The sequence below is a fragment of the Sipha flava genome, unplaced genomic scaffold, assembly GCF_003268045.1.
Source record: "Sipha flava isolate LNK unplaced genomic scaffold, YSA_version1 247_pilon_pilon, whole genome shotgun sequence".
Taxonomy (NCBI): Eukaryota; Metazoa; Arthropoda; class Insecta; order Hemiptera; family Aphididae; genus Sipha; species Sipha flava.
Window position 1 is genome coordinate 365,821 of NW_020272895.1, and position 120,742 is coordinate 486,562.

Genomic DNA, 120,742 nt, shown 5'->3' on the forward strand with positions numbered 1-120,742 from the left:
TTCGGAACTAAGTTCACTTTATTCTTATGATTAATTTACGTTTCACCTCTTTAACGACGTTACGTCAACCGGAATAAGATTAACGAAACTCAATTACAACTGTTATCTTTTTCGTGTACCTACAATTCAAGTTTAAGCTTTCTACGATCCTGTATCCAATTGTATTAGTCATAAGAAATCGTAAGATCATAATTTTACTTATAAATACGAGAAAAAACGTGATAGGTATATCATTACTTCATGCGCAAAAAATTGTTTTACGAAGTAATTCAATGTAAATTCTTAGTAGACGTTTCATTATTGTTTTTATTTTTATTTAAAAAAAAAAAAGAACATTTTTAATTGATTAACATATTCACCATAGACTATATTACTTGGTCATCGAAATAAAGAGAACTATCTAGAGTAATTAGTTTTTTTTATCGTACTTTTAAATCCATTCCAAAATAATTAATTGATTACCAAACAATCATAACACTCAAATTAGCTACTTTGGATGTATTTTTATATAAAATACTGTAAATTAGTTTACTGACCTATATTTTAATGAGTTTACTAATATGCTAACAAATAGAAAATATAAAAGTAGGAAAGACAGAGTAGTAAATATACATTATACCTATATACTTAGAATATATTTCTTAGAAGAAATATAAAACAATTAGGCAATTTTTTTTTTTCAGAAAAATATTTATAATTTATAAATTCTAACTTCTGAATAAAATTTTTTATAAATATTACATTATAAAAATTAAAATTTAATAATCTAAAATCATAATTGATTTATAAAACTAATTAAAATTAATTTTAACAAAATATGAATAAATAATAATAACGTTTACGCTAATTCCCAAAATAATTATCACTACATTCATTTTAAATTACCATCATTTTATAGTTTATATTTTATTCATAGAATTCTATGATTACAAGTGTTACGACACAATTGAGTAATACAATATGCACAATGGTAATAAATTAAATATTCTTGCTTCAGTTTAAACATTATAACTATAAAATGAATATAATCGTTATCAATATTTAATGTACGAGATGCGATAAAAATCATTTTTTTTTCTTTTTGACTTAATCTTCACTCTTTTGAGCTAGAATTTCGCGATATTTGGATTATTTTAGAAAAATAAAAATTATTTCTATCGTAAAAATTATATGCTAATAATATTTCACCAACAATTTTCTACGTTATTGAATAGAAAATTATATTTTACATTTTTCTACGCATCTTGATTATAAAAAAATTCCTTCTATGTGTCTGTGTGCCAAATACTGTAAAGAATTAGGATTTAACAATTATAAGTGTTATGACATTTATGAGACATATATAAATAAGTTTTTTCTTAAGTCCTTCACTAATTTTTTTTTTTTTTTTGATATAAGTCTAACTAACCTGGAGCAGTTATTGCCGACATTTTTATCGCTGCGAGTACTATTAGAAATCTCGTTACTCGTAATGACAATATTAACATTTTTCTTTTTATCGTCTTGTTGTTGGCTACATGACGATTCGGCATAATTTGCCGAATCGTGTAAATCTTAATAACCATTCATAAACATAAACGATTCCGCAAATTTAATTTATGTATGTTACCGGAAAAGATTAATATCGAAAATGATTAGTCAGCAACGATTCCATAACATACATAAATATATCCGAGTCCGGATGGAAGGCAAAATGCAATAAAATGCACACATATGTACGTCATGAATATGTACCAATGATGAATCGCGGTGAACTAATTAATAATTTAAGTAAAGAGATGATAGTTTAAATATCTTGACGTACCAATTGTTCGTAATGAATTGTATTGCTCCGTGTAGTTGGCTTAAAATAAATTTAAATAAATGTACTACCAATTAATATTTAGTTTAAATAATAATAAAATATTATTCTTATTGAATTAAAATCACGTGCGTTACGCCAGCACCACCCATTAGGAAAATTTGATTTTTTTTACTATCAATAATTAGCACGTAATTAGCATGAATTTGCATGACCAATTTCGCAATTTGCATGTCATCCATTTCTCCGGAATCGCAAAAATGGAATTTCATATATTTTTTCATAGCCATTGTTTAGCACGCAATTAGCATGAATTTGCGCGTTTCGCCAGCACCGCCCAAAATCGAAATTTTACGAATTTCTTTGTTTTGAGCTTTTTTGTTCTTTAATATTTTAAGTTAGATTTTTACTATAATATTATAGTGATTATACTATTATTATGACACCACGGCCGCCCGCGACAGTCTCCTAGTGATGACGGTAAGTGTAATATAGACGCGGCGGGGGGATTTCTTTGTTTATCTCTTTCATGCACGAGGTTTTGAGTATGCTCCACACTTTTATTTTACAATAACTCAAAAAATAATAAGTTTAAAAACTTAAAATTTTCACCAAATATTTACATTAGTGTTGTCTATAGACAGTCAAATTTTCAAAGCATTTTGATATTTTTTGAGCTATTTATTGACAATTTAAATTATGGATTTTTTTTTTTAAATATCGATTAAAAATTTGGCCGCTCAAAAAATCTTGAAAATTTAATACAGAGTGCCTTATAAGTTTTCCTTATCGGATATAAAAAAAAGAAAAAGTGTAAGTCACAATTTTATTTTTATAAGTGCATAGAGTTCAAATGTTTACGAAATATGCGAAATTCGCGAAAATATGCAAGTGATAGTCGTGCAAAATTCATGCTAATTGCGTGCTAAACAATGGCGTAGTTGAATTTTAGGAAATCGTAAAATTTCGATTTTGGGCGGTGCTGGCGAAACACGCAAATTCTTGGATACGTTATTGCACGGAAACAACGATCGAGCGAATTTCGGGGATAGTCGTGCAAATTCATGCTAATTGCGTACTAAATAATGGCTATGAAAAAATATATGAAATTCCATTTTTGCGATTGCGCAGTGCTGGCGAAACGTTTCGCCAGCACTGCCCGTTAATTTTTGTGATTCCGGAGAAATTGATGACATGCGAATTGCGAAAATGGTCATGCAAATTCATGCTAATTACGTGCTAATTATTGATAGTAAAAAAAATCAAATTTTCTTAATGGGCGGTGCTGGCGTAACGCACGTATTAAAATCGCGTTCGATATATTTTCAAGTTATCACGCAGGACTCCAACGGCTGGAAACAAAAAAGTGATACAAATTTAATAAAAAAAAAAAGTAGTTCGATCGCTATATTACGCATCCCTTAATAGTACTGCAGTTAAAATTCAATGGATTTATTTTTTTTTGGCAATCTCCTTGAGCTGATGTTTTTTTTTCTCCTAATTTTAAAAGCAAACATTTGTATTATCTGTTAATTTATTACTCGCCACGTTTAATGTTCTCGTACCCACTGAACTCGATTAACTCGAGTTAATTTGCTACAATCAACTCGCCGCTCCTCACTTTCGAGACGCGTACGCGTAATACAATATACGCTCACGCGATCGTGTCGATGACGTGAGTGGAGTCAAGAACGACTACTACTTGACCCGCGTGTGTGCGTGTGCAAATTATAAAAAAAAAAAAAAAAAATGTAAAATAATGTAAAAAAAAAAAAGAACACAACTTAATTGGACTCCGCAATAGCCGCTTGTTGAGGCTGGCGGAGTGCGGGGTAAAGGTTATGGTGGAAAAAAAAACCCTCACTAGGTTAGGATACTGTATTGTATGCCAATATCGTACAACATGACACAATGATTACACGTGGTGCAGACGAACTGTTTTATTCGTACAAAATATACATAAATATAAACATAGATATACCACACGATTACATATGTTAATTTCGTGTGAAATCCGTACACCCGAACGCAGGGCGCATTGCACGAACGTAACAAGTAAGCGTGCACTCGGGTTTCGTATAAGAACCGGACAGTCGTCTACCGTATGTATGTACATAAAAATCCTTAATTACGGTGCGGGCCCCCGCACACTATAAGTTCAACTGTGCATTTTATCACGTGTGACGTCATGTCTGTGCAATTAACTGAGGTAACAGTTCCATTAGGTTTTTACTCAATTTTTTTATCTGTGCAATAAGTTCTACTTTGTACCGATGAACCGTGCAGTTAGCATAGGTAACCGCACAGCTCATACATTCTTGTCTCGTCTTTCCAGTAGTGAGTGTCACACGTATCGCATAAAAAAAAGCAGCTACCAAACAACACAAATCTGCATTTATTTTTCGGTCACCCATCATTAAAAACACGAACTGTACACTGTGGTAACCGAACGATTTCCGTACTATACTGTACTGGAAAACTGAGAGAACTGTGAATATAACCTAGGAAAAAACTTCGAGTAGCCTACACACCTTCAGTTCAGATAACTGTACAATTTATATTCAATTATTTGCACAGATGAATTTCACAGATAAACTGACCGTGTGTGGGGCCCTTAACGGTGACACGAGCACGGCATTGGTGTACAACACGACTCCGCGGGTTTACCGACGACGGTGTACGGTCATCGATTCCGGCATTAGGACGCGGTGCTAAAAATGATGAAAAACGTTTTGTAAACGTTTCACCGACGGGACGTGAATAACAATGATCGTATCGAAAATACGTCCTGCGATCATTACGATGTAACCGACCCGTCCAGTTGTTATACGAATCCGCGGATGTATTGCGCTACGACAACGACGATGATGATTAAATAATAATAATTATAATGTTGTTAAAATGAAAAAAAAGACGATGGCAATGGTATTGTATTAGTTAAACATTGCGATCGCTCGGCGATTATTATTATTAGGGATGTCGCATCGGCTGCACCTGGTCCAGTCATTTGCAACTGTACTCCTCGGTTCGTTCCACACACGTGTCGCACTTGACGTAACAGCACCAGTAAAACGTGCACCGGCACTGTTTGGTCCTGGTGAACTGGTGCGTGTTGTACCCTCGTCCGCAGCACAAAAGGTCGCAGCCGTCCGTGCCTGTGAAACAGAATTCCAAACGGTTGTAGTAATAATAATAATAGTGCAATAAGTACGATCCTCCGGACGGGGACCGAAAACGTTTTTCGCACATTTTATCGGTAGTACAGGTCCTTCAGTAATAAATCAAAAGTATATAGAAACGACAGAGATAAAAAAATAAATGTATTAAACAAACGCATGAGCTTTGTTGTTGTTGTGGTTTTTTCCGTTTGACGGAGAAAACGGTTAAACGTTTAGTAAAAAAATGTATGCGCGATTCAGTTCCATTACGATTTCGTGTCCGTTTTGAATTTCAACCGTATTAATATTTAATCGTGCGAACGTAATAGTCGTTGTATCCGGATACACGTTGCGCAGGGGACACCGTTGTTTTTTGCACCGGACGAAATTCGAAGAAACACCGATTTTCCTTGAGTTCGTTACCTTGCCAAAGGCCGTAGGTTAAACGTGTTATTGTGGCCGAACGATCGTATTCTGGTACAAACAGAAGAACCTGTCACCTGACCGATAAACAATCTAATTGTCAGAACACTGGTTTCCAAACTGGGGGTCGCGCCCCCCTTGAAGGGCGTGTACACATTTCTGGAGAGACGCAAGCAGTTATTGCGAAATACAATTTTTATCGATTAATTCCGAATATTGTACGGTTTGTTGGTTAGTACACGAAAAATGGTGATCGATTTTTTCAATTTATAGGTAGGAGGAGGGTGCAAATCTACAGAGTGTAGAATAGAAATCACTGCGGCGGAGTTACAATTGACGCACGGATATCGACGGTATTCCTTACGATCTGGCATCAGTACACTTATCCCCTCCTATCCCCTACCCGATCCGGGAATCAGTCGTTCGCCGAACTCACCTTCTGAAGTCCGGTTGCAGGATCGACCGTACGTGCCCAAGGACCCAGTACCGAAGTCCCGGTCGCAGTAGTTGGGTGACTGTTCCAGGTAAACGAGTTCAGTGATCCTGGGCTCCTCTTCGGTCGGATCGGCTGCCGCCGGCGACCGGGTCGATCTGAGTTTCAACCTGAGTCGCCTGGATGACCGTTTCCCCGAACTCCTCTGGTTACCTCCAGCCACCACCGCGGTTGCGGACACGCTGCGCGCGTCCTTATACTTCCGCATCAGCGCTTTGCCGACCTCCCGGAAGTGCGGCAAACTGTGCCAGCACGTTTTCATCGTGCAGCTGCCCGACACCCCGTGACACTTGCAGTCGGTGTTCAACAGCATCTTGACAATCTGAAAAAAAAATACACCACTCACACGTCAACAGGAGCGCATTTCAGAGAGGCCGAAGGGTGCCAGGATTTTAGAAGTACGACATAATTTGTTTTTGATTTTAGTAGATATATTGTAAAAACAGTAACTAAAGTTACATTTTTGAATCCATTAGGAATTCTGATACACTTAAATAAATGGAGAAAAATACAATTTAAAACTATTCATTTAGTTATCTTGATTGATTCTGCATGGACATGATTTAAAATTTTAACTTGTAATCTGTCAGATTGTGACTCTAAATGAATAATTAAATATAAGTTTTATCTTAATTTTGTGTTATTGTTTATTTACAGCGTCAGCGGGAAATCGTGTAAACAGATATATTATACAAGTGCATCCGCAAAGTCAAATCCAGCTAGAAGAACATTTTATTCAATATAATAATTATGTTTTCATACATGCGATATGTTTGAATTATTGAATCACACACAGTGAGCTAAGAGACAGAGGGATACGTATAAAACAATTAGATTATCTATGGCACAAGATATTATTAGCGAGCATCAAATAAAAAAAAAAAAAAATTTCTTGATATTTTGTTGGTCGATCAAATGTGAAGTACCTTTATAACAATATTAATGATTTTAAGAAACAAAGATACTCGAAATATCGACAATAAATGTAGTGAGAGGTAACTACACTTTTATAGTTCAAATATGAAAACCTAATTCTTCGTTTTAATATAGTAAAAGTAAAATATACCTTCGTCGATAAATATGCACTTTTTCAATTATTTTATTTATTTATGAATTTAATATCATTTTTTTGTTTTAGGACTCATTTTAAAATCTCAGGTGAGATTTTAAATCTGATTTGATTAGTTTGAGATTTGGTTAGGGGTATGGACCCCCAATTATTTATGCGCATCATAATAGTTTAAAGTCTTTTAAAAAAAAAAACGCTTCATTTTGTATTAGTACGTGCATATAGTCCTGCTCTCTTGCATTTCATAATTTATTCGTTCCTATATTAAGGAATTTTTTTAAATTTTAAATCTCTGCTTTTACACTCCTTAATACCTTATGTACAATTATAGAGGTTTTTTTCTTCAGATTCGTGATCCATAATGCTTCATAATTGCATCTTATTTTTTAAAAAACACATATTTTCAAAAAAACACAAAGACATCACAATTGAGAATAAATCCGTACAAAATATTTGAAACGGAATAGTTATACTGTAGTAGTCACTAATTTTCAATTAAAGAAAATTATAATTATAAAATAAAAAAAACGCGTATCTGTTCGTTACTTTTTCTATCATACAGCAGGTGCACTACTCTAAAGTAGATCCATTGAATTTCTCCACGGTGCATTTACATTTAAATAATATCAGATTTTAAAACGGATTACTCGAATTAAACGAATTAGATCAAAAATAAAAAGACATAGAAAAGAAAAGATAAGTGAAAAAATATCGTAATTTTTATTTTCATTCTGCAAGTTTAATTAAATTATACAACAAAGAAGTTTTGACATAATTCCGCGATTTCCATAACTTTTAAATTACTGCTCAAACTCGTAAGAGCAACTTTTTAACTCAGATCAAGATGGTTACATGAGTTACCAAAACAGGCACTATGAATTATATAACGTATCATGTCATCTACAAAAAATTGAAAACATTTTCGTAGGAAAGGGACATTATTTTAAAAGTTACAAACCTCATTTTATCCAAAATGCCGCTAGTATATGCATATGGTAAATAGCACTGGCTTGAATAATCTTTTTTTTAGCGTTATCTACGACTTTTATACATATATATATATATATATATATATGTGTGTGTGTGTGTGTGTGTGTGTGTGTGTGTGTGTATAAAGAAAAAAAATGTAGATAAATATTATTAAGCACTTAATACAGTCATGTGGGATAGTCAATACACGTGATTTTCTAAGTATGGCTCAGATGCATTTTTTTGGTTTCGAAACCACTGCATATCGTAAACGGTGCATTTGGATTAGGTTCATTATCGGTTTCAATACCTATTTTCAATACCTATGCAGCAGTGCGCTCCGTAGAGTTATTATTTGACATATCGTTCAACGATATTAGGAAGAGAAAACTAAAGTCTTTGTCGGTTAAATAACCATCGGTGGTCGTATAAAATATATAACCCAACCTAACTGAGTGAAGCACGACGTGAATACTGAGTATTATAATCGTAACAAAACGGGTCGTGAAATAAAAAAAAAAAAATCTCATCCTTCCCTTCCCCCGCTCAACCATGAGTGCTTTTACGTATATATATAACATGTAAGAATATAGTAAATATAAAGATAAAAGCGTTGTACTTTTTGTGTCCTCGATGCGTATTTCAGAACCCTAACCGAGGTGGGGCACTAGTGCCCAAATCCGGTTAGATTCTGTAGTGCGCGTTTTCACTACGTTCCCTAACTGATTTAGGACGTACCGGTTAAATATTTATGTAACAAGCATATTTATTTACTTTTTCCATGTTAGTACGTCAATGTGTTTTTTGATACATCGGATCATACATATATAATATATGCACATAGAACTGTTGTATCCAATAGTAAATTACATAATAAATATATCATATATTAATCATATTTTACAGATATAAATTAATTATATTTTCATATCGTACTATTTTTTTTAAATTTTGAAGTATACTATTTTTTTTTTTACTCTATACGACATTATTATTATTATTATTATTAATTTGTTTTTTTTTTATGTTAGTACGTCAATGCGATTTTGAATTAGATTTATTGTCGTTAACATTACTAGATTTCTTTTTGTTTTTTTCGTTTGATGCGATATTTTCAGTAAGTCTACCTATTTGTACTCTCTTTGAACGCAAGGTTAGTCCTATTTTTCTTCTAGAAAGTGAAGTTGGTTGAACTCCAATTTGTCAACCAGCCCTTTTGTTATTCAATTGAGTCAAAAAAGAAACTGTATCAGACGAACTCGTTATCGCCGACAATTTTGTTGTCAGGACACTCATTATTTTATGCACGTACAAAATATTTTATTCTAAAGCTAAAGTGATTATTATATTCAAATAACTCTAGAGGTTTTTGGTTATTTCCATTTTTTTTTTTGTTATTGTTTTCATCGTCAGATGCATTATCTAAATTCAATCTTAACACATCAGATGTGGATGCACTCATCAAATTTGTCATGTATCTGAATTCTATTCTTTGTTTTGTCATAATTTGCCTCCAAATTCATATTTAAAAAAATAAAAAATAAAATATGCTTGCCACATGAATATTTAACAGTGTGCCCTAAATAAGTTAGGGAACGTAGTGAAAACGCGCACTACAGAGTCTTCTAGTTCACCAAGATCAATTAGGATTCGGGAATACTCGATCCGGATGTTAATGTGTTGAAAAGAAAATAAATTCTAGAGAAGCAGAATAAGAATATGTTTTCAATGGAAATTACCCATTACTCTCATCGTGTTATGGTTATTTATCATTTACCATTGGATTTTGGTAAGCCATAAAAGTGGGGTGGGATTTATAAACGACGCGAACAGCTATCGATTGATTTTACTCCGAAATCTTATCATTTCATAGAAATGTATTTCGGGAACTATAGATTCGTATTTCATTGAACTGAAAGATATAAATAATCTTTGAATTAGAATTGTGAATACGAGTTACATAAACCGAGTCAAATCCTACGTGGATTAGTAAACTCACCGTTTTATAGTTTTTATCGTAACACACTGACTGTTTATTGTAACAAATCAAATATATATAAAACATAATGTTTAAAAAGTAGTATAAACGAGGGTCTGAATGGCCAAAGTTAATTTTTTAGTAATTCCTTCACCTTAGAAGTCAATAAAACAAACGACGAGGTCAACTTCTGCCAAATTAATGTTAGTTGAAATAAAAACTAATCTATGATTTCAGATGTGAAGAGTTGAAATTATTATTCGTGTTATTTTTTTAATAGTTCACATACCTAGTTAAATTTTTCGACCAAAATCACTAAAAGTTTTTCACATTAACCATAGAAAGAGTGTCTTTGATAATTTGAGACGGCATCAAAATGTTTATCCCGGACAGGTTTTCTGATAATCAAATATTCCGTCCAAGGAAGTTTTCACCAAACATATCCAACACATCGAACTAATCTACTGCGGGTCCCCCTTCCTTTGGAGAAAAACTTTCTAGACAAATAGATGTCGACAATGCACACGAGAAAATAATATTTATGACGATAAGCAAAAACAAAGAAAAATCGTGTTCCATTACCACGAGGATAACACTCTCTCTCACACACACACACACATAAGATTATATTCGCGTACTGTGTTATAATTGTTGAAAATACAATATTACTGGCTGAATTATCCAGCCCCACACGAGAGAAATTTTAAAATTTTAAATTAGAAAAATTACATTCCTCATATCCTAAACGTTTTAGGTTGAAAAAGTGCATGATATTTGTATATTTGAATATTTTCAATTTGTATCGATTTAAACTGTATATTAATTTACACATATCTTAATCAGTGACAGTTAAAATGAACATATAAAACAAAATCAAATAGTTATGTGACCAAAAAGTAAAAATGTTTATTATGCATTTAGCCCAAAACTGTTTAGATCCTTCAAAATGTGATTTTAAAAAAAAACCCATTTTATTGCACGCCAAAAGTATCAGAACTAATATATGTTTTTGAGAAATAACGATCAGTGAGCGAGTGATTCAACATGTATTTGGAATTTATCTATGTATACAGGATTAAAAAGGTATTTTCGTGGAGTAGACGGTTTCGTGATATTATTTGCTGAACGTACGATGCGATTCCCCATTTCAAGGATCGACGTGATTTCCAATCCAATGCATGCAACAGGGAGAAATCACATTTAACTGTTCGGAAAAATAACACCGCGAATTGTCGCCCGCGCCACGGAAACGGATCGCTCCGCCGGACGCGTGGATCAACGCGGGGCTTAACGATAAATCGGAGCTGCTGCGTACCTTCCTGCCGGCCTTGTTGTTGTGCAGGTTCATCAGGCTTCGGGAGTCGTTGACGTTCGATTCCTGCGCGTCCAGGAACTTGCGGCCGAAGCCCATGCCGAAGCGCAGGTCCACGCTGCACCCGCCCCACTTCCACGCCGTGGCCGCCGGTCCCGCGTCCACGGGGCTCGGGTAATGCGCATCGCAGCCGCAGATTGATATGTTTCCCCGGCTGCACGCCTCCATCAGTGCGTACGTCACGCCCGCGCTGATCACCGCGTAAAAGTACGCCGCTTCTCTGCTCGCTGCAAGCACACAACGGACGCGAGTCCGGGTTAAGGATGATTTTTTTTTTGTTTTTTTCGCGTCAGAGGCGGATTTAACAAATTTCCGGTCCCATGCAAAATTGAATTTGCTGCTCCCATCCGGAAAAAAAAACAACTTTAACGTGATAAATTTTTTCCCTCGACATCTAATATGCAATTATTTTTTCATTTAAGTTAATTAAAAAAAAAAATTAAAAAAATACGGTTTCAAATGCATTATCATCTGTTGGTTTTTATCGAGTAAAAATTTACACGAGAAAAATATTTAATTAATACAAAAAAAATGTTATAAATAATTGTATTGATTTAAATAGGTTTTTTTCTAGCTTTTATTCCGGAGAAGTCATCAATAATGTATTTATAATCTAATGATGACGTTAAGCCGCTCTCTATATTTAATATAACCAAGGAATTTAATCTTTATTGCAACATGGTTGAATGTAAATAATTCTTTTTAAAACTGAAAACGAACGTTCGGTGGTACAGTTAGTAACTGGTGTTGAGACAAATATTCAAAGGGCAATTTCAATATTTGGATATGGATCTTTCATATTACGTTCATAAATTTACTAGCAATAGCAAAACGGTGTCGTTTTATTTTCATTATAACCTATCATTTGATGAGACCGAAAACCTGGTTCTAACCTGGTTGCGCCACTGTGCACGAGTTAAATTCGATTTCGTTGTTTTAAATTTTTACGCGTTTTGTATTGTACTCGAAGTTGAGCATTAGAAATTTTTATACCGAAGCAATTCGCAAAAAATCATCGAGCCTTTCGCTTTACCCGTGGCCAACGTACGTCGGTTCGGAATAGGTACACCGTGGTGGGACAGAGGTCATTTTGATTTTTAGACCCTTTACCGGCCGTTCGTCAAAGTGGCCACCGAGGGCGTGTTTTTACGGAACATTTCTGTACGTTATACTACCGAAACACGAGTTCGCACTTTATACATAACAAGACGAATAGCAATACAGTTGTGTTCTGCCAATGCGCACAGCATAATACATGATTTATACTATGTTAATATATTCAAGTCTGACAAATAAGTTAAACGGTTTTTTCGGTATACAGCGGATTGTTTAATTTTTATTTCTAAGTCTCCTCTCCACACATTTTTTTACCGAGAACTACGATTAATCGAGATAAAATACTATCACACGAATGACGATCGGAATAAATCGCATGCAACTTATCCTAGTATAGAAATGTTAAATCACTTTACGTTAGACAACTATATTTTATACATTTATTAATACTCATATATTATATGCATATGTAAATGTATATAGTCCGTCGAAAAAATTCGAACGCGTTTTTTTTCTGTTTCGATTTTTACCAAACCGAATCAACTTGACGTGTAAATATTTTTCTCTCGAAATGTTCATAATAATTCATAAATCATTGCAATACCGTGTGTATGTGTGTGTGTGTTATTGATTGTTTGATTGATTGTGTGTTATGATAATATGAATAATTATCTAGACCAGGCTTTTAAGCTAAAATGTAATCTTTTTGATTTCATAAACAAAACGTAAACGCGAGTGAAACTAAATAGTTTTGACAGGTAATCGGTCGACCATCAGTAACTGTTGTTTGAACAATACCCGTTCGTATCGGGTTTTAAAATACAATTAAAGTGTGTTGGTTATTTTAAACTTTAACCTCTTCATGCAGTGTACCGTTCATAGCACAAATCAGTTTTTTGTAATTTGTGGTTATGAAAATAAAACTATATCGTTACGGCATATACGGCCAAATTTGACACAAAAAAAAAAAAAAAATTTGTTGAAATTTACATCTATCAAGTGTTAAAATTGTCAGAAATAGTTTTTTTTTTTTTTTTTTATTAGATAAAATAGAATATTTACAATCTGTAATTTATATACATACAATAAGTAAATATGATGACAAAAAAAAAAAGGTAGGTATAACGTGAATGGCGTGAGGAGGGAGGTCCACCAGTGTGGATACCCTCTAACTTGGGGGAGAGAGCTTTATTTTATTTTATTTTTAATTTAATTTTATTTTTTTTTTTTTTTTTTCAATTAGTGCAGGTCGGGATTTAGGAGATCACGACACCAGTGTCGTTTTAATCGACGAGGGGGGTTATTAGGCATGAATTCACTGGCCAAGTTGGAAATCAATGGATTTGTGTGGTTAGCTATTTTGGTGTGTAACTTTTTGTAGTAGTTTTTGGCTGTTTTGGAGACTGTTTCAATTTTAAGATTCTTGTGAAGTGAGAGGTTTGAGACGTACCATGGCGCGGATGTTATTAGGCGAAGGGAAATAGATTGGAAGGCTTGTATGGTCCGTATTTGGGAAGGCTTAGCATATCCCCAAATTTGTATGCCATATTCCCAGATAGGTTTTAGCATTGATTTGTATAATAGTAATTTGTTGTCAATAGAGAGTTTGGACTTGAGGATAGGTCGTAGTAGATGAAGTCTGGTGTTGAGAGTCTTTCTTTTAATTTTGAGGTGTGGGCCCCATGTTAGACGCTTGTCTAAAATTAGACCTAAGTATTTGGTTTGAGTTGTGGTTTGGATTGGATTGTTTTGAAAATAGATTGTAGGAAGAACAGCTTTTCTTAAAGTAAAAGGAATGTGAAAGGACTTGTCTGTATTAATTTTTATTCTCCATTTGGTGGACCATTGTAAAATATTGTCAAGATGAATTTGGAGGTTTTGATATGCTGTTGTGGAATCGGGATGGGATGAGAGGATTGCCGTGTCATCAGCGTAAGTGGCTATCAGTGTATTTTCAGAGTTGGGAATGTTAGCTGTATAAATGTTGTAGAGGTCTGGTGATAGATCACTTCCTTGGGGTACTCCTGCTAAGATTTTGAATTGTGATGAGAGGGAGTCTCCTTGGCGGACGAGAAATGAGCGGTCATGTAGATATGATTTGGTCAACAAGTAGAGTGGAGTCGGGAGGAAAATTTTTAGCTTAAAGAGTAATCCGGTATGCCAGACACGGTCGAACGCTTGTGATACGTCTAAGAATATTCCAGGGCAGAAGTTTTTGGTCTCAAACGACGAGGCTATTTTGTCGACAATTCGGTGGATCTGGTGGGTTGTGGAATGGTTTTCTCTGAAACCAAATTGGGTATTTGGTATAATTTTGTGGAACTTGAGAATAGGTCTAATTCGTTTAAGCATCACTTTTTCAAATAATTTCCCTAATAATGGTAGAAGGCTTATTGGCCTGTATGAGGAGGGTTCATTTTTTGGTTTATTGGGTTTATGTATAAGGATGATTACAGATAATTTCCAGATTGACGGAAAGTAGGACATTCTCAACATAGAATTGAAAATGTGTGTGAGAAGAACTATTGATTTTTTAGGAAGGTGTTGGAGTATTTTATTTGTTATTTGATCATGTCCGTGAGAAATAGTTAAACATTAAATCGCTTCAAATATTTTTGTCATAAAATAGTAATTATCACATGTTTCATATTATTATAACAAAAATTTGATATCAATGAATTAAGAAAAAATATCGTTCGTTAATTTGACAGATTTATTTCAAAAAGAAGCATAACTTTCTAAATATAATACTTTTTGAACAAAAATAAAAACTTAATAAATGCCATATTTGACACAACATTCATAAAAATATAGTAACTTATTGTTTTTTTTTTTTTAGATCTAAAAATGAACCCTTTAACATCTTACCATCAATTAAAATATATTAGAAGTATTCCGGGTTTCAGATTCGGAACTCGGAACCGTGAATAAATATAACTTTTTACAGAACAAAAAAATCCCACACTTAATGTTGGACTCATGCATGAGTACCATAGAGCATATTTTAAGTGTATTGCAGTCAAAAGTAGTACGAATAAAAAATGAACTCTTTAATGCATTACGGCCGAATACGGCACAAACGAACATTTGGCCTATATAACAGCATATTTGGCACAAATTAAAATTTATACAACTTTAAGGGAAAGTTTAACTCAAATATTTTTTTTTTCTCGTGACCTTAACATATTTTACCATGTAGACATTTTTTTTCGAAAAAAGATAAAAAGTTAAGCATGAAAGGGTTAAGACTAATCACGCATAAAATTGGCCAACAATGACACTCGTAAAATCGATATCCGCGCGTCAGAATTTCGGACCCATAACTATACGTTTCGACAATATTTTAATGTTATTAAATATTTTGCGTATGTACTGCAGACAATGAATGTTTAATATAAAGTTCAAACGCCGTATTAAGTTGGTATATATTTTTTCGTTTTTATGTTCTGAGTCCAGGGCATAGAGAAAAGAAAAAAGTTTTTATGTTCATCTTATTTCATTACGAAGCTCAGTCCATGCCGAAAGCCTTTGTAGTAAATGATGATGGTTTCCAAGGCAACGGCAGAGACGACTATCTACGGTCAATTTCAGGAACGCCGAACGGTCTTTATAGCATATATTTGAAAAAAAGATTATTGCTATTGAAATACACGATTACCGAAGGCACGATGAACGGGCGAATACGGAAAATAGCTTAAGTCTCGCAAACATTTTGCAACGCGCATTTACCCTAGCAGTTCTGTACGTCACATGTAATCCTCAGCGAACGTTTGACTCGTGTCTCATTTGTTAGAACACGATGCTGTTAGAATAATACGGTTACACATGTTTCAAGTGTAATTTAAATTAATCCAAGTATCAATTCGTTTGGCGTATTGAAAATACTCAAGAAAACCAAAGACAGTCAGATAGCCGATAATGACTAAAAACGTTTGCGGCACGAAACACTTGGTCAAAAAACCTTTATTAATCAAAGAAACGTAATGAATTTTGGTACCTTGATATCGAGATCGAAAATAATAGTGTGAGGCAGGGGCAGACACTCCACGGTACCAATATTTTTAACTAGAGCATCTATAATTCAAATTAATTAATTTTTGAGCTCAAATAAATTTCATTAGAAGTGTGTTAAGTGTGGTTAAATTACACACTCATATTCAGTAAGAACATCTTATGTAATTTTAATGATTTTTCTATTCTGAAATTTTATTTATCTATGGAATTCACGTATAGCTACAGGGAGCTGCCAAAAAAAACAAACAACAAAATACAAGTGGTCCAATCAAGAATACTTCGACTCATCACTAACGCACCTACGTACGTCTGTAATGGCACTATTCACACAGACCTACATATATCTTAGGTTAGAGAAGTTGCAAGACAACATTACAAACAATTCCACAAGATTCCATAAGTAGCCCTCATACTTCAGAACTAACCTCAAACTAACTTTCGCGTAATACTACAAGGATACTTAAGCGAGTATAGCCCAGATATTTTCTTAGTTAATAAACAAGTTAGTTAACGTAGTGCATAAATCGTAAATATTTAATTACACTATAAAAATATATAAAATATATATATATAAAAAAAAATTAATTTCATAATTTCCCAAACTGCTGTAATCAACCCAGCCTATTCACTGTAGTCTGTGTTTGGTAAAACAATAAAATAAAAAATTAACAATAAAACCAATAGGTTTTGTGAATTTTTTATTACGCTTATTGCCTTTGGTCATTATGCTTAATTATTGTGCAATTTGTGAGTCACATAATGTGTCTAAAACTCTTTTTGGTGTTCCTAAAGAAGATGAATTAAAAAAACTTATTTATTTGAGTTATAAAATTAATTCCACAAGTTTAACGCTTTTTTTTAGATACATCCATAAAAGCCTCATATACAATGGAAAATTTATGAAAATGTATTTAACTATGATTCCCAACAATTAATTAAAGTATATCCTAAAATTAATAAAAATCATTTAGAACTTAATAATTTGGTAAAAATAAAAGTTAAATATGCCAGTCAGGTAGTTGAATTTTGAAAATATATTTGTTCTTCTTTTAGTTAATTGATTGTTATAGATTTTCAGTAAATTGATGGCAGTATATATATATATATATATATACTTACTATATTATTGTAAATAAATATTTTTTTTTACGATGTGATAAAAAACAGAATTTATGGTAAGTGTATTATTTTTCGCTGAACTCCCCCCCCCCCCGGAGAAAAATTTCTGCGGGCGGCTTTGGACCCAGATGTAATAGTTTTTAGTTTATAATCACTGTAATCCTCAGCAATAAGTGAACAGTTGTTTCAATCAAATTAAACGTAGCCAGTCCAAAAACGAGTCCCGTGAAGTACGAATGTTTCCGATAAAAGAAAGGCAAATCGAGACCGTTGAAACGGGCGTAAATAAAATATGTTAGTCCAATTTTCTGTGTACCATATTTTATTACATAAGTATACACAAGTAGTGAATATGTTTGTTATCTGCACTTCATGTTTCTGGTACAAACAATACGTTTCAGTTATAATAAACAATGGACGTATATTGAATAAAAAAAAAAAAAAAGTTCAGCGTATTTTAATCCAAGGAATCGTCTCCCCTGGATAATTTTGGTTCTCGAGGTACCCTTTAAGTCGGATGTTCGACTAGGTCCTCTAAACTTCGAATCGTCTAACGCGTTAGCTTGTGATCTTCGTTTTCGCGTCGGAACATATCCAAACCAAACAACACTCCACCGCGGCGACCGATCTCGTAGGTCATCGGCTGAAACCGTAGACATTCGTGATACAGCGACACGGGTTGGTGGTCGTTTCCCGTAAACGAATAACGCGTAATGTATTTCCTGACAATAACGTTGATGATACTCCGTTGTTATATGCGTTCGCTGTACAACACTATTATACGCACGATTTTGCTGACGGAACGGAAACGACTTGGGATCATTAATTTCACCGTGTGTTGTACACGTACAGGTACACGCACCGCATCGTTCCGGCGTTGTACGACGCAGCCGTGTTTACGGTGTTCGATGGGATATTTTTTTTTTTTTTTTTTTTTTTAATAATCCAAAACGATCGTTTTAATCGTGCGGCCAAACGTTAAACCAGTCTATTGATTGAAAACTGTATTTTAACTGTATTTCTGTTACGGAATGTTTACGTTTACCATACGTTTCGCGACATGTACCTCGATTGCCTACACGACGCGCCGTCTTATGATGATCGAATCACACGCGCCCCGTTACACGTTTATGTTCAGCCACGGGCCGTGAAAATAATATTACAGTTCTTTCCGGTGCACGGTCAGCTATCTCACATGCCAGCACATTGAACATTCTCTTCTTACGGTACGTAAATAAAGTTATTCCAGCCCCTCCCGCATTAAGTGACTTTTTTTCGGTGAACGAGTTCCGTACTGATCCGTACAGATTACGTACTAATTATAAACACGAAATTAATCTTACATTTTTGGACGGGGAGGAGGTCAGGATAGCCTAAACGTCACGAGTTTTCTACCAGAAAAATAGTGTAGACGCGCGGCAATAGGGATGAACGTCGACGCATGAAATCAATACGGTTTACTCTTCCGGTCCGTTCGTACGCGTCGGCAATGACCGACGTGTGACGGCCAGCGGCGCTCGCATAGAATGCAAACCGTTCGTTCGTACCGCGAAAAAACGACCGGGGCACGACGGAAAGCGCGCCCGGGCGTCTCGTTAAATGTTCCGAGATTTTCGAATTCAGCTCTCATCCGTGTGAGGATTTCTTCGGCGTAACAGAGGGCCGCGCGTCCGCGCCGACGTTTTACAATGCGCACAGATCGATAACCCCAAACGTTGCCACGGTGTGATGTACCGTGTAACAGCGCCCCCGAAAATACGTCCGGCTCCTTTTGAATCCCCGGAACGCAAAAAAACGTCGAGCGATAAGATCACGAGGAAAAACTTCAAGTTTCCACGAACCACGCTTTTCCGAATACGCTTTTGTACAGTGCCGAATGAAACATTTGTGAGCCCCTGGGCGATTAATATTTTGGGCCTTACAAAGTTATTATTTACGAGAATCGTTAACATTACTATCGAATAATTAAAATAAACAGCTTTATTGATAACCGACCATTACTAATAAATAAAATCATGTTTATTACATTTTTTGATTTGCAAGAAATATTAATAAATTATTTATATTTTTTTCGGAATAGTTTTATTATTATTACTGCATACAATACCTACAACTTAATGTATATTATATTTCATAAAGAATTTTGTCCTGTAAATTCGTAAATAAAATACAGGTATTAATGAATAAAATAAAACATATTTTTTGGTTTTCACAGGACCCCTTGAATGAGTGAGATCCTAAGGTGGGCGCCTATTTCCCCTAATGGGTAATCCGGCACTATTTATAAATATTTAGTTTTCATACACACGCACACACAAGATGGTCACCGTTCGACACACGATCAACGTGTATGAAATTTTTCGCGTGTAAACCATCGGTTCCGTAATTTTAGAACGTTTGTTTATTATTTTTTTTCAAGCACTAATATTATAATGCCTCACGGAAATGTCCCTTTTATATGCGAGCACGGAAGATGTGTTACTGGTGTGGAAAATGTGTTTTTTTATCGTCAGAAATAATTATAACATCGATTTCCGACCCGGACGTGTTACCAAGAAACATGTAGAAATCAATGTCGATGTAAAAATAAAAAATAATCAATCGGTTACTATAATATCTTGCACTGGATATTTCACATCAAAAAAAAATATTATTTCTAGATTTTATTATTAAAGTTATCTGTTGAAATATAATCATAAAATAAAACGTGTATACGAATAAATGTAAAATAAATATTTACTCGATTAAGGAAATAACATTTTGACTATCCATTTTTCTCTCTCGTGATATTGCACTTATCGACTGACGTACATATTTTTATGAGCCCACTCTTTTGTATGTTCTAACGTAGTGATGGCCAAACTTTTTTTACCTCGGGCCACAAAAAACAACTTTTTTTTTTACCATGGGCCATAAAAAAATGCATTTAAATTTTTTTTTTTTACGTAAATGCAAAATATTACAGTTATACAAATAAGTGCTGTAATATAGAAGACTTTCGCGGGCCAGATATTAAATGATGGCGGGCCGGAGTTGGCCCGCAGGCCGTAGTTTGGCCACCACTGTTCTAACGTATTAGATGTAGTTTTGTAATGATGCAGACTGCAAGACTGCAAACCCATATCATATAAGTAGAAATAATCAAATTTAATTAATTTATTGAAATAAATAAATAAATAAGTGTTATTTTTAACCATCTTGAATACTATTAAAATATTAAGTCCTTGTTAAGAGAATGATAAAAAGATTTCGGCAAGTGAAATTGTTTCTTTATAGATGAAAAACAATATTTTTAAATGCATAGTCTCGAAAAAATGTACACAATAAAAAATATTATGATAAAATATATGTCAGCAATCCGTGGGTAGACGATTCCTTGATACTATACGCCCCCGTATCAAATCGTTGTGTACACAAATTGACCAATCGTTAAAACGTCATCTGATACAATGAAAAACAAAAAAATTGCAAAAGTTATCGACATTCATTTCTGTTCTAATTAGTGACTGGGAATATAATATGCACGACGGCGTTACAGTAAAATTATTCTTTCTCTCCTCGGACTCGATTCGTTTAGAATTGCGAGCGTTCAAACGGCAACCAATTATGTCACGGCGCACGTATTTCTTACGACGACAACGAGTGCTTGTCAAACTCGGACTACTTGATTTATGGACTGCGCGCCCAACAACAAAATTATAGTTATAATAATAATATTCCATAGCAACTCGACGGCGAATCCTTGAATATCGGAATTCATGCGCGCGGTCCTTGCGAAGAACGAGGGCGACGCTGCCACCTTGTTCGTCATCAATCAAGTGATATACTTATCATTATACGGTTCAATCACAAAAAACATACACTCACATACTCGCCCGTAAGTTGTAAAAACACTGACATGACCCGTAGTTGACGGTTTCTAAAAAAAACGCTTGAGGTGAACTGCCACAGGTTATCGAAACTTTTCGTGCTGACCTGGATGGTATAATCACGAATATGACTCGCTGCTATTTGAACCACGTGAGCACTAGGCGTTCACGATTACCGGGGGTTTAGACTTCGTCTGACTTTAGATACGTGTTTTTCAAATTATCATTCCGTGATTTTCCATCCTGAGGTATTCAAATAATTGTTTGTGTTTTTTTTCTTTTCGACGGTATGCACAACGACCGTGGACAAAAGTGCAATCATTATATTATTATAGTCGTATGAGTGCAAACGTACATAACAGCGGCGCACGCAGGGGGGGGATTAAGAGGTTGTAACCCTCCCCTGAAATTTTCTCCGATGTCTAGGTTAAAATTTACAAATTTTACAAGTTTGAAATATGAAGAGCTAGTATTGAATACCTAGTATCATTGATTATATCATAGAGTAGTCTATTCTATTATCAATGCTATTATTTAAGTCAAAATATATTAAGGATTTGCATAATTTTGTTTATATTTTTACCTTGATCCCCCCTTGAAAAAAAATCCTGTGTGCACCACTGCATGACAATACGAATTCGATTTCGGGCAGATCTATAGATCTGTAGCCGATGAGCGAATAAATAATCATAACATTGTAATTCCTAAGAATTTAATCGAATAAAAATCATCCAGGTGAGTGTCCAAGGTTCTTCGGACCACGGATTTAATACTTCTGTACAGTATTACATGGTTTGTGCAGAACTTTCGATCATGTTATCGCGTAAAATGTGTACGTAGCGATCGTTTCCAAACGGATCGTCGCAGCAATATAGCACATTCGTCGACACTACACGAGATACATATTTCGAGTAAAACTGAGATTTCGATCCACGGCAATGGTCCCGGTGCTCGATCGGATTTCGCGAGACCGGAAAGTAAGTGTACCGAGAACGCGGGTGTTTCGATACGTCACCGGCGCTGCCGTGGTCAACACGCCCTTGCGATCGATAAAAAGAGGAACGCCGACGGCCGCCAAGAGCGGAACGTTTATTCCGCAGTGTTTGCACTCACCATATTGCCGCCACCGAAGCCAACCAGATACTGTGGTCGTTGTCTTCAACAATATTGAAAGAACACATTTAACTCTTATGTTGAAGAAGACAACAATACAATAAACGTGAACTCGACACGTATACATTTCCATTAGATTATTTCAAGTGAAAATACGACGATTAATTGAATCGTTAAAATGTAAAATTATTGACGAAAACATTTAAGTTTCCGCTCTCCATAGCGTTTCGCAATTGAATTTGTATTGTAAAATAGCCCTAATGAAATGCTCTCGTTGGATAAAAAAATGTAACAAAAAGTATGGTTTCGTATATTTGGAGAGATAATTTCTACTGATACGCTCGGTAATATTATGGGTTCTGGACGGATATTGCGAAAAAGAAATAGCGAATTGAAAAATAGTGAAATAAGAAAAAAGTGAAGTTTACATTGTTACGTAAACCAAAACAGCGAAATATTATTTATTTATGTTATTTATGTTTCATAGTTTATTTTATATTTCAGTTAATTGAAAATTACAATTCTTACATTTGTCAGCTCAAGTTAAACGAGGTACCTTTTAAATAATCAATATTGTCATTAGTATTATAAGATGAAGTGATACTTTTAATTTTTCTGAACAATATATATACATTATTTTTTTTTTTTTTTTGATTAGAAGTTTTTGCTCCGGCAATGAATTTTCGATGTTACGATAAATATTGCCGCTCCTGCAACATATCAATAAATCTCCATATGGTCGGATGATATGCCACATAAATAATTTAAATTGCATTATAAATATCTGATTTTATCGGTACAAGAATTATTATTATTATTTCCTAAACATTCGAAATTTTTCCTATGGCCATAATTCAGTTTCGCTAAATTTTTTTCGATACTTCGAATTCACTATTTTTCCTTTAGTTGTTTTTTTTCCGCTATTTTGGCCCCGGACACCAATACTATGTAATGTCTAACCATATTCGTCTACGCGTTTAGTTTAATGAATTGTTCAGTTACCCGTTTAACTACCAATGTACGAGAATAGATTACGATTGTCAGTGATCAAATTTTAAATTGTATCCGTACTAGCCAGTTTTTCAGAATATAACGCGAGTATTTGATTCCGGAAAGATCAAATCAAGATATTCTATTTATCTGGGCTTCTGAAACGTAATTGTGTTCGAATTCTTATCGAATATTGTACACGGTATGATAAATAAATGCTTAGAATATTCTTGGAAACCGATATTTGTCATACGTTCGCAAAATGGACTTTTTCAACTTGTTTAGCACTTTAGGCCAATCGTGAATAATAAATAAATGGGTTTCCGACCACGTCGTCGGTACCGTGAGCTGTGCTCGCAACGCAACCTAACATGCATGCACGTAAATGTTGAGCAACGTTCGGCCACGGGGTTTCTCGGCCGATCGATTTCCAGCTACACGTGAGAACGGTGGTGGCATACGAGGTCGCTTTTGGACTCGCCCGCCCGCACCGGCAGCCGAACACCATCGTGGTAGAAACCTGGTATTGTGTGGTACACCGGGTTAAGCCAGTTGACTCGGATTTTTTTCTTCCCATTATTAAATTAAGCACCTCTGAGCGCCGACAGAAAGTCAAACGGAAAATTTCCGAAATCACAACAGCTCGAAACGCTGTATAAAACACTATCTCGTTGTCCATGTACAACCCTCCGATATTATTCATCAAGAAAAATAAAACATGTACAAGTATGTCCAGTGTGTTCAGAACTTATCAGTTTTATACGACGTGATAAAATTCAATGCACCCGTACACATGACACAGAACGACGAACGGTTGTTGTACATTAGATGCAAACATTTATTTGTTTTCGTTAACAATATTATCCCTTTTTCGCTACATCAATCAAAAATAATAATAATTTAATCAAAAATATAAACAATAGGAAAAAAACTTCACAAAAATAATCCCCCTTCTTTTGAAAATGCTGGTATACCAAAATTCTGGTTTATAAACCTTTTTTTTCATTAATTTTCATATTTAATTGCTATTTTATTAGTTTTGTATGTATATATAGGGTGTCACACTTCAAGAGAAACAATCACACTGCTGCGTGAGAAGTTCCTGGACAGATTAATCTCATTGTGTAAAGACTTGACGCCGTGTGATTTTTTCTTATGAGGATACACTAAATCACGAGTTTACTAGAACAAAATTCGAAAAGTCTTGAAACTTTAGCAAGAAATCCGTCGTGTCCTCAACGAACTTGATGGGGAAATGTGTGATCGATGGTACATTTTATGGAAAGAATAATCACCTGCAGGGCTAGAAGGGAGGGTCATATGTCCAATATTGTTTTTCACTATTAAACCTTAACTTCTCCTGAAGAGAATGACACATTTTTTATATTTTTTTTAAAAGAAACAAATTTAATTTATAGCAAATTTAAATCCTGCGTTATTTTTGAGACACTCTATATATATATACATGAGGATGAATTTTTAATTCGAAATTGGTCCTACTTTACAAATATAATAATACTTGAGGCTAACCATTTATATGTTTATTAATTTAAACTATTTGTTTTTTCAATATATTAATAAAACTTAACATAAAATAAATAACTCGATTATCTGGAATGCACTAAGCGAGCTCCACTTAAAACGGTTTTTGATTTTATAACGATGAATTTCGTCGATCATTTTTGCGTATACAACATTTAAAGTTTATACTATGAACGTTTGACCTGTATTCTGTATCGATATTAATTCTGATTTAAATTTCTTCCATTTCGTTTTTTTTTTTTTTTTTTTTTGTGTACTCTTTTACGAATCATCAATTTGGACTCGCATCGTATACTCTAATAATAATAATGCTATTACTTCTCACAAGACGTATAAGATGAATACCGATCGGAAAGTGAAAGAAATAGAGGTAGAGAACGATACGAAAATACAACGATACTTTTGATATGCTAATTTTATCAGCAACGGGTCATTATTATTCTCTAGTGGAAGACGGTCGAAATCGGTAAAGATTCAGTGGCCTCTTTATACCATAGCCAGTACAGCTTTTCAACCCTATATTCAACGTACCGCCTGACGGTGGGAAATTATCAGCTACTTGCATGAAAATTTCGTAGCTGAGTTTCAAGTTGTAGTTTATAATTTTAAGTTAATTATTATTCACTAACAGGAGTTTCATTTTACATTAAAACGTAAGTCTATGGAATTTCAATGTATAGTACCTTTAAAAAAATACGATTGAGTTTAAACCCTAATTAACATTAATTTAAATAGTTGTAATTTTGTAGTTGAATAATGGTTATTATTTTATAATCTTATGTTTGGAGATATTTAAAAATTAATATAAGTTAACGGGTCAGGCATATAAGTACATAGTAATTTTAATGTACATAATGGTAGAAAAACTTTCATCTTTTAGCTTATTAGACATCTAACTAATTATAGTTGATCGGTAAATTACATTTTAAACATACTTAATACGGTTTAAAGTACATGATTTGGTAAAAAAAAAATTTAAAACATTCAACGTGCTAAAAAAGTTACTTAATATGATTTAATTATGACAACATTATTGTTTTAAAATAATTAACCCGCAAATCATCGGAATTAACTCAAAAAAAAAAAGAATAATTTAAACCCAGTTAATTTTTGTTATCAAACAAGCTCATAGCATATTAACTAATAAGATATACTTGAGCTATAATTTGTAAATTAACCATCTTACTGGTAACAATTATAATAATAGAATACAATTATTTTTTATTGACCGTTGATCGAAAACGTGCTACGTATTATAATATATTTTCATATTTTCGAAACACAGTTTTATACTTGAGTGTAGGAATCGGATATAAAACACGTTACAAACTCGAAACAATATTACCGTAGTATAAGGATATGATAAATGTAAATTATAATCTGCCCGGAGCGTGTACAACATCAACATTGCGCATTATATTAATATGTATACGAGTCGTGTTAAATATAACGTTACAAGTATGTATGCCATGAACGTAATACCTAATACAACGTTTGTTCAGTTTTCGTTTAGAAAAATTGATGACCGCACACGGCTACGGTTTTTGTTTGCACTGCTATGATATTTTACCTCTATTTAATCGAAACTGCGCGATTTATGCCATTTGAATACTTAATGTATTTAACGCGACGGCGCACGCCCATAAAAACGTTCGATAACTATAGCAGATAAATCGTACGATAAAATACGAAACGCAGCGGCAACGAGCTATATTGATAATATTCGTAATGATAATAATAATAATAGTAACAGTACTCGTATATAACCGTTAATTATTTGAGTCCCAGCTGAAACGTTTCGATAAAACAAAAACCAGAACGAGGTATCATTTCCAAGTGCCTCTCGTTTGGCGGAAGAAATTAAGAGGAAATTAATTATGGATGTAATTAGCAAAGATAATCTTATATATATATATATGCGGTATAGTGTATATACAGAGCGTGCCGCGACGGCTAATAAATATTCAATATCTCGAACGATTACGAAGTTAATATAATTGGGTTTTCTTCGAGATGTATTTTTTCGAGGTTCCGCTAAAATAACTTCTGCTGCAAGGTTGTTCAGAAAAATTGTGAACCCATATGAAAGTACATAGTGTTAAACTATTTTTCATAAATTCATTTCAATAGAAAACAATGCGATGTATATTAGCATGTATCGTATTTTACATCAAATGTTTCTATTTTTCGTACGTTATATGTTTTGATTCAAAGCAATGTGCGCTTTATAAAAAAAATTATTTATTTATACTCATCGTCCATTGAAAACGTCCAACGATCGATTTGAACATTATTATATAATAATATAATATCATATTATGATACGGTAAGTTCACGATAATCCAGCGGCAAACGTAAATCAATTTATTTCTATTTGAATTTCCCGGTCTGATACTAGTGTTAATTGCAGTTAAGTAAGTATAATTTATTAGGAATAAATGAAGATGGTGGGAGAAGAGCGGGGTACACCTTATGTACATTTTTACTTCTCTCCGAAAATTGGTTCTGTACGCCTCTGTTGCCACGTATTGTTTTAAACGAAATACTTTTTATTTTCCTCTCCGAGCGAACAGAAAAATTATCGAAATCAAACAGATATCGAATACTTTATAAACGATCCGAGAACTTGAGTAACATATTCGAAAAAATATTATTATCACGTAGATCATCGTAAAATGCTATGCCGCACAATACCTTTGTAACGTATGCACTACGCGGCGATCACGGGACCGGTAACGCCGGAATGATTGGATCGTTTTCGAAACAGTTATCACCGTACAACTCGAACTGCAATAATACATTATGATGTGTCCTGCGGACGCTTCGACAACCGGCAATTCGAACGCAAAAGTGATTGACGACAGTATTGCACGCACGTAGTTTCATCGATTGAATCGAAACGGACACAATTAACGCACGCGTGTACGCACGTTGATTATTACACGTACTCCGCGCGTCAGTGGCGTTCTCAAGATTTTTTTATTGTAGGGGGATTGGAATTGAAAATGTGTTAAAAGGTGAGCCGTGAGGGCCAAACCATCACACCCCCTTTTTTATATAAAAGCAACATACATTCAATTTAAATTAAAAAAATATTACTTTCTTTAGTGCATAGATTTGTCTATGGACGGCCAACAATGTTAAGCCATTAAGACGATTCTATGAATGACATCAGATTATGAAAAATATGAAGCAATAATATAAATTTTGTAATTTTTGAAAAACAATTTAGTATACTTGACTTACAAGTCCGTTGTCAGCCGTAGCTCGTCAATACACTATACAAATCTCTAAAAACAATTTATAAACACAAATATGTTATCACGTGTACAGTCAATGGTAGCATGAAACTAATTTATTGCTTACATTTTACATCAATATAATATTAGATTACAGATTAATAATCTGTAACCATGGTCTGTAATCTGTTATATTATACCAATGGCATATTCGCATGGAAAATGATATGGAATCAAAAAAAAAAAATATTTATTTATTTAATTTCCATTAAAATATTAAATATCACTTATCAGTTACTCATGAAAATTCATCTTACCTAAAAAAAAGACCATGGGGGTTCCATCACTCACATCCCCCCGTGAGAACGCCCATGCCGCGAATCATAGTAATGATTATTATCATTATCGAGGGTATTCATTACCATCGACATTTTTCGTCGAGCAACCATTACTTCGTACTGGATATTTCACGATGACTAAGATAACGGTATAATATTTTTGTATCACTTCTGTGTCGGTCTTCGAATATGCGATTTTACTCGTGTTATCCGTTTTTTGAGCGTTCAAACTCCCTATTTTATTTTGGTGATTTTTTTGCTCGCTTGGGGGAGAAAAAAATAACTATTTCATGATACGTGACAATATAAATTTTTACAGTGAAGCAAAAATGTATATAAAGCACCTCCCCCCCCCCCTGCATTCCCATCGAAACCTTTATCTAATTCACCACAACATAACATTTAATACTGACAAAATATTTGTACAGATATCATCGAGATGTCCCAGAGAATCTACAATCGTAACGTTTAAATAGTACATCGAGTTTCACTTTACATAAATTATATAGCGCGTACACATTTACTTCCCACACATTGGCTTATATCAAATGTAAATGCATAAATTATACTGTTCTTTAGAACGTGCGTTGCTCCAGATTCTGCTACCAACCTTCTTTACTGTGACATAAGAGGAGGAGAAGTGGTGTACTCGAAAAGGATGAAAATCATCACCGTAGCTTGTTAAGGTTGCTCAAAATGTAACTGATGAATCTCCTACAGAGATCATCGAAAACAGAAGGATTAACGAATCGACTTTAAATCACTGCAGTTTATTTTATTTTATTGTCTACAGCTTTCTGCTGTATATTGTCGCGTACGTTTTTCTTACGGTCCATACGAACGAACGAAACAATATAACTGAAATTAATAAAATCATAGTTGACGTATCAAGAGAAGTGCTCGGCGAGGCTTGTGGACTCCTGTTGTGAGTTTTAAACTACTCGATATCTCAGTCCTTTAACATTGAGAACGCGTTTTTTTCGCCGAATTTTTTTAATAATATTTCAACAATATTTATTTCGTTATGTATTTGACCACGAAACCACCATTTGATTAAGTCATATCATCGAATAATATCAACATATTAATTTGATTATGTATTAGACAACAACCACCCGTGAGAGCTCATGTAGATATCTCATTTGTTTTAAAAAAAATATCGCGTTCTTATCATCGCTAAGTACAAACGGACAAAACAAGAAATTTCTGTAACGAGCACTCCACGTGAAGAATAACTATTTGTTTCAGATCTACAGAATGAATATTTACTTTTCTCAAAATAACTATGCATTACATCCTCGTATTGTGATGTATGTGAGTTTGGATTTCAATTACTTCGAATTGCGATCGTGGCATTATTTAGCGGAGTGTTCAGGAAGTAAAAAAAAAAAAAAAAAACATGATGTATTTATGTTATAGCATAAATAGAGCTGAAAGCGCTCTTTCCTTTGATATTTATATCTAATACACACAGGGTATAATATTTTGATCGGACTAACGATTGCTGTTTGTACACTTTTCGTCGTGTTCATATTGTTCTCCGCGACGAGTTGTGCAGCATTCGTCGGGTTGCGGGTACAGGATACGTAGTACAACCGAATTAATAATACCGTTTTTACTAATTGCGTTGTTCATCGAACACCCCGGAGGTCCGCTCGTTCGTACCCGTCGATTCGGGTTTATCGTCGGCGTTTCTACATAAAATAACGATCATGATATATTTATACGCGTATCGGGACGACTTAAAAGCATAAGTGCGTCGAAACGGTTATAATTCGACGGTGCCCGTGCCGCACCACGCGACGTATACACTCGTTTTGTGCGCGCGTGTAAGAAATGTGTAATTGAGACGGAACGAATGGACCGCCCCGGCGCAACGCGTAACCCTTCGTTCTCGTCCCCCTTCCCCCGATCTACTACAACCCTCCCCGATGGCGGAGACGATAAATCAGGAATTTTATTGCGGCCTAGTTACGGTGGTGGGTACTTCTGGCGATCACCACCGACGCCGCGGATAAGACACGCGTCCTTGTCCGGCGGGCCCGGCCGGTAAACGGACCGGAGATGAAACCGGGGTATAAAAAAAAATAATTTAAACAAAACCGTCTCGGCCGTACCGGATGACGCGGGGCGCGGACGTCCAGACTTTCGATTACCTCGCGCGTGTAGATAATGGAAAACCAGTTGTGACACTTGTACGGACGCGCGCGCCGTGTGTATGATCGCGAGCGCCCGCGCGTTTTATACGTTTTGGTTTTTTATCATTTGTTTTTTTTTCTTCCCCCGTCTAGCTTTTTATTCTTATTTTCCTTTGTCGGTCGGCCGAGAGACGAGGACGAAAGAACGCGCGCATGGTACACGCGCGCTGTCCGGGTCAGGTCCTGTGGCCAAGTGCTTTTCGAACACCGGCGTCGTCTTATCGACCGCAGCACTGCAACGAAATGCGCGCACGTATAGCGGGCGTAAACCGGGTGGCGTATACGACCCGGGACGTAAGACGGAACGAACGCGCTCGCCGATGTAAATTTGGACGTAACGATGAAATCACCGGAGCTCAAACGTACCGAACGAATAATTATTCACCGTCCGTTGAGTTATACAAACTGTTACGGGTATTACGTGAATACCAGAACGGATCAAAGAAAACAATTGAATAAAGTATATTTCATTACATACTCGTTCAAATATCACGTTCGCCATGTATTTTTGTGTAACTCGTCTTTAAAAATGTATTCCCTTTTTTTTTTGTTTCTCGTCGTCGATTTTCCTTTTTCATTACAATTTCAGTCGAGTACTCTAGTTCTTCAACAAGAACTTTCGCCTCAATGGAAAGGAACTTTAGTATATTTATTTACCTGTGAGCAACGTTTAAACCAGAAATGAAGAAATCATTATTCTCATTATCGTCTATAGAGACGTATTATTTTAACTATCGAAAGTAAATGGAAAGCTCATAACAGTTATACCCCAAACGGCCAAATCGAATTTTTTTTTTATCATATAATTCGGTAACTATAATCATATATTGTTTCTGTAGTAACTGAAAGACCAAAGGTAAACGACAAATGTCCTTCGCCAATAGCCTTCAAACAAATGAACGTAGTTGTGAAAAAACAATTCCACGGGCAGTACGAATGCATCGGATAAAACGAAACGTGATTTAACCCTAACGGGAAATTAATTAAAAACAATCAAATTCAATGCTTTGGCGTACATACTGCACGCTCACTCGTACGAATTCGTTTATTTAGACGGGCTAACCTCGGACGACGATTAGTCGGTGGCAATTCCATGATTTATCCAAACAATTTACGGATGATAAATGTCCAGGAAGATGATTTATCTAGACGTACTGAGCGTCGTTCGGCGGAATTATGGCGATAACGACGACGGCGATCCGCGTGGGAACTACTCGTGTCGCATATTATTGTTTACGTGCTGCAGCGGGTTCGTTAAAACACGTCGTCTGCTTAAGGTGTCACGCGGCTGGAGTCGTTCAAGTTTCCAAAAACCGCACGTACGAAGCAACGTTGGAAGCAAAACGTTAAATGCCGAGCTGTAACACGATTGCGTTCCGCAGCACTCGTAGACGTTCTGCTGTTAAAGGTTTTCAAATGGCTCGATGCAATTGATAATGTTACAAATGAATAACTTCATCGATGGCACACGTGTGCACTTTTTTTCAGCTGATAAATCCGTCCGCAAAGTATTGTTTCGATTTGTCAAGCATCTATGCACGTACGTTACATCGAATAAACACCCGATCATCGCAATATACCTTAGAGGTCATTTGAAACTTATATGTTTAGTAGTGCGTATGGCATAGGATACGTAAGTATTCAGTTTATACTGATTAGGATAATATATTTATAAAAAAAATGAATATACATGAGAAATGTTTATCACGCCGGGCGTTAATATTTTTTTGAATAGTGAATTGCAAAATTGTTAAAACGACAACATCGTAAAACAGGCACAGTTGTAATGTGTGTTTTTTTATGTATAAAAAAAAAATAAAACGAGCGTAATCGTGTTAAACCCTATTGTCACGAGTTCAATTCATTAATCGTCCGCATGATCGTAACAGCCGGAGATATCGATCAATCAAAGAACATTATCGACGTGTATGTATTCGTTTGATCGTTACACGTTCCACGCACAGCGCCACAACCAACGGCACGATCAGTACTTCTGCCCTCGGATGTTTTATGGACGACATTACGACCGGACACTGCGCAACATCTGCGTGGGAACTATATAGTAATATTACGATGTGAAACAAGTGAACACGTACGTATGTGTTTCCACAGAGATGTCATCTGGAAGACGTGGTGCGAATGGTATTCGTTTCACAATCTCTTGTCCGAACCGCCATAATATTCCGAAGGTTGCAAAGTCTTCATTTATTTATTTTTTTTTTAAAAATATTTTTATTTTTACTTTTTTTAACAGAAAAAATACCACCAGTATTCTATAGATTAATAGATTATTACGATACAGATAAAGACTTTGTGGTACATTTTTTTTTCTTTGTACTAATTTGCTTCGCACGAAAACACGTACTCTCAACGGAGGTACTCCTACTGACTTTTTGTTACCATAATTGATCATGTCCGCGTATGAAATACGTATAAAATTCGTCGCATCGCCGATAAAAATACTACTGGCAAGTTATCTTGTTAGTTCCCGTCGCACATGATTTGAATATTAATTGATTTTTAACCATCGGCATATAATACATCGGTATACAACATTATATTTTTCAAAGAAAGTCTTGATGCGAAATTATTTGAATTTAAACCGTCGATGCTATGTAGTCGGTACACACAGGTTTGCACATTTCTATATAAGTGCCCGTACATCGGATAATTATTCAGGCACCGTTGGACTTTTAAAACGGAAAACGGTAAAATCGGTTTAAGTGTTATTATTGCTTGACGATTATATATTACAGACGAACCAAACGTGATCTATGAGAAACGTAAAAATGATTCATAGAAAACGATTTTTAACCGCAATAATTTCGAGTATTCGTGGTAATTAAAAACGAAAACTGTTAATTATTGTCGAAAAAAGAAATAGTTGCGTATCGCTAACGGTGACGTTTATTGCTTCACGGGTAATTAGCATAATATTGCACCAATAACGACTATGATCCGACAGCCGAAGAGGAAAACGTGTTTCTTAAAGATGTAATCCCGGTAAATTTTTATTGTGTAAATTTACCAATTATTTTTTTTTCGAAAAAATTAGTATGTTTAACACGCATTTTTTTGTTATCACTTTTTGTCTTAATTATTAAACTATAATTTTAACTATTTATAATTTGAGAATAAAACAAATAAAACTAAAAGACTAGAATTTATTTTGTTATTGATGTTATTATAGATACCTAATGAATCGGATTCGATTAATGAGCAATATATTTTATTGTACATTTTTAATATTAAATAATTTAAAATATATTCAAAGGTCAATAATTCACTATTAGGTACTAAGTACTTGTATAAAATCATAGGTATATTAAATTTATAATACAATGAACACCCTACTATCCAGTAAATAATAAAAATAAGTGTTATAATAATTATAAGTTCATGAAAAAGAGATAGTAAGGAGTTCCTAAAGGTGATTCTATGTTGATAATTTTTGTAATTTACGTAATTTTTCTCATTAAACAAACAAAAAAAAATGTACGTACATTTTACATCTTTAGTTTTTCCGTCCAAAACGCTCGTTGTTCCATTGCTCGGGCGGACGACAGTGTTGATCCAGTTCTAACCAGAACATATTTTAATATATAAAGTAAGTGCCTCCTAGTGATAATTGAATGCTCCACCGTGGTGGCTGATCGTGCCACTAACCAACACATTCTCAAATGACCGTAGTGACAGGGGTTGATTTTTCCTGTATGTTCCTTTGCAGAAGAACACCATGAATCACGGTGGTACTCAATTTTGTTGAAATGCCACCTGGTGAAAATAACTTAAAATATGTTCTGGTCCTAACCGTTCGAAACGCAAGAAGGTCCGGACCGCTTTTTAGGTACGCGTACCCCATCGCGATTGGCACACACGTGCAGTACCGTAGCAACCAAACATTGCGCTCCGAGCAAAACTTCAAAATACACCCTTATGTGCTCTTAATTTAAAAATATTACACTGATTGGATATTAACATCAACAATTGCTTAAATCAAAAGAATGTTAAAGATTTCGAAAACAAAATATATGACATTGACCGTTGTCATTTTTAACATTAAATGCAAGTTTTTCATTTTTGCGCTTCCTAAGGGTTGCGCCCGGAGCGTAGACATGTCTCGCCACCCCCTTGCTACGGACCTGCACGCGTTTTCCGAATACATGCGATGCACGACCGATCTGCGTACAGAGCGTCAGCAAAATGATCCGATTTACGATGCGCATAACGTATATCGTTTGTCACGGAAAACACCTGTGACGTCCGTCTATGATGCCCGCGCATGTTGTCGCATCACAACGATGTGTACAGTGTATATTATTGTTACGGCGATCGTAACAACAATAATATGATAAATAATGCGCAAATTTGTCGCGAGAGCGACGCGATAAATATCGATCGGGATGTCTGATTAACGGTCGTGCTGTTGATCGAAATCACGCGATCCCGGACGAAGAGTATCCGCATTGTACGGGAATCGCACGCGATACGCGTCTGTGTGATTAATCGTACATCGTGAGTTTAGTGCCTGTTCGGGTACGTGTCAAATGATGCAAAACGCGCTGATGTGAACGAGAGTATCAGCGAACGCGTAACTTACTCGCAGCCGAAACCGACACGAGTACTTCAAGTTATTACGGTTGACCGACTGTAAACCATAACCGTTTTGAACTTGTTCGTATGTGATTCGGTCGGCGAAAACGGTTTATTTCGTTTAGTCGCCGCACGTTACATACCCGCACTCACAAATCACGTCCTTTTCAATGTTTTAAACGCTTCCAACCAGTGGCGTGCATATGGGGTGGGGGGGTTTCCTGGTTCAAACCCCCCAAAAAAAAGAAAAGAAAATTGTTTAATTATTTATGACGTGTAATATATTCGTAGTTTCATTATTACGCTTTGAACATAAAATATACAACTATACAAATATTATGATAATTAAATAATTATATTGATAGGTGTTTGAAAAGTTATGTTAACTCTAAGTTAAGTTAACTAAGTTTTGTTAACTATGCTGTTTTTATATTCCAATAGCTATTAATTTACTTTAATGTAAAAGTAAACTATAAATTGCTAAAAAAGTTGTATAAAATAATATTTATTTATAGCAGTTATTTATCTTATTTATCTGTGCAACGACAAAAAAAAAGATAACGATTTTTTTTTTTAACCCTCCCCCTCTAGAGCAAGATTGAATGTACGTCACTGCTTCCAATTATTCGTATAGTTCATCGCGACAGTGCAGCAGCGACAAGCAGGCGTTTCTTATTGCGTCTGTTTCAACCGCAATGATGGTTGGACGCAAATGGTATCGAAAACATTTTTATACTTAACGTGACCAATATTGGTTTTATTTTTTTTTTTTAAGTAACTGAACAATAAAAAGTCGACAGTGGCTGTTTTAAACCGGTTTATTAAGTCGATCGATGAGCTAACCGAGTGTTCGATTTTGAAAGTGCTACAAATAAAAATAAACTTTCGACCGGTAAAACAGCCTATTTGTATGCGAAATCAAAGCTGTAGTTACGGGAAATATAATAAAAACCGTGAACAAATATTTAACCATAACCGTTTCATAATATATACGATTAAACGACGATAAACATGCAATTTGATAGTATTACACATAATAATAATGTATACAAGAATGCTACGATAAGGGAAAATTGCCAAGATAAATCCAGTCTTAAAAGTATTACGTTAAGCTCTAAGATTTGAGTTTGAATAGAAAAAACTTTATGCCCATCTAATATTTTTCCCGTTCAAGCTTTTGGATAAAATTGTGAAAACAAATCGTACATTTTTTAATGATATAATGTCGTGATACTATTATTAAAATTTAATAATAACGCGTATAAAGCAGCGGGTTAAGAAAGAACGTTTCAAATGCGTGTTGTTTTATTTTTTCCTTATGCCGTTTAATTTTAGATAATGTTAATGTTTAATGTTTAATAGTTTAATGTTAATAGTGCTTCTCAACCTTCTACAAACTGCCACCCCCCTTAAGAAGCAAAATATATGTATTGTATTTATATATAAAAATATATAAAAAATGTATCAGTGAGATGGTTGTGCTTGGTGATTCAAAGCCAATTTTTTTCCGTTTGGTTCAACATTTGTGAGATAAAGTCGTAAGTCTCCTATTTTGACGATCTTGAGGCGATTTCTTTTTTTCATTACCTATTAGATAATAACACACTGCACTGCCTCTGGTATATGTAGCTTATATTTCATAACCACGAATTTATTTTAGAAATCGATTCATGGGAAACAATTACAGATAAATCTTAGTTATTAGTGCAAGAGGAACTTTTTCATTCAATTAACTCGAACGATGTATGATGTCATGTACGCAAATGAATATTGTTGAGAAAATAAATAAATGGTGATCGATCGTAGTATCAAAATATCACGCTCAGAGCCAACTATTAGGATGCAAAATAAACGAATGCAAGTCATATGTTCGACGAATTTGCCGACAACAACGGACACACCGACGACGTGATGCGAAATGAAAGAGACAGAGCACGATAATTTTACTTGATGATACATACCGCGCGCAAGTTAACGCTCTTCTGCCATCCGTTTGTTACGTTCGAGGAGTTTTCGTCGTCACAATTATGGACACTGAAAACTGATTGAATATCTGATTGGGGACGGTGAAAAATCAATCACCAACCGTACGACCAGTGCGCATCGTAGTAGGCCACGGCGGACGTTCGCGTGTACTCAAATGCAATTATAGGTTAGTGCATACGAGTATATGCGTATAGGTAATAAATATTTAGAATGTTACCGTAAGGACCCGGTACGAATCGTTTTAACTGAAAAGTGAAATTAATTACTCAAGTAACGTCGTTGACTATTAATAATTGTGTCTCGTATTGAAACAGGTTTTGGATTTTATGATAGCCCGGTCATTTTCAAATCGTGTTAATTTCACCAAATCCCATAGTCAAAAGGGTCGGACGAAATAGTATCGATTGCAGTACAATATCATCAAAGTGTCCGCGATGAATGCTCATCAGTTTTTTCTCGACGTACGGTAAAAGTGTCCGTTTAAAAAAAAAAAGTTGAATTAATCGGTCATTCGTAACGGTTTTAAACGGACTCGGTGTTACTTAATAGAGCTCTTGGTTGTGCACGGAGAAAAAATTAAAATATCACGCAAAGAATGTCGTTCCACATAAATGTGATGAAGTGAGCATACGATAATGGACTTGAATCCGTCCCGACGATGACCGGTAACCGGATCGAAAAGGCATCGGATAGAACCACGTGTTGCGCGCGCCATTAGATTTTCCAGGAACACGGCGCAAAGACGTCGGGTTTTCTGTTCGCGTGATTTATGTCCTTAAAAAAAAAAAAACGTTTCACGATCCGCGTATTCACGTTGAATGATCGCTACGTATTATGGTCGTGCGTTTGTTCCCGTCCCGTTTTATACCGCCGCGCCGCTACGTTGATATTGTTTGTTATTACCGTTTTCCTTCGTCGTAAACGCGCGTTTAATACGACGGCACTCCATCTTCCGAGCGCACGCGAATTTTTCGTGAAATTCAATGTTTCACCCAAAGAGCGCAACGGCACGTACCACAAGCGTATTATTAGCATTATTACCGTATATCGTAGTATCATGGTCACGTGCTCTGTTGAAACGACTCGTCCGCCGCTCTTTCGTTCCTGGGGTGAACATTTGTGCGCACTAAACATTAACAGCAATGACGTAGCGAACATTTATGAACCATGATGCTGCGCGACATATATTTCAATACCTACCCGCCCACATATTTCCCTAGCACATTATCCTCGACATTTTTTAAAAATATAAATTAAAGAAGACTACAAATTATTAAAAATTGACTTCACATTTTACCAACTCAAATTTCAGCTTAGCAAATTCTAATAGGCTTATCCCTTTCTTATGTTGAAATCAATTAAGATCAATTTAAATAATACAGAGATTTTGATCCAATTTTCGTGTGTTGTTGTTATGTTACAATCGAGTGACGTGTATTCCGCTGCATTCGTTTACCGTGTCGCACAATTTTTGGGGACTTTTTGATTTTTTGAAAGCGTAAACAAAAGTTTTGAAATTTTCTAATATATATACTAATTTTTAGGAAAAATTATTAATTTATTATTAAAAAATATTAACAATAATTTTATCACATCATAATAGTAATTTTATATTATATTAAACCACTTAATTATTTCGTCAGTAGGCATTCAGCGTATTAACAGTAAAACCATATTATTATTATTTAGCACTCGGACCTATGTATTTTTATTTTTGTTACACTGACATATAATTGTGTTTCTTGTATTCCTTATATATCTCTATGTGTGTATTATAATTTATAACCATCAGATTATTAAATTTAATAATAGTTTCAAATAATTTATTTATACACTACCAAGCAATTGTTTTTATTAAATCCCTCGAGTCTTATAGTCATAGTTATTGTCGTTATCGAGTGCGGTTCGCGATTCACGATTGATTGAAAAACAAACGTGCTCAATATTTTATTTTCAATCAATATAAGTGGAAAGCACATAAAAAGGCATATAGATATTGAAATTGATGATTTTTTTGATTTTTTTTTTAATATGGAAGGATTTGACGATGATATTTTACGAGAAAAATCAAAACAATTAGTAAATATTTATAGTGAAGATTTAGAACCGGACCTTGAGAATGAGATTATACAATTTAAAACAATTATGAACTATTTTCCAGAGAATGAAAAATTATCTATGCACAGTTTTCTTGTAGCGTTTACAGCATCAAAGTTAAACGATTCATTTCCTATTGTGGAAATAGTTTTAAAACTTTTTGTATCTATACCATGTTCAAATGCTAGTGGAGAGAGATTCTTCTCAGTTTTAAAAAGAGACATGAACTACCAAAGAACATACTATAATTATCTAATGAAAATATGTCATCGTTGGCTCTAATGTCTGTTGGAATGATATTACTAAAGATTTTGCTGCTCAGAAAGCTAGACAATAGTTGTAAATTCCTTATATTGAATACATTTGTATTAAAATGTTTGTATTTAGTACATAAAAAAGTTTATAAATTTAAAAACTACTGATGTTACGTGTTGTGTATACATACATACATATATATATTGATTTGTGGAGGGGTTAAGGGGCGGAATTTTAAAATCTGCCTCCATGAGACAAATTTCTTAACCCGACAATGACGTGACCCATATATGTTGAGCTGCAGACATGAATATTGTCTACGGTAACGGACGGTTGAAGGTACCTGATAAATACCGTGTACGATTTAAATGGCTTAGGCATAAAATTTTGTGGAATTCGATATGTTTCTTATCGTTTTGGTTAGCTAAATTATTAATGGTTCTGCCGTCAGTGGGAATAATTAAAAGTTTCGGAGTATTTTTAAAACATATGTTTGATGAATTGACAACGTTAAGTAAAGATTTTTGAGCTTAAAAAATTCGTAACCTCCGTTCATATAAAAGGAATGTGAAATTGAGAATATGTTACTTGGAGAGGTTTTCACCAATTAATCCAACCAAAATTAATAAACATTAAATAAATAATTCTCTCCACTGATTTACCTGTAGAGGTAACTGGTTCAGCTTATATAACTATAAAATGTATTAAAAGCCTATACAAAACACCATTCAATCATTGTTTCAAAATGTTTTGGGTGTTACTTTTTCCATGCAATCGAGTAGTTTATACTAATGTTATCTGAAGTATATTCATTTATTGTAGTGAACCAAAATTGGTTTGAATGAACGCTCATGATATTACTATAATAATAGCAGTTTTGTTAGTTTCAATAAGCAAACTTTCACCGTTACATATATGGCACGAACACGATGGGATTAAACAGATTTAGCACATACGATATTTTTTTTCTATTGATTTCAAACACATAGTTAATAACTTAATTTTCAATGTATACAATCAATGAACGAGTCATTTAGCTCGTGAGTATTATACCAATATCCATACAAATTTTTCAGGGCCCCATAAGGTGGATGCGGTCAGATCTTAATGTACAGGAGCTCCGGCCTTTTTAAGGGTCTGCTGAAATGGATATTTAATACAGCAAGTAGAGCTAAATAAACGTGAATAATACCAAATTTTGCGGATAATAGAAAATAAATAAATATTAAATCTGGTGAAGAACAATTTAACTCACTTGCTCCTTTATTTACGAAGAGCGCATTGGCTTCAAAAACAGATTTCGATCGTGTCATAAATGATATGTGGTAAAATCCCGTAAAAAAAATTAACTTCTATATAAAATATACATCAATCAATAAAGTAAAATTGAAAATTTGTATTTTTCTCCTTCGTCTAAACAAATACTGTAATGAAAATGATATTAACGCGCTCGACATGCTAAAAATTTACGATAAATGTTAACGTCAATTTTCCACGTAGGTCCCGCATAAATATTTAGTACAGGGGCTTGGACGTATTCATTGAGCGCTATGCGTCGCATAGCAATACTAAAATGTAAAGACCGGTGGTGGAACACAATAACTGTAAGACAATACGTATTCGGCTCAACCGTAATGACCTTTTACCGAAATTACCGTTCGCCGAGTGATTAATACACCTATAATTAATGTCCATTAGGTTCAACGCTATTAGCTTAGACGTTATCAAAAGTCGATAATATCAATTTAGTACTACGCATATCCAACTGGATCGGTTAACGGCAATGCGAGTAATGCGACGAACAGTGTAACGTAATGGAAAGATAATAAAAAAAACACCAAATCAATACGCATGTACTACGCATACAATGCGCGCGCGTGTAACAACTTGCATTTGAGCTGAATACATTTCACGAAATACGTGCGTTCGAATGCCGCGTACCGTGTACAGTTATTGTTCGAAACGCAGCCAGGTGTACAACGTGTAAATGTTTCGCCTGATAGCAATACGAATAATAGTTATGGCGGAACCGAACCGCAAAACGGTTGACGGCAAGCCGCGACGATAAAACCCCATCAAATCATCCCCTTCGACACGTCAAACCTGACGTACCGCGTTTTCCGTTTCGACGGCAACGCAACATCAACATACATTTTCGAAGAGAACGCGAAACGCGGTGGTGCTGTAATGCTTTCAGGCCCGGCTCGACGGGTAGGCGACACTGGCCCACGCCTAGGGCGGCATTTAACATATTTAAACTATGGATGATTAAAAAAAAAAAGAAATATTACGTTTACTTGTACCTACTCGTATCAAATTATGTGTAATAAAAAAATAATACTCGAAAAATTGTTTTGTTTAAATTAGTAATGGTTTAGTTGCCTACAAATGTATTGATCTAATAAATTGTTAAATTTCCATAAATAAATATAATGACTCAGAGTTAAGTCTATTTTAGTATTGTTTATGTAAAAGTAATATTTGATGTGGTATTTACATGCAAGGGGCTGCAGAACTTGAGTTTTTCTAAGTGTAAGTAAGCTTTTTAACCGGGTCTGCTTACAGGATGACGTCGTCCCGCGAACGCAATGACGAAGTAACAAAACGTTGCGCGCGACTGCGTCTGATAACCGATACGATCGAGCGGAATGACGCGCGTCCAGAGCGTATCTACAACGAAAACAGCGGTGGTGGCGCGTAGGTAGTGCGCGCGGAAAAGCTCGTGAAGGTTGTATACGGTTTTGAGGGGGTGCACTGTAGTCCTACCACTCAGCCTGATTTTCGTTTTCCTGACGATCCCGATGATTCTGGTCCGTTGTTTTTGAATCTCACAACCTGCACGTTCAGTTTTCACAACGACCGAATCCGATTTGCGTTTTAGTCGTCTTTTAGGATCGCCTGATGCGATACGGGCAGACAAGGTGGTGATGGCTGGATAGTGTTGTCGTGCGTAGGGTGCAGACGATTATTAGTGTCTCGTGACTTTTGTAATCGGGGGAGGTATTTGTGAAGGGTGTTACTTGACATGAAGATGAGTGTTTTGGTGATTTCGCGTAGAAGTCTGGATTATATGATCTAAATTTCGTCGATGGTCTGGTAGAACTCCACTATTGCTCCGTGAATTCGAGAAGAAATCAATGCGAAGTTATTTTATTTTTGAGATAATTATGTTTTGATACGAGGAAACAGCTGTCATAGCTGTCGAGAACGGTTGTTTAAGGCAACACATTGAATATGCGGGAGTCTAGATTTTAAAACTATTTTCATTATAACACTCTGTACGGATTCAAATATCCCACACTCAGTCCGAAATGTCAGATGATCAAAATAACATTTTATAATGTTTTTGTGTTAATTTCTGAAAACATTCAAGGACTGCGCTGTTCGCCGGTTGATTATGACGAGCTCGGATGAAAACAACTTTTGTTCGCCATCTAGGGTATGCACCATATCATGATAGGACTCAACAAACAATTCATATCCTAAATTCCACCCTATCGTTGTCGACAAATTTCCTCTTTCCTAGGATCTCTCATTAGAACGCATTCATGTTTAACTAAAAAAAACAGGTTTTCCAATTTCAGTACACTATGTTATATAGAACCTATTATGTTTTTGTTATATTTCAAAAAGTATTATACTTAGATACTCTTACTTTCTTTTAAAATAAAGCTGATAAACTGACGTTTACGATGGTATTTTTTTTTAATTTTTTTTTTTTTTTTTAATTCTGTAGTATCAACATTTTTTCATGATTACATAAAATAAATGATAACAAATTATGAAAACAAAAATATTTAGAGCAGCTCAATTTGTATCTATAGTACTAAAATAATAGGTATTTTTGTCCCGAATCTGGCCGTCTACGCAGTAATGTTATAGCTTTAACGATGGAATCTTCATAACAATTATTATTGTATTCTTATATCTGTATAGTAGACAGTAGCGAAATAGTCAAAAATTGTTTTACCATTATTTTTGCGTCCAATTGTTTATTGATCATTTGAGTGAGGTTATAATGGTATAATGAAACGCACTCTGAACTCCGGTCCGTGAAAATGTTCACCGCGGATGGTTCAAACCGACTATTTGATCCTCCGCTGATAACATCTCGGTAAAAGCAAAATGGAAGAACACGTGCAGCGTAAACGGAAATATGTGCACGAAAAAAAGCGTACACACACACATACAAAGGTCGTTTCGACACGGAAACTTGTTGAACGCAATTTTCCAGACAACGGTGGTCGTACGCGTGCACGTTTAGGTACAACGATCCGCAACACGGTCCATTCGGCGGTGTTTTGTTTAATTGAAACCGCTTGTTTGGTAAATTTTTCCTCCCTCCACCTCGTGACTCGTCTACGACTCGACGGTTAAGCCATTCACTGCGGACGGTATCGGTCGCGATCAAGACTTCAAACAATGCTCATTGTTGTTCGTACACATATTATAATATATACGTACGTATGCATGTACTGATGATATAGTGTGCGTTTTTCTCGTTCGCTGTAAACAGTACCCATATGGGTATACATATACGTATATTATGTAATGCATAAAATAAACGAATAGATATACGTATATACAGAGTGCCGTAAGAGAATTTATACTAATTGCAATACCTGCAGAGTTAATAAAGATATTTGTATTCTTTTTCGTTTCTTACGCAGTTTACGTTTATTAAACGTAAAAACAACTGTTTCAGCAAACAATTATTTAAAAATTAACTTTCAAGATTGTCGTTAAATTATGGTTAATATTTTTGGAAACGATGACGGTTCAATTATTTTATTCCATACGCTGTGAGATTTTCAATATAATTGATCAATTTAACTAATGTAATAGACTGATTAATACGTATTTAACAATTTCCCGAGTAATCATTACCGAATTTATTTCTGTATAATATCTATATTCAGAAGTCATATAGTTAAGAAATAAAGAAGTTTAATTGTTAAAATTCTCAGTAACATTACACCCTGTATAAATGTGTGAGTGTGTGTGTGTGTGTGTGTGTGTGTGTGTGTGTTTGTGTACACATAGTACGGGCGAAGGTATATTGTTAAAGATAACGAACGATATGTATCAGCTATTAGCTTGCGTCCGCGACCACGGTCCAATTAAAAAAACATAGAATCCACGTGGTATTCGGTTTTTTCTTTTTTTTTTCTAAATTGTGGTGTATACAGCGTGGTCACTGCGTCATTTCATTTGGAACACGCGGCAACTCTATGCATTATATATTTTAATTATACTCAACATACGAAAATAGGGACGGATTCGATCGTATAACTGCGACTTGACAACGTCCAACTGACTGTTATATTTTTGTGATAACCAAAGGTGAGTATAAACAAGGTAAATTGTTTTAGCTTGGTTAGAATGTTTTAAGTTTAAAAAAACTAAATGAAACTAAATTAACGACATACAAACTTTCAATTCCTAAAAAACTGATCTCCGGGTATTACAGTATAAATAAATACTAACTAATGCAACCAAAAATGATTATGTAGGTAAATAACATGTTTAAAATGTCTCTTGTAAAATTATGTTTTATAGTGGGTTATGACATTTAGCCTTTTGAAAATCGATATATTTATATATGTAGTGAACTGAAATAAACAATATCGGATGATAACTCATTTCTAATTTACTATTAGTTCATTAAAAATAAGTATTGTTGAGGTTATAAATTAAAAACGGATTGAACGTTATTTATTAATTCCCACTGGAAACCGAAGAGATAGTAAATAAATGGTACTACAACTACCGCATACATTTACTACAGTTGTATGAATTACGACTAATATTTAATATAATAATAAACAATTAATCAAAACGTAGTACAACCATACGGTGACCCACAGTCGAAACAACTACAACTCCATATTTTTGACTAAGTTAAATTGTAGTAAGTCAAAAAAATTAAATAATTAAATTATTATAATAATATAATGAAGTTAAATTGTAGTTCATTATATTATTATACTCGTCTTGTTTCTGTTACGTAAAATATACCTATAACCTGTTAACGTACCTATATACAACCAAACGGATTGTTGATATTGCAGTGCTCACCTAACATTGACTTGACCATGATAATTTTTTACTGAAAAAACAATTGTTATTATTATTTTTATTTCCAAACTACGATCACCTTCAGCAATGTATGTATATTAGCTCGTAATCTGTATATAAAAATTATTACAAGTAATTGTATGTTTTGCTTTTCGTATGGATTGATTTTCTTATACACACCGATAAAAAAGGGTATCATGATTGTTTTTTTCCCTATTATTATTCAAACAAATGCACTTCGATTGGTACGGATTGTTTGGACGTACGTTCTCGCTTACCGTTCAGTGTCATACCGGAGAATATATGACATGAAGACGCGAACCTCTAATTTCAGTCGTCACATTGCACTGCGTCGTATAGGTCTGAAGGGTAAGTACACGGATTTCGGCGGTTTCGCTTTCACGAAAACGATCGTCGAACAAGCGGTTTCGGTTCGGGGGAAAAAAAATAATAACAATAAACCAAACCGAACAAAGCGTAATAACGTAACGAACGCGGACGTTTAATAACACAAGTGTACGTGTATATGATCGTGCCGAGAGAGTGCGGATGGAAAGGATCGAGAGGAGATGAAGGAGAAGATACGGAACAGAAATTACCGAGAAACACACAAGCATATTAAACCAACAGGAGTTTTATGGGTCTTCTCACTTTTGGGCGCGTATCACTTATTATTATTATTGTGTACACGCGGTGGGAGACGTTTATTTACGCGGTATTAACTGTACGCGCGTATACGTGTATTGTACAACAATCGGTCGAGGCGGATACTACTACGGGCGCGCGCGATCGACATGTGCTAATGGATAAGCCGCGATTTTTACGACTACCATTAAAAAAAAAAAAAATTTAAAATAAGTAAATGCGTGCGGTTGTTATCCGTCGTAACGCATCGCCTGACCTCACGTCGATATGCCAAGCGCGTACGACCATACGAAATAGACACACCGCGCACTAATTCGACACCGTAAAACATCGCGTGCGGTTCGGTACAAAACACCGTATTTGGCTGCGCGGGGTCCCTCGATCGCATGGGGTTCAAGGGAGGTGGAGGGACCCTTATAGAAAATCAAGATCACGATCACCGGTTCAAGTTACCCACTGATTTCCGATTCGTAATGCGCTACGTTTGGAACTCGAAACGATATTCTTAGACCTATCCCTGAGTTCGGAAACGTAACGACCATAGTATTTTATCACGGATACACGATAATGAATAACTTTTTGCGTAGACAATTTGTTGTTAATCGACTTTATCGCTATATAAGTAATCGTCGTGCTTGTAGTGTTTGAACTTTGAGTTGGTTAATATTATTTTCATAACTTATTATTAAAGCCTGGCAATCAAATGTTTAGTTGAGATAGGTTACGCCGACAAGTCACAAAGTAAAGATGTAAATTATATTTTTCGGATCGGTCGGGGATCTCATTAGTTCGAAGGCTCAGTGTTCAAAGGGGCGATGCCCGTTTTCATCAAAAATAGACCTTTCCTTTTTCCACTAATACCCGTTTCCACCAAATGAGATATTGACCACGTTTTTACCAAAACAATTGTATACTACGCTTAAATTAAAAGTTATAGCACAGAATTAACTTTATTTAACATATAATATTAATTCAATAAATGTAAAGGCATTATATAATGTATACAATATAGGTTGGAAAATGTTAAATTTTATTTAAAAAAATGGTCAGATATAAAAAGATGAAAAAATAATATATTGTGATATACGATACCTTAGTTATGTAAATTGTAACTATATATATATATATATATATATATAATTAGTTTATATTAGTTAACTGATCAAATAAAAAATTTAAAGTTGTTTAGTACTAGTGTTTTATTTCCACGTTTACTTTCGATAACTTTAGCCATCATAGAATTACAAATTTTAAATTTTACGTTTTATTTTAACACACACGCAGTTGTAATGCACTATTTAAACTGTGCCATCTTTTCACTTGTTCATAAAGTATTTGATTATTTAGATATTATAATGGTTAATGGGCATAAAAGTACATGCATAAGTACGATAACGGTTTAACATACAATTAAATACAATAAATGTACAATATACATTGATTATATTGTGTGTATATTTATATATATCTTACATCAATCCGAAAAACTCATGAAAAGTATAGGTATTTTATCTTATTTGGTGGAAAAGGGAAAGGTCTACTTTTGGTGGAAACGTGTTACGCCCGTTCAAAGGTGTCCGGAATAAGAGATCCGTAAACGTTTCGCACTCGTGGTTCGACACGTAACTGGAATTCGAACATGGGGACTGGTAGAAAACATAAAAAAGTTTTCTCCGTGAAGATCATTTGTTTTCGAGGAAGCGTAGTGCGTATGTATGTGGAAACAAACGCGTTTAAATTGATCACAATGAACTATTTTTAATTCTATTACACCTCATGTACGTTTCATATGAAAACAAAAACTTTGGTCATGTATACTATTAAAAAATAAACACGAAATAGATTCTAGGTTGGAATGTTCGTCGTACTTGTGTATATTCATTAGTTGAAAGTGATTATTTAAATGTCGTCTTCCACGAAAACAAAATGCTTTTGTATGGAAGTCGATGTGCGTTACGTACTGATAAATCAAACGTTCACTTGTTAAATCGAAAAACAAACTCCATAAAGCACCGTGGGCAGGTTTAACATTTAGTTTCTATTATATGACATACAGTTTGTTAAGTGCAACTTAAATTATGTAGAGATTCGCTGGGATCCGTCCGTAAGCCAATAGACAACTGCAGATGACTAAATGCGTCAATGAGCAACGCGCAACTCGTTCTGCTCGGAATGCCGAATTAATAGTCAATAATTTCGATTTCAAAACCGTTGTGTTAAAATTTCATCAAAACAAAAGCGAAATTGCACATAACTATATTCTTTGAGTCGAAAAACCCTTTTCTGCGGTTATATTTAATTAACCGTGTACAATTTATATAAAGAACGAACAAACTCAGTGATTATAGTACAATTATTATTCGCTTCTCTTCCTCAGAAAATATCCGCACGGACGCCTTTAAATCGCACGATACACAGATGCTCATCGTACGCTGTAGAAATCAAGAAAAAAGATTCAAAACACACCGAAGTACGAATACATTTTCCGCAGACGCATACATTTGTATTATGCCTCATATCTCACTTGAAATCGTTTTCGCTCTAAATGAAATCATTCGATTTAAATAAAACAGCCTACTCAATTATTTTTACTGCGAGCATCGGGAAATTAAACGACTAATGTAGTAGGTACGAATGTACGGAAAGAGGTCAGATGTTCGAAATTGTATGTTCGCTAACATAGGCGTGCGCAGACCTCTTTTTCAGGATATGCAAAAGGCTGCCACTGCCTACCCTTCCCCTAAAACTGAAAGTTAATTTAAGTGTTCGAAATTCTGGTCTTAATAACTATTTAATTTAAAATATTAATTTTTTTTCCTGAAAAAGTGACTGAATAGCCATTTCTTAATCATTATAACTGTCTTCATAATTAAAATTTAAAATAAATTACGAAAAAAAAATTAAATACATAACACTTGAAATGGTTTGAGTAATATGTTTAAATAAGGTAAATAAATAAAAACGTAATTATATACTTAAATGAAAAACAAAATAAATTTGATAAATAATAAAAATTAATCATAAAATGATTCTGCGTACAGTTGAGTTCTTAATATCACCAATAATGTTTTCGGAATTTTAATTTATAGCCATTTCTTGTTCTGTAGTTGATAACTATTTAATCTCGCTTGAATTATTGTACTTCTTAATTTCATTAACACATTAATCGTTATTATAGCATATGATTTGTGTTTCAAAAATAAATTGAACTGTCTGGGACTGAATATAAAAATATAATAAAAATCATAATGTAATACATAATCACATAATATACATAAGACCAAATGTGTCATAATTTTTATTTATTTTTTGTAATTTTAGAAAGAAGGCTCTATGTTTAGGGTATACAGTTGCATACCCTGCATACTCCCTGCACACGCCTATGTTCGTTATCCGCTATGACTTAAAGTTTGATACCTGTACTAAAAATGTTCGTACATTGTCGCAGTACTTTTTTCTTGAGTTTTATTATTTTATATGTGAATGGAAACGGTATATGATAGAAAATCCATTGCATATTCTTTTTTGACGAAAGAATAATATACTTTATAATTAGGGCCCAGATTTCAATGCAAAGTGCATATTTTTTTGGTTGACCATACACAATGCTCTTTAAGAACATAATTCGTTTCATGTAACGAGGGTTTCAAAACTACAAATTTTATTTTGCAGTTTTTTGCATATTTCGACGTTTTTTCATTTTTAGAACATTTTTCGTATTATTATGTCATTTTGTTAGTTTTTAATGCATATTAGTTCGATATACTAAACAAATTTAGCCTATTCAAAATAAAATCAAAAGACTAATTATTCTCTTGATATTTAAGTAGGTTTATGGGGTTTTTCCAAACACATTGTCAATCTATATTAAATAAAAAATGTTTTCAATTCAGTTTTTATCTTATCTTAATTTATTATTGATTATGGAACGTCACTAGTATTCGATCAAATAACAAATAATCATCTAGTTCGCAGACATTGCTCGTATTACGTGTGAATGTGATTTTAATGTATTAAATAGTGTGTTAAATAATGCTCAAAATAAAAAAAAATATGTCATTTTAATGTCATTTTTGTGGTAAAATATATTTTTTAAGGACATTTTTGGCTATTTTTTAGAGCATATTAATATGATTTTATGTTCATTTAGATCCGGGCCTTACTTATAATAGATTGTGCTGTCTCGATATTCAATCATAACGATATCGTCACTACCCGAGTTAAAGCAAATACAAATAACCGTTGCGCAGTGCCTGATGCATCGAAGAAATCATAAACAACGCGATGGGGAAATAATATTTTAACAACAAATAATCTTTATTTAGCATAATTATATTGATACATTTTTTGTCTTCAGTCATTACTATTGTACAATGTTTTAATTATTATTTCAGCGAAAATCACCATGCCAACGTAGCAGATTAGTAAGTTTTTTTTTTACTCATTTTTCGTTTTACTTTTACAACAATATTAGTATTTTCTCATAAACGCGCCATTAAAACGATACTGAAAATGTATTATAATATGTGTACGTCAACGGCCCATTAAAAGAAGTAATATAAATGCGCATTATAAAATAGAAAAAAAAAGATTTGTACCTCTGAATTTATATTAATCATTATAATGTTATTATATATAAACTGAAAACTATTATGTTATATTTAGAGCAAATATAATTTGAAATATTATAATAAATTATTATCGTCGAAACTTGTTTAAATGTGCACGCGTGAAATAATACGGAACTCGCCTCGGGCGATGGTGAAAAAATGATGATCCTCCACAGCCAAAATCAATGGCAAATTTTGCAAAAAATGTATACAAAATTCAAAAGGTTACTGTATAAATACAGTCCTAGTGAAATAAACGTACAGTTGTCGGTATACATCAAACGAATTAGTTCGAAATATATTTTTTCCGTACACATAACGCAACGAATAAATTAATAACACAAAAGTCGCTATTAAAGCCGATTTATATCAACGGGTTACAATTTTAGAGCTGTACAAAATCAATCTAAATAAAATCCAGGCCTACTAGAACATAACATTACGTGAGATCTTATGCACTCAAACCCTCACGAACAACGGCATGCCCGTCAAAACGATTGAAGAAGAATTCGCAGTTTTTATTGAGCGATTCTTCTCACGTCTATACTATAAATTCTATAGGTAATCTCGAAAATTCGCTCATCAAAAATCTAAATACCTTGTCACTACCTAAAAATCATTGCTAGTAATCGAAAAAAAATATGGAGTTGTGATATTCCGCTATAAGATCATAGATTTGTAATTTTTTTTCTTTCTATTTTTATTCACATTTCTCTCTTCTTTTACACCTCTCAAGCCATAAGAATATTAATTGTAAATTTTAAACTTCAATAATATTGTAAAAACACTTGGTGTATTAATACAATTAAATAAATAAAAAAAAAAAAAAAAGCTATAAGTGTTACTATTGGATAAATTCCAAATAACACCCATATTAACTCTCTTCGCAAATAGGTACTCCTCGTTCTATTTTGTGTAAATTGTTTTTTTTATAAAATCAATAAAAAATAAAACCCGTATGAGTACCTACACACTGCAATACTATGCACAGTTCTGCATGTGTGTGGTAGGATAGATGAATTATTAATACAATGAAACTCACGTTTAGTTCGAAATAATTTAATCTTAAGACGACCGTGATTGCAAGTTACAGTATTGTAACATTTATCAATTATTTCGTCTCTAATCGATCCGAAAGTTTCGACGAACGAAACACGTGATCTATGGGTAGTAGTTTTTTCACGCTTTCTTATTTCGAATTAACGATTTTCACGAATGATTTTTTTAAAAACAAAAATCTCGATCATGCGCAACGTTATGTATTCAGGATATTATTTTTTATATACATAGGTGTTAATCCGACCACACTGATAATCTCATGTAGGGATTGCGTGGTTTTTTATTTTAAATTTTTTTCGTTCCGCGATTTGTGGTCGTCTCCGGCATTTTCGATTCACGGGAAAAGAAATTATTGAACACGCTGTATAACACGATGTATAGACCGAATTACGCGACGAATACGATGTGGCTATAACATTATTATTATAACGCGGATCGTGTTGGATTTAATTAACTATTACCGCAGCGTACGAAAAACAAAAATCCAGTTCAAATACGTTCCCGGTAAATAATTAAACTATTTTTTATGATATTATTTTTTCCATAAAAACGTATTGCCGTTCGTACAATAACTATACAGGTATACCTACCGCATTATGGGCTAATGATTAAACCATCCGCAGTTTATTTGGCTTTTATTTTTTATTTTTTTTTATTAGTTTTACAGCAATAAACCGTCATATACGTTCCGTGTATTCTATAAGTTTATTAACTATAAACTGCTGATACAAATCGATGTATTTTTTTATGATTCGGTATTTTTTTTTTTTTGCGCATGTGTTTTCATTATTACATGCTCTTGACCATCGGTTTTTCGTACGTAGCTTGTGTACAACTTTATTGCGATGAGAAAATTAAATAATTTACAAATTAAAACATAATTTCAAACGCTTTTTTTTTTTTACGTATTCTCATTTATATCGTTATAGACGCGAACGCGCTGTCAACTATTATTATATTGTACTTACGGATTTATATATTTTCTAAATTTTTAAACGTGTATCGAATACAAAGCAAATCGATATTTTCAAACGTGCTCTCCACATCTGTGTTTGCCGGTGCGTATAATGAAGTTGGGTATAATATGAATATAAATACGAATGTATCCTCATAGCATTGCATACGGTACGTCACTCAACGTCGCGTGTATTATGCGACCCTGTGTTGTTTGCAACAATATGCAAACAATTAAACCTGTCGGCAACTATAAAAATATTTGCATGGAACCAAAGCAGTAAAAACACGGTTTTAACATACATTTTAACGTTTACTCGCTGCTGCTAAATGTAGGTGCACTAAAAAAGGATTTTTCGAAAATCGTAATTTGAAGAATCGAAACAGCCTGCATTAGGTGTATGGATGCATACATTTTTTTCAATTTAATATCTTTTTTTACATCAAAATACGAGATATCATTAATACTCGTATTAATTGTTGCAATTAATGATATGAAAATTACATCTGTTGGCGCTGAAGTCAGATTATACAGCTATTACATAACGTATTCAAAGTATATGTGTGTATTTTTGATGTAACATGAGAAATGTGTTGAATTTTTTTCCGTTTCATTCTAGCAGTCATAGAAGTTTCATAGATATTTTGTCCACGGACCTCCAGAAATCGATAGTTTTATTATCAGTGCAGAAATGCAAGGAGTACGTACGAACCGATGACTTGAAGATGGTTACATCAACACGTTTTAAGTTAAATTAGGACTCGGAAAACTGCAATGTTTTATTTAGTCCAGAGCGAGCATTCATATTTTAAAAAATTAATATTTTTTAGTCAAGCAACGAAATAAAACTGATACAATAAAAATTTAATGTTATCCTAAGTTCATCAAATCTCGACTATATATTATTTGACTTATTTGTACATTTAGTAAGTCCATGGTGAGTATAATCGATAAATAAATAATTTATAGAACAATAATATACTTGCATATGACTTGTGCTTGTCCAGTTATTATTAGAAAACCAACAAACGGTTAGTAGTTAAAAATTATAAAAACTCATAGCTGCTTAAGGTGGCGAAAACAATAACAAATATCGACAAGCTATTAATCATAGCTGTGTATTTTAAACATGCCCGTGGGGCATTAACGAGTTGAAAAGATACAGTAAATTCAATTTCAGTCAAATAAGAAAACCAATTACTCTTTTGAAATCGCTAACTATCATAAATTGGTCTATTAAACTTACTGTAAATTACACAACAGGGTCTTAGATTATTTTTAAATTCATATTAATTATGATTATTACCGTTTGAATTTAATCTATTCTACGTTTACCTGGGGGTTTCACGTTTTGGACTCGAAAATTGATGTTCACTTATTTTTACAAAGTCTGGTTGAATTTGTTTTTCCAAAGAGTTAAAATAAAAAAGGGTTAGCTCTGTCGGTCTTGATTTCGAATGACGATCAAAAAGATATCGATATGAAGAAAAAAAATATAAAGCAATATTTTTACAGAATAATTTTTTACCTGTTAAACGTTTCCGAAGTCATTGCAATTATATATAGATTTTTAAAGCACTGACGCACGTCCAATTCAATTTGTCCAAACAGAATATTGGACGACGCGTATTGTATACAGGACACCTACCTTTATCCATACGAGGGTGAATATTATTATTTAAGTCGTACAAATTATGCGAAAAAGAAAAAAATTAAACACCGAAAATGACAATAAGTCACGTCCGCAATGTGTTTTGAATAAATCCAACGAGTAAGTATAGTATTTTTCGATGAAACACGATTGCGCCCGTCCTATCTTTTTACATGAAAAAAACACAACATGATAGCACCCAGCTAATTAGCTCGATAGCACCCGGTTTTACCTTTTTACCTGCAAAAAACATCACATGATTGCGTCCAACAATAGCGATAGCAATAGCTCAATAGCGCTCCGTGAAATATAAGGCCTTGCCTTTCTAACAATTTTCAAATATACTATTTAAAAATACAGTCGGAGTGCAAAATTCAATGTTTATGTTGGGTTAGATTATCAATTTTCCATCGAGTATTTATGTTGACAATGATCTTTGCGTGCTCAATAAACACAATCAGAACATAATTTCAGAAAACAGTTAATAAACAAATAATAAATTGCAGAATAAAAAGAAAATATGAAAACGACTTCTTTACGAGACTGAATAAAATAATTAGAAAAGAACTACGTAGCACAGAAAATTGTCAGTCCTAAGCCTGTAAAATTGGGAAGGAAAATTGTTAAATTGATAATTTTACCTAATTTAAACTTTGAGTTTTACACTTCAACTGTATTTTTAAATAGTATATTTGAAAATTGTTAGAAAAGCAAGACCTTATATTTCACGGAACGCTATTGAGCTACTTTGCTGGGCGCAATCGTGTTGCGTTTTTTGCAGATAAAATGGTAAAACCGGGTGCTATCGAGCTAATTAGCTGGGCGCAATCGTGTTTTGTTTTTTTCATGTAAAAAGGTAGGATGGGCGCAATCGTGTTACAGCCAGTAATTTTTTACATGCCTGGTCTGTGCATCAAACGTGGTCAAATTCGAGTGATTATGAAATTATTTGTTTGCTCGCGAAGTTATCTTGCATATATGGTACATGTACCCGTTCGAATCGTATATCGTATTAAATTTAACATCGTGTTTCAATTACAGTTGGGCCGGAATCTATGAAATATTTTTATTACGAGTTTCGAGTTCGAATTGTTTACAAAATTAACTACAGAGCCAATTATTGTATTGGCTAACCTTCCGCATCATACACGTGTCCTCGGGTGAGTTAGTATACCGACAAATTTTTCCTTTTTCGTAATACTTTTTGCGCATGTACAAAACTAATTCTACGCGTTGAATTATTACGTTAATGCGTTTCGTTCGTTGCATACACTCCATGGTTCTTTTAAATTTCGAATGTTTTTATGTAAAAAAAATTTAAAAATGAAAATACAAACATTATATTATTATTTATTCGTTCTATTTAATACAATCAATGGCATATTTTCATATTTTTTGTTGGAGGGGTTAAAAAGTTTCTACGAAATAATTGATTTCATAATATTATAAAATACACATATGTTTTTATTATAAATACAAACCAAGTGTATTTATAACAACAAAAAAAAAAAATTAAAAAAATTTTAACTATTTTTTGCCAGTTTATCAATAATTTTCTCAATTGTATTTTTAATTTATGATAACATCGCTAAACCATAAATTTTTTTTCTTCTGGGAGGTCGAAGAACCGAGAACATCCCAAAAATATGCTACTAAATACACATCTCGGATCATTTGCAAAACTCTGTATCGGATTTTCGGTGAATATTGTACCACGCTAAACTAAATACCGATACTGCTATACTAGCACTAGAATGGAAACCACACGGAAAGAGACCCCGGGGAAAACCCAGAAAAAGATGGATCAATGTTGTCGAAGAAAATCTAAAAAATATGGGAATAGACGCATGAAGAGAAATTATGCTTGACAGAGATAGGTGGCGCGAGGTTGTATTGGCAGCTAAGATTCTTAGAGAGTTGTAAAAGCCAAAAGGAGAAGAAAACGTTGTACCACACACACACGGTTTGCGTTACAATAGTGCCGTCAAAAAGTTTACGTCCACGGCGCGGCGTGTAAGAGTCCAAGGCCCATCGGATTATAGAACGAATGAGGTGCTATCACACTGCATAATGTGTTCAACGGCATCGGAATAGAACGACATACTGCCAGGTGAAAATCGCGTTGTGATATTTTAATAATTTGATGGTGCCAGTGGGATTTTTTTGTTTACTTATTTGAGAGACATGAACCGGACCAAACTCGGTCACGGGTTTAAGGCGTGCGCGCTCGTGTTCTTCGCATTGCCAGATATCAATGACGAGTAATAATAGTACCGTTTGTAACCCCGACTACAATAATCGCGAATAATACGAACGATTATAATAATTTAATGAGCTAATTAGAAATTACAATTAGAAATTATAACCCAATGTCAAACGCGTTGTTTATTACACTCGGCGCTCGCTAAAATATCAACACACAAGTAGGTGTATTTTATGAGATTAAGTTATGGTATGCATATTAATAAACGCCCTAGCACACACACACACACACACACACACACACATAATGCTGTTTTTAAGTATCTGCACTGACATGGTTGTGAAATTAAAAAAAAAAATTAAACAATTACATTGTTCTCATTATTTATTCTGTACTATAATAAATTGGCCTTTCGATACTCACAAATCTATTTTTTACATTTACGTAATAGTATGTAATTAACAGAAACTCAAAATATTTGGAAGTGTATAAAATTATCACCTATACAATACGACGAAAATGATTAAAACTTCGCATTATACTGCATTCATATACACCACATTCCTCGGTCGATAAATCAAACACCTCTCACCACATTATTATACGGTTACGGTTCGATAATAGTTAATATTGTTGTTGTCAGCATTTCTCGGGGTTCGCGCGAGCAAGTGGAGTGGGCTTACCATCGTTATAGTAAATTGTTTTCGATTACCCTGTTTTCTCGCGAGATCTTCGTACAGCAGTATTATATAAATTAACGGACGCGGTTTTGCCGGCACGAAGATCTAATACATCATATTAGTGTCTATAATAACACAACACGATAGGTAGCCGAACATTTTATGTGGACAGATAGGCATATACCGTCACGTATAGATCAGTCTTACGCGCGACGAGGGACGTGTATAATATGACGCGCTATCGGAACGAGTCACGGACAGGTTTCTGTCAGACATTTTCTCGTCAAAAGAGGGATATAAGATATAACAAATAACGATAGTAAAAAACAATTTATTTTCATTCTACGCTGTATAATATGTTTATATAGCTTATACGTTCATCCTGTATTGGTATGGATAAATTAACTTAGATACATATTTATTCTTAAAGATTTTATCCAATATAAATCATCTATTAAAGTTTTCAAGGACGTCCAAATAAGGGGCGAATTTTTTCATTTCGGACAATGTGTATGGAGAAAAAAATACAGCGTGTCCCTGAAGTACGAGAAAATTATATTTCAAATGGTGACTTTGCCTTAAATGTAAAACAGTTAACTGTTTACCTGACGTCAATTATTATGATGAATTATTTTTTTTATTATTGTTATTGAACATTTTATTATGTTTATATTATATTTTGTTGTACTGTATTGGACGGAGAAAAGGTGACGTGGAAGTGACCCGATACCATCGGAACGCTATATTGTTTCGCGAACACTTCCGTCGCCATCCTTCCGTCGAAATTGTTTCCACGACCGTTATCATCATCGTGACGCACTTCGTTTGATTCCAAACGATAGAACCGACGAGACGGTATATTATTCATGCGTATTGATTTCATGAATGATGAACCAACGACGTTATTCCAATTGTTCCTGCGTTTCCACTTTGGATTACAGTCGAACCGTCCGATATTTCTATTCACATTTAATCTTCGGTGACTTCAACGTTGTAAAACGGACAATGTACATAGGCGCAACTAGGGTAAAAAAATTTGGAGGACTACAGCCCTCCTACCAAAACTTAAAATAACCCGCAAATTACCTCTACCCTTATATACCATGTTAATATATTTTAGATTCTGAACCAGGTTGAATTTACTGCAATTTGTCTTTTTTTATATGTGATACTAGTGAGTAAAGTATGTTGTATGCGGTATGTCATGTATAATATAGAATATTTATGGGGAAGCTAAATTTTGATCCGGGCAGGGCTAAGCTCCCTAACCTCCCTAGTTCTGCCTATGTAATGAATCAGTGCATATTTTTTTGAGTTCCAACTAGCAACGCTAAAGCATTTTATAAGTGGTTCGAGTCACATGTGCGTACCAAAATCACTGAACACGTGAATCAATCGTGACAATCGTTTACATAGCCCCGTACGCTACGTCTTGGCCACAGTTGTTAACTCATCGTAACCAAAGGTTTCTACATATTTTTTGTCATAATCAAACGAAAATCTATTTATGCTTTTTTCACTCGAGATGGTTTTCGGAATAAGCGTCGTAATGATTTTCAAATACAATCCTCGCCCAGTTATGTTTTAAATCAAGCACGTCGTTTAGATCTGTTATAACACTAAATACATTTCCGTCGAATATAACATAATTACTGACCGCAACAAACTTCATAAAATCGCACTCGTATAACCTGATCCATAGCCAAAATTGATATGGTTTTTTGCGTATCACATCCTTAAGCTTGACAATCCTTTCATGATGTTTAAAATACTTGAAAAAAAATTTGAAAAAAAAAGGGATCTCCCGAAGTAAATTCTCTGTTCTCAATAATACTAATCGAATTCTTTAGTTATATGAACACGTAATTTAAACGAAAAAATGAATACTTTCATAAGTCGTGATCGTAGGGATTCGAAATAACGACATTTTAATCATTTTGCTCAAATTCACCGTGCACAACACGCTTATTATTCTTGATTCGATAACGTATGAAAACGAATTCATACGTAGAAAAAATGCAAACTCGACGATGACCGGTATCTGGGTGGCATTTCTAACTCGCATATAATTATTTCGATCTCCGACGTGACCCCCAACGGGATGGTGTTGTAGTGATGCACGCATATTCCCCGAGTTACTCCGACCGTTTATTTTAATGGATTTAATATAATACTATTTGGATTGCGGTAATAAACGTTTTATTAAAACTGTACGTGCATGTATCTTGCGTGAGAGTTCGTATCCACTCCACAGTCAGATGGTGGTACACGTCGAAGTATTTACATTTCAAAGACGTGCCACCGGCCAATCTCTTTAAGCTAACCGCCGACCGACTACGTATGCCACTACTGAATATATAATATTATAATGTAATCGATAGCACGACGTAGCACATACGCACACACACACACACGCGCGCACGTACATATTAAAGTGTGCATTTAGCCTCGAACGCAGGTAGCTACGGGTATACCATTTCCGATCACGTTGTACGTCCTTCTGACGATGGCCTAATTATCCTGCATCCCCGGTTGGATATCTTGCGTGTTGTACACTTACTATGCATATTTATTGTAGGCACGAATCGATTCGAGCTGAAGATAATATTATTAACTTAAAATAGTTCTGAATCATAATTTATAAAATACGAATACATTAAGTTGGCGATTCGAGTCGGTCGGCATCGAATTGCTATTGTACGTCGAAACGTTGAAGTCGGATGGTACTAGTGGTTTCTTCAAGTAAACAAATTCGCGTAAATACTTAAAACGGATACAAATCGCACGAAGTGTTCCGTATTACGGTCTTCGTTTTCGATGCGCATGGCACATGGTCGATCGGAATCACCGGTATACGTAAAAATACGGACTCGTGCGGTAATCTAAAGCCGATTGTTTGCAAACGAACCCTGTTTGGACCAGTTAAAAAGTCACACTTATGCAAGGGTGTATTTAGGGCGGATTTTTGTGATTATCTAACGATAAATATAGAAAAAAGTATTATTATTTAAAATTTGAATTAGTAAAATATATGAAGTTCGGTTTATTTATCTGGGACTTACACATTACGTTCCACTCAAGAGCTAACACGTGCCTATCCAAATCACCCATACAGCAGACATGCGTTTCCGTATCGAAGGACGGCGATCGTTGTTTAATCAACGGACTCGAAAATACATTGGATGCAAAAACGAGGATGATGTTGAGTTCGGATCGCAGATCAGCCTAATATATAATTTCCCAATTTCACGCAATCCATCGATGTACAGACAGAAATCATTACAAAACAGTTGTATACACGTCAAATCCTTGTGCGAAAGTGGTAAGCATATATATCCACTCCTGTGTGAGTTTTCAACAAACTATCAAAGACGAGAATTTACAAGGAAGGGAAAATGGTTAATCCAATGTAACCTGCATCAGTCTCCTTGAAATGAGAGAAAAAACCTCCAGTATGATTTTCGATTCGCTCGAAAAATTCGATAACTCAAGTTCGTCCGTCCAAAAGACTACGACGTAATCGAATGAAAATTTACTCATTCTCATCGTATTTGAACATCAAAATCTTAAATTGACCTCCCCCTCCCCTCTCAAACCAATAAATCCATAAATAATACATTATTGTAATCGTTCTGTAGATAGGTGACTTACCGGTGATCTGTAAGTGTCCGAGTGCATTACCCTTCGTCGGCCCCGTACAGTTCCACCGATGGGTGCTAAACTGCTGTTGGCATTCATGTTTGGCTATGCGTATGCCGTGGCCGACGGCGCCCATCGCGTCGGGCGCAGCTGCGCAAATCCTCCGTTGATCCGCCGTCAGTCCGACCATCCTGTTGCAAATCACTTGAGCGCCAAACGCACTTGCCAATGTCCTGCAACAACACGTCATGTAAGATTACGAACTGTTGTATAAACGAGACTCGTTATACCCCGGAAATGGGGTCGTCGAGTTGTAAGTAAAAGTTTTGTGAAACACGAAAACTTCTGCAAAACATTAATATTTAAATTCTAGTAGCGTTCAATCCATATATTTACCATACACAAACAATCGCCACTCGGATTCATATTTAATTGCAATCCTTGCAGGTAATATTACGATTCAAATAGTTTTTCGCGGAGTGATTTGCAGAAGTACGTTATATACTCGTCGGTTCGAAACTACAACGAATGCTAGATTTTTTTTCTGGACTATGCAGTCTGCCTGGACCAGCATTTCCCACTAGGGTTTTTTAAAGGGCCAAATAATAACTTTGAAAATTACTTGTGGTCATATATATTTAATGGTAATGATTAAAAAAGATCAAAATGTATTAATTATAACTTAATAATTTACAATCATATTGCAATTTGTAATTCATAAAAGCTATTAAATTTATTAGAATAGTATCTTGTACATTTATAATAACATTATATTGAATAAAAAGTAGATGAAATAAACCAGAATAATAAGATATCATAAATAAAATGTATTGCATATAACATAACACCAACAACAACAAAATAAGTATTTTATTTTATTTACTCTATTTAATTTTTAATTTTAAAATGTAAATTTAGTTATAGTGCAGACCATACAAAACTTGGTTAAGGACCGCGTAATGGGTACCGCTGGTCAAGAATCTAGACTAATAAAATGTGACTGAACTCGCTCTTACTGTAAGGGTAGCATCTGATGGTCTACAAATGAAATACTTTATATATATAAAGTAAATGCTATTGTTTTATTAAAAATACCTACCAACATTTTTGGTAAAATACATCGGTGCTATATTATATATTAATCTAAAATATCGACACACAACGCTGTTGAATAATTAAGAATAAAAAATCTTGATAAAATGCAATAAAATTCATAAAAGAATCGATATGAAAAAAAAAAACTTAAAAAATGAACAAAACATTTAGCCAGACCTAATTTTAATTTTTTATTACAATATTTATTAATGAATACCGATACATATATACATATATACAATATACCGATTTCCCGAATACCTGATGTAATGTGATGTACATTATTAAATTAAATGGTTTAATTTAATTTTAAACCCCTACAGTATATCTATCCATATGTGAGTGTAGCTTTATTCGTCGTTGCTATTATGCAATATAATTGACATGGAGTATTAACTGATTATAGGTTACTGATTAACTGAACATACATGACTGTGCAAGTTAACGTATTTTTTTAACTCGTTAAGTTATTTTAAAATAATAAAGTTAAGTTAAATTAAAAATGACTTATATTTTTTTCGTTAACTCGTTAAGTTAAAAGTTAACTTTGAAAAAAAAGTAACTTTACTTAGTTGAAAATTAAAATTTTCTAATTTACAAAAATAAAAAATTGCACACATAATATTAGTTTTTTTACGCTCGAGAAAATAACTGGGTGTTAGTATTAATTATCTATCAAAAAACTAAAAATCAAAAATAATAAACTTTCACAGAAATATAATAAGCTAATAAAGTAATAAGCTAATAACAATATATTATAAATTCTAACGAGATGTGAACAGTACACATGCTAGTTGAATAATGAAATTAAATTAGAAATTATACCACAGTTGTTTTGTTATTAATCCCCCATCGACACTCGCTCTCATGGTATTTACTATTTTCACAGAATATTCTAAGGATTTCCATGGGTTTATAGTGTTTATACAATAACAATATTATAAAAATATAATGATAAAATATAACCCATATAATGACTGTTAAAGTTATTTTTCATATTATTTTCGTCTACAGGAAATTCATATTAAAATAGTAAATTATAAATATACTAAAAACGTCATTTAATAATTTGCATTATTCTTTACACTAAAATTAATTTAATTTAGATACTTTTAAATAAAATTAACTTAAAGTTTACATGTTAATATTAAAAAAAAAAGTAACTTATTAAGTTAATTTGTAAAAAAATTAACGAATTAATTAACTTAAGGTTTTAACTTAATTTTAACTTTTAATTCGTTAATGCCCAGTCTCAGGAATATTTAACATTCGATAACAATTACACTCAGCGAAAAGTATACTAATACACTTAGTAATAAGCCTATACATCATTACTTAAAACATTACAATAACACATCATTTTATACTGTATTTTAAATTTAAAACATTTCACACTCAGTCACATAATTGAATTACGTAAGTTTCACCCCGCAATTAATATATTTTATCTTAAATGAAAAATAATCTATATAGATATATATACATATGACCAAAAAATGTAAATACTAAAATAGGTATGTATAGTAATCCTTGGGCAGTAAGAAATATAATAAAGAAAATGGTATATACATTAAATTACCAATTTAAATCTGACGATCATCGTTTTCATTTTAACACAAATTATACAAGGCATCAGTGGTACCAATAATGCATTTTTAAATCATTGAAATCACAACATATAATATACTATTATAATCAGTTCTTAGAGTACTATGATTGGGTTATATTGTACAATGATGTATGTATACATTAACATTAAATATTTTACTTATTAAAGTTATAAGTGTCAATTGGCAATTACGTTTCATGCGTAAATAATCGTAAATAAATAAATAAGTAAATCGTTAATATTGGAACCATACAATTATGGAAATTTCATATCGACTCAACGCTATTTTAAAGTATAAAAAAAAAAAATAGAAGATTGTATGAGAAATTCGATACTTAACACAAAAAAAACATAAAAAACATAAAACTGTTCAACCGTGATTACACTACTTTTTTCCTTAGATACCGGTGCTGTATTTAAGGGTTGGGATGGACTGCAACCAAAATATTCCCATAATGTTATTTAAACTCAGAAGTATAAGGAATTTAATTAAACAAAATATAAACAGTTAACTATGCATAATAATGCAGGGAAAAAATATGATTTACGCCTATTCATTTGCAGCCCTCGCCGATTATTATAGCCATACAATTTAATTTTTTTGGACACAACACTTTTACCTCAATAGATGAATGCAACTTTTATACTGTACGGCAGCTGGTCACACTATACAGTGAGCACATATAATTTTATTTATCGGAGGGAGAAATCGTTATATATACTTTCATAATAATTTTAAAACGCTCAGATGTTGTATACGAGAGTTTATTTTAATTTCTATTCAAAACATTAAGATAATATATTTGTCACGTTGGTCTAATTAATTTATCGATCCACGGGGTGCATAATACATCTGGGTTGTATGGTCTGAGTGGAAAAAAAATATTAACACATTTTCGGTACTTTTGTTTTTAAATACATTAAAAAAAACAGGTAAAACTCCAATTCATGCCATCTAGCATAAACCAGCCTGAGTTAAAATGTATAAAGTAATTATACGAAAGTTATATTGATATTTAAATTAATTCTAACTCACATTTCATAGTAACACAATATGGATTATGATTTGATAATCTTCGACTAGCAATACAATTACATAAACGACGAAGGCTTTGGACTGAAAATTTAAATAATTTTATTTTGAAATTATTCGAAAAATATTAACAACAAAATTGTGATAAGTTCTCATTATGGCCACTGCAGATACGGATAGGATGTTTGAAAACTTTCCACTGCGAATTTCATAATGTTAAATCGAATTCGGTCTTCGGCTGTCTAGCGCGTAAGTCTGCCGGGGTAGGCCTTACAAATTACAACTAAATGGAGATTAATGGCAGTTGGATGGTAGCATTGGTAATACGTTTTAATGAAGGCGTATCTACTCCGCCGCGGACCACGCAAAAGCCGGTTTCTGGTCTTGCCTGAAACTACGAGACCGTAAAAAAGCTATCGCACCGATAAGATTATAATAATTAATGGAAAATAAACATAATAGTATTATGGGCTATTAATATTTAATAGATACAATCGATGGTAAACATTGCTTTAAATGATTTTATATGACTTGATATTAGTGAGCCATTAGTTATGTAAAAAAAAAAAAAATCGTAATTATTCGATGACAACATATGCGAGTAACGAACATGCTGAACGCGACTCTAGTTACTGTATCTGTATATATATATATATATATATATTTTAGATTGAACATAGAAGAAATTATATAACGATGTGTAGATCGAAAAACTAATTTTATAGTTACAACTTTAGGAAGAATAATAAATCTTGAACTGAACACAGAAAAATTATTCCTATTAGAGTAATTGTAATTTAAATAACTTTATTTTGATCGGTAATTAATCTGACAACACCAATTCAGTGAACTCCGACTAATGTGAGCACCTAACCGGTATGGTCATCCGCGTAATACGGGCGAAATATTCTGGTCCTCAAATCCAACGTACAATAACAAAATTATAAAAGAAACAGCATAATATGGACCACTAGGTTTGGTTTATGTGCACGATATTTATTTTACCTTAGAATTAAAAAATGTGTTTTCAACAATGTATTCAACATGCTTTTATTATCAACTAATATAATTAGGTTTCGTCGTGTCTATGAAATTGTGTTAATCAAAAGTAATAAAAATAATTAACTTTTAAACTTGAATGAAATTTTGTTATGAGTTTAATTAAATGTATAGGAATGATATCGAGAGCAATACGAAAAATACATAAATAAATATAAAGTGATAAACTTATAACTTTGTTTTCCTAACTCGACTACATTAATTTCAGTTTTACCATCAATTTAAACGCAATTGTGAGCGTTTTCGACTATAGTATGTCTCGAAAAAATCTTCTCTCAAGGAAAAATCTCGCGATTTGGATAAAGTGAAGTGTCTTTCTTCATTTACTTAACAATGTAAAATTTCTAGATTATATAAATCATTATTATTTTGTATTTTTATTAACAAAATAAAAACTTTTCAATAATAAAATGATTTATACGGCCAACCGCTTAATGTGAGCAAATAGATTAGGTCCCAACATGTCCACATTAAGCTAAATCCACTATATTAATTTGTATAATAAATGAAAAAATACAAATTTCGGATAGTAATATGTAAGAATGTTTTGTACGCAAAATATTTCCGCATTTTGATAATCTTAAAACTAACCATGGTTTTAAAAATAAAATACCTCCTTGTGGGTTAAACTTTTGACCTAATTTATTTTTTATAATTAGTTACGCTTTTGATAGTAATAGTATTGGGATCTAAGTGTGCTCAGCCATTTAAAATCAACTTTTACTCCTCGAGATCATTCCGAATATAAAACCACATTCAATGGTTGGCATGACGACATGATATTTTATAAAATAATTTTCATATAACACAATACAATACATAATGGGATTTTTACTGGTTTAGATCATTATTACAGATATTAAACATTAAACGTTTCAATCATTGGTGAACTTATTTTCTATTTGGGACGGTAATAGTACGAGTATATGTAGAGTGATTCGTAGTATATACATTTTCGTGTACTTCGAGTTATAAAACATATTTTAAGAGCAGAATACAATAATGTATTGTAAGTATACTACTACGAAAATGACAACTATATAGCTATATATATATATATATATATATATCGATTTAAAAACATTTCAGTCAGAAGTTTACGACGAAAACGACAATCAACATCCTTTCATAGATCTCCTCCATTCTTCGTAGCTTGAATTAAATATTTAATACGACCGAAGCGTTATTTAAAACGTTGTAAGAGATATTTCTTTTGAGATTTGCATTAAATTAATTTACTACTATGAAAACAATTTATATGACTTCCTAAATGTAATTGTATATTTTTATTCGGTTTCAAGAAAATACTACACAATCTAGTGTAAGCTGATTGAATGTCTATGAAAAATGATTGACTCTCATTTAAAAACATAAATTAATATTTTAAATGGCTTAGATATTCATTGGTTACTATTAAAACCAATTTATATATACGTTCACGTATGTCATAGATGCTCAAATATCTACTTTTAATAACTTCCATTTTGTTTGTTTGTAAATAATTTTAAACGTACGTTTTAAAACTATACATAACTTGAGAGTGGAATCAATTATCTGTATTTCAGCTGAATTTCTTTAGGCAAAATTTGTAATCAAATATTCATCAGTTTCAATTAATATTTGTTAAGACGTATAGGCGTATATAATTAAATCTTAAAATATTTTATAAATGACCATTTTTCGACTGTAAACCGTTTGCATGTTTAGAGGCGAGTCGTTATTTCCCATCAAAAACACAAAAAATATATTTATATCCAAACAAATTAAATTTGAAATTATTTTTGATTTGGTAAATGACGTTTAAAAATGTCCGAACAACTTTTAATATACGAGTGCGGTCGGCCTCGAAGTGGTATAAAAATCATTAAACACGTTCTAGGTCTACCTTTCTAGGAAAGTGTATATAAAAATATGATAACGTATTTAAAATGTTTGATTAAAAAAAAAAAATAAAAAAAAATCGACCACATATTTACATAGGTTTGAAATGTTGGCTATATATATAGCCAATATATATATATGGGTAGCGTAGCTGTTGTAATAACGATTCGGAGTTATTCGTTATAATACGCTTAATAATATTATAATACATGTTCGCATCACTAAACGGTCGAGGGGGGAGGGAAATAATAATAATTTAACAGAAAACAACTACAAAACAGTTTTTATTATTGTTGTTATATATATAGATATATAATTTTTTTTATAACCAAACCAGTTATTATCAGCTAATCGAAAAAACCAAGTAAAAGGTGTCAGGAGTATCAATACTTAATAATAATAATCGTATAAATGATGTGATACGGATTGATGAAGATCTGTTCAAACATAATACAACAATAACTATGGTATTATATTTATTATTTCGTGCGATCTCTAAGCATGTACACGTATTTTCTATTAAAAATATTATCTCATGTCGTACGGTTAAAATGTACTGTTAAAATCGCTCGTCCCTGGATTTTGTCCGTTCTTCGAGAATTCACTTTTGCCGATTTGCGAGTATCGAACGTCCAAGTATTTACAAATCATACTCATTATAGTTGATGATATAATATAATTTAATAATATTTATCATCATCGCTTGACTATAAACCTAATGATAGTAACGCAAGGTCCATCAAAATTAAAATATTTTTAATTTGTTTAATATGCTCGTATATATATAATGATACAACTGCATGATGAATTGAGTAAAAATTTGTCCTTTAAACTTGGCATTTAGTTGACAAAAAAAACAAACAAAATAATTAAATCAACTCTTAGTTCCGCTGGTCGATAATTTTTTTCTCGTTCGAAAGTTTTATATCAATTATAATAATTAATCATTCACTTGTTTTGTTATGTACCCTGCACGTGTGATAGTGATGATATTAGTCTGGGTCATCCGAAATTTCTACTTGAAAAGAGTGTGCTACAGGTATACAACAAAATTAATATTCCGAGGAGCAACGAGAATTATTTACCCGACAGGTAACTTAATTCACTTTACGCATCAACTAAATTTTAGTTTTGGCAGCTCGAATATATTTGTATACAACATTGTAATTTAAACGAATGTTAGTTTATTGGTGGTTAGAGCTCAGATTAATAGCCAGAGTTAATATATGATATTTCGTTTATTATGTTTCTTTTGTTTATAATAGATGCAAGTAAAACGATGGACCGAACAACTTAACAATGTTATTGTTTTATATTCTTTTTTTTTAATTTCCATGAGCTCTATTTTATCCTATGTATTTAAAATTATGTTTTTCCTAAATACGAGTTCATTTCATTCATCTTTAACTCATAATGTAGTTATACAAGTGCTAGTATTTTATATTCTGTGTATTTACCCGTGCTCGTACCCATTGGCTTACTAATACATATTTGTAATTATATGTAACTCGTTTTTCACTTATAAGCAAATCATTATTTAATTTATTCAAAAACGTATTTCTAAATAAAAATGTTTTACATTTTCGAAAGCATCATCATATAAAACCAAGCATGTATTGAACAAAAAAAATTACAATTTAACTAAATATAGCAATAATGCACATAATACAATATTAAATTTCAACCTAATTATTTATAATTTAAATAATATAAAACAATTTTTATTATTTACTAAAATATAGATTTTGAAAATCAAAAACATGGCTTTTCCTAAGTAGAATTAGCACAAAAGCAAAATATAGGTAGGTATAATAATATAATAGTATTATGCTATAGTAATATTAGGATTTAATTCAGTTTTAAATTAAAATGTATTATAAAAATAAAATGTTATAATTTTTTAAACAGTAAGTTTTTCACATACTGTACGTTTAAAAGTCAACACTAAGATTAATATATCGAACTATAATACTTTGATTAATAAACAAGTAAATTTAAATATTAACATAATTAAAATTTTAATTGCAATTTTATCAGTTATAATTATTCGAATAGTTTGTATTTTGTCAATTATGAGTAAGTCGTATTAAACGTATTGATCTATAACCTGACCATAAAATTATCTATCTGAAAATTAATATGTTTTTCATATTTTGATTTATGTAAAATGTGTGTGTACTTCAAAACTATATAAATTCCAATACATAGGTTTGTTTACTTCTTAAGAACTTTAAAGTTTCTCCATAATATCAAAATAAAATTGATTAATATAGAAAATAGATATTTACGCGAATTGGACAAATTTTCTTTTTCAGTAAATTATGAACTGAATTATGTGCTTGGTATATTGATCAAGTTTGCTTAAAAAACTAAAATATTAATTTAATATACCAACAAAGTGCGATGATTCGATTTAAAAATAAAAAAAACAGTGCAGTTAGATAGTTATTAGTTTACTTTAAAATTGGCTACGGGTGAGTTGGAGACCGGCATGTCATTAACGATGTCGAAGACTGGTGAATTGCGGTCCGGTAATATTTTAGGTAAGTTGTGGCCCGAGAAACTTTTCCATTTCATTTAATTTTAATAATATTATTATTTATACTGTGCCGCATCAAAACCAGTACCTTATCTAAAGTATAACGAAGATAGTTCACACACAAAATATTACAGTGTTCGTCTATTAGTTTATACTGCTATTCACCATTCTGTACATCTACGAAGACTACAAATGATATTTGAGTGTGTTATACACTATCACTGCCAGTAAATCAAAGCCAAGCTTTTTTTACGAAGGCTAAAAATTTCGTTTTCACAAAACACTAATAAACGATATACAGCGGTGGCCTTGCTGTGTCAAAAGTTGTAAGTGCTTTTTAAAATTATTCTCTTAAAAATATAATAGTTATGAGTACTACTGATCATAACCACAATCAAAATGACGAAAAAAGCCTACATAGGCAAATATTAAGTAATTCTCTGAAAATAAAAGTCTTAGAAGGTGTTGAAGGTCTTGCAAACCTTCAAAATAATTTATTTAACCTATTCATCAGTAAAAAAATAAATAATAAATAACAATAAAAAGTAATAAAAATACATTTTTGGGAGATGACTCAGCCAACCTTCTCATGGTGTCTCCTAGGTAACGCTGATGGGTTGATATAAAGTGATAAATAAAATGTGGCCGTAATTCGTACGTCTATCTCATAACTCCGGGCCCCAACTCGTACGTCTGTTTCGTAATCACGGGCTGCAACTCGTATTTAATTGAGGGATCAGGCCAGAACTCACCAACACCGTTAAGTTTATTTACGCTCAAGTTTTTATAAGAATATATATTAAATCATCGCATTACAAAAATCCATGATTTATTATATTTTCCTTTTACGCACAAAAGTCAAATAAAATATAATTAACGTTATGATTCTGTAACGTCTGATCAATTATATTATCAATAAAAGTAATAAATATTTAGTGGTAAAGCACATTATTTACTCAATGGAACCGTAATAAAATAATGAATACAATTTTACTCATAGTTTATAGTTTATCGTTGATTAATAATATATGTCGTATTATAACATAATTATAAATAATTATTTAATTTGTTTTTTATCGTGTATTCAATAATTATAAATTTATGTCAAATCATAGATTTTCAACAACACTATTCAATAATTAAGCTTTTTTTAAAACCATTGAGATATTGTTATACACGTTACCAAAATTACATTTATTTTTATTTATTTTATTAATTGCAATAAACGCCAAAGTTAGCATTTTATGCTAGTGATTTAGATTTATTTTACATTCACAAATTCCGTACCAAATTTTTGATGGGTTTTAAAATAAATTAATTCCCAGTTCAGCTCCGATAAATAATAATAATACAAAGTAATAATTTCACTGATTTTTTTTTTTTTTATATATACACTTATTGCAGAAATTTAAACTACGTTAGGGAAATAATTATTGGAAACAACTCTAATAAATCCATCATCATTTAAAATAAAATGTTTCAGACCGAAGCGTCATGATAAACTAATTGGTTTTAAGTTATATAATATATATATATACATGGAGTGCACCAAGAACATTCATAAATATTTTAGACGTTCAAATCAATCGATATTATAATAAGTGATTTAAAAAAATTAAAAGCATTAAAAAAAAAATCGACGACAGCAAAATTCTCGGATTTAGTTATTGTTTTCTAATAGAATAAATGAATAATTTTTATTCCGTTTCATAGTTTTAGGATTTTACACAATGTCTATAAGAATTAAAATTTTTTTTTATGGAATTCCAATCTATTCTGGTGCACGTACCTACTTCAATTAAAATACGCGTTTTACATTAAATACAGCAATATATGTAATTGTTATGTTATATAACTCTTATAATGTTAAATTAGAAAAATAATATATTGGTTCCTTAATATACTCAGCACAGCCCTTTCGACGTAAATGTGCAAAATATAATCGAAAAATAAATAAATAAATAATTGGCTATTACGAAATGCTTATAGCTTTTAAATTACTATAAAATGAACCCCTGTAAACGAAAGTTTATGTTAACAGAAAATATATACGATGAAACTATAATATGTCTCGTTTGCATAGTTGATTGAGTTCTTATAAAAAAAGTTCTTTATTTGATCATAAAAAAATAAAAGAAAACGCCATAGAATTAATGTGTCTGGGATTTTTCGCCGATAAATATCTAATCCATCTCTTATTTCCGGTGAAAAAAACAAATCGGTAAAACTAACTGAAGACTGCAGTAACACAATAATAATAACATTAACACAATAATATATGTTACAACATTTTTCTTGCACATGTGTTTTTGTAAAAACTAGAAGTACCTTATAAAGGGATTTTCACTTTTGAAATAATCAGAAGCACTTACGCAGGAACATAGTAGCTATATATCCCTAGTAATTGACCTAGACGGTGGTTTTAGGTTTCAGATTTTAGTTAAAAAATTATGACCCATCTTGAAAAATCAATGTTTTTCCTACACACATACAGTTCCTTAAAAATAGGAAAACAGCGGTTCAACTGTTTTTATCATTGTCGTTGAGCAGCCTTTATAATTTTCAACCGGAGCAAATAATCCCCAAAAATACCAGTACATAAGCAAATGCTACGATGATACTAATTGCCTTTCATTGTGAAGATATAATTCGCATAATAATTTGCTTACCACTAAAGCATACGATTTAATGTTAAAATTAAATCAAATACGAGTCCCGTTAAGTTAATACTATAATTATGTTTAGCAAAAGTCTACAATTAATCTATGTGTATAATACACAACTCGATTGTGTTTCAATACATTAATGACGTGCATATAATCAAACATAATTAATTTAATAAATAAATAGTAATCTAAATTATTTAAGAACTAAGATTTAATATTTATGATGGCAAAGTAGTATGTAAAACCGTATAGTGTTCGTTTTGTTATATGAATTATTCGAAATTACTTTATTACATGCCTAGAACAATTTAAGAGAAGCATGTACTTGCATAAAAAGTATTATAATGGTTCTCATAAAAAAAAAAAATCACTTTTACATCTGTATCTGAAATGCGTTTCCGAACCGATAAAAATATTATCACCATCGTATAATATTTTTGTATGCGGACCCAAATAAATCGACTGAAAACAAAACACTCGACCGAATACCGTAAAAAATATTTTTGATTTAAAAAAATAAATCACTAACAAATAAAATGACGTTCTCGGAATACACATGGGAGTTTCATTTGAAAAATCAAACTATATGATTGAACGCAAACGCGACGTTTGAAAAACAATATTTAAACTCTCTCGTACGCGCTCACATGCGTTTCAGTCACTATTGTTTTCGAACGAAAAAATTTATAGATTTATGTGTTATTAAAAGACTTAAAAAAAAATAAAAAATGTAATAAAAACAAATAAAAATTATTCTCCCCAACCGGTTTGTGCTCACATTACAACAATGCGAAACGTTAGAGCAAAAGTAAAAAAAATCCGTATAAAAAAAAAATATCAGTTTAAATTTATCGCATCATGTACATCGTGTATTGTTTTGATAAATAAATGTATATTATTATAAAATAGTTTTCGGAATCGCAAATCCTCTTCTTTTCTCCTCGTGCTCATCGTACGATTATCATTATTATTATTTTGACCAGGTTACATCGCCAGAAAACTTGGCTTGCTGCGGCTGTGGTATAATTATTAAATAATGTTATTACGCGTCTTCGAAAATGAAAACTAATAATATCAGCGCAGTAAGAGTACCGTAAACGTATTGTGGTAATACCGACTGTTATAACGATAATATTCAGGGCCAGATTTCCGTCTTGGTAAACGGTTGGCTGTCCAGGGCTCGAGTCCAAACGAAATTTCATCGTGCGAACCACCTAATAAATACACGAGAAAATAGTATGACACGTACACAAATTGAATTTTACCGATTGATTTAAAAAAAAATTATTATTATTTTAATCTTCGAGAAACGTGACACAAATTATTTCTATTTGCCCTCTCAATAGGTAGTATGAAGGTTTGAAAATAAATAATTATGACCAACCATTATACTGATGATTAGTACAGAAGAAATGAGTTCTTCACGTGGTTATGACATTAGTTTAATTAATAAAGTAGTAAGTATAAAGTACTTTAAAGTAATAAGCGCAATAATTATATTATATAATATGATTTGCTTTGAGTAAAAAATGAAATGAATTTTTGATTATTTCATTAAATTCCAAACGGTTGAAGAAATAACGAAGTGCAGCTCTTCCTCACGATAACTGCCTATAGGCAGTTTCTATAGGAACCCTGAGATACTCTGCGTGTAAATAAATGCAATAATTTGTCATTAGTTTAGCATAACGTAACATTGTAGTGTAATCTCGTCAGTTTGTACAGTACAATAACATATATACGAACGGTAATAATGAGCCGAATAATTAACGAGACGAAAATATAATATATGCACATACTGAACTCTACACATCCCTCCCGCCCCCATACGCGACAGGACTATCGCTTACTTCGGTGAAAAGTTGTCGATCTTAGTATACGATCCGGCATCGATTTTTCGTCTTGTTTTATTATTCCACTTCATAAATCTTTATTATAATACGTTGTATTGTATTACTTTACGTGGAAATATTTTACTCGTTCGTACGCGTGCACGTACACCAGGAGCGATTCCCTCCTATCCTTCCGTTTATACTGCTCGAAGCTTAATTTCATATTTAATTTATCTAAAACAATATGATACGAGCAGACGGACGAACGAGTGCCAGCGACTATGGTTTTCATTCAACGCATATATTATATTAAGATTAAATATACATGCGATGTATGTAAAAATAAAATATATGATACATAAATGTTGAATCGAAAAATTAAATGTAAAATACGACAGCAGTGTTGATACGCTCGTTACTCCTTCGGGTAGATACGCGCACACGTTGTTGTAGTTCTTCCGAAAATCTGAGTTTAACGTTTTGATTTACTTTAGTCGATGGAAATCGATCCGTACACAGTTATTATATTACACCGATATTCGAGTACCGTTACGTTGTTCCGTGTAGTAATAATTGCATTCAAAATTCGCGTGATCCAATTACGACATTCGTATGATAAAACGATTCTATCGCGATTTCCCCATCGTAATCTACCTACCTAACTTATCTTAAGACGAATAATCGAAGCAATATTTTTGTATGAAACCGTTGTACCATGCAGTATTCGTAAAAGATTTACCAATTTTGTCTAGCTTTCGAACTTGACTTGCTGGTCAGTCAACTGTAATCGATATATTCATATAATTTGTTGCAATGTTTTACAAGATCAGCCATTGCCGTATGATTTATGTGAAAAATTATCTTTGTCTAAACAACGTTTTCGATAGATCAAATACAAACGACATACATTATTCGCATAATAGTTTCAGCATGAATTACCAATTGTTGTTTATATAAAAAATGAAAAATTAGCACGTCAATCTCTTTCAGTATTTTATCCAGACGCTAAAGTGCTATTGAGAGTTATAAAAAAAAAAAAAAAATTAATTAACCATTTCCATTCGAATAGTGATATTTTAAATCTATACAAATAAGAATTGAATTTATTATTTGTTTAATATTATCCCAATACCGTTTTAACTATAATATTATGCGTTCCGGTGTTGACTCCATTCGAGTTGTTCGAATCTATTCGTTGTCACTGCGACTCGCCCACACCTGCTATTAAATACGGTCATTACTGTAACATATTATTATAATGTACTGTATAGGTACGCATATGCGATCATCGCGTACACGTAATAATGATGTACGTTGTTTTTTATTTTTTATCGCCGACCGATCTGGAAAAAGAAAGATGAAAAGAAATAAAGAAAGAGATATATACTATTGGCCTGCAGGTTCTAGAACCGTATACAACTGCAACACACGACTTGGTCATTTTAATTCTGTTTTTTTTTTTCATTTCCCAAAAAAAAACAAATTAAATAAAAAAATAACTCTGACGCCGGGTCGCGCGATGTATATAGTATAATATACGTATAATAACATCATGCACCGCGGACGTACGCGAGACGAGAGAGCAATTTATTATCATTTTATACGACCGCAACGATGATCAAATTGTGTCTCGTCCGCGAGAGTGCCGCGCGACGCTGTTACGTCGTGCGGTGAAAATGATAATAACGATAATAATAATAAAACTAAACGGACGCGAGAGGAGCGCAAAAAAAAGGAAAATAAAACATCCTTGTGCGCATTTCCGTCGTTTTGTGGGAATCGTTCGTGACTACCGGTGGGCGTGCGCGTGCACAACGACGACGGCGGGACTGTTTTTCCCGCGACCGCGCGGCAACGATTAACTAATCCCAAGAACGTTTTCCGCGCGCGGCACCGCGACGCGTATCGAATCCGTTCTTTCGCGTGTTCCGTTGCCGCCGTCGCACAGTGGCGTATTTAAGGAAAATCACGGTCGAAACCAGTGCTCGAAGTGAGGGGGGGATACGAAGGGATTGCATTCCTCTACATTTTTGTATTTACAGTTTTCATCCCTCTACTTGTTTTGTCTAGAATAACGCATTCCTCCTAAGATTTGTATTTTAAAATGATACACTTATTATCATTTTTATATTTATGTATAAGAAATTATTTGTTTTCGGTGAAAATAATTGTTTTTAACATTCAGGCCCGGACGCCCGGCTTATCGTGTTGTTTAGTATAAGCCGTTTCGCAACCCGTATTATACCCGTATTTAGAGTCACGGACTAAGATAATATACCTTATGTGAACTATAAAAAAAAATAAACATATTATAGGTACACAAGGTGTGAAGAATGTTATGATGATATCAGGAAATTTGAATTGTAAGGCATCCCTCCACTTATCTTAAGCTATTTCGAAACTTAATAATATCTCAATGCGATAAAACAATAAACTAATATTCACCAGAATTGCAAATCGAGTTTAGTCTTAGAGTAAGTTATACATGAACAGAGCGATTCTTTTATCATAACCAAACTTATTTTCTATATAAAATAAGAATAACAACGTACAAAAAAAAAAAATTAGTAAAAAATTTTTTTTTCAAATAAATTACAATTCGCTTCTATCTGTACTGCAGTTATATTCAGAATCTGCACTAGAATCGCTAATATTTTCTTCGATGTCTAAAATATAATGAGGAAGTTATAACAAATCAAACACTTCTTTAGAATAGTTTTCAATTATTTTTTTGGCAGGTTTCTCATACTACGCGTCGTACCTGTCCGTGCGGGTAGGTTAGACGAACACGTACGTGCGGAGGACACCAAGCAGTGATACCCGATTGAGCACGGTCGTTATCGGCCGACCTTTTGACAACCCGATTGAGCATGGTAAAAAAAAAAATTTTGTGTAGAACGTTGTCAGATTGAAAACTAACTATTAGGCTGGCAACACACTAGCGTTATTTTACCGCGCTGTGATTTTACTGCGCGTTTTGTTGAAGTACATTAAAATGAATAGAGCACAACACACGAATGTCACGCAGTAAAATTATGGCACGATATTTCGAAAACTGTCGCGTGCACCTTGACTTTACCGTGCGTTAAAAATACCGCTATAAAGGCTTATCGTGAGTACTCTGAATTTAAAAATTCTGAAAACCTACTTAAATACTTATTGAAAGTCGAAAATAAGTATTTAGGGAAAAAAATTTAAATTTTTACCTTTTTATAACAATTGTATGAGTGCTATTTTTAGCAAAAAAAAAATGTAATTATAACATGTGATTAAAATCCAATAAAAAAGTTTTAATTATAAATAATTATATTCAAATGTTTTTTTATTTTGTAATAATATGGAAACACCGAGCTCTATACACCAACAATATAAAAAAATGCGAAAAAAAGGTGTTTTGTCGTTTTTTTATTGGAGAGTTATTTCTTTTAGGAAACCTGAGCCGTAAACATTTTAAATTATGAAATAATTGTTACAAATCTAAAATTGAATTACATGATAAAAAAATCTTGAATACACAGTAATGCGGAGCATCGAATAATATTTTACGATACAAGACGGCAACGTCACACACATTTTCGTGCTCAATCGTGTGGTTTTTGAGTTCTTTTTAGTTCCTATTGTTTGATTGCAATCGTGCTCAATCGGATTCCAGCCACACCGAGGAGCGCACGCGCAACGTAATTCGACTTTCGGTTCGCTTCGGGTCCGAGGCGTTAGAGTGGCGACAAATCGCAGGGGCTGACTACGCACGAGATCATTCTTTTAATTAATGTTGCACGTGCAAAACGTACGATTTTCGTACGTTTTTATTACGAGTTTTATCTTTTGCGGACCACTGTTCATCAGTGATTGCGGTCGAGCGCTGATGAGACGATTGATCGTGTAACAAAACAAATTTTCCTAAAAAAAAAAAAAAAATTCACTGTACATTTATAACTATGATAGGTGATTTTTAATTGTGGGCGATTGTTCCCGCAGTCGAGTGTTTCGGCAAATCTATTCGATTACGAAAACGTTTTTTTTTTCAGCGCTGCCAGAGGTTAAGTATCGGTTGCATCTCCCCGCACTTCGAACCCCGTTAAAACACCTATTTCCACCGCACGATAGTATTTAAAAGACGTGTTTATCAGCTACTTTTACCACTAAGTACAATCATTTGTCCAGTACGACATTACGTTAATATACTAGTGGATACGGTATATTTATATCGGATTGATTGATATATTTATTTACAATGAAGTAGTAGATACAATGGTTTTGAGATTAAGCGTACGGCTGCTGCAATACATACGAATCACCGTTTATCGTTTGTAAACGAGCGCATGACGGTCGCTGGCTATCGGTCGGCAATAAAAATAATAATATTTATTTAAATAAATAATTACACCCCAAGGATTATGCACGTTCGTTTGATACACCACATCGGTATACAAGTAGGCACTTCAATATACAGCACTGTACAAAATACACTAGTATATATTATATACGTTCGAGAATATGGCAAAAGATTACATTGAATTTATTCAGATGATTTGCTTTTTTCCCCCCAGAAATGTCATTAGGTTATTCGAGTGACCGTGACATGGATACAATTCGGAATGACCTTGATTAAACTTATTGCGAGATGTATTGATAATGTAACAATCTAAATAACGTTGATTTTTACGTAAATCTGTTTTTTTTTTTTTTTTTGTGTATAAACTCATAATTAAACATATTTTTTTCTCGATCCGCACATACGTACAGCAACGACGCGATCAGAAACAACTCAAATACAAGTGAGTTGTTTCTGACAAAATACAAGTTGTCCGGTCACAATCATAAAAGCAAGTCAGGTTTTAGAGTTCCTTGAATGTCCATCAATATTAAATGTTTAACAAATATCTAACCATATCATTAAAATATTTACTTGTCCCATGTTAAATTAATTTGTTAATATTAAAAGAAAAAAAAAACAGTTGTTTAAAATCTTGGATCAAATCAAGGGTTAAAAACATGGTTTCCCATCGAATAATATTATAAATTGATATCGTTTAATATTTTCTCCGACAATGGAAATACCTTTGGCCAGGTACTGTAACCGGACCGAAAATAACCTGTTATAGAACCGGGAACCATGTGTTAATTGTGAACCGAAACCCCAACCAAAACCATTTTTTTTTCAAATGTTAAAAAACTTAATCAAAACTGAAACCTAATTTTTAAAGTTTGATTTATTTTGGTTTATTTCTGTTATAATTTTTTATTTGTAAGTAAATTTACTAAATAAATCATACTATTTGTTTGACATTTACAGTATTATTTAATATTTAATTTATATTTTCCAAGAATATTTTATAGTATGCATAATGGAAAATATTATAATTATATTAATTTCCTGCAATCCAGTCTATACGGACTATTTTTCAAAAAATTATAAGAAGTGAAGTACCTATATAATTAATAATATATTAATGATTTATTATAATTTATAAACTGTAATTTAGCTGGGTATTACCGAGTACTATTCAAAAATATTGAAACGAAATTATTGACTAAAGAGGATGTCGAAACTCGAAAATGTATTAAAAATTGATGGTCTAATTTTCCCCGTCAAGTTACAATGAAAACATGTTAATTAATAGCAAAGTATAAATAAATAGCGTGTAGTGTCACGATTTAATAATAATACAATTAATATGATCATAATAAAATAATAAAATAAACAGAAACGCCAAAATTCGACGACATTCCAGTCCACTATCCATTCGTGGAAATATGAAATAAAAAATATTTAATCACTCGTTTTAGAACATAATTACTATAGGCTATAATCATTAGTGACTACGAAATATGTGCCAAAAGAGCTGATCTGGGTATCGTTTAAATCGTACAGATACCTACTAGGTATTAGTGATTGAGTATTTGCGTCTTGTAGGTAATAAGTAAAGCAGAGGATTTGTAGCAATTGCGTATTTTATTTGCACAGTCACAAAAATAGCAGAGTGCGAAACAAGTACGAATAGTGATGTAAATTAGCCTGTGGATTTATAGCACGACATCACCAGTATCTAAATTCTGATCATTTTTGAAGTTTAAAATTTTTATCTGTAAGCACCTACCTATAATTTCTAATTCCAAAACTTTTTAAAGTAAGTATTTGAATATTAGGTACAAAATTGTAATTTTTGTTACGTATTATATAAAAATGAAATTATTAGATATAGGAATAATTATCACTGTAGGCCAAGGAGGTACATAAAGTAGGTAGCTTACGGTTAAAATCACTTAAAATTCTAATTTAAAAATATTTTTTGGTGACAGTTTAAAACCGGTATTAACCGCAACCCTAACCGTAACCTCAGTTTCATATTTTTAAGATTTATGATTTAAACCGAAACCTCGAGAATTTTTTTTTGAAAAACCTAACCGAAACCGGACAAAACATTAAGGTTACAATCCCTGCCTTTGGCAGACACCCTACTCATAACCCAATCGTTATTTATTTTGAAAAAGAAAAAATGTTATTCGATTCAATGAGATTGTGTTGTAAGTATACGTGTCTAGTATTCTTTTGCAGAAATTCAACCGAGTACACATCGTTTAATGGACAATAATAATGATAATTATACTAACAACAGTAATAGTATTACTCGCTCGTGTACGTATTTACCCGCAATGTCGTTTGGCCGTCGATAAATCATGGTTGGCTCTTATCAAAAGAAGTGATCGTTCACAACTGCAACCGCTTAATCTCTTGAGGCTCCCGGTTGAAACGAGCCATAAATAATGCGGTGACGGTTTCACCATTAAAATATTAGTTGCCTGCGTAATAATATTGTTGTAAACGGCGGAAGGAAACGTTCGTCGAGAGACGACTGGTGAAAAGTTCGTTTTATCATATCTATATCGTGTAATTTATCCACGCCTCGTAGCTGCTGACGTAGAGATAAACTATGTATTTCTTTGTGTAACAAGCGCGAATCGATTGATTATCATGTCGATGTAGTGGCGTATTTAGAAACTTATTTTTTTTTTTTTTTTTTGGGGGGGGGGTGCCATACCTAATAGTGAAATAATTTTATAAATTAGTATAAAATGTTCTTTATCAACTTATTGTTTAAATACTAAATAATAATAATAATAGTTAATAACTAAATTAAACATATGATCGTATTAATCGTATTTTATATTACTATATGTTGCGCGTAGATGCATAGTGCATACTGACAACTGACAAGACGTGGCAGTCATGGACTAAGATATTGATATTCTTATCGACCGATAACTTCCCCACATCAGATTATTTATATACCATGTGTGTGTGAGTACCGTGCGGTCGATTGTTATTATTACTATCAGATTACAATTTAATTATTAGCGATATTATTTTTTTATATATAGGTATATTCATTAAATTTTAATACTTAATTGAATAAACAAACTGAAATTATTATATCACGTTATATCATGTTTAAAATTTGACGTTTTCAAATATTTTTTTTAAAAGGGAGTGGAAACCCCCCCCCCCCCCCATAAATACGCCACTGGATCGATGACAATAATTTTTAGGTCTCGTAAACGGACATCACCCGTGACACTACCCTCTAACTTGTCGTAAAACATTTTTACAGTCCACTACGCGCATATCCCGTGAATTACATATAATAGGTGTTTTATTTTTCCCAGTCTATGTATTTGTGTATTTATCGAGATTAATTCGTCAATTTTACTACAGCCACGATCGCCAAATTATAATATTATTTAAAGCTGAACTCCGTTCAATGTTTTCCATACATAAATCATCAAGAATAATACTACAGATTCATTATTGAGGCCAAAACTAGATATTAGTGATTTTCTAAAAAAAATTTTTACCGATATCGTGGCGAATGAAAAAATATCAAAGGTGAGCTATTATTATTTACCCACACCTAATCATTATATTTGAACGACAAAAATTTCAATATTTTTCTATCTTTTTATAATTTTTGATAAAAATAATAACAATAATTTAGAGTTTTACTTTGTATAAGTTATAATAGTTATATTATGAATTATATTTTTTCAACTGAAAACGCCATTTCTTCCCTTATATTTGTGATCTTACTTATTGTTGTATTTTGTTCTATACGTACCACTTTATTTACAATATTACGTGTATAGTATGGTTTATGAAACTGCGCACGTGCGGGACAATGTTTGCCGCGTTATTATTTTACGCAACTCCTATATAATATTATATCACGACGAAGCACGCGTAATTTACACGTGCCCGTGGTGCACTTATGACTTCTCAAGGAGAAAGGCTAAACAATATCTAAGCAGTGAATGAAACAGAAAAAAAAATATAATATTAGTGCTCAGTAGACAAATAAAGATTGGGGTTCAATTGGTCATTCACAAAATATAAAATAAAATAATTCGTGTGTAAGCCATCACTCAGTGATCCAGCAGTCATAGTACAGTAAAATACAATTATTATTAAAATTTAAGTAAGACTATTAAAGACAAATGAAGATAAGAAATATGAAAAACGATAATTTTCTGGAAACCGTTTGTCTTTTTTATCAAATTAATGGGTACTATAAACAACATTCCGATAATTGAGTGCACAACGCATATAGAACGTAAAATTCATAACAAATAACAAAACAATAAGTTATACTTCAATTAAACATTTAAATAATTATTGTTTAGTATCCACTCTGAACTAAAAGCTTAAGTCAAACTAGTAGTATGCGTGCAGTATTTCGGTCAAGATAAAATTAGATGAAAAAAAGTTAAAAGTGTTTGGAAGAAGGAATCGAGAAAAATTGTTGGCCGAAAGAGAAACAATAAGATGAATATAAAATAGGATATAACAAACATTTGAAAGAACTATATAACGAACCATAGCATCGTTGGAACCTTGAAAAGTATGCAAATAAGTTGGACTGGGTATTTATGGAGATCAGAAGGATTAATTAGACAAATAACAAAGACTCAAATTAAAATGGGAAGATAAAATAAAGGAAGAGGATATTGAGAGTAAGGAATCCAGAAGAGACTGAAAAGACAGGGAAGAATAGAGGCACTATGTTGTTGTGGTGATGGACTTGAAAAGCCGATAAAAAGCCAAAGAAGAAGGAGAAGAATTCATTCTGAACATATTGCTTCGTAACCAGTAGAAATGCTCATGAAATACCTCATGTAAGCCCGTGACGATTTCAACGAAAAAATAAATAAAATGTATCGGACTCTAGTTGAGTATATCTATAGGTATTACAAATAATAACGTGCAGTGTTTCTTTCAAACAATTTTTTCCGAAAGAGCAATAGAAAAAAATTCTTATTACATCGAAAAATTAATTTATGTTAGGTATGTCAATAAAAATACATTTTTCTAATATTTATTAGTTTTTTACTATTCTTCATATTGTTGTTCACGAAAGGGGGCTTTGGACCTTTTTCGGGAGGGGCTCAGCTTCCCTCCCAAGAAGCGCCTGAAAGAAACACTGTACACGTGTACACAACTGCGAGTGAAAACGTGCCATTTGTGCACTATACGTATGCTCATGGGCGTCACTAAAGTCCAAATTTTGGAATAGTAAAGTTTATTTTTAGAAAGTTAAAAATGAATTTTTAAAGGTTTAACATGATAATTGGGTTACTTAAATGACTAACTTTTCTTCATAAATCTTAATATTATGTATAGTGTCATATTGTCCGTATTGGACTTATCACAAAATATAATTATTTTGGATACAATCACAATAATAGATGATCTATATTTAGTTATATATATACTAAATTTAGTTAGTTATTTTATATTTAGTTCGTACAAACTTGAATGATAAACTTCAAATATATTTTTAAAATCTATAATTTTTTTGGGATGGCAAAAAGATACCCTAGCTACCCCCACAAACATTTCTGGGGTAGCAAAGATACCCTTCGATACCCCTTAGTGACACCTATGCGTATGCTAAGTGTATATAATGTGTACACTCTTGAAGAACACGACAACACTGCAGCGGATCGACACCGTAGTTAGTTTCGCATGTGGTGAACAGTAACCGAATCAAAACCGAAATCCGAGCTATTTAACGAGCATCCAGCGGTTGCGGCACCTGAGAAATGTTATTACCGTCGAAACGATGTCATCACGATGTCTGCGATCTCCGGTTACTGAACGATTTCCTATTTTTTTCGCGAGACACAACGGTTCACGTTTTCGAACATGCAACCCTTATAAAATTCCCAATCTCCATTATTTTTCATGTCATATGACAAGAAAGAAAAAAAGTCATTTCTTTTTTTTTTTTTTACGTTAACATCGATTTCTATCTGAAGACAACACGCTCATATTTTCATAAATATTTATTTTCATCGCAGATGATGGTGATCAGTTCTGCAAGAACGAATGTTACAGTAAACGAAAATCAACATTCCCGTGCAGACGAATAACACGTAAATCCGTTTAATTTTTTACTATTAATAAAACATAGGAATGTGTTATAATATTTTAATTAACGTAGAGACGATCAAATTAAAAATAGTTAATAAGCACCTACCTGTAATACGTGGGTTTGGTTAATGGTTTAAAATAAACTGAACTTCAACTCATTAACGCTTAGCTATAAAAATATGTTCAATTAATATGATAAATAATAAACGTTCCACTATTTGTACACGTGAAAATTATAATATTCTTAAGCCCCACTCCCGACGCGAGAAAAATCCAGGACGCGCCTTCGTTCCAAGCCACAGCAGTATCTTCTTATTTACAATGGCCGATCATAGATTTTTCGTTTTTTTTTTTTTTTTTTTTTTTTTAATACACATGAAATATGCTATAATAAATGTAAATACTTCCCACGTGGCCGGCCGCTGTTATAATGATATTACGCACGCGCGATGCGTGCATATCGATTTCGGGTGGAATGGAAAATATTTCTGATCGCACGTAGCACGTATACAGATTCGTTCGAATCGGCGAATAATCATAATAATAATAAAAAACTCATTGACCTTTCGTCGCGAGATTGATGAGCTTCATTAACGAACAATTTATGGAACTCGTATGACGGAATTCCGGCGATGAGTATACATAACATATGTGCATGTACATTTGCACGGCATGAGAGACAATAGCATCGAATACCTCTGCTTAGTGTGTAGAATTTTTTAGCAATTAATTTTGAATTATTATACGTCGGTCTGATATTTCATTACCAAACAACTTATTTTTTATGTAGTGTATTATTTTTTATAATCATATATTTTTTTTTTTTTACTTGAAAGTACTTTTAATTTAACAGTAAAGTGGTAGGGGAACGGTTTTGAATACACGAAAATTCATCTAAACACATCGTTTTTTTTTTTAATGTCCTTTTCGACGAACTGTATGTATGTATGAATAACATACGTTTATGCATTCGCAGTGGAATTATATAAAAGCACGTTTTACTATGCAGTGACAGAGTATTATAATTGATTCGGGATTCCGATTCATTGTAAGAATTTCTACATTCGAGTCTCGATAGTAATTAAACAACGCATATGCGCGCTGCGTAAACCTCAAGAGTATTCGGCTATTAATGTAACCAACGATCGGTCCTAAATATAAACCACGAGTAAATGTTGATAGGAAAAAATAATCATAAAATAATAACTGCAGTGACACGTGTGCGTGGACGAGACCTATAGCCGTACGTCCAAAACATGAATGAAATTATTTACGATTCGGTCCGAATGGCCTTCAGAACGTAGGCTCGTGCGAAGGTAGAAATCCGGAGGAACCGATACGCTACTAGACGCTCAGCGCAGACATACATTATACAGTGTCATAATAGTTATTAAGTAACGGATTAATATACATAAACGATTCCGTTCATTGCACGAATTGTTTTAAATCTGATTGGTGATTAGAAATTTTCACTATTGAAATCATTTCAATTAAAATATAAAATAACAAAAATAACACCGATTTGAATTCATACAGTTTTAAAATTCTTTATACGAAATTATACTTTGTAACTTAATGGTTTTTGCGTTTCTATTGTTAGCCATTGCCGCATTAAGCTATGTAATCGCCCTTAAGAAAATTACAATTCAAAATAAAAAATTATATATATATATATATAATATAAATATTATGTATTATAGTTATAAAGTCATACAAGAAAAATTATAATTATATATATTTTTTATTTTATGTTGAACCTCAAGAATTTGCTGCCCCGAAGCAATTGCCCCCCCCCCTCGTTAAATGCTTCTCTGTTGTTAGCACATATCAATGTTTGTTGATCATCCAACACAACAAGGTGATACTTTCAAGTATAAATTTGACCACCAATAAAACGTTTTTGTTTTCACTACTCAGTTAATATTCCGTATACCCAGAAGATATCGAGACTGTTATCGGTAAAAATGATCAAAATAACAACGACGGCCATAAATGATTAAGTTTTCGTACATCCTTCGTCCCGTAATGATGCCTAATAAAATTAATGATTTTCAGTCGTATTACATTTCAAGTGCATATTAAAAAAAAAAAAAACAAAAATATATTCTATGTGACACACGTTGGAGTGTTCTTGGGAGCATATTCCAAGGGTTTTTGTGCACGTAAATTCGTTAGTCCGTCCGGTTGTAACATCTATTAGACGCACGCGGTCTAATTAATCCTTCCGGACGAAACGCGAAACCATTATCCCGGTATGTTTCGTTATAATGGACCATGATTTATGAGTTCACGTGTTGCGACGCGCACGTAAGAGAGATACTTGCTGCTATAGTCCGCAGTCCGGACGTAATTAACTAAATGCACTTCTAAACGGTGATTGAGTGATCGACAACGAACGTGTCGTACGTACTGTGTTCAATACATCCCGGCGAGGCCGTCCAGAGTATAATGATATTTTTCGACCTGGTTGAGTGGAGATCATAATTTTTATCGTTTCCCCCGGCCAAGTTCGACGCAGTGTTGGTCAATGGACGATTTCCGATCGCCGTTCAAGTTCAATATCAACAGTCGAAAACGTTAAACGTTAACTCGTCGCGTAATAAATTTGAAATCGTTTCAGTATTAAAACACTACAATGTTTTTTCTCACGTTTAAGCTGCAGGAGCGAACTGGTACGTCGAGTTGGTCAGATGATCGAGACTGTACCACGATGATAAATTAATATCGACTCAGCTTTGACTGACCATCGTCAATCTCCAGCATTGAATATTTTTCGATGTACTAAATATCTTGGTCGAAACGATCCCGTCGGCGTTAGGAATACAATACGCGGAACACGTATGATGGTAAGGGGTCATGTGTTCGAAAATCATGTGTTCGAATGCCGTATGTACGAACTTCAAGTGTCCGAAAAATTGTCTGTTCGAAAGACTGTGTGTACAAAAGGTCGTATGTTTGAAATTATTGATAAACGAAACTAAAAGAAAATAACATTATAATTACGTTTTCATAATATTGGATTTCACACAATTTTATCTTTACTGATAAAGTATTACAGATATTCTCGACGGTTTTTTTTGTCTGTTGTCTATCAGTACGGCTTGATACATCATTACAAAAGTGTCAAACACAATTCCGTTTAAATTTTGTTTTTAAATAATATTTTATAAATTTGTCTAAGTGATTTTTCTTTTTTAAATGGCAAGTTTAAAGACGTTTAAAAATATAGACGGCAAGGATATGTTACTTGTAAATAATTATGAATTCATGCTTGATAAGATACGACTGCGAATACGTGATCAAAATAATATATATTATTAGAAATGTACAAAACGATTTGGAGCAGACAATCGAATCAACGAATAATAAATATTATGGTAAAATTGATGTTGTTTTCGTTTATCGATAATTTCGAACATACGACCTTTCGTACACAAAGTCTTTCGAACAGATAATCTTTCGTACACTTGAAGTTCGGACATATGGCATTCGAACACATGATTTTCGAACATATGACACGCTACCTGTATGATCCGGTAAAATATAGTTGAAATAATTATTGCGATTGTTTTGATTAGCGCGGTAATTAGTTGCACTGGTCAACGAATGCTGTACTTTTACTGCATTTTCAAGTAGTAATAAAAATAAAAATAAATGATATAATAATCTAATCTTTCATTTACGAGTGTTGTTTTCTTTTTTATTTAAACGTGTGAATATCGTGTAAAAGTCATTAATAAATAATTATGTGTAACCGTACAAGTCTGTTTTAAAATATTATTTTTTTCATAGTATATGTCTAAAAACGTCCATGATCGATAATTAAATCTATATTCAAATTTCGTTTAATAACATTCTCAAATATATATAAGTATTATCATCGTTTTATGTATAAATACCATTCGAATTATCTGTTTTATAAACGTATCTGTATAATATATATATACGCATATTTAGTATACGTTATAAACGAACGAAATATTTTATGTATTTTATTCCTAAACGTTCAAATCGGCAAGATAGAGCTTGGCGTTCGAATTCAAATGGTGTTGCCAGCGGAAATTGCCATCCCAATAAGTTAATGCGTTTATAGATTATTCATGGGAACACATTAATGTAATGATTTACAGTAATATAACGTAAACAACTGCAGAAAATATAAGTTAAATGCCATAAATTCTTCGAGTAAATTGCATCTATAGACACATAGTACAAACAGTAATAATTTAAAATATTTAAAGTATAAAGTACGTACTTAACGGTTCGCAGAACGTACGCTATTATAAGAAGTACTCGTTTTGAATATATAGTTTGAAATATTCGTTCACGTTATAATATAGAGCATTTAAATGGATAAACAACAAAACGATTATATATACAAACACATATATTTATTTTTGAATAATATTAATATTATTCTGTTTTACGTTTCATTAACTGAAAACAAGCGTGCAATAAATAATACATTATCAGTTCTGTATTAGTATATAATGATACATTCCTTACCAGTCCTCGTAACGCATACTATAAAATGTGCACTACGTATATGTAATTATCAAAACGTCTGTAGAACACTTCACGCTTTAGCAGTGTGCGTTCGTTTTTACCAAGGCTAATATATTGATTACAATTAGTATTTATATATCCCCTTTAATAGCAGTAATATTTATCATCGAATATATGTATATACACACTGCGGTGACGTAAGATGTTTTTATGATATTCATCATAAGATGATTTTCATTTCGACGTTACGAAAACGAGGTTCAAATATATTGTCCAGACCCTTAAGCGTATATACTTCGAAGCGGCAAAACGCATCCATGACATGTAATCGGGACACACACCTTTTTTCCTGAAAACTTAGGATGCGATTGATAGAAATCGAAAACAATTTGCCAACAGGACGGATTAGTCACCGGTCAACACGTACAGGGCTATTGTGTCCTACGAGGACACGAGGACCCTACCGAGTCACGGTATAAACGCTTTGTTTGTACATGACGGTCTGATTGTATATTTTAGCCCTTAGAACAGGGTGTCACAGACACGCGCACAAGTGTTGGGACGCAAGGACTTGGGAAGATAGATTCAAGATTGGGAAGAGGACCGGGTGTTCTCGACCGACCACGGTCCAACCGTGATCTCCATTGACGCGTCAACGCGTATACAGGACCGGTAATCGTTTTCGACTGCAATAGTCTACGTCGAGGATGGCGCCTTAATGGTGGATTAAGTAATTTTTAGCCTACAAACAAGACATTTACCGTCCTTTCATTTTCAAAAGTTTTATAAAAAAAAACAATATTTATAATATTATTTAATTAATTATTGTTAATCCAATTATTCTTTATTATTTTAAATGTATTACAAAATTAAAAAATGATTCCAATAATTACATTATTTCCGTTCGGCTTTTGAACTTAGCAATTATGTTAATAATATTTTGAAATTAAATTGTCAACATTTATTCCGATTCCAAGCATAGGGCAGCAAAATTTAAAGTATTTTCACCATTAGTAGATCATAAATATGTCTTAGTTATTTTGAGACACGAAAACGATCGTTCTGCTAAACAATTTCTAATAGCCATGTATCAGCATTCAAATATTCAGCGATGCTGATGATCGAAAATAGGTCTTCTAAATTTTAGTTTCGAAAAATTGTCGGTTATCCTTAAATTAAACGTCGACGTGCAGTATGAACAGTAGCTTATGAAATATGATGATCATGGCATATGATAATAATTCTATCCGAAAAACGATCAATCGTGTTTATCATTGTGATAAAGGGGAAAAACGTTGCGAATTTAGTTCATACGCATACATTAATGAGGCTGACACAAATCATCCCGGCCGGTAATCGGTCACGCTTTCTTCTACTCTGAAACTTGTTATGCGTATCGAAATCGAGTTCTGGTATAATAATTACGGTACATAAAACACACAAATAAATAGTACATAAAATTATATATGTGTGTGTTTGTGTATTTACACGAAATCAATCCGGTCTTATCTAATGCAAATATTTCAATACATGTTAGTTTTCTGTTTATCGTTTTTCAATTAATACGCGTCCGATACCGGCCCACTGCAGCCCACGCGCATCAAAACACTGGCCGGTGGCGACGGGACAGGCGATGTCGCACGGAAATCTACCTACGAAATAATATATCATTGCGTTGTTTTTACATTACTATCCTCATTATTATCATTATTATTACAACTTAAACGTTTCCGTCTCATCAACGATTAGCTTCTCGTTACGTCGTGCAGACAGAAGTCGTAATAATAAATAATTATATATATTATACACGGCGTGTTAAGGCCACGGTTTACGTATAAAAGTGCAGTAATATCCATTAGCGCGTGGTACAAAAGTGTAGTAGGACAAGAACACGACAAGGATCGACGACAGTATATCTAGGCCTTGCATAAGCACATATTATTATTTATAAAAACGTAAGATATAGAGGGGTAAACTTTATTAAATCGAATAATAAAATTAGAAAAAAATAATAATAATCATAATAACAACAATCTGCTGCTGCTGCACGTCTCGCTGGTCACTGTTGAAGTCAACGATGCGCGTTGCTCGGGTTCGGGACCAAGAAGGAAATTTGATTTAGAACCTGTTTGATGTGACTGATAGCACAGTGCAGGCGGATATTCGGTTGATGCGCTCTCCAAAGATTATATATGTATATAATGATTGTTTATTATTAGAGAGACTAAATGCATGCTAGGGGATATAATTTATAACGAGTTCGAATACGTGAGTCCCATATTAAATAAGCTAAAATATTATTTTCTGGAGGCATCGCCACGGTGTGCCACGCATGCGTCAGCAAAAGTAGAAATATAAACAAGAAGAGGAATTGTATTATAGGAACGGACAAAAATATATAAGATTTTCATTGATGGGCACCCGAAAGAAGCTGCGGCAAATATCTCTGGAAGTTTTTTGTTCCCAAACGAGCGTAAGACGCACATATTGTGACTCACACACATATTGTCACCCAAGGTGACTCGCACCGCAGATAGGCAGATAAATATCGTGCAGTGAAAGGATGAGAGATAAAGAGAGATAAAGTGAGGTGGAGAAGGAAAGGGTAGAGGTTAATTGGGGAGGAGGAGAATTAAGAGAGAGGAATCCGATAAGTAACAAGACTGCGTCACCGTTGAACCCTTTTTGGTTCATTGTTTTGGATGGCCGAGCGTGACACAGTTCTATAAATCACGAGATGAAATTTAATTGGATTATGGGTGGACTTGATAAAATGACTAATTTACGAATACGATAATTTATTTAACGATTAGTCGTTGATTGATTTTAAATAAAGACGTATTATTATTATGATAATAGTTAAGCGTTTAAATCATTGTAATGTCGACCGCACAGTTTTGCGAAAAGTTAAAGTTGTAAATGCCTCGACGAATCTGTACTTTCGAATATTAATAAATAATATTACAATAATTATTACTATGCTGTGTACATAGCATACTAGCCAAACTTGTTTTGATTCGTAAAACATTTAAAAAAACAAATTCCTGTCATAATAATACGCCTAAAATGTTGGAACACATTATATATCTATACTATTTATGGATAAAACTTTTATCATATTAAAACTATTATGTGACTGTCGTAAATATAAAATAATAGCTTAAAACTATTTTTTCTTTTTTCATCACGAATGAGCTACATGGTTATTTGGGAGCTATGTATGATAAATTCCCTATTTCTTTTTTAACACCAATATTATGTATAGATATTTTACACAATTTGTTTTTAAAAACTTATGTTAACATTAATTTTAGTTGTAGTGTTTCGATATAATGGCTCCAAACAAATACGAATTTGTTTTCTGCAGTGTTCTAGGGAAAATCGTATTTTTTAAGACTGTTTCAAGTATTTGAACAGGAAAAAGTATATTTATATCGTTAAATTATCATACCACTGAATTTGTACGTCTTTTATGTCATGGAAAATAATTTACGAAAAATGTTTCATTTATTCACGATTATTTAATATAAGGCAGTCGCCTAAAATGAAAATGTTGGTCGACATTGTGATTTTTGGTGATCCATTAAAACCCGAAGCAAAAGATATGGATTGAGACACTAGATTTTATCCAACTATCTGCGATTGTTTTCACCGGTTCTCGGAAACACACTCCTCATCGTACGTTGTTGAAGACATCCGGACGACGGATATGTACGTACTAAAACGTCGATTATATGCGCAAGATCGATTAATCGCAACGACTATACGGAACGCGCGTAAGTGCCAACCGACCGGTAAGACGGATTTATTATGAAACAAACGCGAAAGCCATGACCGTGATGGACAACGACGTTAATGTGGCTTATAAAACGTTTTGCCCACGTAAAAAAAAAAAAAAAAAATACGCAATTGAATAGTCTACGCGTGTAACATAAATGTTAAAATACACATGTACCCAGGTACGAAGATGAAATTTCCACTTGGAAAGGGTTTTTGAAAATAATGCAATCCCCTCGATCGTGAATCATAATGAAGTACTTAAAAAAAACAACTCTCGAGAGGTCCCCGCTCCCGACTGGGCACTAGTGTCGATTATTAAAATACCTTTTTTTTTCTTTTTTTTTTTGCCGTGATTAATATTGAAAAATAATATCAAAAACCCGCAAGTCGTTGCTGAAGCGCACAAAGGTGTCTTCTCGTTTTATTTTATTATAGAAAGTAATAAGTATCCGCGACGAATAGTCGCTCGACTTCGGTTTATCGTGTTTACGCGTGCCGCGTCATGTATAAAACATTTAAATCCCCCGGCCACGCAGAGTAAAAACGAGAATCCCGCCCTACATGTCGGTCAGCGCCTCGTAATCGCGTTTTTCACGCAACATTAAAATGCACAATGAATCGCGTACGAATCTTTAACAACGCGATGATGTCACTAATGATTCATATCATTTACACACGATTATGACGCATGATAAGTGCGATATCGTACGAAACGCTTGATGAAAAAAAATAATACCACGCGGACATTTTTAGCAACGAGTATAGCGCTCGAAACACGTCTGCGGTGTGTGCACGTGCATATCATAACATCAGGGGCAATTCCCCTCGCTCCGTGACCGCATTACATGGTAATTGGTCAATCTTATAATTCATATTAATGTAATATAATATGAAAATATGGACACTTAAAAACAAAGAATTTTGTACTATAAATAATAATGTACAGGCACTTACTAGACAAGTTAATCTTGTGGGATAGCTCCCAACCAAGGTCGTCATCAGAGTCATCTGGATTTTCCTCAAAATCTGAATGAATTAAATCATCTATTTCTTGCGAATTAATTTGTAAATTATTTAAAAATATCATATGTACAGCAAAACAGTAAAGCAAAAATAAGTACAGCAAAACAGTAAAGCAAAAATAAGTACAGTAAAACAGTTGAGCAAAAAATGAATTAAAAAAAAAATAAAACGTTATCGTTAATTTTTTCATTATACAAATAACTTCAAACATGGTCAAATACTCTGTACAAACCACAGATATAACCAGAAAACTTATTGATACCATAACAAATTGTTATCAATAAATTTTATTTAAAAATGAACAAATAAATATAAACTTTCGCTAAAAAATACCAAATTAATGTGGACACACTGCATAATCCGATTTTACAATAAAAACCATGTTAATTGAGACTCTATTCCGAATATAAGCGTAACATCTATCTATATATTGAGATCCCAATAAGAGTCTCAGTAACAATTTTCAGTAATATAAATGAGAACCCAAACAGGATTTCAAATCATATTTAAAATTGAAAAAAAACCCGTGGTGGTCAACCTGTTAAATTACTTAAAATTTTTAATTTTTTTTACACCAATGGAGTCAGGTTATCTTGTAATCATAAATACGTATTCGCGGTCATAGAGCATGTACACAATAGACTCATAGAATGTAAAAGCATGTAACCATGATCGTGATTCGCGTCCGGAACAAAAATAGTAGTTACTACAACCATGGTTAGTCCACTCCCAGAGAGATGACAATTATAATTGATAATAATTTCCGACCGCATTCCTGATAAATGATAATATGTTTTACATTTTCACTCAACAGAGTTAAATATTTTTCAATATTGTACTGGTGATTTTTTGGCAAATACAGTAAAAACGTGTACCATATAAATGAAATATAAACGGGCAATGATTTTTTTGACTTGCTGTAAAAATCGGGCAAACGAAATGATTAATGCGATTAATAACACTAGATTCAAGCAAGTTATTGGAACACTAGTCGAATCAACACCAATGCAGGTAAATCAATATTTAATTTTTCATTATTTCGCCCCTTCCCCTCCCCCCCTATAAATAAGGCCTTTAGACGCCCTTGCATAATGTGCACATAATAATGTCGTGAACTCGACATCATTCGTACAGTGTTTAAATATTTATACACATATGTACGTATGTGGTAACAACAATGTGCCGTTCTTACGGGTGCGCGTTACGAGCACATCAATCAACTGAGGAAACGCACCGCGTGTTCTACTAAAACGTTATCGAATGTTCAAACGTTATAATTTACCGGAACGCGTTTTCACGTGACGTCCCTGTGTACACAAATACAGTAACACGGTGTGCGCACGCAACTTGCAGTAGAATGGGTTTTTTTCCGTCGATTAATAATAATAATATTACGAGTAATAATAAAAAGGAGAGTAATATTGTGGTCGTACACGCAGCGTCGCGACCGCGACACGTGTGTACGTTTGATGTTTACGGTTGTTCTGGTTTCGATCGGACAAAATAATTTATAATAATACGGTATTGGTGTGATCGAAACACCGGGGGAAAGAAATCTTCATTCGGATCGGTGATATTACGATGGCGTGCTCTTCAATCGTAAAATACTATAATCGTAACGTGAACAGCCCTGGTGGTCCTCCCGTTGCAATCGCTGTGACGCCGACATCCAATGTCCACCTCAATCTCGCCTTCTCACCCTTTACATTTATATTTTTTTTTATTTGTGCTCCGTCCGTTAGGCACCTCGTTTAAAAATAAGCACTAATATTTATCGGTCATAGTTCGATCTATATACACATATATAGGTACTCAGGATCATACCGATTACGTTTCCGTACAGGATTATGGACATATCATGACCACAGCAAATAATGTACACAGATTTATAACCAAAAGGCGACGGTTGAGTAAAATGTAATGCCAATACTGCCGTCATTATTTTCTCTTTGTTAATATTAAACGCGAACTAAAGCTTTAGTACTTAAATTCTAAAATATATACCTTGGGAAGAAAGGAAAAAATGTTGAATCTGTTTTCAAATTTTGTTTCGATACCATAGCACTAATAGAGGTCGGCTGCTTAGTAAAAATAATTTAAAACAAATTCATTATAACATAATTATTATATAATATTATTATTATTATGAGTATTATTTGTATATTGGCAACTCGTTCTGGTGCATACATAAAATATGGGCAAACGTAAATTGAGCCCAATGAAGGGAAGCAATTGTAAATTGCACCCGGTATTTTTCAGGTACAAATTTCTGTATAGTAAATTGTGCCCAATAGAAATATTATTTGTATGATAGTCATTTAGCATTACCCAAACACCACAAGGAGGCTACTATCACTGTCCTCCAAAAAAGTTTTTTTTAGTTTACTTGAAATTAATAAATTAATTAATAAAAATAAGAAAATTAATTTTTTTTTTTAATATTATGGTATTATAGTTTTTTAAATATTTTTTATTAGATTAAAAATGTTAATAATAAAAAATAAAGTTATAAGTTATCTGCCTAGTAATGAGACATCATCTTCACATATTCAGCCCTCGTAATAGTGTTTTCATTATATTATTGAATAATTTCTTCCATATTTTTTAATTTTTTTTTTTTTTTTTGATTTGATGTTTTGAAATATAGTAACAAATGAAATGTATGAACCTATAAGGTTCATTTATACTTTTAATTTTTATATAAATTTCTGATTGTTACTCTAATATTTTATCAATAAAATTATAAATTTGAGGTTACTTAGATAGTAGATACTATGGGTGCAATTGACAATACCCATTTTAAACCTCGAAAAGTTCCGGGTGCAATTTACTATACCTATTTTAGAACAAAAAAAAATCCTGGGCGCAATTTACTATAGTATTTTTACTACCTATTTAATGTGGGCGCAATTTACAAGCACCCTAAAATATAGGGTATTATAAATGTTATATCGTCGTGTGCTCTGTTACTATAGTTACTGTATTATTACTGTCATCGAATAGATTCTAAAAATGATTTTTTGAGAACTTTACCCCTGCCACCCTCATATCGCCAACCTACGTAGAATAACGATAATTTCAACGTTCTCGACCAGCGTTGTGACGTGGAATTTCTGATCAATATATTCATAAGCGTGTTTATAGCTATTGGATTTTCATTACATTTCTTACGGCGGTAGAGAGAAACTACATCCATTCGTAAAACCAATAACTCATGGCTGCTGGCTCCTCTCAGCATATTTAATGCTAAAACGCAAATTTCCGATGAATTCACCGAATGTCACATTATTGAAAGGCTTTTATATTTTTCGCGCGAACAAAGGATATTATTTTAAGCGGAGGCAGGCAGTGGCGGTGACTAAAAGCCATCGCAGGATTATTGCTTTGTGTTGCTCTCGTATGTTTCAACCGAATGTGTCAGAAAAATCCAATACCCTTCATCATTATGTTCATTACGAAATTCATCATTTACCTCTCCATTACTGCAGTATTATACCGTGTACATATGTTTAAATATGTTTACGCGTAGTCGCTTTCATGGGTGTTGACCAAAGTCTACAGATGAAATTATTAGTTTATTTTAATTTTGATAACCTACTGAAGTGATTTCCTGAAACTTATTATGTCAGTAGTGTAATTTGTGGGAAAGTGAATTAATATAGATAACTACAAGTGTCAGCTTGGTCGTTACAGTGTGATTGGTCCAACCAGTGTACAGTGGAACCTCACTATCTCGAACTCCGGTATCTCGAAGTTTCTATATGTCGAAATTTTATTATTACAGTCCCGATCATTCAGTATTGAACTTACGTATTTAGTTATTTTAGTAAATCGAATTTCCATATTTCTATATGTAGAATTTTTCTAAAGTCCAATTCATTATCGGTACCCACCACCTATTACGATTCCCTAACTTGAATATATGACAGATTAGATAAAATATAAAATGCCCAGACTATAAAATATAAGATAAATGACAGAGTTTCTACACACAACGTAATAACGTTTATACTTATAGTTCAACTAGTGACCGATAATGGCGATAAAGTTACACTTATATTAATGAACTTCGAATATACATTCAATAACAGTCAGAAGTTTTTGACATTTTTTTTGCACTTAATAGTTTAAGTAGTTTTATTGAAAATACTTCTAATACTAAACAAAAACAAACAAAAATGACAGATTTTCTATTTTCATATAAAATAATGTATACTTAACCAAACGGCGAGTACTAATAATATTTATACATATATAAATATATTCTATATTATAAATACACATTTTTCCCAATAATTAAATATTTTTATTTAAAATTTTATTTATGTTTTAAATTTCCTCTGTAACTCGAAGTTTCGATAAGTCGAATTTGTTTTTGTTTTGGTCTCTTGCAACTTCAAAATATCGAGGTTTCACTGTCATATATTTTGGGTGTTATCTTTTTTTTAAAAGACTGTAGATGTACCAAACAAATGGGTATTTATCTCAAACACCACATCCCCAACTATTCAAATTAATTATTTCACTATTAATCTTGCAGATAAATTTCCTAGTGGATTAAAAATAAATTTTTAGCATATCTTACTCTATTTCTATACAGTCAAACAGAAAACATAAATACTTACTCAAATTATGTACTAAGTAACTGAATTATCATGCCCCATCTAAGTATTTTACTATTTTAGATTAGAAAAATTACTATTTAGGTGTAACCAATTTTTTTTTTTTTTAATAGACATACATTCTAATAATATTTATTTTTATTTATTTATTTGGAATATTTTAGTTGAACACTTTTTATTATTATCATTTGTTTAAATGACATATATTAATTTATATAAGCCTTAATCAGTAGTAATAAAAATCAACATATTAAACAAAGTAAAATATTTCCTTAGGGATAAAAAAGTGGAAATATTTGTACTCCTAGTTTAAACTGTTTCGACCTTTAAAATACGATGTTCAAAAAACTCTCTTCTTATTGCATAACCAGATAATTAGAACACGATGAAAAATTTCATACGTTTTGTCGTTTTCGAGATGTAACTATCAGTGAGAAAATGTATGATATTTGAATAATGTTCATAGATTATGTTGTATAGTTGTATAATTGTGTATATGGTGCATTGCCAACAATTGATTTTTTTCATCACTCGATTCTTGTATAATTGTTTTTATTTCGCTTGCCATCCCAATGACTAAAACCGAATTGCACATTTTCATAAAGTATTAGTTGTATTATTCTTTTTTTAAACAAAATACAAAACAAATTGCACATGTATTGCAGCCGATAAGTATTAGGGAGTATTAAATATGCGAGTATCGTTCCTTTCGAAAACTCGTTCGCATTGCGGCTCGACGTACGTATACACATTAAGTAAAACAGTTGCCATCGTACGATTATAATATAATAATAATCATCATAGCCACGACCGTATTACTCATGAGCGCATATTTTCATGCAACGTCTTCCATAAAAATGAAAAAATATGAAATAACTCTCACTGAATTTAAATGTGTCTCGTCCGGCTCCAATACAAATTTTTAACAATCTGGATTCTTCAATAATCGTTTCCATACTTTTTTCAATGAACTGCGGCCACAATAATTGTCTTAAGCCAACGAACCACCAATTATTGGTGGTCCGATGGTTTCAGATCCTTTACAATTTGGATTTTGGAAGTGTAGAAAGGAGTCATTCACAATGTCAAAAATGCATGTGTACAAATGAACATCTTAAGGACATACACTTCGAGACATGATATTTTGAACTTTTGGACTACTTATGGCATAAAATGTAAATCCTGTTTTCTACAGTTCAATTGTATGTGTGTTCAATTTTTTTTTCTTTCGTGAGATTTATTGAAAATTTTCCTGTTTTCCTCCGGAAGACCCTACGTATAGTACATAGTGTTGGCGGAAAAACTATTTTCCGGTCGCGCTCATCTACAATTGCCGCACACCGACTGTGTTCGAGTCCCGTCGCGGTCGAATCGTGTACGGTACGCGTTGTACACATTATAGGTACTATTTGTATACATCATCACGTTACCGGCGGAGAACAGCACCTGGTCACACAGGTATATAGACATGCGTACGTGTATTATACAAACGCAGTGGAGACCGGTAACGTTATCCGGCTACCGTAATGGTATCCCGCTGGCGCTATACACCGATATAGCTATTATATTGTACATGTATGTACGCGTGTACTACACGAAAATTTCAGGCACCCAACCGAGACGCGGACACACGTGGCCTCCTAATGTCCCCATTCACGGGCTTCGCTCTAATTATATTGTCGTTACAGTTTATTGCCGCCGCTGCGTTCCCTCTCGACGATCCCGCGACGACCCCAGCGGGTCCCCCGCCCCGCCCCCCAGCGAACAGGACCTACAACAATAATGATAATATAAATAAAAGATAGGTCGTACTGACATAATACACGTACATTGCAATATAAGGTTATTCATTTCGCACTCCCCCCAACAGGGTTCGAGACGTAGTGACAGAGGTGCAGACAGATAGAAGGGGGGTGAGTGAGAAGGACGGAGAAAGGAGATTCAGCCGACAAAATCGGAGACGAAAAATCGACCGCACAAAAGCCTGTGCGGTGGTTGTTGTTGTTGTTGTTGTTATTATTATTATTATTATTATTATTATTACTTTTTTTTTCTGTACTCCATGAACGTGTAATCCTTAAGTGCGTTTGGCAATCTCTTATTTTCGCCACGGGAACCCCCTATCAATAGGGACGGCTGCTGGTCGTGTGTACACCGCATTGAAAACTGACCGCTATTGGATCGAGACAATGTGTGGATGGCACTGAATTCTAGGTACATGTACTATATTATAATATTATAATGTAGTCCAATAATACGTAATGGTGAAATATTCGCAAAAAAATACTATGTTTATATAAAACGCGATGCGCAGCTAGTTCGAAAACACTAAGCTCTATTTCGTGGAAATTAATTTGTGCGTTGCGATAACATATAAAATGTACACAATGGTCGAATAACATATTTATTCAATTAGATTAACGAACGGACGGTATATTATAGAAAACAACAGATACGGAGGTGACAAATATTCCAAGTGCATCATAAAACGTCTTGTACTGCGATGAAAGTGGTAAGCGTAGACCTTATAGGATGTCAGAAGCTGAGGTACAGTGGTTACCTCCTTGAAAGTTAAAGGAATCCGATTGACCAACAATAACTTTGAATTATTAACAGAACCCGTAGATCTTTCGATGCTACCGTTGTTATCGGGGCGCGTTGTAATCGTAATAATATTATGCTTTTAATCTTCATTATCATGACTACGAACAATAACAATTTTTACGTAGAAAATTTGTTCGTTGATTTCTCACTTAATTAATTAACTTAATAGAAAAAAAAATGTGTGTAGATGTACAATCTGTACTCGTCCACGCTAGTCAGTTCTTATGTTTGGTTTTAAAACGTACGTATATGAATTTAATACAGTACTGTACGTTTATTGCAGTTTACCACAAGTGAGTATTTATCGACACGCGATTGATATCGAGCAGTTTAACATAATATTCGATTCCGCGGATGTTAAAAATTCCTAACATCGTCGACGGTTTATTGAATATACACTATTATTATTATTTTTTTTTTTTTTTTTTTTTTTTTTGTGGTTACTTCTATAATCGATAGCATTTTTATAATTTTTTTTCTATTAAAAAACCAGTTTTCATAACGCGTTTTTTATGGTGATGAAAGGTTCATTGATAAAAATAAAAAAACTATTCGGCAAACAAATATAACTACACCAGTGGTGGACTTACCACCATCGTCGCGTTTAAAATATTATCTTTCACCGAAACAAAAAAAAACGGAAACTAAATCTGAGCACTAAACATACATGTATAGCACACGAGTGTATCTTAACTGACGACGAAGATGGAACTATTTGTATTATATACGTGTAGAACAAATGTTGCGCACGTGGTTTTAACCACACAGAATGCGTTGCTCCGGAGCCTTTTGAAATGATACGGGTTTCGCCGATTACTCTTTTTACGTGCAAAAAAAAAAACCCCCAAAATATACCGCGAGATTTTGATTCGAAAAGTGTTCAGAAGAACACCTGGACGCATGTAAAATGTATATACGTAACATTCGATACGTTTGCACATAACATAATATCATGTAATTTTTTAATACACTGTACTAGGTTGTTTTCTACCACATTGGATACCCTAGAGGAAAAGAAAAAAATACATTGTTTTTTAGTTGGTATTTACCCGCCCCGGACAGATGTTGCACGCGAACTAAAAGCAATAACGATGAACAAAAGGAAAAAAAATCAATTCTTTTTACTCGAAAATATGGGCAAGTAGGACAGTGTGTAGTTATGTAATAGTTATGTTTCTATTTATTTTTAATTAGTTAGTATTATTAATATATCCCACTATAGAATTTACAATAATTGCCATATCTCCTAGAAGCTGTGTGTAAATAAGGATGATCGGATTCTATTTTTTTTTTTTTATAACGCTTCAAAACAAATTTTAAAAAACAACAACTTTATTATTTCAATTATTATTATAAAATCTGAATACGATTTTTCGCTTTTTAATTTTGTATACAGTTTGATCGATGAAAGCTCAGTACACCAACTTGTAAATATCAGGCTGGAGCCCATGTGTATATCAAATTCTGGTGGTGTTTCATTGAGTTGAGCGCTAATCAACTTGATTGAGTCTTTAAAATTTCTATTTTCGACATTTAAAAACGGTATACAATTATCATTATCACCACATCGAGAAAGGTTGTGTTGAACTCGGGTTTCATCATTTTCTATGAAAAGTATTTGCACAAATTTTTATAACTTATTAATCTCATCTTTCGCAGAAAAATTGTTGACATTTTCCTATAGAATTAAATTATTATTTTTTTTTTCGTTTTTCTGCACGTTTTCAAAAAGTATTACAAACCGTAAGAGATTTAGATTTTTTTCTATAGACTTTCATGATTTTTATCGGCTTGTTTGATTAACATTCTATGTAATCTGTCCGTTAGTCGATATTTATTTAAATATAAAATGTAATATGATAAAATCGTATACTGTTTCTACCTTCCGAACACAAATTGTTTCCGGTGAATTTCCGCCGATCGTAGTACATTGAGTCGCTTAACTCGATTGTTTTCATTTGCGAACGTTTTCGCGTGTTACTTTTCCCGTTCGTTTACGTCCTATCGTCCCGTATACTAATCATATTATAAACTCTATACAGCACTTTGTTTGAGACGAGCGAAAAGATGATACAATATGTATATATATATATATATAAGAAGGAAAAAAGAGGACAAAACTACGTGGAACTACGAGAACAAAACATAGCGTTTACGACGCGATTGACTTTCACGATTTTTTTTTCTTTTTTTCTCCGTTTGACGATGATGACTAGCGGTATTATCGCACTAATGCTCGCGCGCGCGCACGAAAGAGAGAGAGAGATTGAGAGAGATAGACCGAAAGAGGTTGTAATATTAACTGCGCTGTAGCAGTCTTCTTCTCACGGCCCCTTGGGGGTCCGCGCACCGTCGTCAGTTGTCCACCGCGCGCGAACCATTCACGTTATACTATTATTATTATTATTATTATTATTATTATTATTACAACATTATTACCGTCGGGATCGCGTTGAGTGAAATATCACGTCATGCGGCGGCGGCGAATACCTGAAATCTTTATGGCCGTCGGTCGTACACGGGTGGTGTTTGGATCTCATAATAATATAATATTGTTTTACAACCGGCCGGCGTAAATGGAGAGAAAAAAAAATAATGAAAAAGAAAAAAAAACCGAACGACCGCCGACTTTTCGACGCGTAAACATCGTGTACAGCGAATAAAATATGTACCAAGTTCACCAACTACATAGGTATAAGCACGATGCGCCCATATGTCGTTTTTGTTACACGTTTATATCGTACAGGGTGATTGTTTCATTGCGACCCTGACGCTTTTCGCGCACGGCTACGTAGAACATGCTTCTAGGTACACCGCGGTTGTTGTGTACGACAGTGTTTTAACATTTTCCCGATCACACGTACCGCTCAGTACAACGATCATCGTTTACTTTCAAAAGTTTTACACGAAAAAAAAACACTTTTACGCAACCTTCCTACCCCATTACTTTGGTTTGTTTTAAAATAAACCCTTTTATCCGATCCTTTTTGTCGAATTCCTTCAAAAAAATAAATCATGTATTCAATCTTCCTGACAACGTATTAACAGCAACACTATTATTTTTACACCGATTTTAACATGACATTTTGTACTTCCTATTAATCCAATTTATTCTTTTTTTATCATTCCATCAGCTATTTTACTAATCTCCGCTAGATTTGTGTCTTCTTGTATTCATTATTTATTTTCTATTTATAATTTAATCACGGCAATTTGTATTTTTCGTATTTATTAAAATGCTACCACGGGATATATGAAATTACATTTATTCTGTGATGCTTCTTTAACCAGTTTTTACCAGTAATCTACGTGGTACATGTAATAAGAATCATGTACGTTTGTTAAAAAATAAATAAATATTTAAGAAAATATGAAAATAATTCACGTTTTATTTTCGTTAGGTATATATAATTCAGCAGACTATCTCCTAAAAACAATTTTTTTTTTTCAAATTTTTCTGATTCTAGATGAATATTATTCATTTTTATTTCTAATAAAAATTACTTTATATGATAATCATTGTTTTACGTGATTTACCTACATACTGTTACAAAAGAGTTTATTTTCTTTCGTTGAGTACCCTCTTTAGGATCCGCTCTGAATATACATAAAATCACCCATTACTTGTATAGTTAACACTTGGCACGATGGTGTTCACTTCGATAGCGAGCAACGTGCAGTAAACAATCGTACGGAATAATCGAGCACCAGATTTTCGATCGATTCAATTAAAAATATATTTTTAGTCTACGATATCACGATACATACACAGTACAAACGAAAACATATGAACCAGTCTCTATTTTTTGTGTGCAGTAGCAAATTTTAAGTGTACAATAGCTAATTCAAAAATGTGAAGTAAAAATGTAGTAACAGTACTTGGATGAATAATTATTTGAAATAATTCCCCTAAAAATTGTCTTGGTTCAAAATAAGTTACCGAGTTATATGCTGTGACAAATAGACAAATTTAAGTTTATGGTTACAATTCTCAAAAGATGTTTGTCTAGGTATAGAAAAAAAAAGAAAAAGTGTGTAGAAGCAAAATTTACCTTAATGGCCTATAAAAGCTGAAAAAGAAGAAGAAAAGAAGCAGTAAAATTTACACGAAATAGAAACTGACTCGAGCCATAGTAAAAATGCAGACTTTTCCCCCCAAATGATTATTGTTTTTTGGATAGAAAAGACTATATAATATTATAATACAATAGTATACATATATAATATGTAGGTGTTGTAGTTACAGGAACACATTACGTACATATACGTTTAAAAGTATGTATACATATGTAGATAATCATGTATACAGGGCGCTTCTGAATTGGATGAGGTCACTAGTATTTACATATTCACTGTGATAGCTCAATGAAAATTTTTTTCAATTTTTTTTTTCTATTTATAAAATCATTAAAAAGTATTGCTTTTAGAATATTAAATATCAATAGAAGAAACTGTGTTAATCAATCATGTATGTCAACTGACAATACACAATTATCATCGTTATTTATCTTGTAGTGTACAAATAGATGTGTCGTACAACTTTTTTTTATTCGGCACTCCAAGTGTCAAAAACGCGTGACAAGCGCATAAACGGCGCGACGCCTCGATTTGTACGTGCATTTTGCAGAAAAAAAAACAACTAGAGTGTTTGCATGTATAAAATAATATTTTTAAAATAATTCGAATAAACCAAAAAAATCTTCATCGGGTCATCGCAGTGAGTTCACACACACACACACACACACACACACACACACACACTAGTGACGTCATCACTGACGTCAAACACCCTATATACATATAATTACGTTTCATGTACTACATCGTTCGACAGCTATCGGACACAACGGGTACGATGACGCGAAGCAAAGGACGCGGTACGACTATATGTATGCACAGGGCGGCGAGCAGCAAGCAGATCGTTAGCGCCACGCTGCAATGATTTTTGAGCGAGTTCCATTATTTCGGTTCGATAACACAGCGTTTAATGTGCATTACACGTTCGCCGAGGAGAACTTGATTTATCGGTTAAGGTGCGCACACGTACACGCGGCAGGCGTACGTACGTTGCACGTATATTCGTGAACGCGGTACACACGTGTAAGGTACTGTTTAACTAACAAGGCGAATTCATTATTGCATCGAAACAAACGAAATAATGAATTCGCGAGTGCGCCGCGTGCAAGCCGTACGCGCGTAATATTTAACGAACGCGATACGTAGCCGTTACGGACCCGAATTGCCGAGTGAACGTAAGGATTTCAGAGCCACGGTCGTCCGACCCACGAGTTCACGCCGTACGGGTACGTAAATCGCGCGGACACGGGATTTTTACGATTACGCGGTTAAACGTGTGCAATATGCGTGTACAGGTGCGCGACGCGCGCCCGCGAACATTATTACAGTGCCGGGACGAGCACGCATGGCCGAACGATTAATATTATAACAAAAATAATGATCATCGCGCGCGCTGAAAGTATACAACAACGCACGTCGAGTGATTTATCGTCGTCAATTAAAATGAAAAAAATAAAAATAATGTTTATAAGATATATTACGACGTTACGTTGTGTTGCCGAGCGCGACGACACACGTTTCCTACCGACGACGTGCGCCGACAAATCGAAATCTAATCGATCGAACTGGCGCGCGCCGAATACGTCCGACGCGTTATCGCCGCTATTGTTATCTTGACGGTCGGGTTAGGTGGCCGATAGTATATGCAGGGGCGGATTGGCCTATCTTCTCGATGGGCCGGTCTTTGTTTGGACCGCTCTATATTATTATACAATTACCAACAAAAAAGTTTTATTTTACAGAATAAATAAAAATCATTTAAAAAATAAATATATATTTTTTAAGATACATTAAGATCAAACTTCAAGTTCAAGTTGGAACTGATTAATCATGTGACTTATCCAAAACTATTATAGCTATAACTATAGTAAAGTTATTGTAGATTTTACTAATTCAGGGGTAAAACTAAACAAATTTTGAAACTGATGCAAAATAAAGCATTTTTTTGCGAGGGGGAGGGGTAAAATAGTTTATAATAGTTGTGGTTCATGGGCCGGTTTTTTTCATATATCCTGGGCCGAAAATAATTGTCAATCCGCCCCTGCGTATATCGTACTCGATGAAAAATAGGAAGACCGTTTGGAAATCGACGGACGCGCCGTGAAACTTTTACCCGTACGAGTGCGTCATCTCGGCGTATCGTTCACTATGTAGATCTATCGCCGCGCGCAAATCAATCGTTTCAATTCGGTGACGTGTCGCTACGATCTAAAATCGATGATCTTCGAATCGACGATGATCGCCACCGCGCCGTGTCAGTCACCACCAATGACAGCGCCGGCGCGCCGATTCCACGCGCTATGGCCGATCCCATGGGCCTCGTCCGTGCATCATTGAGCGTTGTGCCGGAGGTGTGCACACGGTTAACCTATGCGTTGTTATAGTTCAAAAATGTTTTAGTTTCCCCCCCCCCCCCCCCCGAAAAAAAAAAAAACTTCACTCGTTTCGTTTACTCGTACCACGAATTCGGACTTGACCTTTTACGAGTTATATAATACGTAGTTTGTGTTAATCGAAATACAAGAATTTGTATATAAATATAAATTTCGATTGCATGACTACCCAGATACTAATCAAAAACGGATTAACTAATTCAACCCAAGTCAAGCCAATAATGGTTTGAATTCATCAATAAATTGTGCAATTAACTTAACGTTCTTGGGTTGATTCAAATTGCGAAATTACATTTTCCATTAACTCGGCCACTCTCACTGTTTGCCCGTATTATTTCATACTTATACAAACGTAATTAACAATTGTTGGTTGACGGCAGACAATCTACATCAACAATTCAACGTGTGTAATATGATCGGAATCTAATTTTGAGTAAGAACCTCAGGCCGATACAATGTTATGTAAAGTAGACGATTTATTGGAAAATCTTAATGTACAGTATTAGGTTGAAATATTGTCGTGCGTGAAAACATATTTTGCATGAAATACTACGGTTCAGAACATTGCGTTGGTTGAATTTCAATCAGGTCGGTTGCGATAGGTTAGGACTAAGGCTCGGAACTTTAAGCATTTGCATATTTGTTAGGAGAGAGCATATTGAAATTCTAGTCGATTTAAGTCGATCCATAATACGCAGATTTCAAGTATAAACGTTTTTATTATATAATTTTGCATTTTTCGTTATTTTTTATTGGAATTGGCATATTTTATATTTAAGAACTTTTGTAAGCTTATTTCATAGATTTAATGAAACAATTTTTTTTTTTTATATATATATATAAAATGATAGTTCAACAAAAAATATTAGATATATGACCACCAAAATTCTATATTTTATGTCATTTGAAGAAATTAATTAATTCATCAATGGCTATTTTAGTATTGTTCCTAATACACTTAACAATGATATTATAATCTCGGCTGTACTGAGAAATCGTAATATTGATCGCATAGGGATTCATTTTTATTTAAATTCGCTAAGACATTATTTTCGTACCATAATATAAAGTGGATGTAATCAGTATTTATACATTTATTATACTCAAGATACGCATATTTGAGTACTTTTTAACGCATTAAATTCCAAGCCTTGGTCATAATCATAGGCATGCGCGGACTTGGACTTCGGAGGTGCCAACCATTATTTTGAGTCCTATCTTGACAATACGTATAGTTATATTCAATTAATTATAATGTATAAATAACTAATAATAAAAGAAACATAAGTTTAATTTTTTATTAAATATTGTGGTATATTAGTTCTGATGAATATATTTTCCTTGAATCTTGTATATTTTTCTCATATAGCATTAATTTTTATGATTTGTACTTTTGCAGTCAATTATAATTCTTACATTATCATAAGAAGTTTTTGCGCGAAAATTTAATTTAATTAACATCAGTTGAAATACAGACCCTTTACTCTTAGACTTAAATTATAGGGCCCTATTTACAATATTTCGGGGGTGTCCTTGCACATCCGGCGCTCTGATGGTCGTGACGGAATATCGCAATTCATGTTATGCGTGCCGTTAGTATTAAACCATATTATACACGCGCATACTGGTTAACTGCATTTAAATGACAGCGATGTACATCGGATACACTGCGTAATATCAAATAATAAAATATGTCATAAATAGTGAATTCGAAAACCGAATTTTATCGGTTGGACGTGATGCGACGAGTTCAAAAGGCATTTGAAATATATGTTACAATAATATTATAGTGAAGTGTCGACGGACGACAAAATATCCTTACAACGCAACAAACGACCGTTGTTATACATAACTATGCGGCCATGTTCACGTATAGCATTCGTTTTAGTATCATCGCATAATGTATAAACACAGACGTATGAATATGTACAGACAGTTGTACCTGCACGAAATACGGTTTTCTTTCCCCTTTCACCATCGACCGCGCTACATGTTGTCTACATGGTATGTTTAAGCCGCTGCAAACGCGCATCTGCAGAATCCCGCAGCAGCGGTAGGTGAATCCCCGGGCACCGTCGTCGTCCTCGCACTCACGCGTAAATATACACTCGTAATCCGAGCACAAAAGTTGTCAGCGGTTCCATTGCATTGTCGCTGTTGTACTTTTGTTTAAAGCGAGCGTTTCGAAAAGACGAACAATTTCATCGAAAAATCAATCGTCAACTAACGACCGCAATAAAAACCGTGCCGATTCAACGACGGGGAGCGCGCTGTACACATCATTACACGTACGTACAAGATGCTGCTCAGTGAATGTTTATTACGTATTGTTTGTAAATGTGTGTGTGTGTGTGTGTGTGTGTGTGTACGTTTAGAGAGACAACTGCGAGAGTTTTGCGCGGTCCGTAGCCGCAGGACGTATGTATAGTTACCCGAACGTGTGGTGCGTCTATACATAATATATGCATACATACGTATTATTGCGAACGCGTACGTGTATAATATGATTTGCAAAACAGTTTCTGGCGAATTTGATTTACAATCGATTTTCGACAATAAAACGCCGATAAACATTATATATTATTATTATTATACGTTCATACATAATATACAAATAGATAGATACGAGCTCGCGTGCGTTTGACTTTTTCTTTTCGCTCTCAATTTCTTTAAATGGCATAATTTACGACCGACCGAGTATTTCGAAGCTATTCCCAACTGGTTGTTGTGCACCGCACGCGTATACCGATATAATAAATATGTGTGTGTTTGTATGACTCAAGGGCCAATCTACAGTGGTGGTGCGCACGAACGCATGTGCTGCATGTGTATATTCTATATCTCTCTATATCCGCTATGGAAAACCGCTGATGCCTTTTAGCCGCTACGATTCGTTCGAAATCGTTTCACCAAGACCGTGGATAATAATATTTTGTTCTACACGAACGATTTGCCAACTGTACGTGATACGAAATTGGATTTTCACACACACACACAAACACCGGCAGGTTAAATGGTTTGGTTACAATTACGGTAGGCTGAAAAGTACAATTGTAAATAGTAAAGCAAAGTATCTATGCGTATGCGTAATAGCCCTAAATAAACACACTCTACGTATTATCTTTCTACCATTGTTGTGTTAGAAACATACGACGATAAAAAAGAGCAAAGAGGTGTTATACTCTTAAAAATATGAGAAGACGTTTTTTCTGAAGGCCTTTGATCATATTCCGTTACTTAGGGCATGTTTATGTAAATAAAAAATGATTAGTATTCATTAGATACTTCAAAAAATATGTTTATATTGTCAAACAAAGAATTACAAAGTATGGATATTACATAACGAACGCACACAAACAATATGGGTGACCACAAAGCCACAAAAGTCTATTGTCTATTAACGACATAACTACTCTTTGCCTACACTTCTACATACACAGGGTGTTCAATCAGTATATTTTTACACCCTAAAAATATGGGTTTTTAGTAAATACTACTGTAAACTCTGTACAGTACGTATAGGTATACGTATATGTATATATATATATATATATAATGCATACACCGTCTATATGAGATATTATCGATGTTAATTAGATTTCTCGATGAATCCAGTTCGGCCCGTGTATTTTATACAATATATCGTGACGTAAGTACCTACGTACGCCGAGGATGATGAAAAAATAAAAATAAAACATTCTACGAGTGTGTCCATTACAGATTTTTGTTCGTTGAATTTCCTCTCATATAGGTATATATACGTAATATTTTATACGCATTGAATAACGGAAAGCCCTCCGGGGTAATTCGTCGTGGTCTGGGGTCTGTGAAACGGTTATCGCATTAATCACACAGTGAAAGGGGATGTATCGATTCGGTTTATAAATTGGATTTAAGAAGAACAAAAATCTGGAAAATGTGATTACCTAAGCTTTGTTCAAATTTTGTTGAGCGCACATGTGACATTTTTATTTCAGTCAAAGGTTATAATACCTACCTAAAGAAGTATATTACAATTTATCCAACATGCATTCGTCACAAATGCGGTTAAGTAGAACGGACAAAAAATCATTGTTCTAATGTATTATAATAAATTATGATACTACATTATTTAAAATAATTATATTTTTATAAGTTTACAAGTGAGGATAGAAAAATTATGTAAATTGTTTGATCGTTGATCGTGGCTTTCTCGGTAGAGTTTTTGTATACAGAATGTATTATAGAAACAACAAGCGTTTAAAAATATTTATAATACTACGTTTAAAATAATTTTGAATTTGTTTTTTAATTAGTTATCGATGAAATATGCATAAATATTTTATTAGGAATACCTAATAGCAGAAAATCACTATTGAAAATCGTCAAATATATTGACGGGGTCGTCAATTCTCGAAAAGTCAATGAGGGCTGCAATGGAAACTTATAATTCAACCACAAATTTTAAAGCAGAAATATATTTTATTTTTTATTTTATTTTTTTTTTTTTTTTTATTGAGAAAAGAATATTTACAATCTATGCTTCAAGGAATAATAAGCAAATTTAAAAATAAAATACAATAAAATAATTTACAACTTGATCACATGAGAAGAGAGGTCATCCATGATAGAACCCAACGTTATTGTTATTTTTTTTTTCTCAATTAATTATTAATTATTAACTTTATTTAATTAAAACTAAATGGATTGAACTTTCAATTATTTAATAAGTAACGACACCATTTTCTCTTTAGACAACGTGGGGGATTGCTAGGAAGCGAGTTGGAAGCAAGTTCGGCGATTAAAGGATTAAAATGAGACTGTAATTTTGAGTGAAATTTTTATTATGTTTTGTGACTAATTGATATACTGTTTCTATTTTAAAGTCATTTTGAATTGTGGAATTTGATACGTATCAAGCATAAATATATTTAAATTAAATATATGGAAAAAAAACCTTTAAACTTGTACGTAAAGAATGGTTGACGAATGTATTAGATATTATAATAACTCCCGGTATGCATATTAAACGTTTGGAAGAAATCATCGTTTTTATCCTAGGATGACATAGCTGTATCATCGGTTAGTGACTAATGTATACAGAATTTCTGATAAATAATATGTGTAATGTTACAATTTAGGCTATAGATACGTTATTCCGTCCAGGAAAGAACTGTGGTATGGATTCCTATAGTTGCTACATCGAAATAATTCTTTTTGGGCAGTTTTCAGTGTACAACATATTAAGACGATATTTTTCTTGTTATTGTTATTGCAGTCTGGTGTACGCGAAACCAATAATAACAGACGTCTTGAGTGCGAAACAACGCGATGTTTGAATAAGCACAATAGTAAACGTAAATAAAAATTATGTGCAGATGTGAAAGAAAAAACTCACCTGAAATTGACGGCCAACAAAACGTTCCAAAACAACGCCTTGATGATAACATCCGTCCGGACTGTGCGCATAATGGGCCGGTGGAGCCCTACGAGACCGGAGGCATGCCCCCGTGGCCGACCCGTGCCCGTCGCGGTTATGCCGAGCGGCGACGACCCCCCGAGGACCCGGAGCGTTCGCTTGCCACCGCGTTACGGGCGACGGACTGTAACAGCGGTGGCCGAGAGCACAATTGCCGCAGTGTCGTCGAACATGATGATGTCGAATCTTGAGCAGTCGAAAGTCACCGCGAAAAACCGCACTAGACGCGAGCACCAGGTGCGTACGTACAAGCTAAAGATACGTACATATATCTCGGAATACAATTATTACTTCCGTTTTGGTAAATAATATTGACTGCGCGACGTGAATAATAACGGGTAAAACGCACTAGAAACTACGGCGTTACACGCGATCGAGGAAACCGGAGAATGCACCGGAGACGAGAACGAGCGAGCGCGCGAGGACGGTTCGACGTCGGAGACTTTAATGCCCCACCGCTGCACTCGCCGTCGCCGTCGTAACAGACCTCGTCGTCAGTGACCGTGGGTAGAGGGAAATACGTTTATATGGCCCGACGATCGATGGAGAGAGAGAGAGAGAGAGAGAGAACGACGGAGAAAGGGAAGTAAAAATCCAGAATAAACGAGAGAAAAAGAGAGAGAGGGTGATGGAGAGGGAGACGAATAGAAAGAGACCGCCGGTGCGAGAAAGAGAAAGAGTGATAGATCGACGGACGGAGAGAGACAGGACGACCGTCGCCGCCGCGACACGCCTCCCGAACCTCGTAATTGGTTATACGCCGCGTATATGCGATCCTCGGGCTGACGTGCACGCCTAATAACCGCAGCCCATTATGTCACGGGACCCGGAGACCCCCGCGGGTCATCGTCGCGTACGGTCGCGTAGTCTTTCGCCGCGCGATAGGAGCCGACACGACGCGTTTTCTCGTCAGCGCACGCACATCCAACGTATACACTGCGTGTTATTATACATTACGGGCATCATCACCCTATATGTGCTGGGGAAAAAAAAAAAAACCCGTAAATTATAGTGTTATTCAGGCGCACACGACGTACGTGTACACGTTCACTTATCGACACCCATATCGAAAAAGTTTAAATATACAGCTGTAGCCGTAAAACAGACAAAAGCTATTCGAATAATAAAATCAGATCCGTGTTAAACGTTTCAGCGCTCCAGGGGCAACATTTTTTCTTCGAGGCCACTGGGCAGAGATAGCATGTTAAGTGCAGATAAGGGCGCCCCCTTACTTTTACAAAACTACGCCACCCGGGGGCAATTTCCTCCTTCAACCCCCACTTAATACGGCCCTAAAAATCCTGTTTATCTGATATTATTCCGGTTTCCGTCCGTTTTATTCAAAACGAATTCATATAATTACAATATATTACAATTGTTTTTTATAATAATCAGGTTGATCCTCCTGAAAAGTTGTAATTCGTGAGATTCGGCATTTTGTGTTGTGGTCGTATAAACAGTATAGTAGTGTCTTCAACTGTAGGAATCCCCTAATTGAGAAGTATAGAACGCGTTAGTGTTCAACATTATTCGTTCGGTTGAGTTGCAAGGTTCGAATTTCTTTTGAAATCGATATTCACGCATATTATGCAACTGGTCAATTCATACCCAAATTCCCCGGAGATAATATTATCGTATAAAGATTTCATATGATTTTTTTTTTAAAAAAAAAAGGTAAGAAAACATAATCATACAGGTTAAAAATAAATAAATACTTTGGCGTAATCATCGAGCGGAGTCCAATAATTAATTAATAAGGCAATAATTAATAGCAATAATACAGTAACAATATCTAATGTGGTTAGTATATTCGATTACCATAGACAACTCGGATCTGTTGGTAATAGGTAATAGATATTTATTGTTTGCGGTAACCATTCATATGGTTACTCGGTAACGGTTAATGTAGTTGAAGTGCCACGCGTTAAGTATTTTAATGGAGTGGTTTCAATTGAAGAAAAAAAACATTTTTCGCGTATTATGACGTGTTACAGAAGTATAAACCTATTACCATATATATATATATATATATATATATATATATATATATATATTATATGAATTCGTTTTTTACAACTGGGATTCGACGAACTTTCCTAACGGTTACCATTATAACAGCATTCAGTTTGACGTGGTAAAAGAACGGTATTCGCGCACAAACATCTCGACGTATTATTTTATAAACGATAAAATCAATATTTAAATACAGTAAAATCTCAATCTTTCATCTGCGACGGGACCAAGATGGTGACGGATAATCGAATCGGACAGATAAAATAAAAATAATTATTTTCTCTTATAGTTATAACATATGAATCTTGATGCTAAACGTATCGGTACTATATTTGACGATTAAATAGAATTATTTGAAAAAATGAGTTATTTTTGTTCGTATGAATCATGAGCTATTTTCATATATAATTTTTTTTAATTTTCTTAACAACATTAGACGCGATAAATCAAATGTTTTATCTCGTGAACTCGTACCGATCTATATACGGTACCGCAGTACGGTATTATTATCCACGGTACAACCTATCCATGGATAAAAATAAGTTCAATCATGGGATAGGGAGGGTGACGTAAAACAGAAGTCGACGGACAAGTGAGTGACGGACAATCGAGGTTTTTCAGTAATGTTTCTCGCGATCGATACGAATCCGCACGCCACACGTAAACACAACGTGTACATTCCATTAGGGCAGAGGTTCCCAACCAGGGTGCCGCGGCACCCTAGGGTACCGCGAGATTAAATTTAGGGTGTCACAAAAATATTTGAAATATATATTTATTTTTAAACGCCTTCATAAAAAAATATAGCTCTGTGAGTAATAAAACAGGCTATACTCTATGTCTATAGTATAAAACCTATTGTGTATAATTAATTATTTATATACAACATAATTTAATGAATTAATTATAAACACATATAATTTTTACATAATAATACTGAGATGTTCAATCTATTTTAATTTTCATACTGGCTCGATTGCTAACGATTTGATGTGAACTGTTTTAAAGTTATTTACGGTGAAATACTTATGACTTTATCTTATCTTTATTGTTTATTATTGCTAAATAAAACCGAAGTTACAAAATATAAATTTAAATATACAATATATTGGTACTACGTATTCGGTATAAACTATAGAGTATAGGCATAGGCTATAGGGTGCCTCTAAATTTTTAGAAAACAATAAAGGGTGTCGTGAATCATAAAAGGTTGGAAACCTCTGCATTAGGGTTTCATTACGATTTCGTTACGTTTCCATCCGTCGCCCTGCACGCTGACGCGCGCAGAAGACCGCTTCGCTCACGGAATAGCTCTGCACACAGATGGGTGGCGTGCACCGTGTACAATATAGATTTTGCACCTTGCGCGACGCCCCTTCCTGAGGTCCTTTGTACGCCCGAAAGCGCGCAACATGAATTATGAACCGCGGTACAAACACAAATGCATATCGATTCACGTGGCGCGAGCACGGCGTACGTGTAATGCGCGTACCGCGTACCTATACACGTTCTTAAGATGTCCGATCGCCGAGGTGGTCGCACCGTCCCTCCCCGTGGTAATTACGCGGGCGCGCAATGCGTGAGGTATATGTTGTTTGTGCTCGAGTGCGCGCCGTCGTAAGGTCTCAATCAAATCGGTCTCGGTCCACGCGAGAAAATCGCACGAAAATCGCCGCGGTTGATAAAATAATTATAACCCGCGCGCGCACTCACACGCAGCTCGTCTTCGCCACGTCTTCTCGGTTCTTCTCTTTGATCCCGTGCGGCGCGTGCGTGTGTGTATGTGTGTGTGTGTGTGTGTGTGTGCGACTGCACATATGCTATTATATTGTCATCGGAAAAGAACCCATTGTACCGCACAGAATTTATCCTTATGACGATTTAAAAGTACTACCGGTTAAACGCGATTATTATTGTTATTACTATTGTGTTCTAATGATTCGGTTTACTGTGCGCGCGCGTGCTATGAAAGTTGATCTTGCTTCGCGAGCAACAAACATGAATAAAATAATATAACGTTTCGGACACTGATTTTTATGTCCGTTCATGCGCGCCTAGACGATTAACACGACATTCTTTCTTTAAGTGTATTATTTATGTGCAAGTCCGAAAACATAATGCTTCCGTTCAGACGTCGAACTGTGCATCTTTTGATGGTTAAAATAAAAATACGGATCAGTTTCATAACGATAAAACCGCATAAATATTCGATTACTAAACGATTTAACAGTGCGGCGAATCCGATGCTTGTAATACAAACAGTTTTAATAGGTTTTTGTTTCAAGTTTAGTTTTTGTCCAAGTTCAAAAATGCTATAGTACGATTTATTCGTTTTTTATAATGTCGAATGTAAATACATCGTTAAAGAATATCTTTACACATTTTATTTTATATAAGTTTTTCGTAATTTATACACTCGCCGGGACCCACGTGAACTTCCAAGTTAAATCACGATGGCACATTGTTCGGGAATAAATAAATAATTATATTCGTAAATTTTATTGTATTTTATTTTATAAAACTTTTTTTGTTTGCACGAATGTTCGATAATTAATGTGTAGTAAACATAAAATATGTGATTTATGCAGTAAGGGTGAAAAATAGAAGGCACGAAACGATCATTTTTGATCGATTTTTTTTTTTTTAATATGAAAAATTTGTTTGTAAATGTAACTTTAATAAAATATTATACAGCTAAAAAAAAGGTTTATTATAATGTTTCTGAGAGTACTCGAAGACGGATTTTCCGCCAAGGTGTTGGTTAACATAACTTCTTTATTTGTCTAAGCTATATAATAATATTTGTGTAAAAAGTGTTTGAAGTTATAAAACTTATAAAGTTATATTTAATTTAAATCGATAGTATATTTTTAAATGTTTGTTATGTATAACTATACGCTATATACTTACAACAGATATCTAGAAAATTAAATTTGATAGGTTTTTTTAATACGCGAAATAACAGTGTCATTTATTTTACCTTTATTTATCTTTTTTTCTATCAAATTTTTTCAACCGCTTAAATAAGTCGATAAAAAAATACATATATTATTTTGATTTTGAGAAGGACGTATAATAAGAAACCAAAAAACAATTGTTTTTGATTGTTAGGTGTATAAACATAGGTATATAACTAGAATATGATCATAATGTCTTTCGACTTATGCAGATTAAACTTCTAGTTCTATAATGTTGAATTAAAATTATTAGTTCAATTGCTACCGTCATATCATTATACAAATTATGAATAAACAGTTAAAATAAAATAATTACGGAAATAACAATTATTATTATTTATCAATATATTATTATATTATGGTATATTGTATTAATATATGGTATTAATAGAATAATAATTATAATTGTTATTCACTGAAATCATATCGGTTTGAAATAATACATAAGTATTTATAAACCAAAATAATAGAGTCATATTTTTTTAAATCGAAAATAAAAATACTTTAATGCTTCATAAACAATTTTAATACTTCCCACAAATAGTTTTAATATATCAAAATTTTCGGAACACGCTAAAGTTATATTGGGAAATAAATAACGTTTAGAAGAAATATATATATATATATATAAAACAACGTCAAATCTATATGTTGTGATATGTATTTTTACAGAAGCAAATAAAATTACTGAAATAACAAGAGTTTTGCTTGAAGCCAATCACCTCGTTATATTATAGGATTTTTTTAGGCAATATCTTTTTACACTATTGTCTCTTCTCCCGCCTCAGTTATTATAATGTGCGTAGTGGATATATTATAATAAATAATGTACATATTATTACAAGTGTAATTTTTATTTTTTTTTATTCTTAGTTTCTTTTAACCGATCCTCAACGGTAACGATATGTATAATATATTCTTTTTAAATAATTATACGCATAATTATATACGCATTATTGGCGGCAATGCGGCAGTACGCCTGTTAGGGAGGAAAAACGCGATATTTTTTTTCCGCTCTTTTTTCTCATTGTGTGCACTGTTTTGCACACGATATTATAATTTTCTGTTGAATTCTCCGCCTTGTGTTCTATCGGCCAACAATACACCTATATACGTCCGGAATGTACGCATAGGCTTATGTAATATACATGTAAATCGCTTTTTTCAAACGTATATAATTAATAACGTTATGATTGTACGCAGAGTTTATGCGGTGATGTGTCGTGTGCGCATGCCTATATAATAGGTCGAATCACACCCAGCTTGGATCGAAATTTGAAAAACGACATTTTTATGAAATACACATGTTTGCCGACTCCAATGTGAAATCGACGCACTGTAGAATACTCGGGTGCAGGTACTCCGAAGATAAGACTGATGTGGAATAGTAGTGTTGTTTTGTGCGACCGAAACATATACCACGCAGTTGAACTGATATCATCCGAGTAGGTACGTATATCTTGGACTGTATTTTAAAAATTAAATTCATTGATTTTAAGCATGTAGAAAAGCGTTGCGGATGACAGGTTATAAGGCGATAAGTTAGGTCAGGACTACAGGATTATTTAAAAATAATACATGATAATCCTTTAATCCCTCCTTTTTCCAATGTGTGAATAAAAATGCAAAGTCGTGGACCTTGAGAAAAGTATAGTCTATAAAACGTAGTAAAAGCCAATGGCGTGTATAAGATTTAATTTCGGGGGTCTGGATAATCAAATAAGAGTAGGTTAAATATAACATACATACATGTAATAAAAAACATATTTTATTACATCACCTTTGGTAAAAGCAACTAAAAACCAAAGAAAAATCAAAAACCAATTTTTGTTACTTAGCAACAGCGAATTTTTAAACTAAAATTACTTTGAAATCATCTAATCGCTACATATTATACTTTATTGGTATAAAATGAAAAAGGAGAGCTCATTATTTACAGTATAGATTCTACACGACCATTGTTTTTTTTTTTTC

The 120,742-nt window shown here is 33.5% G+C and overlaps 1 protein-coding gene across 1 annotated transcript; it reads right to left on the reverse strand.

Moving 5' to 3' along the window:
• Positions 1-3,716: 3,716 nt before the first annotated feature.
• LOC112684255 (protein Wnt-2) lies at positions 3,717-114,288 on the reverse strand. The gene is made up of 5 exons (XM_025555675.1): positions 113,718-114,288; positions 61,205-61,425; positions 11,207-11,490; positions 5,819-6,197; positions 3,717-4,956 (listed from the first exon to the last, which is right to left on the reverse strand). The coding sequence occupies exons 1-5, from the start codon at positions 113,786-113,788 to the stop codon at positions 4,805-4,807; spliced, it is 1,107 nt and encodes a 368-aa protein (XP_025411460.1). The 5' UTR covers positions 113,789-114,288; the 3' UTR covers positions 3,717-4,804.
• Positions 114,289-120,742: the final 6,454 nt, after the last annotated feature.

Bases quoted from the DNA above. Each gene is read 5' to 3' on its own strand.
- LOC112684255 (XM_025555675.1), bottom strand. From the start codon at position 113,788: ATGCGCACAGTCCGGACGGATGTTATCATCAAGGCGTTGTTTTGGAAC. The intron at 6,198-11,206 runs GTACGCAGCAGC...TTTTTTTTTCAG, and splicing joins ACAACAAGGCCGGCAGGAAG to ATTGTCAAGATGCTGTTGAA. The intron at 4,957-5,818 runs GTGAGTTCGGCG...TCTGTTTCACAG, and splicing joins CTGCAACCGGACTTCAGAAG to GCACGGACGGCTGCGACCTT.